Genomic DNA, 144,179 nt, shown 5'->3' with positions numbered 1-144,179 from the left:
TTCAATAACAAAAACCAATCTAGTTAAAAATGAACAAAGGACTTGAGTGGACATTTCTCTAAGAAATATGAATGACCAATAAGTATATAAAAAGATGCTCAACATTACTGATCATTAGTAAAGTGCCTATTAAAACCACAATGGGATACCATCTGATACTCATTTAGGATGGGTACTATAAAAAACAAACAAAAAACCCCCACCACCATCACCACCACTACCACCAACACCAACAACAATAAAAACCCAGAAATAGCAAGGTGTGGGGAGGACATGATGGAATTGGAATCCTTATGCACTGCTGATGGGAATGTAAAATGGCACAGCCCCTGAGGAAAATAATGTGGACATTCCTCAAAAAAATGAGATAAAATTACCATATAACCCAGCAAATCTACTTCTGGCTATTTACCCCCCAAAGAGCTGAAAGCAGGATCTGAAAGGGATACCTATACACCTATAGTCATAGCAGGATTATTCACAAAAGCCAAACAGTGGAAGCAACACAAATGCCCATTGACAGATGGATGGATAAGTAAATTGCGGTATATACATACAATTGAATATTATCCAGCCTTACAGAGGAAGGAAAATTTAACACCTGCTACAATATGAATGAATCTTGAGGACATTATGGTAAATGAAACAAGTTAGTCAAAAAAAGACCAATCCTGTATGATTCCACTTATATGAGGTACCTATCATCAAAATCATAAAGAAAGAAAGTAAAATTGTGATTGCCAGGAGATGAGGGAAGGGGATAGTGGGTATTATGGTACAATAGGTAGAGAGTTTTGATTCTGCAAGATGAAAAATGCTGTGAAGATTTATGGTGGTGATGCTTACACAATGATATGTATATACTTAATACCACAGAACTGTACATTTAAAAATGGTGAAGATGGTACATTTTGTGATACTTTTTTTACTGCAGTAAAAAAAAAAAAAATGAAAGAAAAAATAACTTAAAAGAGAGTTGGTGCCCGGCCACCCCTAGTAATGATACAACTAGCATCGGTGAATGTTGATTAGCTAGTTGTGCCCAGGAATAGAGAGTCTGGGGAACATGGGTCCAGTGTGCCTATCAGGCCAGAAAGGTGAGTATGAGTTACTACCTCTGTTGTCTGTGTTTAAAAATGTGGGCTTACTTTTGGGGATGATGAAACCATAATCCAGGATTTCTGAATCCATAGGCTCCTTAGGAACCATGGATAAATTCAGGAGGTCTATCAGCTTGGATAGGAAAAGAATTATCTTTAATTTCACGAGCTTCTAACTGAAATTCACCCTTCCTTTCAATGATGAATGTGGGAAACAAATCACAGTGCTGTTGGCAGGAATTAGAACCTTGTCACTAGTAAAATACACAGGTATTTCTGGATTGCAAATTCATCACTACTCCAAAATCTTGGTTTTTAGATCTGCTGTTAGATTTTGATATTTTATACAATAACAAAGAAGCATCTGGGGCACGTCGGTGGTGCAGTCAGTTAACCGTCTGACTCTTGGTTTCGGCTCAGCTTGCAGTGTTGGGGTCATGGGATCGAGCCCTAACTGGGCTCTGCTTAGCTTGGAGTCTGCTTGGGACTGTCTCTTCCTTTCCCTCTGCCCTGCCCCAATGAATAAATCTTTTTAAAAAAAGAAGTATATAGAACAAACATTTGTTTATTTTTAAATATTTGGGTATTTATTATTATTTGCATTTCAATATAATTGGTTTCCTTTGTATCCTTATGTATTTTGTTTTATGAGTTTTGAAACATTGTTCTAAGAAGGAGGTCCACACACTTCGCCAGCTCTGCAATAAGTCCATGCAAAAATGAAAAAAGCAGGGCAGGGGCACCTGGGTGGCTCAGTCAGGTAAACCTCTTGATTCTTGGGGGGGGGGAGGAGTTGGTTTTGATTTTTTTTTTTTTAAGATTTTATTTATTTATCGGCCAGAGAGAGAGAGGGAGAGCACAAGCAGGAGAGCGGCATGCAGAGGAAGAGGGAAAGAAGCTGGCTTCCCGAGGCACGGGAGCCTGATGAGGGACTCAATCCCAGGACTCTGGGATTATGACAAGAGCTGAAGGCAGATGCCCAACCAACTGATCCACCCAGGTGTCCCTCTGACTCTTGGTTTTAGCTCAGGTCATGATCTCCAGGTCCTGGGATCCAGCCCTGTGCCAGGCTCTGCACTCAGTACAGAGTCTGCTTATCCCTCTCCCTCCCCATCTGTTCCCACCCCCTTCATGCATGTACAAGCATGCTGCCTCCGTCCCCTCTCTGAAATAAATAAATAAGCAAATCAAGGGTAACAAATACAATCTGACACATTGTCGCATGATAGCTGGCTTAATTGAATGTGGCTGTGTTCTAGGGGTCATGATCTGACTTGTGACATGATACACAATTATCGGAGAGTAAATTCATACAAGTAAAAGTTCTGACCATATTTGCAGGCTCGGGTGATAAAGGTACATCTGTGGTCCTCAGTCCCTCTTCCACCCTACACATCGCTGTCAACAGCTGCAGCTCACGCTGGCACGGAGCCTCACGGAGCCAGAGCCAGGTTTCCTTGGGGACAGATATGCTATCTGTTGGGGGCGGGGGGGAGGTGGATGTGTGTGTGGGTAGAAAAAATCCCTTGGGTTTTCTGATAGCACTCTCTTACCCTCAGCAGCTGCCCTTTCTTTCCTCCTTGATAAACCCTGTGAAAACAAAAATACTGACACCCAATACTCTAGGTCTGAAGGGAAGGTGGTCACCATGGACTCTTTCTGGAAAAGTAGAATTTGAACAGACATATTGAAATATGTGATTATGTTCATGGTGAATCGCTGGGGATAAATATAAATTCCAGTTAGATTAGAAAGGGAAAGATTTCAGAGGCAAGCTTAGGAGGCAGAAATGCCTAGCTGTTCTTGAAATACTTTTCTGCTTCCTCCCAGAGCTTCCAGACCACATTTCCCAGCCTCCCTTGCCACGGGGCATGGGAGAGGCATGGCCACAGGATTATACTCTGGTAAATGGAAGGTTAGCAGATGAGAAGGGCATCGCTTCCATGCTAGGCTCTTGAAAACTTCCCACAAGCAGACATCCCCCATCCTTCTATTCCTTTTGCTGCAATTTTGGTAGGCCGCATATAATCAGAAGGGTCTTTACGGGTGGCAGGACAATGGAGGCCACAGCATATCCCAGTAAAGGATGGATCTTCCCCATTAGCCCTGGGAGAGACCTGGTCCTCCCTAGATCATGTGCTTGTCCTTGCATGAATCACTGTAGCCTGGGAGGTGGATGACTATGTCATGATCTCACCCCTGGGTGACAAATTGGTTCAGTCAGCCTCATTAAAGGGGATGGAGTGTATTAGTTTCTCATGGCTGCTATAATAATCTACCACAAATTTAGTGGCTTAAAATAACACAAATTCATTATCTTATAGTTCTGGAGGTCAGAAGTCTAAAATGGGAAACCCTGGGCATAAATCAGGCTGTTGACCAGACTGCCTTCCTTTTGGAGGCTCTAGAGGAGAATCCATTTCTTTGCTTTTTCCACTTTATAGAGACCTCTTGCATGTCATGGCTTGTGCCCAGTTTCTCCAATTTTGAAGCCAGGAACATCCATGTCACGCTGCCATCTTTCTGTTCAACCTTCTGTTCATCTTGTGTTCAAGTTCTCTCTCCCTCTCCCACTTATAAGAACCCTGGTGATAACATTGGGCCCACTGGATAATCCAGGAGATTATAATCCCACTGGATAATCTTCCATATTGAAGTCAGCTGACCAGTGATCTTTATTCCTTCTACAACTTTAATTCCCTTTGCCACGTAATTTAACATATTTACGGGTCCCAGGGATTGTGACATGGATATCTCTGGGGCACCATTATTCTGTACAGCACATAGAATAAACACAGTTTCAATGAGATGGAGAGAAGGGTGATTTCCCGAAGGAAGAAATTCTAGGTAGACAAAAAGCTTATGTCCTCTCCCATACTTTTAGATTTAGAGGGGTGTGGGTTCCCATCTTAGTGCACTTCATCTGTGCCTTTATTAAGCATTTGTAGTGGATGTTTATGATGTCCTGTATCACACCTTCTCAACTCACCTGATTTTAGAGCACCTTGGGTGGTCAGTTTGCATGCTTTGCCAACATCCTTTATAAAGCTTCCATGGAAACTACTCTCTGCTTTTACTAAGACAGTGTAAGTTTCCTTGGGCAAATTCAGGTAACTGAAAAGTGCAAGGGCATTAATACCCCAAGAGGGAGAAATGTTCATCTAATGGGGGATGGAATCAACGGTTAAATGCCACAGCCTCCATCCTCTGGTGGAACACTCCTCATGTGCTTTGTCTATGGGTCTCCAGAAGGTCCCAGTGGGATTGAGCTTTGGTTGCTTACAGGAGTAATCTGCTTGTTAACGCACTGCGTTGGCTTTTCCCCCTTCCTGTCTCCTTCTCCCCACTCCTCCTCCTGCTTCCTGGGATCACCTACCCAACAGAAAACCCGCACCCATGTCCTTCTCTCAGATTGTGCTTTTTGGAGGAAACCAACTAAAATAGCACTTACTCCTCCCATTTTACGGAGACCCAGTGATGCAGGGCTCTAGAGGGTGGATCTGGCACAGCTTGTTTATGGGCGTCTATTCTGACTGGATGACATCTAGTCAGTTGTTCTGTGCCCATGTCATACAGGTCATTTCCCACTTATGAGATCTGTCAGCACCATAACATAAATCACTGTCCCTGATGTGTCCTTCTTGGCTGATTATGAGGTTCTCGTTCAAGACGTGAAGGAAGTGAATATAAATATCTTAGGACACAGTACTATTGGGCCATGTGCTAAAAAGGTCTGCATTCCATAAATGGGGAGAAAAGGTTATCTGAGGTTATTTATTTTTTTTCCCCTTCAGTTCAGACTGAGGTCAGGGTTGTTTATTTGAATTCTGGCAATAACCCTGGGAATTTATTTAGGTGCCAAGGGAAACACGAGGACAGTGGACTCCAGTAACAGTGTGCTGCAAGGCACATAAGAGAACAGGCATGAACCCAGAGGAAGACACCAGGGCCTTGCCCTAGACACAACAAATGCCTGGTGACTTTTGAGGGGGTCACACATTCTGGCTTGGTTAATGCAGACGTCATTTAATCTGTGTGCCGGAGAGAGAGGAGACAGAAGACAGAGACACAGATTTCAAGAAGACGTTGATCATCTCTCTGTGGCCCAGCACCCCCTTTGCCCTGAGATGCAACATCTCTTATGAAACCTTGTTCCTCCTGCAGGTGCTGGCAGAGCCGAGAACAGGATCCTAGCACAGCTAGCGTGCCTGGCAGCCCCCCTCCCAGAGTCAACGGAGCTGAGTCTGAGATGAAGAGCTGCAGGTAGGAAGTTTAGTGGGGAGTGCTTTTGGGAACAAAATACACTTGAGTGAGTAAGCAAGGGGGGTTGGGGCAGACTGGGAAGTTAGGCAGCGATGTTGTTACTATACAGGTCTCAACCCAACCCACCCGGAGTTCTGCAGCTGGGTGGCCCTTGAGAGCCGGCTTGATTTGAGGCAATCAGTCTTTGGACTCAGGCTACCTGCAGGAGGGGCAGAGAGCCCTGGTCAATGTAACCACCAGGGGCCAACCATCCTGACAACGGAGGGGGTGAGTATCTTGGGCCTGAAGTGGGGATCTTAACAGGACACTGTTAAGCATCTGCTACCATTACCATGCGCTACTGCCCCTGGTCCTACGAAGACCCTTACACCCCACTCCCATCTCCAGTGACCTTCAGCCTTCCGTGGAAACAGGACGAACTGCTTCCACCTTGCAGAAGCTAGGTGTTGGCTACACACACAAAATAAAAACAGATTCGCATTTCAGTAAATTATCCTGGCCCTCAAGTGGAGTGTTTTAGAGCCCTCAAAGCATGCTCAGACTTGGTCTTATTTGATGTTCCCATTAAGGTTAACGTTAACAATGGACATAAATAAGGTGGGATAGTTCCCATCTGACAGATGAAAAAACCAAAGTTTGGAGAAAGTAAATGACTAAATGACTAAGCAAAGGACCCATCCTAGAGCCCAAGCCTCCCACCTTACTGTTTCCATCCTGCGTGAGCATAAAATATGTTGAGCTGCCCCATATAAGCTTGTTGGGGAGACATTACCTCCCTGACCTCCCCCTTCCCGCCATGGTCCTTGCCTCACTGCAGGGCTACTAGAAAGAATGGCAATTTAGAAAGCAGTTTCTTTACAAAGAGAACTTTCTAAAAGCTCTGTTTAAATCCAAACGCCTTAAGAAGGAAGAAAGATGCCAGTGGTAGCTGTGATATAAGATCCTTTTTTCCTGGGACAGCAGGGAGGTCTGCGGAGGGAGGACACCAGGGAAGGTGACGGTGTGAAGGTAAGAAAAAAAGCTGGCCAGAAACAGCCCAAGCTTCAACTTGCTCCCTACTGAGGCAGAGCCAGTAGCCTCCGGGCGGGACCCACCTTGCTGATGTCCTGTCTGCACCCTGAGTCCTCAGGGCATCGCCATCACCGAGGTTGTCTTTGGTCGGTGACTGTGGAGGAAGGGGATTCCATTTCCTGGCAGGAACCCTGGGGGGACTCATGTGTGGGACTTGCATCAAGACACCCTGCCTCTCAGGGCTTCCCCTTCCTCACCTGAGAGGCAGACCGGTGCCAGAGGAACGGATGTTGAGAGGATGGGTGAGGGGAGCGTCTCAGAAGGCTTAAGGGGACAGAAGAGCGGGAGTCACACAAGTCATCTTCCTGGGTGTTGTGTGCTGGATCCTTTGAGGCAAAGCCACTGACCTAAAAACCCTTAAGTAAGAGGTTCATGTACGGATATTCCCAATGATTCTGGTATGAGGTCTGGTATGAGGTCAGGTGTGTTCTTTTCTTAGACTGGCTGCTCTTGGTAACGTTCCCTGTCCCGTTCCTGCAGCCGCGTCTGTGTGCCACAGAGAGCTCCACATCTGCCACATCCGCCACTGCCGACTCCACAGCTTCATTGCCAAAGTCCCCCACCTGGCGCTTTTTACTCAGCTTCACCCCACCCCCACCGCTAGCAAGTCTCTGGGTACTGGAAGAAGGACAGAAGGACACCATGGAGGAGGCAAATCCTGGGAGAGGCACCTCTGCTAATGGGAACGCTAATGGTGAAACTGGGAGCAGGAGGCTGGCCAGGGTGGAGGAAGAAGTCTCTGGGTGAGGAGGAATTTGGAGGTGAAGGTGAGAGGGAGGGTGGAGATGAAGGTCAAGGGGTTAAGGGAGCTGCAGACAAATGGGGTAACCATGTTGCCACTGACCGGGATGATCGAACAGCACAAAAGGAAAGGTTAAAGAAGATAATAAACAGAGACAGAGAGAGAGGGCTACTGTGACCTTCTCAACCTATGCTCACCTTCCACTTCCCATCTCAGAATCACAGCGTCGTCACTTTGGGGTAGGGTCCACACCCCCACAGGCAATGCCGCCGCAAATGACCCTCACTGCCCGACACCCAAGCAAAACCACCACATGAATGTGGGACAGGGCGGGAAGAGAGCCAAAAGTTCCAAAGCCCTGCTTTTTTCCTTAAAAATACTTTGAAAAGGAATTCTTTTGAGTATTTTAATTTATACTTTATATTTTTTAACATTAAAAAACCATATGTGACACTTTGTACTTATTCACTTACTAACATTTTTGGACACTCTCTCTATATGTGTGTGTGTGTGTATATATATATATATATATATATATATACACATACATACATACACGCACACATCGTGTTAGGGGTTAGCCATGCTTAACAATCTCAGGTGAGCAAACAAGCCTTCAGAGCCTCCTCTGTCCTACTTCTGACTTGACTTGTGGCGTGACCATGTTTATTACAATCTCAAAGGGGGAAAAAAAAAACACCTTGTAAAAAGAAAAGCAAAAACAACTACGAAAAGTCTTACTCCAAGCATTGCATTAACTTTTTTGTGTGTTTGTTTTGGAGACCCATCTGAACCCCAGAATTAGTTTAAAGATTATTTTAAGCTGATGATATTTGAAATCAACAGATGAAGAAAAAAGCCTCCTTGAGCTTCCCTTATCTGACTAAAATTTGCAACTTCTATAAACCCCTAAAAGGGAGGAGTTTTAGGAAGACGGAAATACCATTCACACCTACACGGGCAAATGTTACCACAAACCTGCTTATCTTCCTTCTGTTGTAAAAACTTATTCCCTTTTCCTAAAGAAACTTATTAGCTCTTCCCATGGAAGCTTTTCTCCTTCCTCTATTTCTGCTACTAAGTTCAGTGCATAGGGCTTTAACTTTAACCATTTGGCAAGTCAGCCACTTCTGCTGGCTCCTATATGTGTAGGAGATAAACCTTTTTCTTCTTTGTCAGTTTAATTCACAGGCCTCAGGTACTGAACTAAGAGCGTGGAAGAAAAGTTTTTTCTTCCCTACAATGTACTTAGCTGTCCTGTAACTAGTTGGTTTTTATAAGGTGGTTTAAAAACCCCAAAATAAGGTCCAGCCTCCTCCCTTTTTCGTCACTGAAGTTGCTGTTTGTTTGTTTGGTCTGTTTGATGTTTCTGTAAAACACTATCCAACAATTAGCTGGAATCTTATTTTCCTGAATTGTTCTAACAACAACAGCAGTAGAAACAACAACAAAAAGTAATAATAATGGATAATAATTATAATATACTCACTATGTGCCAGACATCATTTTAGACCTATTGATTCATTTATCCTTATAACTCCATGATACATGGAGATGCAAAAATGGAGGCACAGAGAGGTCAAGTAAATTGCCCAAGGTCACTGAGCCAGGTGGCATCTCTATGGCCAGCTGAAAAATCCTGACCTTATCTAGAAGTATCTCAGCAGTAGCCCCAAGGATATCAGATTCTAAAAGCTGAGAGGTCTCCTCTTTTCCTTATGACCTTCCCACATCACAGATGCACAATCCTTTCTTTAGTTCTGTTTTTGAAAACATTTTCTTATTCTGGGTTTAAGGAGAATGTGCTTTCTCTTCCCCTTTGAATTCCAGGTTAATCCTCATCCTGCCGGATTTCCTGTCTCATTTGCCCTCTTTGCCTTCTTTTGCCCTCCTCCTTTTTACGGGACCTGTCTTTGTTTCTTTGATCTGGGTGTATCTCCTTAGTGTAGTGGGAGTGGTTCACCCATGAAGGCTGGAACGCCCTGCAGTGTGCCAGTACACAACTGCAATGCCATTTGGTTGTTGGGGCTGAACAAATTCATGCAGGCTGTAAACTGCATAACACTATGGGAATCACTATAATTTTCTCCACCAGAGCATAAAAAATACTGATTGAATTGCACTGCCATGACTATGCATGTGGGGAATGAAGTCACCAAAGTAGGACTGGCTGTTGGGGAGTCCTGGAGAAGGGGATGGGTAACGCTCAGGAGGGGTAAGACTCACGTATCACCAGGGTCACTGAGCTCACTCAGACTCTGGGCTGGGCGAATTCAGCTACAGTCTGGCATAATTCAGCAATGATAAAGTGTAAACTTTATTTACTCGTGTATGAAAGTATACAGTCAGTCAACTTGCCATTCCATTCAGTAGGCAGCAAATGCCTTCTATGTGTTTGAAATCCCCTGGGATTTGGAGAAGCAAGACAAATAAGACCTGGGGATTTACCTTGAGGAATTTATAGCTGAAAAAGGAAGATGGATAGATAAAGCAACAGGTAGGAAACTCATGCACCGATCCAGGTGAAAATTCAAGATTCAAGAGTCTGAATCCTCCATAAAACCCAAGGAAGATTCATAATAAAACAAATCTTTGTTTCTTTCTTTACAGTTTCATAATATGTACCTAAAGCCTTGGTGAAATGACTTTGCTGTTTATAGGCCACCATTCTTCCTTTCTTAACGGAGTGGAAGCCCAGTTGTCTTTCCCCCTTTATATGTAGAAAGAAATACATACAATACAATATGTATTGTATGTCTCATACAATAGCATACTGACCTGCTAGGTAACAGAGGTTCTTTCTCCAAGCTCCAGGACCTTTCCCATACTACAAAACCTTTCATGATTATATTCATGGTGATTTTATATTCACAGCAATACTGTCGCTGGCCCTAGTCTTGGATGGATTTTCCAGCTGAGTGAGGAACTTCGTACTACAACAACCAGAAGCCAAGTCTAGATTTCCCTGGGGAGCGAAGAGAATGAACTCCAGGAATGCCACACCACTGATGTTAACATTGCTCCAATCTGGAAACTTCATCACTGGAGATGATGGAAGGAAGATTCTAGCCCTAGCTGCGCCTTCTACTGGGAAAGTAGCATGGAACGTTCCTTTAATGATTAAATAACTGTACTAAACCAGAGCAAACTGCAAAGGATAAAAAGCATCCGTTTGTAATCAGGGGGAGCTAAGGCCAATTTTTATTCAACCTGCTTTGAGTGGGACTGTGTTGGCCTCCACTCTCTGGTCATCAGGGAGAGGAAGCTTTTGCCATCAGATGTTTTCCCGGAAGAGAACTGGTTGAACACATAAGGAAACCGTAATGATGAAACTAATGTAAAGCTTTTCGTCGTTAAGGTATAGAAAAGAAGTATAAGAGGACATTCAATATGGCAAAATGAGTTACCATCCAGGTAGCAAATATATTACAGTTGGTTTCTGGATTAAAGGAGTCAAGATTCTTAAAGCGCTTAGTGCTGGTTCATAGGAAATATTATTACGTGATAGTTCTTCTTCTCCCTGGAGGCCCCCTCCTGTATTCGTTTCCTATGGCCTCTGTGGCAAATTACCACAAGCTTGGTGACTAAAACTGACACAGAATTATCAACTTACAGTTCTGCAGGTTGGAAAAGATAACCTGAGGCATAATAAAATTTTAAGAGTGGGAGCAAAAATGGGTTCAAATTGAGCAGTGCCAAACCAGAAGTGGGTAGAAGCGCTCTATGGACAGGAGCTAAGAGAAAGTCTTTTGTAGGGAAAAGGTGGGAGCAAAGCAGAAACATTATATGATTGGTTGTGACTTAAGCATTTGCCTTATTTGGGAGAGCCTAGGCGACTGTAATTAGTTTCAATTTCTTGGCTTTGAGGCATGTACAGGTTTAGGGTTTGGTTTGTTTATGTAGGATGCTAAGGTATTAGAACCACCTCCATTGAATGGACTCCCGGTTTAATTAATTTAAAAGAAGTTGACCACGGGTCGGCAGGGCTGCGTTCCTTCCACAGGCTTTAGGGGAGATTCTGCTTCCTTGCCTTTTCCAGATCCTGGAGCCATCTGTATTCCTTGGCTCCTGGCCCCAATGCTTCCAAAATCATATTTCCTGTTTTGATTCTGACCCTCCTGCCTCCCTCTTATAAGGGCCCTTGTGATGACGTTGGAACATACTGGACAATCCAGGATCATCTTTCCATTTCATGATCCTTCATTTAATCACATCTGCAAAGTCCTTTTTTTTCCATGTGAGGTAATGTATTGACGGGTTCTGAGGAGTAGGATGTGGACATCTTTGGAGAGGTGATGGTTCCATTCACCACCCTTCTCTCAACTCCCCCATCTGGCCTTACGTTAGTAGCTTGTATGGGCTGAAGGGCTTCTATGTGCAGGCCTTGTGAGGTGGGTTTTGGAGACAGCAGAAATGCAGCTGGGTACACCAGACACCATCAGAGCTCTGACTATATCCTCTCACATTTTACCATTTCTGGGCCCAGGGATAGAATTTCAACGCCCACACTTACAGTTAATTGCCTGAGGGTTTCTCTGGCTTCCAGAGACTATCTTGCTCTTAAGGGGGCAGACGGGGGGGGGGGGGGGGGGGGGGGGGGGGAGGGGCAAAAAGACCAAGGGATTAATGCTCCCCCAGCCCCCTAGCAGCCTTCAATCAATAGTTGATAAAGAAACAACCCCCTTGCCCTGTGGTTGGGAAAATTCTTAGGGGCCTCAAGGTCTGTTTCCAAGGAAACCAAACCAGGACACCGGAGCAATTTAAGTAACTCGCCCAATGTCCCAAGGCTAGTAAGTGACAGAGGTTGGATTTGAACCCAGATCTGACTGCAAAACTCACACTCCCAGTCATTTCTCTTGACTGGCTTCTTGCTCATTGTACCTGGGGGAGATGGCTGACATAGGATGTAATCAAGCTAAAAAGTACTCCCTTTCAGGTTCCTGATTTGGAAGAAGAGAGGATTCCCAAGGGGTGGGTAGAGGCTGCAATTTAGCCATCTGAGACCCAGAAGGGTTGGAGGTTGTGAATCTCAGGCTGCAGCAACCTACTGAGCCCTGAGCACACTTGGGTACTACACACAGAGTCCTAGGCCAAGTGGGAGTCATTATTTTATTCTTATTTCCTTATTTTATTGTCATTATTTTATTGATTTCTAGTTCAACCGCAGGACACAGTGACATGGAAGTGGCGTACAAAAACATGTACACACATGTAGTTTATCTATACTCACATGTGCTTGGGAGAGTACACATCAGGACATGGACCATGACTTTAGCTGGAAGAGGCAATTTTCTTGAATGTGGTTCTACCAAAATGTGGCTTTCCTAGAATATGGGTTTCAGACTATAAGCTGCCTGCACTATCAAAGAACAAAATGAAATAGGTAGGTTGTCTCTCTCTCCTTTAACCTTTAGATCTGATTGTGGCATAATTTAAAATTGAATTTCACAAGGACAAACACTCACGTGGGAGGCCAAGACTGATTTTGCCGAAGTCTTTCTATTCCCAAGAGTGGTGTCTTCTGAGAATGCCCTTGCCTGTGGGGTTTATGTGTTTTTTCCGTATTCAAACCCTGTAGTGTCTGGAGAAGAACTCTCTGGAACACAAAGAGTTACATTAACATTCAGAATATGTGAAAAAGAAGGATTATAGTCAGGATGAGATCTTGCCGTTCGAGACAACATGGAGGGACTTAAAGGGTATTATGCTGAGTGAAATAAGTCAGATAAAGATAAATACTCTTATTATTTCACTTATATGCAGAATCTAAAACAAAACAAAACAAAACAAATGAATAAACAAACAAACAAAAAGCAGAAATAGACCCATAGATACAGAGAACAAACTGGTGGTTGCAAGAAGGGGGGGTAAGGAGGTGGGCAAAATGGTTGGAGGAGTGTGGGAGTTATCAGCTTCCAGTTGTGAAATGAATAAATCACAAGGATGAAAGGTACAGTGTGGGGAATACAGTCAATGGTATTAAAATAGACAGATGGTTAAAAAATAAAAGGGTCATATTCAGAATATTGCAAGGCTGCCCATGTACATGGCACTGTGTTGGATCCTGCTCTGTGTGGGATGCCATTTGGATCTAATCCCGGTTTTGTTACCAGCTCATGGTGTAAAACATCAGGGGATCTACTTAACCTCCCTATCAGTTACCTTATCGGTGAAACAAAGATGGTATTACAGTTGTTGGCTGCATCCTGGGTGGAAAGCCTGCAGAATGGCTCATGCCGATATATTCTTGGTGGGTTAATCTACCTCTACAGCTGAACTGTCTCAGGAAGTCTAAAAAATATATGCATTTAAGAAATTGACACGTTACTGACTTTTTCTGTCCTTGGCATCCTGGCAAGTCTTAATTCTGGTTTTCTCTTCTATAATTGGTTTATAAACCATGGGTTCTTGAATCTGTCATAAAAACTTTATATATCATGTGTTGTAATATATATACAAATAAATATTATATTACATACTATGTGTGGATGTATAGTATTTATTAAAAAATTGTAATGCAGATTTTATTCAGAGTATGATTGACTCGATTTAATTGTTAACAATTTGGCAATACCAGTACTCTTCGGTGACAACCAAGAGATATAAAATCAATGCCACGTTACCTAACCAAACTCTTCTTGACTTTTTTTTTTATGCTTTTATTTTTAATGCATCCCATGTGGGGCTCGAACTCCTGACCCCAAGATCAAGAACCACATGTTCCATCAACTGAGCCAGCCAGGTGCCCTGACTTCTTTTAATCCTAAAGTGAGTTGTATAGGGTTCAATGAATTCTTCTTAGGAAAGATGAACCAATCTAACTTTATCCTGAATTCAGTAAAAAATCTTGAACTCTATTCTAAAAATTTTGACTTCATCTTGACCAAAGAGTTTGGTCAATGTTTTCCCCACCAGGGAGATTTCAAAGGAATTATGTGGGGAAAGAGAACCATACAGGAAATATTACCGAATAAATCACCATCCCACCTGCTCTCAGGCTGCGATTTCCCAGAGATCCCTAAACCTGACCGAGTGTTAGAACTTGGCCTAGGGAAAAAGGGGCCATAGGGGATGTTAGAAGATGGTGGCATCATGAACGCAGTGCTTAGAACACAGTGGTGAAAGGAGGGAAAGATTGCAAGGCCAACTGCCCTAAAGCTGTCAAGGGAAGCTTCAGAAAACTTGGGAATTTGAGAATTCTACTCCCTTACGTGGTAAGCTGCAAGAGGGTTGACCCCTTCCTACTGCTGTGACCCCAGTCAGATAATATTTGCCTGGAACCAACTTGGTCCATTAAAAAAGGAAATGTGCGCACTAATACAACACATGCAAATTTGGGGGGGTACAGGCAGCTGTTGTACCCAGGCTGGGACATAGCTGTTTTTTTGTGAAAACAGAGGGGTCTTTCTGGCCTTCCCACCGTATGCAGTAGGTGTCCTTTTGTTGATCCACCCCACGGATGGGAGCTGATAAATCAGCATGGAAGCAATCCAAGTGCTCAACTCCATGTTCACGAAGGAACCCAAGTCATTCAAGGTTAGCCTAAAACAGAACACCCATGTAACGTGAGCAGCACGGAAAAAAGCATGCATTAGAGAAGGAGGACAGAATGAAAAAGATACCCCTGACTGGCAACCCTGCTCGGACTTCCAGGAACAAGCAGGCAGCAGCAGGCTCAGAAATGCCACCAGTATCTGGCAACTCACCTCCCCCTGAAGCCCCAGAGACTCCGTGCTTCTTGTTGGCTTTTTGTGTCACCAAAACCCGGTTTCTGAAGAGAAATTGAATATAATCCCTTCTGTTAACGTGGGTATGTGAATCTACAGAGTGTGAACTCGGAGAAGGACTGGCAACAAGGGAAAGAGGAGGGGACGAGGCCAGCCTGGGCACCCACAGTGGCTTTGTTGGTCAGGCTGCTTAGATGGCATTTTATTCTTTTGTTTATCCTTGGAGATTGGGCGTGGGCGGTCTAGCCTTTCTTAAAACCTGCTACATGTCTTTTGTCCCCTAGGGTCCTCATAATGGATGTTGAAGTTGGCAAGAGTGTATATAACAAGTTGTTGTCATTTTTGGAAAAAATGTTTAATCAAAGCAAACTGGATTGGCTCACTAATTTTTAGGTATTATATTCTAATAGCTATAAAAACACGTTTACTTAAAAAAAAAAACAAAACTTGGGGAGCCTGGCTGGCTCAATTGGTAAAGAACACAACTCTTGATCTTTGATCTTGGGGTCATGAAATCGAGTTCCACACTGGGAATAGAGATACTTTCTTTTTCAGAACACTTCTTAAGAGTGTTTTTCTTTTCTTTTCTTTTTAAAGATTTTATTTATTTATTAGAGAGAGAGAGAGAGCGTGCACACAAGCAGGTGGGAAGGGCAGAGGGAGAGGCAGAAGCAGGAGAAGCCCAGGCAGGACTCGAACCCAGAACTCTGGGATCATGACCTGAGCTGAAGGCAGAACCTTAACCAACTGAGCCACCCAGGTGCCTCCCAAAAAGAGAGTACTTTTTTAAAAATTAAGAAGATCTTTAAAAAAATAGAAAATAAATAAAATCAAACTTGATTTTTTTTTAAGGATTTTATTTATTTATTTGAGAGAAAGAGAGGGAGAGAGCATGAGCAGAGGGGAGAGGCAGAGGGAGAGGGAGAAGCAGGTTCTCAGCTGAGCAAGGAACCTGACGTGATGTGGGGCTTGATCCCAGGCCCATGGGATCATGACCTGAGCTGGAGGCAGATGCTTAACTGACTGAGCCCCCCAGGCATCCCCCTAATTCTATATTTTTAAGACCTTCTATGACATTATTATTTTTGTTTTGCACATGGAATGTTTATTTAGGCTTACATGGCTCCTCTTTCCCTAGGCTTTGACATTTGTTCTTACCCTTCAACACCGTCAAAATCACAGCTCAATCCTCTAGCTGTTACTTTTAGACCAACAAATGCTCTAGGGGCAAAAACAGTTCTGAGCACCATGTTCCTGTTTCTAGATTATTGTCTTACCGTAGATTTTGGCTCAGTAATTCTTTACTATCGACTCGCTAATGATTTCAATCTATATTTATATATCAACCTGCTTTTATTATTTTTTTAAATAACCTGCTTTTATTTATTTATTTGACAGAGAGATAGGCAGAGAGAGAGAGGAGGAAGCAGGCTCCCCGCCGAGCAGAGAGCCGGATGCGGGACTCTATCCCATGACCCCGAGATCATGACCCGAGCTGAAAGCAGAGGCTTAACTCACTGAGCCACCCAGGTGGCCTAAACCTGCTTTTAAATTGTATGCAATACAACAGTTAGCTTGAATTACCTGGCCACCCTTAGCAGAAACAAAGTCGAAAAATTTTTTAGCACTGATCTTTACCAACTTGTGAGATTTTTGGAAATTAAATGTTTGTAAGGGGATTCTCACTGTGCAGCTCTCTCTCTATAAAATCCTCTGTTTATAGGTCCTGTGTCTCCCAAATTTTCCTACCACCAAATCCCCCGCCACCTTCCTCATGATCTCTGCAGCATTCCACACCGCAACCACTTCTGATTTGTCTACAGGAGTAGCAGAGGTGACAACAAATAATGGTTTCCAACTGCTTGAAGGTTATGGTCCCTCTTTCTTCTAGAGAACATAGGGTCTTGGGTGAAGACTGGCAAAATAAGCATGGACTCAGCACAGAGATAAAAATATAGGCGCGGCGACAGCACATATGGCTTTTCTCGGTCTCTGATCTCATCTCTTCCGGCAGTGGGCAGGAGTAACGTAGGCGAGCGCACAAACATAGCTCCCCGGCAGTGTGTACTATTACTCCGTGGCCCCACCCTCAACGCACTGTGGTTTCCTGTGCTTTAATGTTGCACCAAGGCCTCTGATGTTTTTAAACTACTTCTGCTACCTTTGCTGCTGGTGCCACTGTTACCATGGTTACAGCCAAGCTCAAGTGATACCTGGACCGGATTATCCTCAAGGCGATTTCCTTCCCTGTTCCAGCCTGGCCAAAGACACTAACCACATCCTTTGTGGCCCGTCCATGCCCTTGGTAAAGAATGGATATAGGAGCCAAGGTTTCCCAAGAAGCAGGAAAACTTCCTTCCCCTGCCTTTGTCTCATACTCTGCAACACGGATTCCAAAGAAGTTTAGAAATGAAAATCACAGTGAGACACCCTATAAGGCTGGCAATATCAAAATGTCTGATAAAAATGTCAGAAAGGGGGACTGGGTGGTTCAGTCGGTTAAGCCACTGCCTTCGGCTCGGGTCATGACCCCAAGATCCTGGGATCAAGTCTCACATTGGGCTCCTTGCTTGGCAGGAAGCCTGCTTCTCTCTCTGTCTCTGCCTGCCACTCTGCCTGCTTGTGTGCGCTATCACTCTCTCTCTCTCTCACTGACAAATAAATAAATGAATAAAGTCTTTGAAAAAAATGTCAGAAAGGTGGTACAGAAACAGACATTGCATGTGGAATAGAAACTGATCATCTTTTGGGAGAGTAATTTGGTCATAGTAATCACAATTTACAATGCTCATGCCATTTGATTGTGCAAATTTATCCCCAGTTTATTCTTTAATACTTGCAAAAATGGCGTCTCCCCAAGGATAGTCAATGCAGCAGTGTTTCTCAGTCAACGACCGGAAACAATGGTAGAACCCGTACTACATGGCCTTCCCGTATTCCCTTGGCTAACCTTTGAGTTCACTGGCAGCCAGGGTGGAAAGCTCTGCTTACACTAACAAAACTTCCCACCTCGAGCCACCTGCAATGCCCTCGGGAGCAATCTTTAATCACAGAGAATGAAAGATAGTGCATGTCTCCTTTTGCTTGCACCCTCCTGACAAAATACCACAGACTGTGCGGCTTACAAAAACAGACATTTTATTTTATTTTTTAATTTTTATTTATTTATTTGACAGAGAGAGATCACAAGTAGGCAGAGAGGCAGGCAGAGAGAGAGAGAGAGAGAGAAGCAGGCTCCCTGCTGGGCAGAAAGCCTGATGTGGGACTTGATTCCAGGACCCTGAGATCATGACCTGAGCCAAAGGCAGCAGCATAACCCACCGAGCCACCCAGGCGCCCCCAAAACAGACATTTTAGAGACAGGCAAGTCTATCTAAAAACAAACAACAACAAAAATTCAACCTCTCCCACCCCCACCACCAACACAAAACCAAATTAATTTTCTCACAGTTCTGGGCACTGGAAATTCAAGATCAAGTTCAAGATCAGTTTAGTTTCTGGTGAGGGCTCTGTTTCTGACTTGTAGGTGGTCGCCTTGTCCCTATGTCCTCACATGGCCTTTCCTCAGCAAGTACACAGAAACAGAGAGGGAGAAGGAGTGAGAGAGAGAAAGAGACAGAGCAGGCTCTCCTCTTAGGACACTAATCCTGGACGCTTGGGTGGTTTAGTCGGTTAAGCTGCTGTCTTCAACTCAGGTCATGATCCCAGGGTCCTGGGATTGAGAACTCCATCACGCTCCCTGCTCAATGAGAAGCCGTGTTTCTGTCTCTCCCTCTATCTGCTGCTCCCCCTGCATGTGCTCTCTATCAAATAAATAATATCTTTAAAAAAAAAGAAAAAAGGACACTAATCCCATCAGAGCAGGGCTCTGCCCTTATGACTTTATTTAACCTTAATTACTTCCATAAGGACCCCATATCCAGATACAGCCACACTCAGGGTTAGGGCTTCAACCTGTGAATTTGGGGCAGGGATATGGGCGATATGGACATTTAGTCCATAACAGTACATAAAACCCCCCAGCTCCCTGAGCGCTGTTTTTGAGGTATGTTCTACATGGTTTCTTAGCACGTCCCTAGTGGAATTGAACCCAGTTTTGCCTGAAGTTATGACTTACTTATTCATTTACTCTTTCATGGCTTTTCTCTCTCCCCTTTTGCTGAGCTTCCTGGAGTCACCTCCTGAATAAACGACGCACATTCAAGACTTCGTCTGGTTACCAGACAGAGAACCGGTTCCTAAAGCAGGTTGAGCCGCTTGCCGCTCAAAATCAATACTTGAGAAACAAGGGATGGTGGGAAAGGAAAGGTTGCTTTATTCCCAAAGCCAGCAACCTAGGGAAGTGGTGGACTAATGTCTCAGAGATCATCTTCCTCATCCAGGGGGAGCAGGAGGGTTTTAAAGGGGAAGGCACGGGGAAAGGGAGGGGAGCTACACGCAGGAGAAGCAGGTGTCTGGGCTGTTAGTTCTATGTTGACATGACCCTGAGCAGACTTGCTGGCCTCCGGGGCAGCTGTTTTCGAATGCGGTGGGAACTTATCTTCTGGGAAAGTCTAGTCCTGCACTCCTCAAGGCCAATGGTCTGCAAATCTCAAAGAAAGTCTGTTCTGCTACAGATCAAGCAACTCAGGTCGTTGAGCAAGGAGAGCATACTCTTGAGGCAAGCTAACCTTAGCTTGGATTGGAGTGCTGTTAGTCTCAGGGTCCGCTTCTGGGAGAACTCAAACTGAGACAATGTTTCATACAACCAGTGGTTTGAACCCAAAGTTATACCGGAGGCACTCAGGGCTGCGGATCGTCCTTCATTCCCAGTACTGTGCCGAGAGCTGTTATTCTGGTTCCTGGCTGTGTTCATCCTGCAGATCGGAGTGGAGACTCTCTGGAATTAAGGCCGCCCTGGAAAGGAGGTGTGACAGGGATGCGGAGGACAGTCGGATCTGCAGCAACTGGGGCCCATTCTGGAAGGTGAAATACCGTATCCACAGAGCATCTCAGAGACAACAGGCGGGACTCCAATCTCCCAGGAACAGGGAGCTTTCCCAAAGACCAGTTGAACACAATTACTAAGAAGCCTCTGAAGCCGGGCAAGGTTTGGAATTTCAAATTATGTTCAACCTGGCAAACTATTGTTGGAAAGCTAGTGTTAGAGCATTGCAACCAAGGGTGTTCTAATTTTTATCATCATTTTTTGTTTTTTGTTTTTGTTTTGTTTTGTTTTTTAAGTGGGCTGCACACCGGGTGTGAGGCCATGAACTCATGACTTGAACTCACGACCCTGAGATCAAGACCTGAGCTGAGAGCAAGCGTCAGATGCTTAATTGATTGAATCACCCAGACTCCCCACGATTTTTTTTATCATCATTGATTAATGTGCCTATTCCTCAATTTTATGTGAATGAAATAACTTGGTGTGTCACCATTTTGTGTGTGGCTTCTTTTGCTCAGTACGTGCTTGTAAGATTCAACCACCTTGGGTGCCTGGGTAGCTCAGTGGGTTAAGCCTCTGCCTCTGGCTCAGGTCATGATCTCAGGGTCCTGGGATTGAGCCCTGCATCGGGCTCTCTGCTCAGCGGTTGGCTGCTTCCCTTCCTTTCTCTCTCTGCCTACCTCTCTGACTACTTGTGATCTCTTTCTGTCAAATAAATAAATAAAATCTTAAAAAAAAAAAAGATTCAACCACCTGTTGAGTGTATACTGACCATATATTAAGAAGCCTACTAAAAGCCATCCAAAATTGATTACAAAGGTAAACCATGAAAATTTTATTCCTTTCATCTCTCATATCAAGGAAAAGAAATATAAGTAATCCAAATAGCATATGCCATGTAAGGAAATATTATGACTTTCTACATCATTTTATTATTATTATTTTTTAAAGATTTTATTTATTCATTTTGGGGGGAGCACACAGCAGGGGGAGAGGCAGAGGGAGAAGGAGAAGCAGACTCCCCACTGAGCAGGGAACCAGACACAGGGCTCGATCCCAGGACCTGGAGATTATGACCCGAGCTGAAGGCAGATGCTCAACCATCTGAGCCACCCAGGCACCCTATTTTATTTTATTTTTTTAACATTATCAGAGATTCACATTTGTATAGGAAATGAGTACAGTCACAGCTCCCCACATCCCTCACTGGCTGATCTGATCTCTTGCTCAGGGGGAGAAAGAATTCCTGCGCTGGTAACTCCACAAAGACTTTTTAAAAAAATGTGTTACTTTATATGTTGCCTCCAACTTTCAATTTCTCAGGATCTTCTCACCTCCTATAATCATGGATAACTGTTTATAATTATACTATCATCTTTGAAAATTTCTCACAGTATGCACATGTGTAACCCTTGGGATGAGAGGCCATTCAGTATTACTTATTGGTTAAATCTGCTACAGGCTTCTACCCTGTCAATCAACCTTGCCATTTAGACATTTCTGTCCTTTGGTCATAAAGAAGCTTCACAGAAATTAAAAACCTTCTATACGGCTAAAGAAACCATCAGCAAAATGAAAAGGCAGCCTACCATATGGGAGAGAATATTTGCAAATCAAAATATATAAAGAATACAACTCAATAACAAAAAAACCAAACAATCTGATTAGTGAGTGGACAGAGGATCTGAATAGATATTTTTCCAAAGAAAACAGACAGATTGCTAATAGGTACATGAAAAGGAAGCCAGGGGAAACATGGAAATCTAGATCTTTAAGACTATAGTTAAGCTGGGGAAAGGCCTACACATGATTTCAGTATTATTTAAGGCTTCTGCTTTACAGGAGACCTCCTAATTTAAACATACATTTGTAAATTTTATATATATTTTATATATTTATATACATGTATGTATCGTTTATAAATGTATAATATATACATACAAAATAATGGTTTATTTTTCAATGTAGGCTTTAGAATTCAATGATCAGCCTTGATTCCTGTCTGCTACTTTCTCTTTGGGCAAGTTCCTCACCATCTTTGCCTTTGTTTTCTCAGCTGTAGAGTGGGAGAACCACCACTTGTCTTTCAGAGCTACTGGATTAAAAGAAGCAATTACTCTTAAGGTTCTTTGGGCAGATGGCACTTTTCAAAGATGGCTAAACAATACTCCTGTCTTACTTATTTCTCTACAGTGGGACCTCACCACTCCCTCATCAAGAGGTACAGTCCAGGGGCGCCTGGGTGGCTCAGTGGGTTAAAGCCTCTGCCTTCAGCTCAGATCATAGTCCCAGGGTCCTGGGATCAAGCCCTACATCGGACTCTCTGCTCTGAGGGGAGCCTGCTTCCTCCTCTCTCTCTGCTTGCCTCTCTGCCTACTTGTGATCTCTTCTCTGTCAAATAAATAAGTAAAATCTTAAAAAAAAAAAAAAAGAGGTACAGTCCAGTTACCTTCCCTGTGAATGGGGGGTGGGATGGGGGTTGCAGCAACTTCAACCAATGGCACACTAGAGTGGTGATGCTGTTTGGCTTCTGAGGCTGGTTCATAAAAGGCTATGCAGTTTCTGCCTTGTTCATTGGAAAAACCACTCTTGGAGCCTTGGGCTACCATGTAAGAATGCTGACAGTGCCACAGCTGCCTTGGGCAGCACATAGCAAGGCCACAAGTAAGCCCTCTCATTGACAATCCCAGTCTTTGAGTCAACCTAGCCCAGAAGTCAGACAGGTGAGTGAATGGAACTCCAGAGGATTCCAGACCCAACTGTCCAGTCACACCAGCATTCAGTCTTTCCAGCTGAGACTCCAGACATCAGAGAGCAGAGACAAATCTCTCCCATTCTACCTGAAATCCTGACCAGGTTACTTGCAAACAGAATAAAATGGTTGTTTTCAACTGCTAGAATTAGAGATACTTTTAACGTAGCCATAGTAATTGCTAAAGCAATAGATGACACATAGCTAAAGAAATTCATTCTTTTCTTCTTTCCTTTCTCAGATAACTTATTAAGATGCCAAGAAAGCACCCGATAGTGTGGCATCTATTAGGACAACAAATTGAAAAGTAACTAAAACAGCTATTACATCACATATATGCCGCAGACAGAGGCAGAGGCTCATGGTCTAGACAGAGAGTCATTCCTGGCAAAGCTGCAACACATTTCATGTCAGGAGGCACATGCCCAGAATTCAGAGCTGGGCAAAGCGGACCCAGGAAAGTGTGGGTCAACATGTCATAAGTCAGCAGGGAACTGGTCCCTGGTACTTGCTAGCCTCCTTAGAAGGACCACTTGGGTAAAGGGAAAGACTTCGTTTTGGCTAATCCTGGGACATGGAGTCAAGTTGAGATGCACAGGTGGGTCGTAAAGGAAGGAAGGAGGATGGACTGTAAGATTCAACTCAAGATGAAGTAACACCATGGACCATTCCTTATCCGAAGGAGCATGGCACACGCGGCTTTCTTGGGGTGGTTGCTGGTATCCAAGATCATCAAAACCAAGGGGTGAGACCAGCACGTGTCTTTATAGATGGTGAGTCTGCCCTGAAATAAAGCATAGGGCTGTCTTGCAACTCCAAGTGTATTTCCCAGAAGGAAACTGATGTCACATGCAAACGGAATAATCAAGGAGAGTTTCATAGGCTATTTACCAAAATGTGGATGGTTCAGGGAAACCACACTGGATGCTGCAGTACAGTGAGACTAGCCAGAGTGGGAGCGCCCCCCACCCCGGGGCCTAAAGGGTCAATAGGCAGCCACAGTTATAGTTAAAGAGAGTGGCAGCCTCTTGGCAGAAGCTCTGGCTTTCAGCAGAAGAAGGCAGTCAATCTAGAGCAATGACCATGGAGGACTCCCGGACAGTAAGCTGTCCAGCCTTAATCTCCCTCTGCCATTACTCAGCTTGACTGAATCCAAAGGGAAACCAGAGTAAGGGGCCCACTGAAGTAGTCCACGGGATCTACTAGCAGCCTTCTAGGGCACAGGACAGAAAGGACAAAGGTAGAGACTGGACTCAGAGGGGCAAAATGTAAGATACCCAAGTGTATGATGTGGTCTGCACATCCAATTCAGGGTAACACTCCTGGGCTGGAACAGAAGGACAATGAGGATCCCCGGAGGAGAGGTGGCTGGTAAGGACTGAGCATAGGCTTCCAGTCCTGGCTCTGAGGCCCCATCCCCACCTCCCTTCCCCCACCCAGGAACCACTTTATCAGATGGAAATCAGGGTTAATCAACTGGGACCATGCAAACAAGATTGGGAGATCCAAAGTCCAGTAGCCTAACCATTCGTGCAGGGTCTCTTAAGCTCAGCACTACTGATATTTGGGGTGGGATAATTATTTGTAGGGGGCTATCATGTGCATGGTGGGATATTTAACAGCTTCTCTGGGCTCCACCCTCAAGATTCCAGTAGCAACACTCTATCCAGCTGTGACAACCAGAAGTGTCTCCAGAATTTTCCAGTTGCCCTCTAGAGGAAGAAGTACTTTTGGGTAAGAATCACTGCATTTGTCCATTCAAGAAATGTTGAAATGATGTGGCAAACATCATGCTTCTCTTCCTGGGGCAGGGGAGAGACACCGTGTGCCTGTGGTATGTGGTCCTTGCTTTCTCAAACTTCGTAGTCTAGTGAGGGAGGCCAACATTAAATGCATAGTTACACAAATAACTCACTTTTGGGGGAAAGTTACATTTTTTTTAAAGATTTTATTTATTTATTTGACAGATAGAGATCACAAGTAGGGAGAGAGGCAGGCAGAGAGAGAGAGAGGAGGAAGCAGGCTCCCTGCCAAGCAGAGAGCCCGATGCGGGGCTCGATCCCAGGACCCTGGGATCATGACCCGAGCGAAAGGCAGAGGTTTTAACCCACTGAGCCACCCAGGTTCCCCGGAAAGTTACATTTAATGGAAAACCTGTATGACCTTTTCAGGCAGGTACCAGTTCTAGAATAAAACCCATACACATGAAAATACCAGGCTGTAAGGGGAATTATTTTTATTGACCTTTAACTTTTTTTAAAAAGATTTTTTTTATTTATTTATTTGACAGATCAGAAGTAGGCAGAGAGGCAGGCAGAGAGAGAGAGTGGGGGAAGCAGGCTCCCTGCTGAGCAGAGAGCCCGATGTGGGGCTAGATCCCAGGACCCTGGGATCATGACCTGAGCCAAAGGCAGAGGCTTTAACCCACTGAGCCACCCAGGTGCCCATTGACCTTTAACTTTTTTTTAAAGTTAGTTTTTCTTACACCTTGAATCTCCAAATACCACATACCTTGATGCTGAAATTTAAATAACATCTATTAAAATCCCAAAGTGATTGTGGCAGATGAAAATGGCTGCAATTTGTTTGCCACTCTTTTTTCTTTTTTAAGATTTTATTTTATTTTTTTTTAAGATTTTATTTATTTATTTGACAGACAGAGATCACAGGTAGGCAGAGGGACAGCCAGAGAAAGAGGAAGGGAAGCAGGCTCCCTGCTGAACAGAGAGCCTAATGCGGGGCTCGATCCCAGGACACTGGAATCATGACCTGAGCTGAAGGCAGAGGCTTTAACCCATTGAGCCACCCAGGCACCCCTTAAGATTTTATTTTTAAGCAATTGCTACACCCAACGTGGGACTCAAACTTACAACCCCGAGATCAAGAGTCACGTGCTCTACTGATCAAGAGTCGCTCCTCTTTGCCACTCTTATCACTAAAAAATAAGAAGCTGCTTTCCTCTCCTGGAAACTGGAATGCCTTTGTGCCTGGCTTGACCAATAGAATGCAGTGGAAATGATGCTGTGTGGCTTCCAAGCCTGTCACAAGGAAATTTACTCTCTGAGAACATGCTTGGAGAACTCTGGCCACCATGTAAGTAGTCCAGCTATCCCGTTGGAAAGGAAGAAACTATGTCCAAGCTGTGGATAGTGTGGAGACTAAAGCCAAGTAGAGATGCCTGGGAAGTCAGTTGTGTAAGTGAGAAGCCATTTTGGATGTTCCAACTAATGGAGCCTTTAGCCTTCAAGTGGCGCTGCCTGAACCACCACCTGACTATTGCCACATGAGAGTCCTCAAATGGAACCAGCAGAAGAACCACCCACCTGACCCCAGTTAACTAACAGATCCATGAGAGGTGATAAGATCATTGTTTTCAGCTGCTAATCTGGGGCTGGTTTGTTATATAAGCAGTGGATAGCCTAGACAGTCCTTAAAGTGTTACTGAACATATGGATGGAAATAATCATCGGGGGTATCTGGCTGGCTCAGCTGGTAGAACATGCAACTCTTGATGTAAGGGTTGCGGGTTCAAGACCCAGGTAGGGCATAGAGCCTATTAAAATAGTAGAAATAATCATTCATCTGTTTATCCCATAAATTACAGTTGTGTGTGCAAATGGAGAAGGTATATCAATTAGGATTCTTTTGGGACTTAGTAATAGAAACCCAACTCTAACTGCTTAGGGAGAAGTTGGAAAGTTTTGGCTCATGAAACTCAAGGAAGAGTTAACTCATCCAACTTCAGGAGTATCAGGAATTATTATTTTTTAAGATTTTACTTATTTGTCAGAGAGAGAGAGTGCACAAGTAGGGGAAACAGCAGACAGAGGGAGAAGCAGGCTCCCCGCTGAGCAAGGAGGCTGATGTGGGACTCAATCCCAAGACCCTGGGATCATGACCTGAACCAAAGGCAGATGCTTAACCTGACCCACCCAGGCGTCCCAGGAATAATGTTTAAGTACTTAGATGTTTTTCTAGCCATGTCTCATTCCCAGGAATGATGTTTAAGTACTTAAATGTTTTTCTAGCCATGTCTCATTTCTACTTCTTTATGCTGGCTTTATTTCTATCTGCTGCGGTCTAGCATTGCCTTCCTAGTGGGAAACACAGCTATGAACAAATTCCCAGTTTCACATCTTACAAATGCTACTACTTTTTTCATATGTGCTCTTTGAAAAATTGCAGGGATGAAATCCGATTGGACAGACTTGGGTCAGTCACCATTTAGGAGCCAATCAACTGGCTGAGAGAAGAAAGGGAAGGAGGAAGGGAGAACCATGTAAGAAAGAGCAGGTTCCCACATGGCCAGGTGGGTTGGTAAGGATGGGTGTCAGTTAACTTTTGTTATACTATAAACCACCTCCAAACAGCAACCATTTTAGTTGCTCACAATTTTGCTGGTCAAATCGGCATTTTGTTTGCCTGCATCTGCTGAGCTAGGGATGGATGGACTAGAATGGCCTCACTCAATTGTCCCGTGGTTGGTGAGGCTATTTGATTTAGGGATGGTGGTATGAGCAATGTCTGGCATTTGGTTTGAGATCAGCTAGGGTGATGGGATGAACTGGCCACATGTCGTTCATCATCTAACAGGCTAACCTGGGCTTGTTCACCTGATGGCATAAGAGCCCCCAGCGACAAGTTAAGCCCCAAAGCAATGTATTTTTCAAACCTCTGTTTGCATCCCATTTGCGAATGTCTTAATGGACAAATCATGTTACATAACCAAGCCCAGATTCAAGTCACCTAAAAACCTCCATCTCTCTCTCTTTTTAAAGATTTTATTTTTAAGTAGTCTCTACACCCAATGTGGGGCTTGAACTTATATCTCTGAGATCAAGAGTTGCATGACCTATTGATTGAGCCAGGCAGGCACCCCCCAAAACCCCCCCAAACCCCTCTATCCCTTGATGGGAGAAATTACAATATATTGAGACCTTTTCTTCCCAAATCTATGACAGTGTGTGTGTGTGTGTGTGTGTGTGTGTGTGTGTGTAGGGGGAGGAGGGTGGTGAGAGTGAGGTGAAGGTGGAGATTTTTGGTAGAGTGCTATAGACAAGGCAATTAATGTTGACAATATACATCAACTGAATTTACCTATAATTATCTTGAACCTCCCAAGCAATAAATGCACAACCTTAGCAATAAATGCATTATTTAGCATTTGGCCTTAGCAATAAATGCACAACCACGAAGTTGGTGACATGTAAACTTATGAATGGAGATACGGTAGAATGACATATGTGATCAATTAAGCCCTCTCGGTTTGCCTCAGATGTTCGTGAGAAGTTAGCCATTTCCTGCCCTCTGCATATTTCTGGTATGAACATTGTCCCAGGTTTTGTTTCAGAAGCCTTGGCAGCTTCTGAAAACAGACTGTGTCACTGGAAAATGTTGTGCAAACCAGATCCTGCTGTCTGCTAGTCATAAACATGTCCTTTCCAAGAACAGACTCTCCAAAACAATATGTCCTAATGCTCTTTGGGTCAAAATTAACTACAAAGATTAGAATTCTGGCTTCTGACTATTGAATACCAGATAGATGAATCTAGAACAAGAATGAATGCATCAGCAATTCAGCCTCTTAGAATTTTTATTGTGTAGGGGATTTTTGTTGTTGTTGTTTTCTATATAAAGATTTTATTTATTTATTTATTTGAGAGAGCAAGCACAAGCAGGTGGAAGGGCAGAGAGAGAGGGAGAAAAAGACTCACTGTGGAGCAGGGAGCCTGACGCGGGGCTCGATCCCAGGATCTCAGGGTCATGACCTGAACTGAAGGCAGACACTTGATCAACTGAGCCATTCAAGAACCCCTTGTTTTATTTTTTCTTTTATAAAGAGGGATACGAACTCCCAACAGCATCATTTTGTGATGTCTAAGAGCGTGGACTCTGGAGCCAGAATTCAGAGTTCAAACCCTGGCTTTCCCACTCACTATGACCTTGGGCAAGTTACTCAGCCTATATATGCCTCAGTTTCCTTGTCTTTAAAATGGGGTATAATACTAGGATCTACCCTTAATAATTGTTCCAAGGACTGAATGGGTGGATAATTCCAAAGTTCTGATCCCTGCTTGGGGTAGAACCAATGAGACACAATCTGAGACATTCTTAGAGATGTCACTGTGTTGTGAGGATGCTTATTCATGTCCCTGGTCATCATCAAAAAGGCCATCCATCACCTTTTTCTTGCTGCGTAACAGCAGCATCTCAGGGAGGCGAGGGCTGTCAAATAGTACTGGGACTATTTGCAAATTACATTTGCAGTATAAAGCTCAGAGAAGGAGTTGGTCAATGTCAATACTGAGGTTGAGAGAATGTCAGGGGATTTCAATCATCCATGCTTTCTTAGCCGCCTCTTTCCATAAGTTGTGTTCTTAAGTGAAGTCAAGCGTTAACAAACTGCTATGAAAATCACAGTGTTCATCCATCAATCCACACATGCAAGCCAGTCTTGGCATTCTTAAGCTATCCATCAAAAAAGCAGTGACATTCAGAAGAATAGCTAATGTTAAAAAAGAATAAGCACCTGAGGTAATTATTCTAGAGGCATTCCATAAGGCAAATTCTCTGCTTCCCATTCTTTAAAAGGATTTCAAAGAACACAGGTAAGTTTAAATGACCAATAGGGAAATGAGCAACTTGTTTGTTGTCAGCATTGAACTACTTAATTAAATGACACCAACTTTATTTTTATGCTGATTAAAACATGTGTATACCCTGCCCCAAATGCCCATCTCAACCGTCATTTCATCTTATCATCTCTCCTGTCCACAGAGCCAACACAAATATTTGCTGAATGAAGATAATGAATAGCTTCCTCCTTATAGTTGATCTCATAAAACACTATCAGGAAACTGATAGTTTCCTCTGATCTCTGAGTAGACAGATATTTTTGAAGAGTGAGCAGGTATTTGAGGGGGATTTAACCTAGCAAAATACACTGAGAAAAGCTCCCTATGAATAGTTCTAGAATCGCTAATATTCTAAGAATGAGGAACCCACAAAGAGCTGAAAAATTGGATTTTTTTTCTTTATTTATTTTTTTTAAATTTACTTCAGAGAGAGAGAAAATGTGAGTGGGAGGAGGGGGAAAGGGAGAAGCAGACTCCTCCCTGTGCAGAGAGCCTGGTGTGGGGCTCCATCCCAGAAAGCTGAACCAACCCAGTCACCCAGGCATCCCAGGATTTTTTTTTTCTTGATTGTGTATCATCATTTGCAACTTCACACTCAACCTTTGCCATCTGGTTCTGCCCTTTTCCCCTTAAGTCCATGTCACTCCCACCCCTCAAAAAAAGGGGTTTCCAAGAAGATGTGGTATATATACACAATGGAATACTATGCAGTCATCAAAAGAAATGAAATCTTGCCATTTGCGACGACGTGGATGGAACTAGAGGGTATCATGCTTAGTGAAATAAGTCAATCGGAGAAAGACAACTATCATATGATCTCCCTGATATGAGGATGTGGAGATGCAACATGGGGGGTTAGGGGGTAGGAGAAGAATAAATGAAACAAGATGGTATTGGAAGGGAGACAAACCATAAGTGACTGTTAATCTCACAAAACAAACTGGGGGTTGCTGGGGGGAGGGAAGTTGGGAGAGGGGGAGGGGGGTTATGGACATTGGGGAGGGTATGTGCTATGGAGAGTGCTGTGAAGTGTGTAAACTGGCGATTCACAGACCTGTACCCCTGGGGATAAAAATACATTATATGTTTATAAAAAATAAGAAATAAATAAAAAATTTTAAAAAAGGGGTTTCCTTTTTGCTTTGTTGCCCCATTAACCACATTTTATAAAAAATAATTTTAAGAAAAAGATGCAGTCTATCCTTTTAAATGGGATTTGTTTCCGGCTTCTATGAGGTTTCGTGAAATCTCTAGAGCACTGAGCTCTGACCGCATGAATAGTTTGGAAAAGATGAATTGCATTGGAGGAAGAAGGAAAGGCCAACTCTGGATTAGATTAATGGGGTTGACACATTTGTTTTTCTTAAGGAACAAGCTGGGGGGCGGGGGAATGCTAAGATTCAAGCATTTTGTTAAGTTTATAGTGTTTGCTGACAAAAATGCCTATGTCCTTCGACGTTTCTATCAACCCAAATATTCTAGTTACTCCCACTGTGACAGAGGCTGGGCCAAACTTAGCATAAAACAACCACTATGTTATTATGATTATGAATCCCATGTGTCAGAAAGGGCATAGTAAAGACATCTTGTCTCTGCTCCTCGACATCTGGGACCTCATTTGGGAAAACTCAAACTGCAGGGAGTGACTTGAGAGCTTGAGGCTGACATCATCTGAAGGTCTGTTCACTCACACGCCTGGCAGTCCTTGCTGGCTGTTAGCTGGGAACTCAGCTGGGCTGCTGGCTGGAATGCCGCCAACACTTGGCCTCCCTATGTCTCTGCTTCAGCTTCCTCATGGCAAAGTGGATGGGTTCTAAGAGTGAGCATCCCAAGACAATGTGAGTGAAGCTGTGCTATCTTTTATGATCAAGCCTTGGAAGTTAAACATAGTGTCAATTTCATCATAGTCATAAACCCACCCAGATTTAAGGGGAGGGAATATAAGCTACATCTTTCTATGTCAGTTACACTGAGTATCAGTTAAGAAGAGAGGGAAGGGAGATATGGTGGCCATCTTTGGAAAAATACAAGGTGCCACACTGGGCATAAAATATATTTAAATTTTTCTTACATGATAGTGTAGAGGATAAAAACATCTCTAGCTCTTGAACCTGTTTTCTTAGCTTGAACAAAATTAATTAGTATCCTTTTCTCTGTAGACAGATGAGGGGGAAGAATTACACAGACCAAGATAGAGAAAGTGGGAATAATTGGTAAGTATACATACTTTGATAATAACGAGCCCTCCTTGAAACCTGAGAATATACTAAAACTAAACAAGGAGGCTTAGAATGAGTGGGAGAAGATGCTTGATCAGATCAAAGCAGCCTCTGGGAGAAGCTGGGGAAGAAAACCAAACTTGGTAAAAGTCAAGTATCAATGAACCAAGAAATCTCTCTGAAGACTCAGTCCCAAACGCACAAACGAATCCTTTGATTTATTGTAGTCCTTTCTTCCCTCCCAGAGCAAAACTTTGTGTTCAGAAGACTCAAAACAAACACTCTTTGCGGCTAGCCCAAAAAGGTTTGTTTCTCTGCCCCATTTCTCCTCTCTATCTTTTTTCTTCTCTTGCTTTCTCTGGCACCCAATGCTATCCCAAGTTCAGTCTCAGCTCCAAAAGGCCCCTACTTCTGGTGAATTGCTGGGAGAGCATGCGCTTCTGGTTCATTGCAGTTCCATATTATAAATTTCTTTGGGTAGACTTAAGATTCTCTCTTGAGCACCAGGAAGTTCTTACCACCACCTGAAAATGTGTAGAGTGATAGAGGTCCTGCTTCTTGATTTGGTTGGAGCATTTATAAATTGTGGTACTAGGCAGAATTATGGCCCCTCAAAGATATCTACGTCCATATTCCTGAGACCTTTGAGTATGTTACCTTATGTGGCAAATGACACTTAGCAGAGCTGATTAAGTGAAAGGTCTAGAGATGGAGAGATTATCCTGGATTACCTGTGTGGGACTGATCTCATCAGAAGGATCCTTTATGAGAGTGAGGCAGGAAGGTCAGAATCTGAGGAGATCTGATGATGGATGAAGAGGCCAGAGAGAGAGAGAAAGAGACAGAGAGAGAGAGAAAGTTGAAGATGCTAAACTTCTAGCTTTGAAGATGCGGGAAGGGGCCACAAACCATGGAAAGCAGGCAGACTCTTGAACCTAAAAAAAGCAAGGAAACATACTCTTCCAGAGCCTCCAGAAGGAATCCAGTCCTGTTGACCTATGTTGGGCTTCTGACATCCAAAACTTTAAGATAATAAATGTGTTTGTTTGAAACCCCTAAGTTTTTGGTAATTTGTTACAGCAGCAGTAGGAAATGAATATAAACAACTTACTTTTCTTGGGGCCATTTGTTTCAGAAACAGCCTGAGGCTTTTGCTGAAAGCTGCTTGGGTAAAGAAATGTTTCTTCAAATCTGTATGGATTGTCTTTGAATCAGTATGAAAGGAACTTAAATGAAGCTTTGCCCAGTGACTTCTAGAAACTATACATGATGATGTAGAGAAGAACAAAATCTGGTAACACTGTTTTAAAAACCACTAGGTTTCCTCTTGCTTAGGATACAACTACTCACATGGAGCATAACATAAACATATTGTAGGATGCCTGGGTGGCTCAGTCGTTAAGCATCTGCCTTCAGCTCAGGTCACTGTCCCAGGGTCCTGGGATTGAGCCCTGCATCAGGCTCCCTGCACAGTGGGAAGCCTCTCCCACTCCCCCTACTTGGGTTCCCTCTCTTGCTGTGTTTCTCCCTGTCAAATAAATAAATAAAATCTTTTTTAAAAAATTGTATTTGATACTTGAACTGGTTCAGTTTGTTACAACTGGCCTGGATCATATTTATGTAAATGAAAATATGCTTAAAATTTGTCCAGAAAATTATTGACACTTCTGGCTCTGGGTTGTGCGAAACAGTGACAAATGTCAAGTGTCAACACACTATTCAAATCTCACAAGTAATACTATGAAATTAGACATGGCTAAATGCTACAATCACCTATGACTAAAGAATAGGATCAGTTATTTTTCCATATTTGTGGTAGGGTATATAAATAACACTATTCTCTTGAGAATTGTCTGAATCAATTTGTCTCCATTTGTCCCTCCAGATTTACTTGGTTCCCTTCTCCTCTCTGCTCTGTGCCCTAGAAGACTGGTTTAACACAGGCCAATTCAATAGGGCCCCTGGGCTTCCTTGCCTTCTGGCTTCACACTTTGGCAGAAATTTCCAGCAGGTGACCAAAGGGAGTAAGAAGGGGGAGGTGGGAATTATGTTCTTCCAACATCCTCCTAAATAAACTAGTACTCAAATCCTTCAGAATCTGCTTCCAGGGGATCCAATCTAAGACAGCATGATATCTAGGGATTATTCCCTTCTTTAGGCTGGATCCCTGCAATCTTGCTTGTACTTCTCATAGCTGGCTGGACCCAAGCTGCACCCATCAGATTCTCTTTCCCTGGAATCTTGTACTAGAAGAGAGATGATCTCAGTCAGCGTCTTCAGGAGGCTGGGGCTCTCACATGTAAACTCAGGAGCTTTGCAAGTGTATCAAAGGGTAAGAGAAGCAGAGAAAGCCAGTCTGCAGGACAGGGCAGGGGGGCTGTGCAAGGAGGCAGGGGAGACAGAAAGAGAGAGAGAGAAAAAAGAGGAGAATGGCTCATAGAATCAGAGACGAGACATAGCTCCTTATTCCAAGTTCCCTCCTTTCCTAATGTCCTCCTACACCAGCTCCTGCTTCGTGAAGTATGCCAATAGAGATACAATATAGGCATAAATTCTCCATCGTCTCTCAAAGGAGCTCAAGTAACTTCTATAACATACCATCAAAGAATCAGTTAACCCAGCAAGTCATCTGAAAATTACACTCACACTCCCAGTGAGTCAGAAAGTTCTGCTCTACTACCTTCCCTGTGAGATTTCCTTCTTGAAGGCTCGAGAGCACAATGATTGTTAATCTCCCCACAGGTGAATGAACAGGTCTTCAACTACCCTCCGGCATTCACAAAAGCTGGCCTAAAGACCTGGTTGGCACGTACAGCAGAGCCTTTGTGGTCCGCGACAACCCAGAATGGAACAATTTATTCCCTAATTACCTAACTGGATCAGTGCAAGGTCACCCAGCCGCCCAGATTTAGAGATAGGTGGCAGTAGGAGGAAATCAGAGAAAGACAAATATGCTGGGGCAAGAACAGACTGTGACACGAGTTTTGCAAGCTCCCCAGCTCCTACTTGCTGCCTGCTAGGGTTCTGAATCCTCGGCCTCCTGTGTTGACCACTGACCCACTCAAATGTGTGTGTAGCATGGGCCGCCGCCCATAGGATGTTATTACTGGGGAGAAGCAGTACCCCGACCAAAAGTATCCTTGTTCTACCAGCTGGCCAAAATTCACAAATTCTCATTATTGAGTTATTCTTTTGGTTAAGATACTATTTCTAGGGCGTCTGGGTGGCTCAGTTGGTTGAGCGACTGCCTTCAGCTCAGGTCATGATCCTGGAGTCCTGGGATCGTGTCCCACATTGGGTTCCCTGCTGGACAAGAGGGTCTGCTTCTCCCTCTGACCATCCCCCTCTCATGCTCACTCACTCTCATTATCTCTCTCTCAAATAAATAAATAAAATCTTGGAAAAAAAGGTACTATTTCCAGAATATCACTGCTAAGGCCCAGATGTATTACGAAAGTACAGAGAAAAGACTGGAAACCTCATCATTACCTTGCTGTTCAGGGTAGGGTGGCAGTGGAAAGATTTTTTTTAAATGCTTGTTGATGATCAGAGAGAGATGCCAGAAAAGGATTGGAGAAGGAAGCATTAAAGGATCTTCAACTCTGTTGGAATTAGATTCATTTGTTGAACAAATATCTTACTGAATGGCTATGGTAGGCTTTGGGAATACACAAAGGCAGGCTTCTGGGGCACCTGGGTGGCTTAGTGGGTTAAAGCCTCTGCCTTTGGCTCAGTTCATGATCCCAGGGTCCTGGGACCGAGCCCTGTTTTGGGCTCTCTGCTCAGCAGGGAACCTGCTTCTCCCTCTCCTTCTGCCTGCCTCTCTGCCTACTTGTGATCTCTCTCTCTCTCTCTCTCTCTGTCAAATAAATAAATAAAATCTTAAAAAAAGAAAAAGGCAGACTTCTGCTTTTATGACATATACAGATTAAGGAGAAATATGGATGGAGATCAAATAATCACTCCAAGGTAGTGGTTCTCAACTAGGGGCCATCTGAGACTCTCTGGAGACTTATTTATTTTATTTTTTTAAATTACAACTGGAGGAGTTGCTCTAGGTATCCATTGAGTGGAGGCCAGGGACATTGCTAAACATAAGGCACAGAACAACTTCTCCACAGGAAAGAATCATCTGGCCCAGGATGTCAGTGTAGCCTTGGTTGATAAAGCTTGTACTAAGACAGTGATTCTCAAAGTATGGTCCCTGATAGGCAGCATCAGTAGCATCTGAGAACTCATTAGAGATGCAAATTCTTGGGCCCTACCCTAATCCTGATGAATCAGAAATTCTGGTGGTAGAAGCCAGTGTTCTGTTTTAACAAGCCCTCCAGGGGACTCTGATACACACTAATATTTGAGAACCACCAAATGAAGGAATAAAGGAATCTATCATTACAAGTGAAAGCAATCCAAAAAACCCCAAATCTTGCCATTTGCGATGACGTGGATGAACTAGAGGGTATTATGCTGAGTGAAAGAGGTCAATCAAAGAAAGACAATTATCATATGATCTCCCTGATATGAGGAATTTGAGAGGCAGGGTGGGGAGTCGTGGGGGGTAGGGAGGGAAAAAATGAAACAAGATGGGACCTGGGAGGGAGACAAACCATAAGACTCTTAATCTCAGGAAACAAACTGAGGATTGCTGTGAGGTGGGGCGGGGGAGAGATAGGGTGACTGGGGCATGGACATTAGGGATGGTATGTGTTATGGTGAGTGCCGTGAAATGTGTAAGACTGATGATTCACAGACCTGTACCCCTGGGGCAAATAATATATTATATGTTAATAAAATAAAAAAAATAAAATTTTTAAAAAGTGAAGGCAAATACTTTGAAGGAAAAATTTCTGTACCAATGCTACTCAAAAAGTGGTTTATCCACTACTGGTATCATCATTATAGGAGAGCTGGTTAGGAATACAAATTTCCAGGTCCCACCCCAGACCTGCTGAATCATGGAGAGATGTGTAGAGGTTAGATTGAGAAAACCACGGGGGCCGTTCTAAGTAATGAAGACTTTACATGTCAGGAAGTTGGAAATCTCTTGACTCTGGATGAGTCAAGTTCTGGCAAAAAGCAGGCTTAGGTTGGAGAAACGATTAGAGGGAAACCAGAAGGAAGGCTGTTGAGGTAGCTCCACAGAATGTGAACTAAGACAGAGCCAACAGAGATAGAATAAAGGAAGTACAATGTGGGAAAGCTTCAGAAGGAAGAGTGTACAGGCTGTGATGACTGATTGGATTAGCAGATGAAGGTGTGCCAGGAATTCTTCTGATTGGAAGTAACAAAAAGTCCCAGGGGTGCCTGGTTGGTTCAGGCAGTTGAGCGTCTGCTTTCAGCTCAGGTCATGATCCCAGGATCTTGGAATCAAGTCCTGTATCAGGCTCCTTGCTCAGCAGGAGCTCTGCTTCTCCCTCTCCCTCCACCTGCTCTCCCACTGCTTCTGCTCTCTCATTCTCTCTCTCTCTATGATAAATAAATAAATAAATAAATAAATAAAATATTTTTTTTAAATCCCAATTTAGAGTGGCTTGAAGAAAGAGGAGTTTATTTTTCCCCATTTTGAGAAGTCTTAGATGGAAGAAACAGCTGCCTTTGTTTCATGATTCAATAATATCCAGGCTGGTGTCTCTGATTCTCTTGGTCTTTTCTTTTCTTTTTTTTTTTAAAGATGTTATTTATTTTCTCTTGGCCTTTTCTTAATTCTTGTCACCTCATGGTCACACAGTAGCTGCTGCAGCTCCAGATGTCTTGTTTGTGTTCAGGGATGGAAGGAGCAAATAAGGAAGACAGGGTCTGTTCCTTTCTTTTTATTTATTTGCTTGTTTGTTTATTATTTTATTTTTTAAGATTTTATTTATTTATTTGTCAGAGAGAGAAAGAGAGAGAGAGAAAACAAGCAGGGGGAGCTCCAGGAAAGGGGAGAATCAGGCTCCCCATTGAGCAGGGAGCCCAATGGGGGACTCGATCCTAGGACCCTGGGATCATGACCTGAGCCACCCAGGCATCCTTATTTATTATTTTTTAAAGTAGGCTCCATCATCAGCATAGAGCCCAACATGGGGCTTGAACTTACAACCCTGAGATCAAGACCTGAGCTGAGGTCAAGTGTTGGAAATTTAATCCACTGGACCACCTGTGTGCCATGAGGTCTGTTCCTTTCAACAAAAAAAAAGCAAACATTTTTGTAAAATCACTCCCAGATTTCTACTTATTGGCCAGAACTACATCACGTGACCACCTACTGCTACAAAGTACTGTGCGAAAGTGTTTAGCATTGGAATCTCTATGGTAGAGAAAGAGGTTGGGAATTGGTGTTAAGCCTTACAATCTACAGCATCTGCAAGGAAGGAAGGAATAAACTAGACTTATAACTCCAGCTTGAGTGAATAAGGGGACACTGACACTATTCCCTAGGATAGGAAAGACATGGGAAAAAAACAAGTTTGGAATGGCAAGAACATGGGGCCCCTGGGTGGCACCATAATTAAGTGTCTGCCTTTGGCTCAGGGCATGATCCTAGGGTTGGGATTGAGCCTTGCATTGGGCTCCCTGCTCAGAGGGAAGACTGCTTCTCCCTCTCCCACTCCCCCTGCTTGTGTTCCCTCTCTTGCTGTGTCTCTGTCAAGTAAATAAATAAAAATCTTAAAAAAAAAAAAAGAAAGAAATGGGAAGAACATTATGGTAGATTGTATACTACAATAATTTCATCCACTGTTGTATATATAACCTTTTACTCTGAGACTGCTGCTTCCATCTTCAAGAAGTAGAATTTATTTCTCTACCCTTTGGACTGGGGCTTGGCTGTGTGACTTGCTTTGGCGAATGGGGCATTAGCCAAGGTAACACAAGCAGAGCCCGAAAAAGTGCTTGCACATAGAGGTCTGCTCTCTTTCAGGTAGAACTGGAGTGCTGAGACAATGCTGTGGTTGTGTATGCCTGGTGAGCTCCATACAGGAGATCTGAAGTGCCCTAGTCACGAACCAGCATGACCCACCAGATACCTGAGTGAGCCCATTTTAGATCACTGAGGCCAAGATAAATTACCAGATAACTGCAGCTGCACAAGTGAACTCTGGTGAGATCAGTAGAACTGCCCAGCTGAGTCCAGCCCAAAAATGCTCTTCACAGAAATGTAAGCAAATCAATATTCTGGTGGAAACATCCCAGGAACTAACTGAACTTTTTTTTTTTTAAGATCTATTTATTTATTTATTTATTATAGGGAGAAGTAGACTCCCCCTGAGCGCAGAGCCCAACATGGGGCTTGATCCCAGGGCCCCAAGATCACGATCTGAACTGAAGTCAGAGGCTTAACTGACTGAGCCACCCAGGTGCCCCGCTAACTGAACTTTTTGATCTGAACCTGGAGATGGAGATGTGGGCATTACCAAGCCCACAGGGAGCACGCATTTGAAGTGGTGAAAAGGGATGAGGTCGCCTGGGGACAATCTCAGGAGCATCAGTGAGAGGTGGAAAGTAAAATGGGAAGGAAACAGACATAGAGCTCACAAGGGACCATGAGAGGAATTTCCAGGAGAAGAAAAGTATCAACAGTGCCATGTGCCGAGGAAGCATTGGGAAAGATGAAAACCGAATGGAGAATATTGGATTTGGCAATGAGTAGGTCATCAGAGATCTTGACCAGAGCAGTTTCAGGAGACTGTAGGGGACAGGGGTCAGGTTGTAAGAGGATTTCAATGGATTGAAGAGTAAATGGCAGGGGGGAAATAGACTGTTTTCCCTGGGAGTTTGGGCTGTGTAGGCAAATAGAGAAAGGGGAGATAGCTTGATGAAACGACACAGGCAAGGGAAGCCTGAAACTAACTTCCTTTTGTCTCTCAAGATAGGGGAGGCTTGGAAATGTTTAGAAAGGATTGGGACAGGGAAGATACTAAGAAAAGCTGTAATATCCACTGGGACTTGTTTCCTGAGAGGCAAGATTTATCTTAATCAGGAGAAAGGGTGCCACAAAACAAAGAATGAAAGAAAACAAATAGCAAACTAGAGGGCAGGCATTGTGGAGGTGAATGAGAAAGATAAGGTTGTAGATTTAGGGATGGGAAACTGAGTTACCCAGGCTTGATAGCATGCATTTCCTCTGGGTGGCCAGAGATCCAAGAGCCAAGAAGACAGTGGCCGTGGAAGAGTGGAGAAGCTTTGGAGAAACCTCTATGCGTGTGGAGGAGGGAGCTGACCAGGAAGCCAGTGCAGGATTCGCTGGGATGCTGTGACCCACCTGAGGCTTGATGATCACTCGTCTGGAGGCTCCCTGGGCAGTCTGTGTGTAGGAACTAGAAATGTGAATACTGGTTCAATCCATGGGTTCCTCCTAACTTTGTTCCCTGCAACACAAACTCTTTTCGTTCTTCTGATTATTAAGTTTTACTGGGCACATGGTTTTCTTTTTTTTTTTTTTTTCTCATTTTATTTATTTTTTCAGCGTAACAGTATTCATTCTTTTTTCACAACACCCAGTGCTCCATGCAAAACGGGCACATGGTTTTCTTGATCAGAGATTACATTTCTGGGGCACCTGACTGGCTCAGTCAGGAGTGCAACTCTTGATCTTGGGGCTGTGAGTTTGAGCCCCATATTGGGTGTGGAGATTATTTAAAAATAAAATCTTTTTTTTTTGAAGATTTTATTTATTTATTTGACAGAGAGAGACACACAGAAAGAGGGGACACAAGCAGGGGGAGTGAGAGAGGGAGAAGCAAGCTTCCTGAGCTGCACTCAATCCCAGGACCCTGGTATCATGACCCAAGATGAAGGCGGGTGCTTAAGAGCTGAGCCACACAGGTGCCCCTTAAAAATAAAATCTTAAAAAAAAGGAAAGATGGTATTTCCAAGCTGCCCTTGCAGCTGATATGGCCAGGTTACTAAATAGTGACCAATGGGATAAAAGTGTCAGTAAGTGTCTTTAAAGGACCAGGCATGGGTACCTTTCTCTCTTCCTGTTTCTTGCTGGCTGGAGTGCAGATACAGTCGCTTGAACCCAAGAAACCATATTGGATTATGAGGGAGAAGCCACATATTTAAATGGCAAAGCAACAAGACAGAAGGGGTCTTGGTCCCAAAAGATCATGGAGCCCATATATCAGTGCTGCACCAGCTACTGCTGAATGTCATTTCCTTGAAGAAAAATAGTTTACTATGTTTAATTTTCTGTTTTATATAAGTGAAGCTAATTCTTTTTTTAAGGCTTTTTATTTTAAAGGATTTATTTATTTATTTATTTGAGAGAGAGGGAGAGCATGAGAGAGGGGAGGGTCAGAGGGAGAAGCAGACTCCCATTGAGCAGGGAGCCCGATGCAGGACTCAATCCGGGGACTCCAGGATCATGACCTGAGCAGAAGATCATAAGTGAAATTCTAATTCTAAAGGTCATAAGTGAAGCTAATTCTAAATATCCATTCTCACTGCTCTCTTGGAGACCCTTACCTGATAGTCTCTGCTGATAATCTGTCAATTCCAGATGCCTATGTATTTCTCAACTCCTGGTTTAAGGTTCCATTAAGGTCTTTCTGAATGCCTACCTCTTGGTTTGAGCTGACAAGAGCCCTTCTTATTCAAATCTCTGGCCAAAGACTTAGCATATTTGGGGGCATTTCAGTTTATATTTTACTTCTGATTAAGTGGGAAACACCCTCAATTGTTCCTCAGCTATTTTTAGCATTGCATTATTTTCACCATGCTATTAAAAGCCATGCCATCAATTAAGGAGGACACGTGACGTAATGAGCACTGGGTGTCATCTGCAACTGATGAATAATGGAACTCTACATCTGAAACTAATGATAAACTATATGTGATTAATGAATGAAATAAGAATGAAATAAGAAAAAATAAAAAACATGCCATCATATGTTATACATTTGTTAATTCATTTCTTCAATTTTGATTGATCACTTTCTATGTGCTTTGAAATGATGGACACCATGGAGGACCCAAAATCAGTAAGACATGGGGTATTCCATCAAGAATGTGACAGTCCAGTGGAAGAGAAGAATATGAAAGCAACTAACATAATGAAAATAGAAGTGAAGCAGTCATATTAAGCATGTTTTGGGGAAGTATGCAATATTTAAACTCCTTCCCTGAATTCACCACTGCAGTTTATAAGACTGGCATTAGAATTAGAGTTTCCTGATCCTCCATATTCTGGTCATAATATCAGATTCCACCCTAAGCCATCATTCCATGTTTCCTAAAAACATCTTGAAAAACAAAATCTCGCTTATCTAAAAGTTTCTTTCTTAAAAAAAAGAAAACAAGGACTGTGAAAGAAGGAGGAGATGATTTAAGTTTACTCATTTGCTGACCATTGTCGGGCCAAGAGGTAGATGTTGGGATAATATCGAAACAAATGACTGATGGGGTCTTGTCCACATAGATATTAAAAATTAATCTCCCATGAAAACATCAAATGCTAACTGTGATGAAAATACTTCCAAGGGGGGCTACGGGGTACCCAGAGAAGAAACAATGAGAGCATTGGTCCATGTTGGGAAAAGCATGGCAGGGGCTGCCCTGGGGAGGGGAGAGGAGGTGAAGGTGGAGCCTAGCAAAGGCAAGGTGGTGTAAGAGGAGATGGGAGAGGTAAGCAGGCGCAGACGACAGAGGCTCTTGTAGACCACATTACAACTTTGGCTTATTTTAAGAGCAATAGGAGGCAAGCGAAGTGGTTTGATTTCAAATAGATCCATCTGGCTGCCAAGCGAAGAGTGAAATACAAGGGTGAGGAAAGAGTAGGAAGTGGGGAGACCAGTTTGGTGGCCACAGCAGGAATGCAGCTGTGAGTTGAGAATAGCTTGGATGAGGGTGTGTTGTCGGGAGAAGTAGACTGATAGGAGAAGTCTTCAGGAGGACTGAACAATGGTCTGGGGCTGGGATGGGAGGGAAGAGATGGCAAGGAGGACAGTTGGGTTTTTGGGCTTCGTCACCTCATGGTTGATGATATTATTCAGTGAGATGGGAAGAAGACAAACCAGACTTGGGGATGAGAGTAACATGAAATGGGTCTTTCTCTAGTCTGGTTTTGAACATGCTGATTTTATGAAGTGTTTGAAACACCCAAATGTAGATGTCATCTAGATTCACTTAGAAGCAGGAACTGGGTGGGAGAGAGAGGTGAGCTACCTGTGGGGTGGTTCAAACTGAAGCTGCACTCAGCGATGAGACCACCTGGCGGGTGGGGGGGGGGGTTGAGCAGGAGAACCACCAGGGCTGGGTGACCAGTAGGGCAACAGGAGCCCGCGTAGGCGGGGGCTAGATTGGCTAAAGAGGAAGGAGGAAAAGCAGGAGATGGTGGAGACTTGAAGGCCAATCGGGAGAGTGTTTCTTTTCTTTACTTTTTAATTAATATATAACATATTATTTGTTTCAGGGGTACAGGTCTGTGAATCATCAGTCTTACACAATTCACAGCATGCACCATAGCACATACACTCCTCAATGTCCATCATCCTGCCACCCCATACCTCCCACCCCCTCCACTCCAGCAACCCTCAGTTTGTTTCCTGAGACCTAAGGAGAGCATTTCAAGGAGTGTTTGACAATGTCAAAAGCTGATGAGACCTGAAATCTGCCAGTGGAATCCAGGGCCATGGTAATGAGTCAAGCTCAAAATGTTTTGATGGCATGACAAGGGTAAAAACCAGACTGGAGGGAATTGTGGCATGAACGGAGGTAAGGAAATGGAGGCAGAGTATAGACAACCCTTTTTGAAGTTTGTGAAGGGGAAGAGAGAACTAAGGCAAAAGCTAGAGAAAGATGTAGGATTGAGGGATTATTTTTTTCTCTTTATTATGGATTCATTAATAGAGCAAGTGGAAAATCCATAAGTTGACTTAAATACAAAAATTTAGAACATAATAAGATGGCATCTCAAATTAGTGGGGCTAAGACTTTACTAAATGGTGTTGGGATGTCTAAACAGCCATTTGGTAATTCTAAAATTGGATCCATACCTCACATTATATACAATGAATTTTATATAGTTTCATTTTTTACATTTATATCCAATCCATAAATTCCAAATGGATTGGATATAAATGTAAAAAATGAAACTATATAAAATTCTAGAAGAAAACATGCGTGAATTCCTTGATATCTTGTGGGTGGGGCAAGGTTTTCTCTACACCCAATGCAGGTCTCGAACCCACAACCCTGAGATCAAGAGTCCCATGCTCTTCCTACTGAGCCAGCCAGATGCCCCTTTTATGTATGTATGTATGTAGTTATTAAGGAAAAGTATTTTTAACTCACAGATGCAATAAAAGAGAAGACTGATTAAATGTTAATATTTAGAAATTTTGCATTCCAAAAAAACATAATAAGGAAGCAACCAAAACAAAGTTTTGGTTTAACAAAGTTAAACACAAATGACAACCTTGGAGGAAATATTTGCAGCATGCATTGTATATATTATGTGTGTCACAGGTAAAGGAATGGTTATATATAGATATAAAGAACCAGTAGAGAGGGAGCGATTGGCTAGAGAAGGGAGGGGGAGAGGGAGGGAAGGGAAGGAGCAGAGAAGATCCCTAGTGTGAGTGTGGTGGGAACAGGCCAGGACAGAGGATAAGGGCATGGAAACACAAAAAGGGACCATCAGCAACTTCTGTGTTAAATGGACAGAAAGAGGGTCTGGATGGGGCTGGATGTTTAATAACATTAGGAAGCAAGTTAGCAGCTGAGAGGGAAAGGAAAGTAATTTAAAATAATCATGGTGGAGGGAAGGAAACTACACTGACCAGAGAAATGTCCAGAAAGACCAGAGCCTGCTTAAGAAGTACAGCTGGGGGACGCCTGGGTGGCTCAGTTGGTTAAGCGGCTGCCTTCGGCTCAGGTCATGATTCTAGCATCCTGGGATCGAGTCCCATATCGGGCTCCTTGCTCGGCAGGGAGCCTGCTTCTCCCTCTGCCTCTGCCTACCTCTCTGCCTACTTGTGATCTTTCTCTCTCTGTCAAATAAATAAATAAAATTTAAAAAAAAAAAAGAAAAAGAAGAAGAAGAAGAAGTACAGCTGGTGCAGGTGAACTTACAAAGGAGTCCTTGTGCCCCAGAAGGGACTTTTCCCTGGCAGTGCCTGGGAGACAGACCATTCTCTTCATGGGGAAAAGTGTTCTTCCTAATTCGACTCTGTCATCCTGGGAACTTCTTTCCTACAGATCCAGGAGCGGGGAGGAAGTGAAGACATGGTCAGCAAGAAGCTGTTGACTTTATATGAAAAATATCATGAACCAACTCATTCAGTTTGTCAGGTAACACAGGTGAGCAATGTCAGACATGGAGAGAGGCAGAGAAATTTCCGAGTGTTCTGAGAGAACCCTTAGGGACAGCTGCTAGGAAAGCACTGGTGGTTAAGTTTATCTTAATCACCTTCATTCAGAGCTTGCTCTCCCTGCATTTTGGTTGAGTGAATTCACCCTTGCTCAGAACTCAAAGTCCTAACGCTTCCTAATGGGGTTAATCTTTGAGATGATTCTCTGGAAGGGTTGGTACAGGAGGCGTGTCTGTCTCTGGACTGTAGGGGCAGCAGACGTGTCAACATTTGCAATTTGCTAGTTCCTTCTTCCTTGCCTCCTACTTCCCCCTTCCCCCAATTCCATTCAGTCTTCAGATTAAATACACAATAATAGTTTTCTGTTCTGAAAACCTCTTCGCAGCCAGGGCTAGTGGGAATGACCACCAAGTTTAGGCTTGCTGGTGCTCAGGAGATGGTCGGTTCTAGGCTAAGAGAAAGAACATGAACGGATTGAGTTCCTTTTGCAGAAGGGCAAGGTATTTTTGTCTAGGACATGGAGAGCCTTAATCAGAGCAGAATATGGACTCATATTCTGCTGAGAATGGATTCATTCTCCATGGAAAGGATTAGAAAATCTGTGATGACAATATCATTTAAAAGCAAAAACAAGGGGCGCCTGGGTGGCTCAGTGGGTTAAAGCCTCTGCTTTCGGCTCAGGTCATGATCCCAGGGTCCGGGGATCGAGCCCCGCATCAGGCTCTCTGCTCTGCAGGGAGCCTGCTTCCTCCTCTCTCTCTGCCTGCCTCTCTGCCTACTTGTGATCTCTGTCTGTCAAATAAATAAATAAAATCTTTAAAAAAATGTTTAAAAGCAAAAACAAAAAAAGCCAATCTTCTGGGGTTCAGGGATCCAACTTGGAACGATACGTCTGCATCTAGGCCCTGCCAGAGTCCAGCTCTGTGTCTATGGGGCCTCAAAGCAGAAGAGAGAAATAATGCCCGTGAGTCACCAAGTCTGGCTGTTTGTTGGAAAGCTGCTGTTGCCAGGTAGGGAGGGAGGTGACTTTCCAGGAAACCCAGCCAAAGTTTGAGGTATTTGCGCAGCTGGAAAGTAGATGATCAGGCTGGCCTTATTTATGTGGGACATACTGACCTGGGAAAGACTAGAGCTCTTGGGGTCCTAGAGCTGGTTCAAATCTGGGAATAGTAATTCTGATTCCTTTTAGAATAATCAAATTCTTTGCAGTTTATTTATTTTAACATCTCTTTGTGTCCCTCTCCTGGGCAGGCCCCTCCCACCTCCTGACTTGAGGACTGATGGACCTTCTAGACATTACTTCCAATGACCCAACTTTGAACTAACTGCCCAAGTGGAAAACTAAAGTTATTTTCATTCCGAAGGAGGATGCTAACAATTCAAAGGAATGAATTTCTAATGGTGGAACTGCAAGTCCCTAATGCCACCAAAGATGTTTTGGGACAGGATGTTCTACCCTGTTCTATTCAAATGATTGACTAGGTAGCTTCCTACTTTGCCCTCTTGAGAGGCTGGCTCTGCTCTTTGGAACTTCAGAAACATCCAACTTGTTGTCTTTCTCAAAGGTGAGTGGATTTCAGTCCACTCCAAGGATACACTGATAGTGATTATTTATAACTTGATATTATCAGTAAAAACAGTAGGTAAGTGCTTTTCTCATCACTTTGATAGCCAAGGGAGAGTATGTTTCACACATTGCCTTCAGGTGCTGAGGGGTGGATTTTATTACCTCCTCTTTATAGAACATAAAGAACCCCAGGAGTTGAAACTGCTGACTCTAGGAGTGTCACCAGACATAAAGTGAGATCTGCCTCTCTCTCGAGTCTGTCTAGCTATCCACAACAAAGGAGGCAGCCAATTTAAGATAATAAGCCCAAAGAAGGGGGAATGTCTTCACATTTTTATTTTCTACATCAATCGGTTTGCAGCATCTGAGCTTTGTTAATTACACATTCTCCTTGTTTATGCTAGTGATTTTTCCCTCTCTTGGCCTTTAAACGAGGCAGTTTAGCAACAAGGCACCCTGACGTGGGATTTTCTATAGCACAGACCAGGGATATTTCTAAAGCACACAAAGGATTTAGGTCACAGATGTCCAGCATAGGGCTGTGTCTGCTCTATTTTAATAATGCTTTTAAAAAATAATTTATGAGTTCAATGGGCTCCAGTTCATTTTTTAAAATTAAAATTTAAGTCATTTTCTAAATTATAAATTATTTTTCAGTTATTTTCAGAAGCTAGGAATAGTACCACTGATTCCTTTAAGGATAATCATATTCTTTGCAGTTTATATATTTGAATAATATTTCATGTTAGCCAGCCATTTACGAGCTCTAGCACAGGTTACCTGCATTCTCTGTGTCTCCGTTTCCTCATCTGTGAAACAGACACAAAAACAGTACGTGAAGACATCCATGTCATTAATGCCCTTGGACAACTAGAATGCTCTATCAGACTTAGCTATCGTTAGCATATTATAGCTGGGTTGGTTTTTTTTTTTTTTAGATTTTATTTGTTTATTTGACAGACAGAGATCACAAGTAGGCAGAGAGAGAGAGGAGGAAGCCGGCTCCCCACTGAGCAGATAGCCCGATGCAGGGCTCCATCCCAGAACACTGGGATCCTGACCTGAGCCAAAGGCAGAGGCTCTGACCCACTGAGCCACCCAGGCTCCCCATAGCTGTTTTGAATTACCAAAGTAATATGCACATTCATACAAGCCCTTAGAACTTTGCTGGCCCCATCTAACAACTGATCACGGACATCCTCTCTGAGCAGGGCCCCATGGAGCCCCTTCTTTACAGAAGCTGGGCATTAGCTCCTTGTCTGATTTGTCTGTGGCTCCAGTATTGTTTAGGGCAGTTTTTCACTTTCTGTACAGTCAAATCCTTGCTCTTTTCCTTACGCCTCCTGGGTTATGTATAAGGCATAGGAGGACCGTCTCAGGGACCAGCACTTAGAAATACGCTTCCCAGGACTGGAAAACAGAGACTTGCACAATACAAGAGAACTTTCGGAACATACATTAAACTTTGTGATTCATTAGTGTGAGTGTATTTTATTTTTTACTGGAGAAGTTCAAAGACTGAAATGCTTTTAGGTGTCGAGGGGAACGCTACCTTCAGATAAAGACAAGAAATGCAGGACTGAAGACACCCCACAGTCTGCACAGGCCTCTTCAGGGCACCCACAGGCTTTTTATAGGTCATGGTGTGGAATGAGTGGGGAGTAGAAATCAACAATTCAGTGTTCGATGAAGTTGAACCTGCAGTTTAACCAGCATGAAGTGTAAGAAGGTAGCTCATTTCAGAAACTCATTGTCAGAGATCATGACAGCAAAATCATGGGGAGACTCAAAGTTACCAGCAAAGCCAGCTGAAGCCAGTAGTTCTTGGCATGTTCCATCAAGTCCTCTCTGTATACTCGCTGACATCTGGGCAGTAAGACACTATCTTTGAGAACATCACTCAAAAGTATTTGCCAAAAAGACAAGTGGATAATTAAAAAGAAAAAAATTGAGTGAGTGTTATATCTTTGACAGTGAGGTATTTCTTTTTTTTTAATTTATTTATTTTTATTAACATATAATGTATTATTTGTTTCAGGGGTACAGGTCTGTGATTCATTGTTCTTATACAATTCACAGTGCTCACCATAGCACGTACACTCCCCAGTGTCCATCACCCAGCCATTCCATCCCTCTGCCCTCACCCCCCAACAACCCTCAATTTGTTTCCTGACATTAAGAGTCTTTTATAGCTTGTCTCCCTCTCTGGTTTCATCTTGTTTCATTTTTTTCCTCTCTTCCTCTATGGTCTTCTGCCTTGTTTCTCAAATCCCACATGTCAGTGAAATCATATGATAATTGTCTTTCTCTGATTAACTTATTTTGCTTAGCATAATACCCTCTAGTTCCATCCATGTCATTGCAAAAGGCAAGATTTCCTTTCTTTGGATGGCTGCATAGTATTCCATTGTGTATATATACCACATCTTCTTTATCAATTCATCTGTTGATGGACATCTAGGTTCTTTCCATAGTTCTGCTATTGCGGATATTGCTGCTACACACATTGGGGTGCATGTGCCCCTTCTGTTCACTACATTTGTATCTTTGGGGTAATTACCCAGTAGTACAATTGTTCGGTCATAGTGTAGCTCTGTTTTCACCTTTTTGAGGAAACTCCATACTGTGTTCCAGAGGACAATGAGGTATTTCTAAAATATCTGACTACTCACGCTTTTTCCTACTCTTCTTTTTTCTCAATAAATGAATACTATGTCTATACAAAGTCAGCACAAGAGCTGAAAAATTGATAATTAAATAATCTTTTATTTTTGACTTAGAGAGTGCCAAATAAACAGATCAATTAAAAAAAGAAAACCTATTTTGAGGCCTTATAGATACTATATATATATATATATCTATGCCTATAGATAGAGATATATATAAATATAAAATTCAACAAACATCATTTATTTAATGCCCACTATGTCAAAATAATTTTAAGAGTTGTGAGATTTTTGAAGATAAAAAAGATAGTTTCTATTCACAATCTAGTTATGTTCTTTAATATTTTCTAGAGCTTTCAGGGAATAACTTAGAAGAACACCAAGCAATTGGAGTAGAATAACCTTATATTTTATGGTAAGGACAATTCTCTGTGTGGTCTATCATGTTAATCAATCACTATGCTCCTCAGACATATTATTTTTAAAGGCATTGGGTAGCTGTCAGCTACCAGGATGGCCTTGCCTCTGGCACAGTCTTTAAACCCTTGTGTAGTCCTCTCCTGAAATGAATCAAACCCTAACTGATCCAAACAATACAGTGGAGGGGATAGCATGTGACGTGGCAGGCTAGATCTTTAAAGGTATGGCGGCTTCCATCTTGGTCTCATGGATTGCTTACTCTAGGGGAAGGACTGGAATTCAGGCTAATGGGAAAAACCCAGCATGCAGGTTGTTTTGTATGCATATGAGCTAAGATTTTAATAATTAATAATTCTTGGAGGTGGGCAGAACAAAAACACATAAAAATCTTCACCACCATATTGTAGCTGATGATTTCTAAGCTTTGCAGTAACTACTAGGACCTCAGACATCGCATCCCAATAAATGTGTAAGAATCAAATTATTTGGGGGCACCTGGGTGGCTCAGCTGACTGAGTGTCTGACTCTTCATTTCAGTTCAGGTTGTGATCTCTAGGTTGTGGGATCAAGCCCCACATCGGCTCTGCCCTCAGTAGGGAGTCTGCTTGAGGATTCTCTCTCTTCCTCTTCCTCTGCCCTCCTCCCTCCCACCATGGCTCTCTCTCTCAAATAAATAAATAAATATTTTTAAAAATGAAACAAATTATTTCTTCAGTATTCATAACATCATCAATTTTTAAATGTACAGCCTCTACAAGCTGCATTTGTTTTCTGCTGACAATTCTTTCATCATTCCTGGCAGTCTTCAAATCATTAACTTGGGAGGAAAGTGAATTTAGAATTTCTGTCCATCAGTCTGCCAACGACTCCATCAAGCAGTTTTTGTTTTGTTTTGTTTTGTTTTTTAAGTAGTCCTGGAAGGTAGTTATGGTTCCCTTTGTATAGATAAGAAATTATGGCTCACAGAGTGTAAATGACTACAACCACTTAACTGGCTAATGAGAGAGCTTAGAGTGAAGCCCAGCCTCCTGACTCCAAGCAAAGGGCTCTTGTTTCTTCACCTCTGAATGTAGACAGTCCAGAGTGCCTCTGGATTATAGATCAGATGTGCCTGTCCCTATCATGAAATGGCACGTCATTTGTTAAGCTCTCACTGGTGTGGTGCGCCAGGAAATGGATGCTTTGCCCTAGCGTCATGGAATGTTCATCAAACAATATCTATAAAGTCTTACCATTGCGCTAGTACTGACCTTAGAAATTAAGGTCCAAGCTTATGTTCATTATAAATATACCCTGTCCAAGCACTGGGGTATCCATTGGCAAATAAGACCCGCACCTTCATTTCATGGATCTTCCAATCTAGTCTGGGAGCTTACAGTCTATGGGATTTTTTCCCCCTTGGTTATCTACTTATTGTTTAATTATGGTTTTATAATATTATATGAATGAAAAACAGTAAGATGCTTTGAGACTCATCAGGTACTCAACCCTTGAACTTTTGTAAGGTTTTTCTTTCTTTCTTTTTTTGTAAGGTTTTCTTTCTTTTTTCTTAAAGCTACAGCCCCAGATGGCTGAGTAATTGGATCAAGGTTCAGAATGACAAAGACAGATAATGTAACTGCAAACAGCATCAACCTCCTTTGAAAGAGCTATTTTGGTCTTTCACCTAAAGTGACTTCTTTCTACTGAAAGAGATTTGGCAGCAGCTAGCTCAGCTGATGGCAGAAAAATCAACCATGAAATATAAAGGTTTTATAAGATTGTGACATGACCCCATTTTCACAGCCATTATATAATCAATGGCAAAACAGCAGGGGAACAAAAGCAATTTATACCTTACTTTTGGAATGCAATAAAATCTCCACTTTGCTGTCTCTAGATTTACAATCCCTATTTTGTTTTGGTGATGACTTCAATTAGTTTTCATCTCTTATGCACCAACCAACTGAAAGTGTTAAGAAAAGATGGTCAGAGGCATGCTATGTGGCAAAGAAACGTCACTCGAGACTTCAGAAATTTGCTCCAGGAAGTCCACCAGGAAGATAAAACCTCTCATGGAAAGGCCACAGGAGAGTACATAAGAATTAGTTTATAAGTAAACAAACTTGTTTTTCAAGGAAAGAGTGACAGTGGCAAAAGTTTTCAGTGTTTATTTCACTGATTAACAGGTCAGGAAGAAGTTACTTTTTAAAAAAATTTTTTTATTTATATATTTATTTGAGAGAGAGAATGCATGTGAGCTTAAGCAGGAAGGAGGCAGAGGGAGAGGGAGAGAGAATCTCAAGCAGACCTCCCTCCATCCCCTTCCCCCCACTCCCAGAGCACAGACGCCTATACCTGGCTTTAAGCCAGGTGCTTAACAGACTGAACCACACAGGGGCCTCAAGAAGTTATGTTTTTGAGACATCTTGGATGGATTGAGTTGGATGATAGTGGGGAATGGGGGACACCTGGGAAGAGACTTATCCATTCATGCATATAAAATTGCTAGTCAGTCAGAAAAGCACACAACTCCTGATCTCGGGGTTGTGAATACAAGCCCCCACATTGAGGTTAGAGAGTGCTTAATTAAATACAACTTTTTATAACAATTTTAAAAAATTTAAAAATGCTTTCTGAGCACATACTTATGTGTGAGTCACTAGGCTGGGATCTGAACTACAAGTAAGTATGAGATAGACAAGGTCCTTGTCTAACATCAAAGTGGTTGCAGTTAGTGGGAAAAACCGAAAGGGCAGAGGAATTTATTAAATGGAGGAACATGGGGATTCCTAGAAGGGACTATGAACTCACATTTGGAAAATCAGAGGTTTTCTGGAAGAACTCCTTAAAGCTGAGATCTGAAGGATGAGAAAGACCAAAGAAGAATGTCCCTAAGGAAGGGAATTGTGTAAGTAAAACACTCAGAGGCAAAAGAGAGCAAGTATGGCATCTTTAAGGAAATGAAAATAATGTAGAGGTGGAAGGTTGGGGGACAGTGATGAGAGATAAGGCATAGGGGTCCTCTAAGTCTACTTAAGAAGTTTGAGATTTAGCCTGAGGGTCAAGGAGGGGTGTATTCAATCCTTATTTAAAAAAAAACAAAAAACAAAAAACAAGGGGTGCCTGGGTGGCACCCTGGTTGGTTGGTTTACCGACTGCCTTCAGCTCAGGTCATGATGCTTGAGTCCCAGGATGGAGCCCCACACCACACCTGGTTCCTAGCTCAGTGGAGGGTCTGCTTCTCCCTCTGACCTTCCCTCTCTCATGCTTGCTCTCTCTCATTCTCTCTCTCTCTCTAATATAAATAAATAGAACCTTAAAAACAAAACAAAACAAAAGAACAACTGGCTGCCAGAGAGCTGAAAAGCTGTTGTCATCCGGGTGGCAGATAATGGTGAGCTGTATTCAGAAAGTTGCTGTAAGGATGGAGAGAATGAAGAGATAGTCAATAGATCTTTAAGAGAAAGAATCAGCAGGGTAGGATTTGATTATGGATGGATACAGGACAAGCTGACAAAGGAGGAGAAAAATTTTCTGACTAAAGAGTCCAACTCAACTGAGACAGGAGACACTGGGATAGAAGTAGGTTGATTGAAAGGTGGGGGAACGTTGAGTTAAAGGTTACTGGAGGATATGTTGATTTGACCCCCAGGAGACTAGGCTTAGCAGTTTGGGAATAAACAGCATTAATGGGAGAAGAGAAGATTCAAGACAGTATCTTGAGAAAGGCCCAAAATGAAGAGAAAGAAGAGCTTGTAAAAGAGATTTAGATGGATTTTTTTGAGAGGGAAGAGAAAAACCAGAAGGAGGTAGTATCAAGGAAACCCAGAGACAAGAGTTTTCCAGGGGGAGGGATTGATCAAGTGTTCAATGCCATTGAAAACGAGGCAGAAATATCAGACTCCAATTGAGGGACATTCTACAAAATAATTGACATTTTAAAATGTCAACACCAAGATATAAAAAGAAAGATTGAGAAATGGGTTTAAAGGAGACCAAAAGAACCATGAAAACTGAGAATGCAATGCATGATCTGAGATTTCCTTTTGCTGTATCTTCTATCATTTTTAATGGTTATATAATAATCCAGATAATTAAGTTTATTCCATTATATTTGAGTTATTCATTTTATGAAACAAACAGGAAAGTAAAACCAGACTTTCTCTGGTCACAATCTATGTTACCTTATTTTTTTTATTAATATTTTCAGAATTTATTTGACAGAGGGAGAGAGAGAGAGAGAGCACACAGGCAGGAGGAGCAATAGAGGGAGAGAGAGAGAGAGAGAGAGAGAGAGAGAGAACAGACTCCCTGCTGAGCAGGGAGCCCAACTTGGGGCTGGATCCCAGAACCTGGGATCACAGCACCAGCTGAAGGCAGGCAGTTAAACATCTGAGCCACCCATGCGCCCCTCTATGTTACTTTAGAAGGATGTTTTTGTGCGATTCATTACACCAAAAAAGTGAAAAGTGAATTTATACACTTTGATTACCAATGCTGGAAGAGAAAATGAAATTTACAGCTGTTGTGTTAGGTTTGTCTGAATATGTTTTTACTTCTGATTTTATCTTTACATTTGCCTTAAAATTTGGCCTATGGTTGACCAAACCTCAGGTAAGCATTATTTAAAATGTTCATCTCAAGTGAAGGACTCCCTAATTTATGGGGTTCTATCCTAACATAGGCATCTGTAGGAGGATGTGAATGTAAAGGACTCATTCAAGCAGATGGTGAAACGGAACAATAACCTGTCTCCTTTCTGTGGTTCTGCAATTCTGGCAGTTGTGTAGGGCTAAGCTGCATGCAACATACTAAAATATTTTCATTGTCTTTGATTAGTTTTTCTCTACTCTATGTTTTTTTAAAAACGTAAACTTAAATTTAAATGTTTTTTTCCTGTTCCCTTTCGTGTCCACCAAAAGCATTTATCTGTAAGCTTTTAGAAATTCCCCAGACTGTCAAATGCGCAAAACTTCCCTGGCTGGGCTAGTGCCCTCAGTCAAGATGGCTGCGGTACGGTCCATTGCCCTTGTTTGCCCTCAGCAAACGTGGCTACAGCGACTTCCTTTCAAACCGGCTTTTCCCACAACAAATATGGCGCCTCCGCTTCCGGATTTCGGTGTGCTGCTGTGGCGGGTTGGTGAGTGTAATGGGGACTTTGCAAATTTTCTCAATCAGTTGTCTCCGTGGACTGTGGCGTGACCTGGAATTGGGAGTAGGCAGGGGGTCTGGGCAACGCATCAGATCGTTCTCTCATAATTAGGAAGTTACGGACTCTTCTCCTGGCACGCTTCCAATTTCCCCGACCCCCCCCCCCCGCCTTCTCCCCAACAACACATGGCCTCCGTAGCCACATCTTTGGGGAAATCCCCCAAATTTTGCAGGCAGTGTGACCGGATGCCCTTCCGTTCCTCTTCTCCTTTTTTAAAAACCAGCTTTTTATTTTTCTATAATTATTTATTTAAGAAAACATCTTTTTAAAGATATAATTCACATTCCATAAAATTCAGCGGTTTAAAATGTCAAATTCCGTGGGTTTTCATATATTCCGGGATTGTACAGCCATCGCCACAATCTAATTCTAGAACATTTTTATCAACCTAAAGAAATACCCCTACCCATTAGCAGTCTCCATTCACCATGACCTTTCAGTCTTAGTACTAGTCTACTGTCTGTAGATTGGTCAGTTTGGAATTTGATATAAATAGAATCATACACCATGTGATTAAAAGATAAACTGAGGCATATTTAAAATTCTAAGTTAATTTGTGCAAGAAGTGATTGGAATTGGGCAGTATCCAATCCAGCAGGTAGGAAGGAGTTCTGAGGAGCTGAACAAAATAAAAGACTTAGAGGCAGAAGGGAGCAGGAAGAAGGAAGTAATACTAGGCCAAAAAAGCAGGTTATTGCAAGGTTACATCTCTGTAGGGAATGACAAGGGCTTTTCTGGCAGATTACCTAACTAGGCGGCTCCTGATTGGTTGTGGAGTTTAGCACAAGTGACACCATTTTGGATCTGTTGTCTTGTTTTCTTTGTTTGTTTTGTTTGTTTTTTAAAAGATTTATTTATTTGACAGACAGAGATTACAAGTAGGCAGAGAGGCAGGCAGAGAGGGAGAGAGGAGGAAGCAGGCTCGCCGCATAGCAGAGAGCCTGATGCGGGGCTCCATCCCAGGACCCTGAGATCATGACCTGAGCTGAAGGCAGAGGCTTTAAGCCGCTGAGCCACCCAGGCGCCCCTGTTGTCTTGTTTTTTAACACTAGCTTCTCATCACTAAGTATAGTATTGTCAAAGTGTGTATTAGAACTTAATTTTTTTTATGAAGCTGAAAAATACTCCATGTGTGCCTAGAACACATTTTATTCATTCATTCATCAGCTGATGGACATTTGGATTGTTTCCACTTATGGTTTATTATGGATAAAGCTTCTGTGAACATTGGTGTAAAGTTTATGTGAACATGTATTTTTATTTCTCTTGAGCATATGCCTAGGAGTGGAAATGTCAGGTTAGAGTGTAACCCTGTTTAAAATCTTTTGAAGCACTACGGAACTGTTTTCCAAAGAGCCAGTGACTTTGTATGTGGATATCCAGTTGTCCCAGTGTTGAAAAGACTGTTCTTTCCTTTTCCTATGAAATTGTTTTGGCACCCTGTGGAAAATCAATGGACCATAACTGTAAGGTTTTACTTCTGGACTCAGAGTTCGCTTTCATTGATCTATATGTCCATTCTTATGCCAGTACGACACAGTCTTGATTATTGTGGCCTTTAGTAAGTTTTGAAATAAAAAAGTATGAATCCAACAACTTTGTTCTTTTTCAAGATTGTTTTAGCTATTCTGGGTCCCTTGCATTTCTGCATGAATTTTTTAAATACTTTTGTCAGTGTCTGCAAAAAAAAAAAAAAAAAAGTCAACTGAGATGCAGCTAAGAATTACATTGATCTGTAGTTCGATTTGAGCCATATTGCGATTTTAAAAGATTGTCTTCTAATCCATGGAAAGACATCCATTCGTTTAGATTTTTAATTTCTTTTAACTTTTTAAAAAAAGGTGGGACTTGAATTTATAACCCCCAGATCAAGTGTCATATGCTCCACCAGCTGAACCAGGCAGGCATCCCTCATTCAACATTTTGTTTGTTTGTTTGTTTTCACTGTACATGCCTTGCACATTTTTATTAATTATATTAATTATATTCCTAAGTATTTTATTCTTGTTGATGCTATTGTAAATGGAATTATGTTCTTAATTTTAAGATTGTTTATTGCTAGTGTACGTAAATATTTACACAATATTTTGACACATTTGTATTGCTAGTATAAAATCATTTGCATATACTTTTACTATATTGATCTTGTATCCAACTTGTTTAACTTTAATGGTTCTACTAGTTTTTAAAGAGGATTCCTTGGGACTTTCTGTCTGCAAGATCACATCTTCTGCTAATAGAAGTAATTTTACTTCTCTCTTTTATGAACATCTTTATTTCCTTCTCTTGCCTCATTGTGCTAGCTATAACCTCCGATGTAATGTTGAATAGAAGTGATCAGAGCAGGTGTAATTACCTTGTTCCTATATCAGTTCCCTAGGGGGAAAACATTTAGTCTTTTACCATGAAGTTTGATGCTAGCTATGCATTGTTTGAAAAAAATTTATCAGACTGAAGAAGTTCCTTACTATTTCTAGTTTTTTTGAGTATTTTGATCATGAAAGAGTGTTTGATTTTATCAAATGCTCTCTGTGTCTGTGTGTGCTGTGGTTTGTGTCCTTTATTCTAACTAGTATATTACGTTGATTTTTAGGTGTTAAAACAACTTTGAATTCCTAGAATAAGTTCCACTTGTCATGGAGTATAATCCTTTTTATATTTTGCTGGGTTTGGTTTGCTTCTTTTCTGCCAAGGATTTTTGTGTCTCTATTCATAATATCGGTCTGTAGTTGTTTGTGATATCTTTGTCTTGTTTTTGTGTCAGGCGAATACTGGACTTAGAGTAATTTGGAATGTGTTCTCTCCTCTTCCATTTTTTAGAAGAGTTATCTAGGTGAGAGAAGTGTTAAGTGTAGTGGGAGGAAGTGGGGCCTATTGGAGAACCTGAAGGAAAGCCATTATGCTTGAAGCATGGAAAGCAGTGGAGGTTGGAGGATTTGGCTAGAGAGAAATTTCTAGGTGGTGATTAATGTCTCAAAGGAGGAAAGAAGAGAGAGCCTTGGGCTAAACATGGAGGAAGTCCAGTTGGGGATGGAAGATGAGCCACAGAGCAGGCAGGAAGGAACAAAGGCAAAGAGATGGGAGGGCAGTCAGGAGAATGGCTCCCTGAAAAGTGAACAAAGGATAACAGAGTTTCTAGAAGTTATATGCTGGAGGGGAGGGCAGGTCTCAAAGATTTCCTTTTCATTTTTCTTTCTTTCTTAACAACTTTTAATGTTGATATGATTTTTTAAAAAATAGTGTATGTATTTATTTTTTATTTAAATTGAATTAATTAATATATAGTATGTTATTAGTTTCAGAGGTAGAGTTCAGTGATTCATCAGTCTTATATAATACCCAGTGTTCATTACATCACATGCCCTCCTTAAGGGTTCATCACCCAGTTACCCTATTCCCCACTCCCCTCCCCCTCTAGCAACCCTCAGTTTGTTTCCTATGATTAAGAGTCCTATGATTAATATTATGGTTTGCCTCCCTCACTGATTTCTTCTTGTTTTATTTTTCCTTCCCCTCCCCTATGATCCTGTTCATTTCTTAAGTCCCACATTTGAGTGAGATCATATGATAATTGTCTCTCTCTGATTGACTTATTTCACAAAGCATCCTACCCTCTAGTTCCATCCGTGTCATTGCAAATGGTAAGATTTCATTCCTTTTGATGGCTTAGTAGTATTCCAGTGTGTGTGTGTGTGTGTGTGTGTGTGTGTGTGTGTAAGCACGCGTGCGTGCGTGCCTACACACACACACATACACACACCACATTTTCTTTATCCATTTATCTGTTGATGGACATCTGGGCTGTTCCCATAGTTTGGCTATTGTGGACATTGCTTCTATGAACATTGGGGTACAGGTGTCCCTTTGGATCACGACACTTGTATCTTTGGGATAAATACCCAGCAGTGCAATTCTAGGTTGCAGGGTAGCTCTATTTTCAACCTTTTGAGGAACTTCCATACTGTTTTCCAGAGTGGCTGTACCAGCTTGCCTTCCCATCATAGTATTGATATGATTTTTTACCTTCAAAAAATTGCAAGACTAGTACAAAGAACTCCCAAATAACATTTTCCCAATTCGCCTATTGTCTACGCTTGCCCCATCCATTTACTTTATCATTCTCTATCATACACACACACACACACACACACACACACACACACAGAGAACTATTTGAGAGTATTTTGCTCACTTTAGGTCCCCCTACCAATGAACATTTGGGTGGCATTTACAAAGAACAAGGACATTGTCTTACATACTGGATTTTGTTGAAAACGGGAGCGATTTGGGCATGTTGAAATATCCAAGAGAGGGTCCAGTGGAAGAGAAGTGAGAGAAGGGGTTGTGATCACTGAAGGCTTGTTGAAGGGCCCAGAGAATGGGATTTAAGGTACAGGTGGAGGTGTCGGACAGCCAGGGGAGGGACGGCTCTCTGTTGTGAAGAGAGGTGAAGCAGTAGGCAGGTGTGGGATCTTTGTTCTGTTTGATAGGGGAGTGGAAGAAGTTCCTCTCGGCTGGATTCTGTTTCCTTTGTCAATGAGGAAGTGAGCAGATCTACTGAAAAGAGCAGGGAGGTGTGTGAGAGATGGGAAAGGTCCGAGTTGAAGAAGGTTGGAGAAAACATGAGACTCAAGGAGAGGGGAAGAGGGAGTTATGGGATGAGGATCTCAAGATTCATGTGGCCAGACAGCCCATTTCAGGCTGATGCTCATTCATTTTGGGTAAGCCAGCTTGTCCTAGCACTGGAGAGTGGGTAGATAAGTTGAGTGGGTAGACAGGCTGGAGTTTTGCCAAAGGAATGTGATAAAAGGACAGAATGGTTAGGGGAAGGGAAGATAACGGATCATAGAAGATACTGGACAAGGGTGAAAGAAGTAAGATAGCTACTGAATGGGAAATAGAAGGGTAAATGGATGGGAGGTAGGCTGGGAAGATAGGAGCCTGTAAATCATTTTTTAATTTTTACAGTTTCACTTATTGGAGCTAGACATTATTGAACATCATTCTTTACGAGGTATTTTATATGCATCCATTTCATGTAACTATGACAACCACATGAGGTAATGAGCTTAGTCATCAGGTCATTTTTTAAACTTAATTTAAATTTCTTACAGATTTTATTCATTTATTTGACAGAAAGAGACACGTGAGAGAGGGAACACAAGCAGAGGGAGTGGGAGAGGGAGAAGCAGGCTTCCTGTCAAGCAGGGAGCCTGATGTGGGGCTCAGTCCCAGGACCTCAGGATCATGACCTGAGCCGAAGACAGAGGTTTAACAAATGAGCCTCCCGGCACCCCAAGTCATTTTTTTTTTAAGTTTTTTTTTTCTTTCTTTCTTTCTTTCGAGAGAGAGTGCACATGGGTATGTGTGAGTGAAGGGAATGGAGGAGTATTAGAGAGAGAATCTTAAGCAGGCTCCACAGCCAGCACAGAGCCCAACACGGAGCTTGATCTCACGACCCTGCGATCATGACCTGAGCTGAAGTCAAGAGTCAGACATTTAACCGAATGAGCCACCCAGGCACCCCAGGCCATTGTTAGAGATGAAACTGAGATGACCTGCTCAAGGTGACACAGCTAAAAAGTGACAGCGGGGGTTCAAACACGCGTCTCTCACTCCAGACACCCTGTGCATCTCGCACCTTTCTGCAGAGCTTCTCAGCTGTGTTCCCTGCTTCGCTTTGACCCTCCTCCGACTCATGCCTCACTTCGTCAACAACGTGAGCATGTGGAAATGCAAATTGATCGTATCATACCCTAACTCAGAAGCTTTCCTCACATTTAAATGGAAATATTTATACAAAGATGAACCGACAGATGAATAGAGAGTTGGGTAGATGGACAGTTCTGTGATAAGGAAAATCACAGCACAATATTGGTTGTGAACTCTAGACAGCTTTAGGGATATTTGTTGGATAATTCTACTTCATGTTTGAAAATTCTCATGTAAAATGTTGGGAGGGAAGAGCCCTGATTGAAAAAAGAAATGAAATTAAACAGCTTATATGGAAACCCTGGCTGACTTGGATTTGTAGGTCTGAAGAATCCATAGTCATGGAAGATGGCTGTCTTTGCTCCGCAAGCCGGTTTTGATGTACACAGACTTCTTGTGTCTGTGCCTCTCCGGTATTGGGAAAGAATGCTCACATTGTGTAACTAAAGTGCTCTTAAGAGAGGAAAATAACCTCTTCTGGAGAAGAAGGGGAGCCACCTATTAAAATTTTAGGGCAAAGATAATCATTGTGGGGCGCCTGGGTGGCTCAGTCTGTTGAGCGTCTGCCTTCCTCTCAGGCCATGATCTCACGGTCCTGGGATCAAGCCCCGCATCAGGTTCCCTGCTCAGTGGGGAGTCTGCTTCTCCCTCTGCCCCTCCCCCTGCTTGTGCTTTTTCCCTCTTGAATAGATAAATAAGATATTTTTTAAAAAGATAATCATTGCATTCTACTTGTGGTTGCGGGCAACAGAGGGGGTCTCATCTGTCCCTCATACTTGCTTCCTCCTGTGCAAACTCAGAGTTCCAGATGTTTCACAGTCACAGGTTCTGACTTTGTAAGAAACAGGATTCTGTCTTTCAGTAGGCTTGCTTTTTTCTTTTTTCTCTTTTCATTCGAATGCCCAGTTTGGAACGTATTTGACATTTAATACAGGTGATTCTAAAAGAAAAGATAGGTGTCCCATCAATGTGCTGTTTGTTTTCAGGAAGGATTCCTTTTGTTTGTATCAGTAATGACGTTCTTGCTTGATGGGCAATTTCAAGGCTCCTCTTCAGGCAGGCAGGTTATACTGCTGTCCTTCACTGACCTGTTTTTTTCCCTTCCAGGAGCTTCCAGAGCAGTGTTTGGTAACATGAGGGGAGAAGGAGGAGACACAGATGCCTGTGGCAGAGGTGTTTGCTGAAACTTCAGGCGTGGTTGACTAATATAATGTGTGAAAGACACAGTGTTCTTGCTTCTTTGGGAACCTTGATCCCTCTGCTTCTTTCAGAAGCAATCAGCTGCTATCTTGGCTGGCTCACTGCCTGGCAAATGTCCACAACAGCATGTGACCGGTGTCCTCAAACAAGAAGAATCTTGCCAGGCCTCTCTGATGATTTGTTTTTATACACCTCTGTCTTTGCCTGATCAGGTGGTACTTTGGGCTGTGCAGAGACATAGGAGTCTGGGGGTTCTTGGAGCTGGGTTCATCCTGGCTTGATATTTTCTAGATGAATTTCTTTGGGCAAGTTACTCTACTTCTCTCTGTGTCTGACTCTAACTCTAAATAAGGGTAGCTCTTAGCACAAGGCTGGGTATCCAATACACATTGGATAAATGTTACCTACTCTTACTAGTGTACTTATTCTGAAATTGCTTGTTTCATTCAAACATATGTCTTTGAGCCATTTGTCTCTGTTTTTAAAGATTATTTATTTATTTATTTATTTGACAGAGAGAGAAGCAGGGAGAGTGGGAAAGGGAGGAGCAGGCTTTCTGCTGAGCAAGGAGCCCGAAACGGGGCTCGATCCCAGGTCCCTGGGATCATGACCTGAGCCGAGGACAGACGCTTAATTGACTGAGCCACCCAGGCACCCCCTCTTTCCAGTTCCAACTGTCATTTTAAGAGCTGCACCATATTCCATAATTTGGAATACTGTCTCCTCCCAAAGCCATTCCTCCTGTAGTCTTCTCAACTCTGCCCATATAATCACCCTGTCGTTGAAGTCGCCACTCCTTGTTGACTCTCAGTTTCACTTTAACCTCATTAATCCATTCAGTTATTACATTCTGCTCTCATTTTAGTTCCTAAATATGTTATTTAATCTGTCCCCTGCTCCTGATTGCTCTGCCCTGGGTCAAGTTCCTCGTTCACTGGGACCATGGCAAGTGAAGAAATTCCTCTTGCTTCTGAGATGGCCAGCCACTGGGCTAAAACTCTGCAAATGCATCTCCTATCCAGCTGCCAGATCTGCACATCTGACCATGCAGGCCCTCTGCATGGCCCATGGCCACCCATGGCAATCATGATGTGTGGTGTTGGCTATAATATGACTTATCGATGACAACAATTTATGAGGCAGAGACTGGCAGAGGAGGACACCTTATTTTATTTCATTTTTTAAGGTTTTTGTTTATTTGTTTGTTTTTTAGAGATTTTATTTATATTTGCAAGAGAGAGCAAGTGAGCGAGTGCACGAGCATTAGGGAGGGGCTAAGGGCAGGGAGCCTGATGGAGGACTTGATCCCAGGACCCTTGGATCATGACCCGAGCTGAAGGCAGACACTTAACTGACTGAGCCACCCAGATGCCTTTAGTTTATTTTATTTTATTTTTGGAACACCTGATTTTTAACAAGGAATGTCCAAATGATGAGCCAAATAAGCCACCTTTGTGGTCTCTAGAGCATTTCTGGAGAGTCTGTGTTTCCATGTGGCTGTCCTTCCCAGAGCTGGCATAGGAACAGGAGAGGGTCCCACGGTTATTCAGCTGAAACCACAGGGCTTGTCCCTCCCCAGTTACCCATGCACAACTCTTCTTTGACTCTGACTTTAAATTCCCAACACCCCATGCCACTGTGGTTGCCCAAGCTGGTTCTACTGGTGTTTATGCTGTCTGCAGCCATGGTCAGGCCTACTCCTTGCTTGGGGATAACCTTGTCCAGAAAGCTTAATGTCCTCTTCTGGGTTCTTCTCTGTCTTGTCCTTGTATTGACCCGGTAGGTCTCTGTATTTGGATCATCCGAAGCTGTGGGCAACTTGAAGGAAGGGTCTATTACAGTCACCTTTGTATACCCAGGGCCTGGCATGTGAAGTAAGTGACCGACTGTGTGTTTGAGTAGGCCACAGATAAAAATACAAATTATCTGTAATCTTATTGTTCAGAAATTAAACTACTGAATTAATTACCATTAAAGTTAATTTGGAATATACCCTTCCAGATGCTTTTATTAGCTATAGATCTATAAATCTCTTGCTCATACACACACACGCACACAGGCCAACACCCCACACATGATACTGTATTTTATAAAATCTGGATTGAATCCTACCTATTGTTTAGAAATCTTTTTTCAAAGTAGTATATCATGAACAGTTTCTTCCTTTTTTTTTTCCCCAGAGGTTATTTATGTGAGAGAGAGAATGAGAGAGAGAGAGCATGAAGCGGGAGGGTCAGAGGGAGAAGTGGACTCCATACTCAGCAGGGAACCTGAAGTGGGAGTCTATCCTAGAACTCCAGGATCATGACCTGAGCTGAAGGCAGTCGCTTAACCAACTGAGCCACCCAGTCGCCCTCATGAACAGTTTTTTGTCTCAGTAAATATTCTTGTAGTCCTTGGATTATATTGCTACATGGTGTTTCATCCTTATCTGACACGCAGCTTATTCTCCAGCTCAAATTATTACTATTTTTTAAAAGATGTACTTATTTATTTTAGAGAGAGAGAGAGAGCATGAGCGAGAAGGGCAGATGGTGAAGGAGAAACCATCTCCAGCAGACTCCACACTGAACGCAGAGCCTGACGTGGGCCTCGAGCTCACGACCCTGAGATCACCCCCTGAGCTGAAACCCTGAGAGTTGAGCACTTACCCGACTGAGCCACCCAGGTGCCCCTCCAGCTGAAGTTATTAATGGGCTCTTTCTAGGCTGAGAGTATGTTTCTCCTGAGGAAGAAACATAGTGAACAAATAGTGGGTCTAAAGTAGGGGCAAGGAAGACTATTACTAACGGGAACGTAAAGTATTCTGGGACTTTTGCCCTTCCAGCTGTGGCCGAAATGGAGGCTCCTCTTTCACAGTGCCTTTTGTATTGAGTTGTTTTTTCCATGGCAGGACTATGGCGACACAGGAAACTGCTCCAGGAAGCCAGTCAGAGGAGAGCAGCGCTTTGGACTTGGCGTCCATCAATGACATAAAAGATTATGCTCTGCAGAGACCCCACCAGGAGGCAGACAGCGAGGCATTGAGCTCTGTGGAAACCCTTTCTCTTCCTTGCTCTTCTGATGTGGATTCAGGTAAGACGCAGAGCATAAAACCAGCTAACATTGACACACACACACGCATAAACACAATACATATGGGCATGTGTTCGTTTGTTTCTCTCCCTTCCAGCAGCACCTCTCTGAGGAATGATCCATTGTCTGGGGTAGGAAACATTTTATCTAAGCAGGGCTGTGGGAAGAAACTTCAAAAGACAAAGCTCCCTGGTGTAACCACAACATGGAGCTGTTTCCTGGAGGCCTTTTTGGTCTGAGTCTTTTTCTAATCTCGGTCCAGCTGCATTCTGAGGCTCAACAGGGAGAGGGGTGGAATTGCCTTTTGTTTTGTTCTTTTAAAACTTCAGAACGTGGTAATACGGGCCTGTTATGGGTGGGCCTGTGAGAGTAACAGGGGCTTTCGTATTCCTTGTATGAAGTATACTCCGCATTTGGGGAACAACTTTTCTATGAGTTTCCCTGGCCAAATTGGCAAAAAGTCTATTATTTGAGCTTAATGATGATTCCTTGACATCGTTAGTGACCATCTCTGGTTGCAGAGCTCTTGTCTTCCCCATTCATTGCCTGGACCAGACCTGGAGGTCCACGGACCTGGTCTCATCTGTCACTTACTGATGATGGGACTTGTCTGTGTACTTGACATCATCATTTAGACTCCTGTTAGACTTCTTAAATTGGCTGCATCCTAAACCGGATTGCTGATTCCTCTCCCCCTCTCCTGTTCCTTCCTCCTAATATACACACACCTGTTCTTTGAGGCTTTCTTATCTTGGAAAAGCACTTTTCTCTTTCTGTTCACTTGGGCCCAAACCTAGGAATCCTTCTCAACCTCTCTCACATCCGGTCCCTCACTATTGGCTCCACCAAATGAATCTGGAATCTAAAGAGTTTTGCCATCTCCACGGCCACCACCCTGGTCTGAGTGACTCTCGTCTGTCTTCTGGTTTATTGTTACATCTCCCAACCACCTCTTTCCATACCCACCCTTGTCCTCCTACAGTTTCTTCTCAACACAGCCACCAGAGGATCCTTTTCAAACATGCATCAGATCGTGTTAGTCCTTGGTGCAAAGCTCCCATGGCTTGTCATCTGTCTCAGAGCAAAAACCCAGGTTCAAAAACCCATGCCCTCTGGGTCCTGGGCCTGCCGATTCTCTAACCTCACCTCCTACCTTTCTCCTTGCCCTCCCCAGGCTGGGCCTCCACCAGACCAAGGGTGTGCTCGCCCTTCACGGAGGCCCTTACCTCCCGCATCTAAGAGCCAGCCCCCTCCATCCTGATGAGGTTCCTCTGTCCTCCCCTTCCCTGGCTTTATTCTTCTCCACAGCACAAGGGCCACTGGACACCCCAGGGAGGACCGTTAATTTCCTTGTCTCTCCGCACTGGGATATAAACTCCAGGATAGCACGTACTCAGTAAGTGCTTGTACGAGGAAGGAATGAGTAAGTGTAAGAGATATACCTGTTTGGATTTGGGGCTGAACTTGATCCTAACATAAAATTCTATTCCCCTCTCTGCTCCCCACATGTGTAGCTTAAAGTGGGTTATGAGTGACTTCGGAATGTTCCATGGAACAGGAGTGGGAGTCATAGGCGGCACTGAATCAGGTGAAGCCTGTCTTTAGCCCCCTAGCACAATCAGTGTTGGAGGAGATTGTCAGATTGCCTCTGGCTCCCAGAGGAAAAGTCAGATTGTGTTACTGATGGAGACATAGCCAAGCTGTCAGTCATCAGTGTATGCAAAGTACGTTTCAACTCGTGTGAGTGGCGTCAATCCTGTGACACTTCTCTCAAGCTAGAACCCAACAGGCTTATAATGTGCACCTTGCACCCAGGTGAGTCACTCTGGGCCTGTCCCCTTCGGGGTCCCAGCTCTCATTTCTTTCCTCCCTGCTTGGACTTCTGCCCCAACCCTGGGTGCCTGGGGCCTTCACGTCACCCATCAAAACCACCCAAAAAACAATCTGAAACTTAGATTGAAAGACAAATGACTAGCTGTAGCTTCAAGTGTTAGTTGTTTCAGGAAGGTCTTTGTTGAAGAAGACCTATAGCCCAAAAGGAATGGTTTAATTTCAGGAATCAGGGACAGGTAGAAGAGAGATTTGGAGGCTCTGTCTTTCTGATGTTTCTAAAATGCAGTCCTGAACTCTGGGGGAAGTTGCTGTTGTCACTGCTCAGCCTGATTTGCTCTGCACTCACCATCTGCTGCCTCCAGTTTCTCAAAACTGTCCAGGGTCTTGGGTTTTGGTTTTCTGTTTTTTTTTTAAGATTTTTATTTTATTTATTTGACAGAGAGAGAGAGATCACAAGTAGGTAGAGAGGCAAGCAGAGAGAGGAGGGGAAGCAGGCTCCCCACTGAGCAGAGAACCCAATGCAGGGCTCGATCCCAGGACCCTAAGATCATGACCTGAGCTGAAGGCAGAGGCTTAACCCACTGAGCCACCCAGGTGCCCTGAGTTTTGATTTTCTATCTATAGGTAGGATCTACTTCCCTTCCCTTCACTGTGTTCATGGGTAGTTGTAATTACAGGTTCCCTCCCCCATAGCCCTCCAGAAGATTGTGCCCACATTTTCATCTAGTTCTGACAACTCTGGATCTGTCGTTTGCTCAGAGACACAGCCCACCTTGACATCGGTCTGTCTCTGTTGGTACTCTGATGGCTACTGTCCTATTTCAGATTCTTAACATACCTCACTCCCGAGCCAACTTACATTCCTGGTTTTCTTGTTTGCTGTTGTGTGTTGTAAGGAAATTGATCTTCCGGAGATTGGTGAATACAGTCAAAGGTTTCCGGCTGACAGTCACCACTGGGCTGACCCACCCTAGGACTCACTCACTGTTGGCTACCCTCATGTGGCTTGTGTTTGCCTTACCATATGGTTGACCATCTCCAGAACTGGTAGAGTATGGTAGGTTGCTTAGTGGAATGGAGGTCTGAGGGTGATGCCAGGACCTGGCTTCCCTGGCTGCCGGGTGAGATAGGAGCCAGGAGCTGACCATTAAGATTCAGTCAAAGTAGGGGCGCCTGGGTGGCTTAGTGGGTTAAGCCGCTGCCTTTGGCTCGGGTCATGATTCAGGGTCCTGGGATCGAGTCCCGCATCGGGCTCTCTGCTCAGCAGCGAGCCTGCTTCCCTCTCTCTCTCTCTGCCTGCCTCTCTGCCTACTTGTGATCTCTCTCTGTCAAATAAATAAATAAAATCTTTAAAAAAAAAGATTCAGTCAAAATAGCTCAGTTGTTAAAACCTGTGGTCCAAATTCAGACACAGAGTTGGCAAGGGGCCTAGGGTCCACAGTGGTGGCATTGAATAGTCCACTGGTGGCCGAGCACAGCCCTGCAGGGGGTAATACAGAGAGAGTACCCACAACTCCTGGCAGGTGGCAGGCAGTGTGCAGATGGCTTATCCATGAATTGGACTCAGCATCACAGTTGTAACCCCTGGAAGAAGAGCAGGCAAGGGACAAGTGGCCTCAGTTTAAAGAGATGGCAGGAGCAACTAGAAAAGCCAGCTTGTAAGGATATGGACCCAGGCTGAAGCCTCACTTTTGTCAAGGGTCCCCCATTTCACCACACAGCCACCTCTGCCTTCGGCCCGTCACTCACCTGCTCTTCCCAGCAAAGCTTTCCGAAGAAGTTGCCTGTATGCCATTCTGCTTCCTCTTACAATCATTCCTCATTCCTGGGCGCATGTCCTCTATCCCTACCACTCACTAGACTAGGCCTGCCCTGACTCAGATGCCAATGATCTTCCCCAGGAGCTAAACCTTACGGATAAACGTTTTTAAAGATTTATTTATTTGAGAGAGAGGGGCAGGGGCAGAGAGAGAGAATCTTTTTTTTTTTTTTTAAGATTTTATTTATTTATTTGGCAAAGCGAGAGAGACCACAACTAGGTAGAGAGGCAGGCAGAGAGAGAGGAGGAAGCAGGCTCCCCGCGGAGCAGAGAGCCCGATGTGGGGCTTGATCCCAGGACCCTGAGATCATGACCTGAGCCGAAGGCAGAGGCTTAACCCACTGAGCCACCCAGGTGCCCCCAGAGAGAGAGAATCTTAAGCAGACTCCCCGCTGAGCATGGAGCCCAACACAGGGCTCAATCCCGCAACCCTGAGATCATGACCTGAGCCAAAATCACGAGTCGGATGCTTATCCTAGAGAGCGACCCAGGCGCCCCCCCTAATGGATACTTCTCTGCCCTTATCTTGTGTGCCCAACTGCCATATCACTGTTCATGCCCTGGGGAAGGATATGAGTAGCAAGGGACTGGAGACTTAAGAGCACTTTCTAGGAAACTAATGGGTTGATAAGCATCTGAGAGTATTAGAAAAACGTGAAAGCTTTGGTCATTTCAGTCTGGGTACCCACACGCAGGAGAGGCTGGGCTGTGTCTGTCCACATAGACACAGCTCGTTTGTCTTGAATTGGTGTCTTAAGCAAGGGTTGTCTGGCCACTCCTTATAAAGCGATGGTAGAACAAACAACTTGTCACTTAAGCCAGGCGCAGCAGTATGAAACTCCCTCCCTCTGCCCTTCCTGGTGAGATCTGGCGGAAGGCCCCACTTGCCAAATAGGTCTCCCTGAAACCGAATTTCTGTCACAGTCGTCTGTTTAAATTCCTTGGGGATGTCACTGTACACCTCCACTTTCCTTCCAATGCCAGTCAAAGCTCTCCCGTCCCTCATTCTCACAGCTCTGTGTGATCTCATGTCTGGAGCGTTTGTTCACAATATCCGACGACCAATTCAGCAGGGTTGCAATATTTTAAAAACTGGCAAGGCACCAGGCAACGTACAGGCACATATGCCAGCTGAATAATACAGGCCCCTGCCGGTGGGTGTCTAACTACTCATTAACATGGACCTGCCGCTCCTGTCGGGCTGGTTTTATGCAGAGTCAGGCCCGAATGCCTCTGCTACGTTGTTCTGGTCCTTGACATGCACTCCTTCCACTCCGGTCAACTCCAGGCCACTCCAGAGACTGCAGAATGGAGCCCATCAGTTATCTGCCGTACACACTTACTGATGGGCTTAGATGCCCTGTCTCTTAGATGCTTGTTCCCTTTCCCTTTTGTTACTGGGCTTGAGTAGAGCCTAGAGTAGAATGGAAGTGCCAAGGGAGTGGTCAGTGGTCTTGGATAAATCCCTCAAAAGCGAAGTCACCAAGGTTTCCTGGAGTTGGTGAAGGCCCGTGTGTACTACTCTGTCATTTGAGAAAGTCTGAGGAGTTTGTGTTGCTGATCTCATCAGGCCCCTCTGTGACCTTTGTCCCCCAGAGCACCCCAGATGCGTTCTCATCGGGACAAAGAGCTCCTCTGAAGGTTTCGCTTCCACATTGCAGTGTGGAGGTCGGAAATCTTTCTTTTTGAGCCATTTCCTCAAACTTTAACTTCTAAGAGTGTCTGTTGAGAAATTGGCTAAATGTATACAGCAAATTGAACGTGAAACACAATAAGTCTTTGATGATTAAAAGCCCTAGCTGACAGCCCTAGCTCAATGTCTAAAGTTAAATAGCGGTTTACCGTCCCTTTGTTGTTCTTTTGGAATCTGTCAACATCCCAATCTTCAAAGGCCATTTTGTAACCTGTATATTTAGGCATTTTGTCCAAGGAATTTGCATTTTAAGAGTAGATAAATATAAGGGACGCCTGGGTGGCTCAATCAGTTTAAGCATCTGCCTTCAGCTCAGATCATGATCCCAGAGTCCTGGGATCAAGCCCTGATTGGGCTTCTTGCTCAGCAGGGAGCCTGCCTCTCCCTCTGTCTGCTGTCCCTCTGCTTGTGCTCTCCGCTCCTTCTCTCTGACAAATAAATAAATAAAATCTTAAAAAAAAAAAGAGTAGATAACTATATCTTTTTTCCTTCCAATGAGTCATATGATACCTATTTGTAATTCTGGAAAATTTTGTTTCCATAAGAAATTTTAAGCTCTTAAATCTAAAATCTCAAAATAGAATTTATATAATAATTACAGAATTCTGAATGCGGTGTCATCATTTCATATAGGAGTCAGGATGTATTTAAACACGTAAATAGTGTTCAGACATTCTCCTCATAGTGCTTTCAGTGATACTAAACCTAGCGGCTATGACCCCGTGCCCTCTATGCTGGACCCAAGGTATGGGGAGGAAGGGAAAGAAGGAGATTGATGAACTAATTCTCTAAGAAATCGTAGAACAAAATCTGGTGCTCACTATCCCATGCCCAGCTGATGAATTTTACTTGGAAAGTTTGAGTGTCTAGCACAGCAGAATTCCCTAGGTTGAGGTCTATAGGTTCAGCCACTCAGACTTCATTTTCAGATCCAGCACAGGGTTTTGAACTCTTTGCTTGCTGCTGTTGGAAGGCAGCAGTTGTCCTGATTGTGTGGCCCAAGTGGCGAAGGATAAACCATAAGTGCAGATGACTAACGTCCACAAAGTCTGAGAACGTTCTTACAGCTTCGGCGCCAGCAGTTTTCAGACTGTGCTCCCGGCAGCCCGTCAGGAACTGTCAGGTCAGGATTGAACTTGTGGGGCCCCTGGCTTCTCCATTCTTGCTCCCCATGTCAACTTACATGCGTTATTGGCTTCCAGGTGAGCAGTTGTTGGAAGAAAGGATGTCAGGACCAAAAAGGGTTTGAAAAGCCCCAAGCTCACCCGGCTGTGTCATTTTCTCCAAGAAGCAGTCGAGCTTCCTGGGATCATGGGACAGATCACCCGAGGTCACAGAGCAAGGTAGCTCCTCTATTTCCTCGGTGACCCTCTGTACAGACCATGTCTGACTATGACTTTTCCATCCCTTTTCTAAAGTAAAGAATAGAGTTCTCTATCTTAGACTACTAAATTGTAGATAACTTTAAATAGTCATTAGAAGTACTAGTTGAAGAGGAGATTCATTTTCAAAGCCTCAAGAATGCTATTTGCCAACTACGACATCTCTCATTGCTCCTCTCTTTTGAGTTTCAAAGACACCTGCTATGGGAGAAGAGACTTGTTTACTTCTGTGTACTTTGCCTGCACTTAGAGTTTTAAAAAGAAATCCCAACTGATTTGAAAGACAGGCTGTGTTCTGGTGGAGAGCCACACCTACAGGCATTTATCTGTGAAGTTCAGGTGCAAAGGGTCTGACCAGACAGTTCTCTCTCCTCAAGGCTTCTGTGAGTGAGCATTCACTCATGACTTATCACTCAGCTGTGCCTTCTTATCTTTTTTTTTTTTTTTAAGGATTTTACTTTTTTATTTGAGAGAGAGAGAGAGCATGAGCAGGGGGATGGGGCAGAGGGAGAAGCAAACTCCCCGATGAGCAGGGATCCTGATTTGGGACTTGATCCCAGGACTCTGGGATCCTGACCTGAGCCGAAGGCAGACATTTAACAGCTGAGCCACCCAGGTGCCCTGTGTCTTCTTAAAAGATGAGAAAATAACTTGATTGAAATAATCAAATGTGTATACCTTCATAAGTACCACTCGCTCGTATATATTTGTAGGACAGAGGAGACTATATGCAGTTGAGAAGAGATTAATATTTTATCACTTATTGTACACGTACATTCCAGGTGCCATGCTATGCATGTTCTCTGCACCATTTCTTCTGATTCTTATATCCACCCCAGAGACATAAGTATTATGATCTCCATGTTACCCGGGAGGAAATAGGCTTGTAGAGGTTACATATTGGTATGTTACCCAAAGAATAGTGGAAAGCCGAGACTGAAATCTGGTTCAGGCTGACTTCAAAGGCAGAACTTTAAGGAAATACAAACATTCAGATATGAGTAAGTGCTAAGTAGTAAGTCTTTTTTTCTTTTTAAAGATTTTATTTATTTATTTGAGAGAGAAATCACAAGCAGGCAGAGAGGCAGGCAGAGAGAGAGGAGGAAGCAGGCTCACCTGCAGAGCAGAGAGCCCGATGCGGGGCTCGATCCCAGGACCCTGAGACCATGACCTGAGCCGAAGGCAGCGGCTCAATCCACTGAGCCACCCAGGTGCCCCCTAAGTAGTAAGTCTTAAATATTTCTCCTCTTAAGTGTTTCTCCTTCAGTCTCTGCTAGCTTTTTTCTGCTAACCCTGCTAACCCTGAATATATCTTTAGTATCAGCCCTGTCCCAGGGGTGACCAGGACTCTAGCTCATTTTGACCAGCGTCCTGTCCACTGCTCCCCGAGCTCGCCTTTCAACCTCTCTTCTTCCTATTGTTGAAGAAGCTCTAACCACCCACAGACTAATTGGAGAGAAGGTGTTGCCTTTCAATTAAATTTCTCAACACCAGATAGGATCCAGCTTCTCACGTTAAAACCAAAGGAAGAGGGGTGCCTGGGTGGCTCAGTGGATTAAGTGTCTGCCTTTGGGCTCAGGTCATGATCCCAAGGTCCTGGGATGGAGCCCCACATTGGGCTCCCTGCTCAGCGGGGAGCCTGCTTCTCCCTCTCCCTCTGCTGCTCCGCCTGCTCAAGTTCACACACACTCCCTTCTCTCTCTCTCAAATAAATAAATAAAATCTTTACAAACCATGGGAAGAAACCAAGTCTTCTCACTCCATTTGCTGGAATGAATACAACCCTTGATAACTTTTCTGTCCATAAGAAATCTTCTCATCTGGCCTGGGAACTATTCTTAAACTTGGCTTTCTGCCCTTTGAAGTTATAAATCATGCTGTTTGCTGAGTGGCTGCCCTTTATTTACCTCCAGGCTCCCTGGAGGTTTTCGTAGAGCTGGGTTTTGCTAACGTGCTTGAAGTGACAAAAACCCAGCCTACTGGAACATACTTTTTCCGGGTAAATGCTTTATCCAGTCCTGGGTCGCCCCTGCTTGCCTTTTGGTAGTCACGTTTTGTTCTCTGCCTGTCTCATCATACAGTGCCTGCAGTTGTTGCCTTTTTTTTAAAAATATTTTATTTATTTGACAGAGAGAAATCACAACTAGGCAGAGAGGCAGGCAGAGAGGCAGGCAGAGAGAGAGGAGGAAGCAGGCTCCCCGCGGAGCAGAGAGCCCGATGTGGGGCTCAATCCCAGGACCCTGAGATCATGACCTGAGTCGAAGGCAGAGGCTTTAACCCACTGAGCCACCCAGGCGCCCCCAGTTGTTGCCTTTTAAACCTAGACCCTGATGTGTGAGCAGAGAATAAGTGGATATAGTGCCTGGCACATAGCAGATGCTCCGGAAATTTGAATGAGTCAATGGAAAGCATTTATACGTGGAATTTGATAAGGTATGAAAATAGATATAAAGTATTACAGTCCCTTGATCACAGATTAGAACCTTGTCATCAAATTTAAGTTGTGAGTAATCTTATGTGTACTCTGGGATGAGAAAGCTTCTAAGTTACATAGTACATGCTCAATCTAATCCCTGCAGATTTGCTTAACTCTCATTTGGAAAGTCTTCAGACAAGCCCATCTTGACCCCTCAAAAGCCCTCAGCTTTTTCTCTTGATGAGAATAATGCAGAGAAATGAGCTTCTGTGAGGAGATAGACTGCTCCTAAGAGCAGAAAATTATCACTCCATTTCTCCACGGCGAAGAAAGTATGTTTCAAGCAGAATTGTTTCCTTAACTTATTTTTCCAGCAAATATTTCTCTAACTATAGTGCCTGAGGCTATGGCTTTAAGGCTATCCCTAACAACTGCTTTTTATTTATTTTATTTTAATTTTTTGAAGGTTTTACATGTACTTTATTTCTTCAGTCCTGCCATGTTTTAATGGGTGCACAGTGCTTTTACTTGGCATCAATTATGAGTTGGTTTTGAAACAATTCAGTATTACACCAGCTGGAATAATTACTAATTTGCCCTTCCTTTGGGTGCCTCTGCCTACAGGGGACAGGTTCCATTCTATTCCGTTCTGTTCCAGTTGATTTTACTGAGTATGCCCACCCAGCAACACACAGAGTGGCTCCCCGGCTGCTGCAGCATTACCATATTTGTCATGGAAATCAGGTGTCTGTTTCTGGTGGCTCTGCTTTGCCGTTGTTTGCTGAATCCTTTGAACTTGGAGATGACTTAGAGCTGGAGTTTTTGGGGTTTTTTGGCCATGGGAACACCAGGAAGCTGCAGGCAGAACAGTGGTAACTCCAGCATGCCAAGGTCCCTTGCAAGGCACCCTCTAAAGACTGCTTTTTAAAACTTTTTTTTTTAAGTTTATTTAAGTAATCTCGACACCCAACATGGGACTTAAACTCATGACCCCAAGAAGATCCACATGCTCTTTCAGGCACCCCAAGAAACCTATCATCACATTTTATAGAATTGTGAATTTTTTCCTGCTCACAAAATAAGGCAGTTGAGGGGGAAATTTTTCTAAAAGCAAACAAACAAGCCAAGAGATTTAGCCCCATTTCTTCACAACATACTCAGTCAATAATGCAGGGGTTTTCTTCTATAAAGAACTCCTAGAAAATATTAGGGCATGTTGGGCACAGTATAATTAAAAAGATGGGACAGTTACCCATGGGCCAATGCCATTTTAGAAGTCAAGTTTGAGAGAGAATGGGTTCAAATACTATTCCATGTTTTTAGCCAATAAAACCTAAGCAGCTGCTCGGGTTCTGGAACCTGGTGATGGTGCCCGGCAATTGAGTGCTATGGGGCAGTGTTTGAGTCTGCTGCCCTCTAGTGACTACTTTTTGCATATTCCTGAGCCTTACCAAGAACAAGAATTTAAAGGTACCCGATGTGTTGTTAGGCCTTTATAATTCATTCTTTGCGGAGTTTTTGTGCCTACTAGAAATAAATCTCCAAGTTATTAGAGAGTATTTTACTCAGTTGAAATATGGGAAGCTGACTTGTCTGCAGGCTACCAAGGTTAAGTCTAGTTACTGTACATGGATTATGCAATTTGAGGATGCCTTTTCATTTATCTTCCTTGATTGACAGCAGGCTAGAATACAAACATAAAAAATGATATCTGATTTTTCTCTGTGCTTTTGCCAAGGAAAACTTGTGCTTTTCTACAAAGATAAGACCGAAGGGTTTAAGTTTGCCTTATTTGATAAAATTATAGTAGCATTAAAGGGAAATGAGATTTTAAAAATCTTTTGGGATTTCTAATCTCACAAGATAGCATACCCATTACTTCCTGCGAAACACAACTATAAACCACAGGAGAGTGGATGGCAGCTGAAGAATACTGAGCAATGCTAAGAAGATGAATTGGTTCTGGGCCCCAGACTGAAAGGACAACACAGAGGTGGGGTGTCTTCTGTCCCCCCCGCCCAACAGAAGGTGACCAGAACTTGGTGCCTTTCAGCCTGCCACCTAGCAACAAGAAAGGGCCCAGGCACGCTCATTTCTCCCCAGGACTGACCAGTTGATCATCCCACATCACCAGGAGAGCCCAGCACCCACTGAGAAGGAATCTGTAGAAAACCCATAAAAACCAGCGGCCAGAGAAAGCGCTCTCCTCCACTGGGCCAGAAACTCCACTCCTCTGCTAAGCCAGACCCAGGTGGCCAGGGGGCGCAGACAAGGGGATTCTGCTAACACAATCAGTGACCCGGCCCAAGAAACCCCTTTGTTTCCATGGGCTTGAGACTCCCCCTTGCTCCCTACCCTGTTACGTTCACTGGGGCAGCTGGGGGCACTGGAAGAGGGAAATTCCACTACAACAAAAAGCCCACCCGGAAAGCCTGCTTTTAGAGGGGCCTGAGATCCACCCTCCACCGAGAGACGGCTAGCCCACCAAGTCTGGGCTAGTCCCTCAGGCAGTACTGGCCGGGGCCTGTGGAAGCCTCAGCCATACCCAATAAACAAAGGAGACCAAAATAAACAGCAGAGGCTCCGAAAATTAAACTGTCATTAGAACCACAGCCCATAAAAGGAGGCCATGAGCTGTATGCTAAACCTGAGCAGGATGGCTGTATGCTAAGTTAAAGGATTTAAATAGGACCAAGATCACTTGTCCTACCAAGAAACAAAAGTCACAGCTTGAGTGAGTCAAGTCACAGACACCAACACTGAGATGAAGCAGACATTGGAATGAAGTGCTAAGGCTTTTTTTTTTAAGATTTTATTTATTTATTTGACAGACAGAGATCACAAGTAGGCAGAGAGGCAGGCAGAGAGAGAGGCAGGCAGAGAGAGAGGAGGAAGCAGGCTCTCCGCAGAGCAGAGAGCCCGATGCAGGACTTGATCCCAGGACCCTGGGATCATGACCTGAGCCAAAGGCAGAGGCTTTAACCCACTGAGCCACCCAGGCGCCCCTAAGTGCTAAGGCTTCTAAAGCAATCACCGTAAAAGCACTTCCACAGTCAGCTACAAATTCTGTTGAAACAGATGAAAGAATAGAAAAGCTCAACAAAGAAATCCAAGTTCTAAAAAAAAAAACAAGGGGCAATGACTGCAGTGAAATGTACGATAACCAAAAAATTGATAAATTGGACCTCATCCAAATTAAAGACTTCTGTTCTCTTTCATTCACATAAGGTGGATGAAAAAACAAGGTACATACCAGGGGAAAATATTTGCTGATCTGTTATCTGACAAAGGATTAGTGTCTCCACTATGTAAGGAACTATCAAAACTCAACTGCAGAAAAGTAAACCGTTCAGATAGAAAATGGTCGCAAAAGACACAGGGAGACAAGTCTCTGGAGAGGATATCCAGATAAGCATGTGAAAACATGTTCCACGTCATTAGCCATCAGGAAAATACAAATTAATAATGACACCTATAGAAATGGCGAGGATAAAAATCGACACCACCAAATGCTGGCAAAGGACAGGGACGCTGGACCACTCTCACATTGCTGGTGGGAACGTAAAACAGCACAGCTGCTCTGGGAAAGAGTTTGTCAGTTTCTTATACAACTAAACTGGCATTTACCATATGACCCAGCAGTTGTGCTCTGGGACATTTATCAGAGACAAACGAAAACTTCCGGATGAGCAAAAACCTGTATGGGAATGTTCATAGCAGGCTTATTTATAACAGCAAAGAACTTGGACAGCTCAGATACGCATTATCGGGAGATGGTTAAGCAAACTGTGGTGTGTCCGTACCAGGCAGTACTGCTCAGCCGTTCAGGGTAGTGAACTATCCAGACACAGGACAACATTGGTGAATCTCCCAAGGAATTCAGCTGCACACGGGCTGGGGGGAGCGAATTTCAAGTTTACATATTGTGTTTCATTTACATAATGTTTTTGAAGGGACAAAATTTGTAGTAATTGGGAAAACAGACTAGTGGATGTCAGGGTTTGGGGTTGGGATGAGGAGAAGGTCAGCATGTGGGATCCTTGTGATGGAAACAGTCTGTTGACTGTGGTTGTGGATGGTGAACCCACACATGTGATAAGATTGTAGAGACACACATAAATGAGTACAAGGAAGACTGGAGAAATCCGAATTTATCCTTGCCCGTATTTGAAGTTTGAAGTACACTTGGGGAAAGTGGGTGAAAGTTCATAGGATTTGTCTGCTTTGGTCCTTAGCACTGCGTGCGAGTTTTAATGCACTCAGTAAAACTTAAAATGAAAAAATCTGCTGGTCATCAAAAAGATCCTGGCCCCCTTTCTTCTCTTTATTTTTCGTAAGTTCATTTATTTTTTTAGTAATCTCTACACCCAGCGTGGGGCTCAACCTCGTGACCCTGAGATCAAGAGTCATATGCTCCTCCCACTGAACCAGCCAGGCATCCCAGGCCCTTTTTCTTTAAAGTACTTGTGAGATCACCTTTTCCTTGTTTTCCTTTGCTTGCTGTGTTTCTCTAAAATAATTTTATTTTTTTCTCTGAAACGACTTTAAAAATCATTATATAAATAGTTCCCTATCTTTGACGATTTTCATTGTTTCTAAGGTTTTGCTGTCATAAAAGGGTGTGTGTTCAGCATCCTTCTGATTAAGCCCTTGTATTTATCTAAATTATTTTTCAAGTTAAATTTCTGTAAGAAAAATTGCTCTATCACATTAAAACTTTTTTGACACATATTACTAGTTTGTCCTCCAGAAAAGGGATGAAAATCACTTCTTGACACTAATAGTATAATTTCTTGAAACTCTGATAATTATATTATAGGGAAAAAAGATTTCTTGTTTTAAGTTGCATTTTTCTGAGAAATACTGTGTTTTCTTGGACATTTTCTTTTCTGTGGATTGCTTTTTTTCTGTTGGAATTTTAACCTTATTAATTCATAAGAGTACTTAATATACCAAGAATACTAAATCTTTAGTGTTTTTGGCAGTAATTTTTCCCAATTTTGCCTTTTAATTTTTATACACTCTGATTGAAATTTATTCTCTCTAAAATGACCAAAGTAGGGCACCTGGGTGGCTCCGTTGGTTAAGCAACAGCCTTCAGCTCAGGCTATGATCCCAGAGTACAGGGATGGAGTCCTGTATGAGGCTCCCTGCCTAGTGGGGAGTCTGCTTCTCCCTCTGACCCTCTCCCCTCTCGTACTCTCAATCTCTCTCTAAAATAAATAAATAAAATAGAAAAATAAAATGACCAAAGTAATGTGTACTTTTAAAAAAAGTAAAATATATAGATCAAAAGGAAGCAAAAAGAGAACATTCTCTATTCTCACCCTCCCCTTCTCCTTCCTAATGTTAACCAATAGCATTGTGTGTTATTTTTAGGGGGAGTGTACTATAAATATCTCTATGTCCATGGTGGTAATCTGTGTATGTAAATATATGTATTTTAGTACATTTGATTACACGTAGCTTTGAACCTGTCAGAAGTTCAACGGGAAAAATGGAAATAAAACCAATGAATCCCTGAAGTAGTAATTAGTAAAAGTTCATTGTGCACACACTAAAAAGCCAGTTTGCAAGCTGGGAGTGCTCAAACCAAAACATGGAAGGAGGCTCAAAGGTATATTGTTACAAAGCAGCTGATATAGCGGGGGACTAGTTGTTGCAGTAATTGGTTACAATGTTAGAATTTTCTTAAAAGTAAAGGAATTGGTGAGTGGTTACTGCCTATCAATTTGGAGAAACAATGTAAGTTTTGCTTAGAATTTTCAGAGGCAAGAAGTGACCCAGGTCAAGTTAGCCTCTCCTATCTCTCAAGATAAACTCAATTAAGCTTTGCTTGTATGATTAACTGGTTGTGTTTGCTTAGGAAATTTTCAAGTCTGGTCTCTGTTTGTGTTTCATTTTAGCAAGCCAGAAATCTCTAGCAAAAACATATTGTTTTGCAACTCACTTTTTAAAATTCCCCATTCTATCACAACTGTCCTTTAGATGTTAATATCTCAGGGGCACCTGGGTGGCTCAGTTGGTTAAGCGTCTGTGGCTCCGGTCATGATCCCAGGGTTCTGGGATTGAGCCCCGCATCGGGCTCTCTGCTCAGCGGGGAGCAAGCTTCCCTTCCTCTCTCTCTGCCTGCCTCTCTGCCTACTTGTGATCTCTATCTGTCAAATAAATAAATAAATAAAATCTTTAAAAAAAAAAAAAAGAAAAGTTGATTGAAATATGTTGTCTCTCAAATCTGGACCTCATGAATGTGGATTATGTGGTAACTTTCTACAGCCCTAAGACAATAGCAGCCTGAGCAAAAAGAGGAATTAGCAAGATTCAGAAATTGGGAAAAACAAATTTGGAATTATCTACATAATGCTGTTAAGGAGAATTTTTTTTTAAAGATTTTATTTATTTATTTATTTAAGGAAATGGCGGGGGGAGGAGCAGAGGGAGAGAGACAAGCAGACTGTGCTGAGCACGGAGCCCGACTCAGCTCAATCCCACCACCCTGAGAGCATGACCTGAGCCGAAATCAAGAGTTGACTCTTAACCACCTGAGCCACCCAGGTGTCCCAGAAATGAGATTTTTTTTTTAGGCATTCAGGTGAATTTTATGGGGTCAGTATGAACCAATAATATCAGATAATCCTATTTTACTTATTTTATACAGTGAACACAGTTGTCTAACATTATTTCCACATTCATATTGCTGTCTATTTAATGCTTTTTATTCATCCAGTGAGTATGAAATACGTGCATGCTCTATATTGAACGCTGTGCTTGGTGTTGGCTATCCAGGTACCTTACAGAATGGTTGAAAGGAAATGCCTTTCTTGCTGCTGGAGTGTTGCCGCAACCCTTTCCACTACCTGCAGCCTTTATGTCCCTCTGGATAGAATCTTCCTACTTGTGATCTGTTTCCTCTCATCCGAGGAGGTGCCATGGCCTTCACCCATGTGGCTGATGCTCCGTAAACATGTGCAGGGTGTCAGGACACGAGAGGTGAGCTGAAGGATACTTGGTCCCGGCCGTTAGCGGGCTGTAAACCCCCATATCACTTTCCAAATATTATCTCAACCTTCAACAGGCATGAGAAGTTGAAGTTGTTCACAACTAGCCTGGAAACTAAGAAGGATATTGAATGTCTTTCAAGATATTATAAATGGAATATTAAGAAACAGACATAAAAAAGAATGAAATCCTGCCATTTGCAATGATAGGGGATGGAGCTAGAGAGAATTCTAAGCAAAATAGTCGGTTAGAGAAAGACAAATTCCACATGATTTCACTCATGTGTGGAATTTAAGAAACAAAACAAATGAACAAAGAAAAGAGAAATGAACAGAAGCTTAATTATAGAGAACAAACTGATAGTTATCAGAAGGGAAGGGACCGGGGAGGGGGGATGGTGAAATAGATGAAGGGGATTTAGAGTACGGGTATCACGATGAGCACTGAGCAATGGATAGAATTGCTGAACGTATATCGTACACCTGATACTAATACAGTGCTGTACATTAATGATGCTCTAATTTTTTAAAGAACTGGGAAGGAGAAAACAGCTCCGGATTCTGTTTTTGGCTCAAAGTAATAACAGGAAGCTTTCCGGCATCGAACAATGTGTGATGTGATTTACAAAAATTTTAAGCTACCTTTTCTGATGCAAGTTAGCAGTAGGAAAGGAGAGAGGGAAGGAGAAAGGGTAGCAGGAAAGAGGGAAAAATAAGTGTGCTTATTTTTCAAGGCCCTTTCAAGGACTAGGGACAATGTGTGTAAAGTACCCAGCATCATGTTCACACACACTAGGTGTGCTATTAGTAGGATCTGCCAGGATGGTGATCATGTAAAATTGTAGATTCCAGGAAATAGTATTTGATGGAAGGCACAGCTACACTTATTTAAGAAGTCAGATCATAATGGCTTTGCTACTCATGAACATATAATGACTTGATTTCCCTGACCTCTCTGGAATTACACCCTCTGGGCCATGCAATGCTAGACTTGGCCATGATTCCAGACCTCTCTGCTCACTCTCCTGCCCTACCTCTTGGACTCCATGCATGTCCCATATGTACATTTGACCCTTCTGGTCCTTGTCCCCAACAGTGGTTCTATCTGAGGTTGTGTTTGGATTATCTTTTGCAGCCTAACTCCTCCAGAACATAGTGGTTTGAAACAACAATCATTTTATTATCTCTCACAGTTTTGTGGGTTCTCTTGATTCAGCTGGGTGGTGCTTATGCTCCAGGTGATGTTGGCTGGGGCTGCAGTCCCCTGGGAGCTTGAATTGTCCGCCATGAAGTTCAAGATCTTATTTACGTTCCTGACAGTTGATGCTAGACATCAGCTGGGAAGCTCAGCGAGGCAGTCCACTGGAACACCTATGTGGGCCTCTTCATGCCCACCTGACTTGGGCTTCTAACGGCATAGAAGCTGAGTCACTAGAGGGAGAATTCCAAGAGTGAGCCTTCCAAGAGAAGAAAAGCAGAAACTGTTATTCTTAAAGGCTTGCCTCACTTCTGTTGTGTTCTGTAGGTCAGAATAGTCACAGACCAGCTCAGATTCAAGGGGGCAAAGGAATCGACTCCACTCTTGGTGCAGGAATGGTGCACACATACAGGCAGAGAAGTTAATGAGTAGCCATCTTACTATAGGATAAATCCTACATTCCCTTCAATTTGGGTTAACTGAGTCCAAGTCTTTTAAAAGGACAGTCACAGGCTCAAGTTTCATGCACTGGAAATAATTCCGGAAAAGGTGGGGAGATATCATGGGCCTAACCACCCCTGGAACCCAGTCTTGGATCCATTCGTGTGGCACTGACACAACACTTGTGTCCATATAGAAACGTGACATGAACTAATTTTCTTTTTTCTTTTTTTCCTATTTTCATTTATTTATTTATTTTTTCAGCATAACAGTATTCATTGTTTTTGCACAACACCCAGTGCTCCATGCAATACGTGCCCTCCCTATTACCCACCACCTGGTTCCCACCTCCCACCCCCAGGAACTAATTTTCTATGAAAGAACATTGAATTCAGTTCTGTGGGAGAGGGTTTAGGTCTATTCGTGAATATAGCTAGTGCGGTGATTCTCAGCTGAAAGCAATTTGTTCCACAAGGGGTGTTTGGCAATGCCTAGAGGCATCTTTAGTCGTCACAATGGGGTTGGGGACCGGTGCTACTGGCATCTGGTGACTAGAAGCCAGAAGATAGCAGACATCATGCATAGGACAGCCATCTCTCACAAGAAAGAATTTTCTGGCCCCAAATGTCAATAGTCCTGAGCCTGAGAAACCCTAAATTGGACCAAAGAGGCTTCCTAGACTGCCTTGTATGTTCATACAGAGTGCATTGCTTTTTATACTCTTAAGCCATCATTTGTGCCTTTCATCTTACAAAGAAAGTTTTTATCTATGCATCTCCGGATTCAAATTGTGAGATTTCTCTAAGGGTTCTCAAAGGCTACAGCTTTTTTTTTTTCTTAATTAATTAATTAATTTTTTAAATAATCTCTACACCCAACATAGGCCTTGAACTCATGATCCCAAGAACAAGAGTCCTGTACTCCTTCGACCAAGCCAGCCAGGTGCCCCACTGAAACTTCTGTTGACTTCTGTGTTTAAATAATTTATAAACAGAGACTGGATCAAGGTAGCTGGTAATCCATACATCCCACCTTCTTTCTTTCATCTCAGACTTCAAGAAATGATAAGAAAAACTGTGTCTGTATCTGTCAGTGTCTATATCTCTGTCTCTCTTTCCATCTTCATCACCATTTCTACCTCTTTGTCTCTGTCTTCTGGAAAAGAAGGGGTGATTACTATGGACCAGAAATATTGAGCCTTGTTAAAAGGCTGAATCAGTCAGAAGAGGCGAGGTTATGCTGCGGTAACAGACAGCCCCCAGATCTAAGTGATTGGAAACAATACAATTTGTTTCTCATTCATACTGCATGTTCATTTGGGCAGTCGGAATGACCAGTCACCCAGAGACCTGGCAGCCTTTCTCTCAAATGTTGCCATCATCAGCCTGGAGGGAGAAAGAGAACTCTGAAGGACCTTGCAGGGCAGTTAAAGTGATGAGCCCCAAGAACCCATCTACTCACAGCTCATTGCCAGAACTATTGACATGGCCCCTTACACAAACAAACCAGGAAGAGCATTCCCATCAGTGTCTAGAGGGGGAAAATTAGAAATATTTGGCATATAGTTTTACTGTCCCCCTCAAAGCCCAACGTGGTGGTGGGGGTGGGAGGGGATCTGATGGAGGGAGGAGCCTTAACCAAAGTGAGTACAAAGGAAGACCGAAGGAAGTAGTTGCTTCTGAAGATAAAGGAAGGAGGAGAGGACCCAGCACAATCAACAGAGTAATTTATTAGAGCTGTAATAGAATAGCCTGGGGGTTGGAGCCCACTCATATCCCAGAGACAGGAGACTCAGGAGTGCTCTATTTAATTGAGAGAGAGAGCAGGGTGGGGAGGGGCAGAGGGTAACAGACAGCCCCCAGACCTAAGTGATCTTAGAATTAGAAACAGACTCCCTGCTGAGTGTGGAACCCAACACAGGGCTTAATCCTGTGACCCTGAGATCAGGACCTGAGCCAAAAGCAAGAGTCGGACATTCAACTGACTTAGCCACCCAGGCACTGCTAAAATTTAGAAATATTTTAATGTTTAAAAAATATCTAATGTGGGGCGCCTGGGTAGCTCAGTGGGTTAAATCCTCTGCCTTCGGCTCAGGTCATGATCCCAGGATCCTGGGATCAAGCCCCACATCGGGCTTTCTGCTCAGTGGGGAGCCTGCTTCCCCCCCCACCCCCGCCTGCCTCTCTGCCTACTTGTGATCTCTGCCTGTCAAATAAATAAATAAAATCTTTTAAAAAAATCTAATGTGCTATGGAAATTATATAAAGTCTATAAAGTCCTGTGTTCAAAATCGTTATGTGTAGTGCAGTGCTTGGTACATAGTATGAGCTCAGCAAATCACTAACTGAATTGAATGGCAGCACTAATCTTACCATGAGAAAAGCAAACACTGTTGTTGTTATTGTTGTTGTTGTTAATGATAGTGATGGTAATAATCCTAAATAATCCTAAATCATTATCAGCACCCACATCAGCAACACCTTGATGTCCTATCTCTAGGTTAAGGTGGGTTTTGGAAACTAGTCAGTGTCCTGACTCCTTGGGAGGTCACTTTCAGGAATTCCCCCAGCAAGCTGCCAGCTTCAAAATCAAAGGCCTGTCCATCACAGGGGTTTAGATCCTGGCTTCCCTTATTTTCTAGACGAGTCCCCATTTTCCCTTGCAACTTCCTGGACCCAACCACCATACATGCTTTCCTCACTCTCTCAGCTTTGTGAGAGGCCATCCCTGTTTATCCAGCTTTCCCGTTGACAGCCTCTGTCTGCATCAGGTTTCTGGAGGCAGAATGTAGAAATGTATTCTGGAGTCAGATCACCTGGGTCCAACTCTGCCACCCACTCACTCTATGACTTTGAGCAAGTCACTTAAACTTTCTGGGCCTCCTTTGCAAAATTTGAATACTAGTGGTACGTCCTAAGGCACTGTGGTGAGTAGTGAATGAGGTGATGCTGGGATGGCTCTTGAATGGTGCTAGGCCCTTTCTCATACCCGATCCATGGTGTGGATTATCATCATTGCTGTCAACACCACTTTCCTCCAAGCTCCCAGGACTACTCCCAGGAGGACTGCCCATCTCTCTGCCCCACTTTTGCTGAGCCAGACGGTGGTCTTTTTGGGATTGGTGTGTTTTGTTTTGCATCGATTCCCCAATGCCTCAGAGCCCCAGGATATTTGTAGGGTTGGCTTAGTGTCTGCTTATTTCTAGCTTTTAACCCACATTGCTTCAAAAAGCATTACGTGGCTCTGTGCTCTGGTTTCCTTCTCTGTGAAACAGAAATAATGCTTTTTTCTTCCCTTTTCCCAGGGGTTTCAGTTTGTTTTCTTTCTTGGTTTTCTTCTTTGGCTCTACCTTCATTTCATACCAACCTGTCAACTTTTGTGTGTCCTTAAAGCCACCTTCAGTCCTTGATGGGAAAAGGCATAGGTATAAATAAATAAAGAAGCACATAAATAAAAGAAGGAGTAGTTATGAAAGTGCTGGAAGAAGGTCAAAGCATCAGACACATACAAGACATGTTTAGCCAGAAAGCGTTCTCCGTGGCGGAGATCGGAAAGTCCACTCTGTCATTTTGTCGGTCGAGCTTAGAAACATTCAAGTCATTGTCAACTTGACTTGATGGGATATTTACAGAAAATAGAATATAAGAAAAATGTGGAGAAGATCCATTTGCTTTGGCCCTACAAAGTTCTGAAATAGGCAGCAGGGCTAAGGGCTTAGCAGAATCTTGCTAAGAACTTAGCAGGGCTAAGTTCTGAAATAGGCAGCAGGGCTAAGTTGACACTAAGCCAACCCTACAAATATCCTGGGGCTCTGAGGCATTGGGGAATCGATGCAAAACAAAACACACCAATCCCAAAACATGTGGCCGCCAGTTCTTAAAGGGAAAAATTAGCATAGAGATGATAATAAATCTCGCACCATCAGGAAGTGTTCACTGCAAAGGTCACACAAGAAAATGATTACAAAAGGAGAGTGATGTCTCCTCCAAATAATAATCATGATCCCTGACATTTATGGAGTGTTTACTTGGCCTTATCCCAGTAAGCAAGGGGAGAGAGACTATTTTTATCTGCGTTGACAGTTGAGGAAAAACTGACAAGCGGCTAGATTATTTGACCAAGGCTGTGGTAGAACAAGTCAGCTGGTCTCCAGAGCTTGGTCAGTGATCACCACATGCCACATAGTTCCCCAGCTAACCAGGTGGTTCCTTCAAGCCATGGCCTTGTAACGCAGCACTGCTTCCTGAGGTGACTTCCAACGGTCATACAATAAAATTCTCTGTCACATGTGCTACAGGCCAGGGCCAGGGCCAAGACAGAGTGAATAGGGTTACATTTTACCTGGTGACCAGCCCTGGCTGTCCCTTCTCACTGTCCCCCGCTTATTCCTGCCCTCAGCACATACTCAGTAGGCCCCCAACACTGGCAACTCAAGAGGGGCTGTATTTTAATACAATATTCTTGAAGGCTTGAAGACATTTGTGCTTTGTCTTGGTTTGATTGCAGACCCTTTTGAGGCTCTGCAAGAATTATAAGAGTAGGGGCGCCTGGGTGGCTCAGTGGGTTAAGCCTCTGCCTTCGGCTCAGTTCATGATCTCAGGGGCCTGGGATCGAGCCCTGCATCGGGCTCTCTGCTCAGCAGGGAGCCTGCTTCCCCCTCCCCCTCTGCCTGCCCCTGTCTACTTGTGATCTCTCTCTCTGTCACATAAATAAAATCTTTAAAAAAAAAAAAAAAAGAATTGTAAGAGTAGGCAGTGGTAGGCTTGCTGTTGGGGTGCTGGAAGGCCTGTCTCCTGCCTCTTCAGTCGAAAGATCCTATGCTGGATCAGTAAAATTAATGAGGGAGCCCCTGGGTGGCTCGGTTGGTTAAGTGACCCTTGATTTCAGTTCCGGTCATGATCTGAAGGTCCTAGGCTCAGCCCCACGTGGAGCCCTGCATCGGGCTCTGCACTCATTGGGGAATCTGCCTGAGATTCTCTCTTGTCTCCCTTTGCCCATCACCTCTCAAATAAATAAATGAATCTTTAAAAAAATAAATTTAAAAAATAAAATTAATGTGAAACATTAGCATAGAACAAGAAAAAATTAACTAGTTTATACTGTTTCCTTTGTGTTTTTTTTTTAAACATTTTATTTATTTATTTGACAGAGAGAGAGATCACAAGTAGGCAGAGAGGCAGACAGAGAGAGAGGAAGAAGCAGGCTCCCCACGGAGCAGAGAACCCGATGCGGGGCTCAATCCCAGGACTCTGAGATCATGACCTGAGCCAAAGGCAGAGGCTTTAACCCACTGAGCCACCCAGGCGCCACTCCTTTGTGTTTTCTATGTGACTTTAACAGTTCCTGCAGGCTAATTTTGTTTGGTCAAGGTCTATAATCTTTCTCTATCTTAGAGCTGATCTGTGGCTGCACAAGGATATTCGCAAGCACGGCTTGAGGCGCCTGGGTGATTCTGTCCATTGGGTGCCTGACTTTTGAGTTCAGCTCAGATCATGGTCTCGGGGTTGTGGGATTGAGCTCCACATAGGAAAATAAATAAATAAAATATTTTAAAAAGAAAAGAACATGTCAGTCATGGCCTCACATAATGTGTACCCTAAGAATTTCAGGAGAGAAGTTATTGTGGTGAAGGTGTCCATCCATCAGCCATCCCTGTCACCCAGTCATGTGTCCCTGCACTTGACAGTCTGTGCCTGGCTTCGAGACACATGCTGGGGCACCCAGCAGTAATTTGTGTGAAGAAGCAGGATTTTATTCAGTTTTGCATGAGATGTTTACTGTTGACTTTTGGAAAATGAGGTGTTTGGAAGCAGGGGGAGAACAACAAACAACCCAAGAGATTGTACATACTCAAAGACTCCTTGACAGTTTGTTTGCAAGGAAAGAGGGCTGTGTGCTGGGGGTGGGATAAAGCCTAGGCAGGGTATCTGAGTGAAGTCCAGGTGGCAGGAACCAGGTGAGGCTCCATCAGGTGAAAGACAACATCTTAACAGCATGAACCCCGAATGCCCTTTTTCCCTCTAAGGTGATAGCATCATCCCATCATAGCAAGCTGCACCTTAATGCCTGCCTTTTGGTCTAAGGGTCATGAAGCTGCAGTGATAGTATGCTGTTTGCCCCTCCTTACTCTTCTTTATCAATCAGAATCCCAAACCCCCTTTTGGGATTCTTTAAGAAATTAGGCTTTTCTCTTTTTTTTTTAATAATTTTTAAATTTTTTTATAAACATATAATGTATTATTAGCCCCAGGGGTACAGGTCTGTGAATCACCAGGTTTACACACTTCACAGCACTCACCATAGCACACACCCTCCCCAATGTCCATAACCCCACCACCCTCTTCCTGCCTCCCTCCCCCTGGCAACCCTCAGTTTGTTTTGTGAGATTAAGAGTCTCTTATGGTTTGTCTCCCTCCCGATCCCATCTTGTTTCATTTATTCTTTCCCTATGCCCCAAGTCCCCCACGTTACATCTCTACTTCCTCATATCAGGGAGATCATATGATAGTTGTGTTTCTCTGATTGACTTATTTCGCTAACCATAATACCCTCTAGTTCCATCCACGTCATCGCAAATGGCAAGATTTCCTTTCTTTTGATGGCTGCATAGTATTCCATTGTATATATACACCACATCTTCTTTATCCATTCATCTGTTGATGAACATCTAGGTTCTTTCCATAGTTCTGCTGTTGTGGACATTGCTGCTGTAAACATTGGGGTGCACGTGCCCCTTTGGATCACTAAGTTTGTATCTTTAGGGTAAATAGAAATTAGGCTTTTCTACAGCAGTACATTGTATCACTTTCTTTTTTATGTAGTATCTTTTTTTTTTTTTAAGATTCGATTTATTTACTTGACAGAGAGAAAGAGAGCACAACCAGGGGGAGGGTCAGAGGAAGAGAGAGAAGCAGACTCCCTGTGGAGCAGGAAACCTGACCTGGGGCTGGATCCCAGGACTCCAGGATCATGACCTGAGCTGAAGCCAGATGCTTAAACGACTGAGCCACCCAGGCGCCCCTATGTAATGTCTTTTTAAAAATTCAGATATGTGGGGCGCCTGGGTGGCTCAGTGGGTTAAAGCCTCTGCCTTCAGCTCAGGTCATGATCCCAGGGTCCTGGGATCAAGCCCTACATTGGGCTCTCTGCTCGGCAGGGAGCCTGCTTCCCTTCCTCTCTCTCTGCCTGCCTCTCTGCCTACTTGTGATCTCTCTGTCAAATAAATAAATAAATAATCTTTTAAAAAATAAATAAAAATTGAGATATGATTGACATATAATGTTTTATCAGTCCCAGATGTACAATGTCATAATTCAGTATATGTGTATATTACAAAATGATCACCACAAGAAGTCTAACAGCCATTCAGTTCCTTAAAAAAGAGTAAAAGGGGGGCGCCTGGGTGGCTCAGTGGGTTAAAGCCTCTGCCTTCGGCTCAGGTCATAATCCCAGGCTCCTGGGATCGAGCCCCACATCGGGCTCTCGGCTCCGCGGGGAGCCTGCTTCCTCCTCTCTCTCTGCCTGCCTCTCTGCCTAGTTGTGATTTCTCTCTGTCAAATAAATAAAATATTAAAAAAAAAAAAAGAGGGCGCCTGGGTGGCTCAGTGGGTTGGAGCCTCTGCCTTCGGCTCAGGTCATGATCCCAGGATCCTGGGATCGAGCCCCGCATCAGGCTCTCTGCTTGGCAGGGAGCCTGCTTCCTCCTCTCTCTCTGCCTGCCTCTCTGCCTAGTTGTGATTTCTCTCTGTCAAATAAATAAATAAAATCTTTAAAAAAAAAAAAAAGAGTAAAAGGTAGATTATTTGGGATGGACAACAAAACAGGAATGGAAGTACTGGAACTCTCTGCTAAATCTGTGAGCAGACAGAGGTGGGCTTAACCTGGTAGGACTCATGGCCGGGCCTGGTGACCTCTGTTTCTCTATCTGTTCCAATGTGGAGAAAGTGCAGCCTTTAGGGTTTAAAGGGCTTTAATACTTTTTGTCCTTAGGTATGTTAAAGAACTTCTCTGACCCTCAGTTTTTTCATCTGTTTTATGGGGATTAGAATACCTACCGAGTGGAACTGGGCACACAAAGGTGTCACAGATGAGTCCCACCCCACACTTTAAACTCTTCAGGCATCAGGTCCATAATGAATGCACTTACAGATTGTATCTTCTTCTTCCCCATTGAATATGAAAACACTTGCCTGTCTCTTTATCTTCCATCCCTATGTCCCATCCCTTGTGATGGTTAAGAAGCGCTGATCATTCCTGTATTAGTGTCAGGAGGCAGAGTCTCTGGGATAAACGCCAGTGTCCGTTTCCACTCTTCCCAGGCGGGCATGCAGTTTTGAAAAGCAGCTCCCCAAATGCTAAAGGAATTAGGTTTAGGCTGAAAAGAAACCAAAAATCTTGACAGAAGGGGCACAGAGGCCCGTGACGTTGTCCCAGGGACTGCTGAGGTTCCTGGCATCTGCTTCCGGCCACGGGCAGGGAGAGTCAGCATCTCCGTGTCACAGCGGAATGATGGGAGAGTCGGTTTTCCTAGCCCTCTGGCCTGCCCGTGACCCGCTGCTCAGGCAAGGCCCCAGCATTCCTTATTACACCCTGTGTTTGTGACTTGGTGCGTCCAGGGGGTGTGAACTGAGGGACCTGGGGTGGGGGAGGGTGTGGAGTGGTGACTGTGATGGTTGCCACACATTATTTCTTTCTATCGCAAGACTTGCTTTTGGTGTCTGAGAGTAAGTGAGCCGTCTTGGAACCATGACCTGTCATCTTCTGCCTTGAGTTCTCATTTTGTTCATAGGCACACTGGCTAAGGAATCAGTGGGATGGCAGCTGTGTGCCAGGATCGTGCACCCTGCTTCCAGCTAGAGCCCACAGAGCCGTGCCTCTCATCAACCAGCCTTTGCCTTCTGTCCCTCTCCTCTGTTGGGCCGAGGGCAGCTCCTGGCCACATTTGATTGTGCTTGTGATTCAAAACTGGCACAGTGATATCATTGGTTTAAAAAAAGATTAAAATCCCAAAATATAATAGAAACTCCTAACTTCCGAAAATATTTCTGAAAATAATATCATCCATATATATATATATATATATATGTGTGTGTATATATATATAAACACTGCATTATTCAAAGCTGTTTCATAAGTTAGAGTCCTATTTCTGTGGAATGTTCCCAATTTGGCAAGTCAAATGCCCTAGAAGTATTTTAACATTGCTGGAAAAGAAGCACCCCTTAGACTTCCTTTTTGAGGATACAGCCTTTCTTTGTCAGGCTTCAGGACTCATGCTCCCTAGGGGCCATTAGGGAACAAAGAGAATAAATCCAAGGCATATCTTTCTTCTTGTTGAATACTTGCTGCCACTGGTCTTTGGAGGGAGGTCCCCACTTTCGTATACGTATGATGGTTATGATACTTGTGATGAAGGCAATAGTCATCCTTTTATTTATTTTTTTTAAAGATTTTATTTATTTATTTGACAGAGAGAAAGAGAGAACACAAGCAGGGGAAGCAGGAGAAGGAGAAGCAGGCTTCTTGCTGAACAAGAAGCCTGACATGGGGCTAGATCCCAGGACCCTGGGATCATGACCTGAGCTGAAGGCAGACACTTAACCAACTGAGCCACCCAGGCACCCAGTAGTCATCCTTTTAAAAGAAAAAGTCAGGAAAATAAATAGTACTGACGGCACAAAATGAAATGGACAAGTCCAGTGTCTCCTCCGTGCTTTTCCCTAAAGGTAATTATAAATACCTTTTGTGTATCTTTCCAGGTATGTTCTATACAATTATAACATAAATATCTGTATAGCCATACATACATGTATATTATATATACATATATATTACAGACATAGCATACATATCTAATTTTTAGAAATACAAATGGGATTTTATCGTACATACCATTTTGTATGTTACTCTTTTCAGGGCATCTTGCCATGTTAGCACATGCAGAGCTCATTTTTTAGTGGCTGCGTAATATTCTGTTGTGTGGTTGGACCATAATTTATTTCACGTGATGTCTTTGATGGATGTTGAGGCTGTTCCCACTATTATACTCTCACAAATAATCTTGTAGTGGATTTTCTCATATCTGTCTTACCCAATGCCTTTGGTGAATGCCTGTTCTCATTAGTCAAATCATATCTTAAGAACTATGTTGCTGCATTTTAAGTACAGGCTTCCTGTGCTGTCTGTAAGTAGAGCATTCCTATGAAAGCTTTCATAAAATAGCATAAAATGAAGAAGCAATACCGTTAATTTATATGGAAAATTTTTTGAGCATTCCCAGACTCCAAAAATAACCTCTTTTAGGCTTTTCTGACACCTTAGGACACACCTTGGTAACAGATGCACAGAATACATTGAGGTTAAAAAAAAAATGCGAAAACATAGAGGCTCACACACACAGTTCAAAGATATGGTGGCTTGATGCGGAGCTGCTGAGTGGGGGTCCCAGGAAGAAGCGTGGCATGGCCGCTCTCACTTCTCAGGTTCGAACTGCCTCTGTAAGGGTTTGCTGCCTAACAGCCAATGCTATTTTAATATTTTAATGGACTGAGCCCCCCAGGTGCCCCTAGCAGAACGTATATATAATGAAGACTTCAATAGTCACGAAAGTTCTTAAAAACGTACAAGAAACACATTTACTAATAGTGGAAGTGTTATAGAAGCCAGTTTAGTGAGGTTAATCTTATTATTTGCTAGGAATTATTCATTATAAAATACTTGATTTAGAACACCAAATTAATGCACCACGGGAATTGAGGGGGTGTCATTTTTTAACGAGTTACCATAGCGGCCGATAGATAACTGTGGCACATGTATCATGAGAACGTACTTCCAGAGGTGGAACTAAAACAGAATAATTCCCCTACGAGGAGGTGAGAAATGTTGGGGGTGGATTTTTCTTTCTAAAACCGTGTTCCTAAGGGATCACCATGACAGCTTTTAAAAAAATCATTAAAGAACCAGATGCATGCCTAATAGAAGGGATCTGAGTGTTCGCGGCTGCCCAAGAATAGACGACCCGTTTCAGTGGGCTTAATGAATACGAATCCAGTGGAACAAATGCAAACTATTTAGAGTTCATCTTCGTGGCATGAACAAACACGGCTCTCCTTAAGCAGATCCTTAGATTTAAATTAATTTGCTTGGAATTTGCAGTTAAATCCCTCTTTCTCTTTATAGACACCTTACGTGCTGAGCAGCGGTCAGGTAGGAAAAGCTGTTTGTCTTGCATGAGGCGGGTCCCTGGTTTCACACCTCAGCCTGCTCCCGGGTGGAGTGCCATTCTTCTACCAAGAGTGACTCAGTGTGGGAGCGCCTGGGTGGCTCAGTGGGTTAAAGCCTCTGCCTTCCGCTCAGGTCGTGATCCCAGGGTCCTGGGGTGGAGCCCTGCATGGAGTCCCGCATCCGGCTCTCTGCTCAGCAGGGAGCCTGTTTCCTCCTCTCTCTCTGCCTGTCTCTCTCTCTCGCCTACTCATGATCTCTGTCTGTCAAATAAATAAAATCTTGAAGAAAAAAAAAAAAGAATGACTCAGTGCGACTGGCCCTCGGCATCTCCAGCTGCAGCCCCGGACCGGTTTTCTTCTAACTACCACAGTCTCCTGACAACTGCATCCATCCTACCTTGTCTGTGTAGACAACTCAAGTATTTACTCTGCGCTGGTGTTTCTCAAACATGGGTAACTTTATCCTCCTCACCCTGGGGACATTTGTCCATGTTTGGATACAGCTTTGATTCCCTTTCTCTTCCTCCTTCTCCCTCTACTATACTCTCCCCTTCGCCCTCCTCTCCTGCTTTCTTGAGGACAAACATAGATGGGCCCCACTTCCTATTTTGCCAAGGAAAGACTTTAAAAACAGCCTATACCGAACTCCACAAATCTACCCTTATTCCGTAAAAGAAAGGCTATTTTAATATGCAAAATGGAAGGAGGACCTAATTCCAAAGTAAAGAGCAACCTTCTGCGGTTCCTGGTTTTCTTGGTTGGCCATGGACTGGTGAGAACTTCATCATGGCCTACCATGAGTCTAGAGTGCCTGGGACACTTTGATGGACATAGGGCATAAAGCACTCCTTCCACGGCCCTGGGGCTAAGGAGGCAACAAGAAACTGGTAGTAGGGTGATTAGTAACTACTGCTTAGAGATTATGCTGCCTGAAACTACAGAGCCCTTCCTTCCATTTCTAACAATTCTGGTATCATTGAACAAGGGAATGGGTGGCCTCTCGTAAGACAGCAAGGCTATTCTTCTCTGTGGATTACATTTCCTTTGGTGGAGAGATTTTTGTAAAGTTTGTGGATGATATTTTTAGTAGATTATAAGCTTCCATCTCAGTGACATTGCCTGTCTCTCTGCCTTTCAGAGTAAATCGTTAACGTTGTTGGGAGGAAAGGTTGCCCTGTGCATCACTCTCATGGGGCATCACACCTCAGCAATATACTGGGTTCTTTCCAGTTTTCTCCATACTCTGTCGGGTGGTTTACCTGAACTCCTGATGACTGGATTCTTTAAAATGTAGTGGATGTTGTTTTTGCATCCATTCAAGAAATGATTATTGAGCATCTACTACGTACCAAACCCTGTGCTTGATACTGAGGAGACACAGTGGATGAAATAGGTGACGATCTTGCCTTCAAGCTTTTATTCCAGTGACTGCGGTCATGGCTGAGGGGATACAGAGACAACAAAACAAAAAATTAAATAATATATCGGCTTGTGCTATGGGAAAAGGGAATGCAATATAATATATGGGAGTGTAATTTAAACACCATGGCCAGGAAAGGTCTCTCAGAAGTGACATGTGCATAGAGTCTGGAAAAATTTTAGTATTAATGGAGTAAATGAATAGATTTTTCTTTTACTTGTAAACTTAATCATGTGATAAAGAACTTCCGTACTTTTCTAGGGGTGGGAAAAAATGCAAATATTATAAAAGAGCAGTGGAAGAAAGAATCATATATTTAAAGCACTATTTCCTCAAATGATAAGGGCAAAGAGAAACAAAAAGAAATGAGTTAAGTGGTTATTTTGGACTTTATATCAAGAAATGAGCCAGCTTTTCTCAAAACACCTATTACTGCCTCTTTCATGGTATCCTGACTATTGATCCAGAAAGCATCTTTAAAGGTGTTAAATATTTATAAACACTGGAAAAAGTAAATCTCATCTGTGAAATTGTATGGGACCCAAAAATCTCGATGAAAAGTACTGGGCACTCCAAAATTAGCAAGACAGGAAACAACGTGTGCTGGAGAGGATGTGGAGAAAGGGGAACCCTCTTACACTGTTGGTGGGAATGCAAGTTAGTGCAGCCACTTTGGAGAACAGTGTGGAGATTCCTGAAGAAATTAAAAATAGAGCTTCCCTATGACCCTGCAATTGCACTGCTGGGTATTTACCCCAAAGATACAGATGTAGTGAAAAGAAGGGCCATTTGTACCCCAATGTTTATTGCAGCAATGGCTACGGTCGCCAAACTGTGGAAAGAACCAAGATGCCCTTCAACGGATGAATGGATAAGGAAGATGTGGTCCATATACACAATGGAGTATTATGCCTCCATCAGAAAGGACGAATACCCAACTTTTGTAGCAACATGGACAGGACTGGAAGAAATTATGCGGAGCGAAATAAGTCAAGCAGAGAGAGTCAAGTATCATATGGTCTCACTTATTTGTGGAGCATAACAAATAACATGGAGGACATGGGGAGATGGAGAGGAGAGGGAGTTGAGGGAAACTGGAAGGGGAGATGAACCATGAGAGACTGTGGACTCTGAAAAACAACCAGAGGGTTATGAAGGGGCGGCGGGAGGGGGTGGGGTGTGGTGGGAGGTTGAGGAACCAGGTGGTGGGTAATAGGGAGGGCACGTACTGCATGGAGCACTGGGTGTGATGCCAGAACAATGAACACTGTTATGCTGTAAATAAGCAAATAAAAATAAATAAATTAATTTAAAAAAAAAAAGTACTGGGCACTCAATGGTTTATTTAGGAATATCTGTATATTTTGTGTTAAATGTTCCTAAATTTAAAATGCTTCTGAGCTCAGCCCTATGGACTGAATTCCTTAACATAATTCCAAAGCCAAAAAAAGATTAATGAGTCGTCTACTTTTAACTAAATGTTTAACTTTTGAGGCTGAAATTGATAACATTTTTTTAAATACAGTCTGCATTTCCCAAATTCCTTTTCTTTTTTTTTTTTAAGATTTTATTTATTTATTTGACAAACAGAGATCATAAGCAGGCAAAGAGAGGAGGAAGCAGGCTCCCTGCCAAACAGAGAGCCCGATGTGGGGCTTGATCCCAGGACCCTGGGATCATGACCTGAGCTGAAGGCAGAGGCTTTAACCCACTGAGCCACCCAGGCGCCCCATCCAAATTCCTTTTCTTAATGGTACACACTACCAGAGGGCTGGAAACAGACATCAAGAATAGGGGGAAGCCTAAGTGGCTCAGTTGGTGAAGCCTTCTTGCCTGGGTCATGATCTCAAGGTCCTGGGATCAAGCCCCACGATGGACTCCCTGCCCGGCAGGAAGTCTGCTTCTCCCTCTGCCTCTCCGCCAAAAGAGCTTGTGCTCTTTTTCTCTCTCTCTGTCTGACAAATTAATAAATAAAATCTTTAAAAAAAAAGAAAGAAGAAGAACTAGCTCTAATGAGTTATATGGTGACAGATGGAAGCTACACCTGTGAGCATAGCATAGGGTGGAGAGTTCTGGAATCACTACACTGTACACCTGAAACTCATGTAACATTGTATATCAACTATACTTTAAAAAAAAAAAAAAAAAGAATTAGCTCTAACATTCTTTTTCACCACTCCCGCTCCTTGGGGTTTTCTGTGATTCTGGAATCCATTCGTCTCTGAGAGCAAGTGGGCCTGGTGGGGCGTCGGGCTGCCTTCTCTGCTGGCACGTGAACTTGACAGTGGTGTGACTGTACCAAGTGAGCCTCTTCTTGGTGCTCAGCCTTAACTGCACAATGGTTTCCCCTGGAGAGGGCATTAATGCTATTGATGCCTGGGTTCCACCTCTAGAAGCTCTGATTAAATGGATAAGGAGGGGATCAGAATTTTTTCAAAGCTCCTTAGGTGGTCCTGATATGCAGCCAAGCTTTAAGAACCACTGCCTTAGGGCAGTGCTTTTCAAAAGGAAATGTGTGTATCAGTCACGGAGGGATCTGGTGAAAGTGCAGATTCTCACTCCGTAGAGTATGATGTGGAGCGACCAGTTATATCTCTGTAAGATGGAGGTTGGTAGAGGTTGGTAGAGGTTGGCAGACTAAGGCCTATGGACCAAATCTGACCCAAAGCCTGATTCTGTACAGTTTCTGGCCCTTCACAGAAAAAGTTTTCCAGTGCCCGCTCTGGAGGGACTCTTTATAAAGCTCCTTGTAACCACTGAAAATCCCTTCTTAGTATTATCCCGCTTGATGGGATAATACCATGAGCTGCCTGTCTTCTTGTCTTAGAAATTTGTTTTTATGTAAAAATAATGGTGTCACTGGTAGATAGATTACTTGCTGGTGGACTTGATCCTTTCAAGACTTGCTTCTCAGCTTCTTAGGGAGATTTTAGGGCAGCTAACTGAGCTTCCTACCAAGTGTGACCTTTCTGGGTCTCTCCTGAATACCCCAGCTGTTCAACAAGGAATCTCCATTCCCACTGTCAGAACGTGCGTGTCTCTCAACCCTGTGTGACTTCTGAGAGGTGCCCAGCTCCCAGCTCTCCTGGCTTTGCCTGGCTTTATGGATTTTTGCCTTAAATGCGCACAGGTTAGTACTCTGTGAAAGATTCAAAAGAATAAACTCTATGCTGATTTCTGGAGTTTTCTCTCTATGCAGCTCCTCCCTCTGCAGGATTTGGCTTCGTAAATTTCAGGCACCTCAAATTCCAATCTCTGTGCCCTGCTTGACTTCTTCCTCCTTGCCTTGTGGTCCAGAGAGTGCCTCCAGGCAGAAAGTGGGGACAGTCCCAGGCCCATCTTACTTGTTTCCCCCCTCTCTCCTAAACTTCCTCTGTTCAGTATCTGGGAGCTGTTGTTTTGTTCAGCTTTCTAGTTGTTCACAGCAGAAGGGCAGGTCTGGCACCAGCTACTCTGTTCTTGCTGGAGGCTATTTACTTAGATTGTTTTTTTCTCCCAATATTTTTCTGTTGTAAGTGAAGGCAGGGGTCCTGTCACCATTTTATAAGTTAGATGACACAGAGTTGTCAAGAGGGAGTAAGAAGCTTGAAATCACCTACTGAGATACTAGGATGGCAGGATTCCGGGTCACGTGACCTGACCCTGCCTTACTAAACTGGATCCCAGCTGCAGACCCAAGTACACCAGTCAGTCTTATGTGTGGAGACAAAAGCAATGGAAAAAAGAGAAGAGACGAAAGGATAAAATAGGATGGTGGAAGAAGAAGAGGGGAGGGGAGAGCTCTTTAGCTGTGTATTTTTTTTAAATTTTTTAAAAATTATTTATTTGACAGACAGAGATCACAAGTAGGCAGAGACGCAGGCAGAGAGAGAGGAAGGGAAGCAGGCTCCCTGCAGAGCAGAGAGCCCGATGCAGGGCTCGAACCCACGACCCTGAGATCATGACCTGAGCTGAAGGCAGAGGCTTTAACCCACTGAGCCACCCAGGCGCCCCTAGCTGTGTATTTTAAAAGAGACACAAGGGACGCCCCAAATTGCATCAGATATCACTCCCTGTCAGTCATGATGGTGAGAGATAATACCCACCATGACTCTGTCCACCGTTACCACCGTGCTCAGAGCTTTCAGTGTATACTGTCTCATTTAATCTTCGCTTTCTACCTCGAGAAGCACTATTATCCCTGTTTTGCAGAGTAGGAAGTGTGGGCTCAGAAAGGCAAACTTATCTGCCCGGAGACACAGCTGATACTGTAGCGATGCCGAGATCTGAACCCAGATCTGCAGACTCCAAAGCTTGTGCTCTTCCTCAGAGTTCCCATTTCCCTGACTCATCGTCGACTTGCCCGATCTTTTTCCCCCTTCCACCTGATTCCACTCCTTTAAGAGTACATTTATTTCATCTGACTTTATTTAAACTAATACATACTGATTGGAGGAGATACTGAACGTACAGACTATTAGAAGGAAACAAAATCCCCTCTGCTCTTACCCTTCTACATTATTTCCAATCCCAGACTTGGCTTATGAACTGTAGTGCTCACCTGTGTGACTGCTTTGCCCTCAGCAGATTAAGTACTCAATGAAGGCTTATTGCTTTCTGGTGCCATAGGAACAACTATGTAGAATATTTAAAACATCAAGTAACTTGCTAAGAAAGTCATACCTTTGTGTTTCTATATAAAGAACACTGGATTCCAGTGGATTCACCAGGAGGGATTAATAATCTTTTTTAAGTGCTTCAGGTGTGTATCTGCTGTGTTAAGTTTCATGGTCCTCACAGCTCTTGGCTCTGTGCTATACCCATAGCCACTCAACAGATACCCCCCTTTTTTTAAAAAATATTTTATTTATTTGACAGAGAGAAATCACAACTAGGCAGAGAGGCAGGCACAGAGAGAGGAGGAAGAGGGCTCGATGTGGGGCTCGATCCCAGGACCCAAGCCGAAGGCAGAGGCTTTAACCCACTGAGCCACCCAGGCGCCCCAACAGATACCCTTTGATTGATTGATTGGTTGGTTGGTTGGTTGATAGGCCTTCAGAGATGGAAAGAAAATTCAAATATTCATTGAGTACCTACTGTGTGCCAGGCACAGAGCTATCTCCTAGGAATAAAGTGTGAGCTAGATACCGGCTTTTAATCTTGAAACTTACCTTCTAGTGATTGAAAATCCAAGAAATCAGCCTCTGAAATGTTCAGATTAGAAGACATTCTCCCACAGTGAGTGGTATTTTTACTAGGCAAGCTTGGACTTGTTTGTCACGGGTAGGCTTAAAAAAGAGGAGCTGTGAAAGACCAGACTAAGTTCATAAAATCAAGAAGGGAAAATGTCACTTGAGGCTGACATTCAGTGATTGCTTAGCCAGCTGCCATACTGTCTCACAGGGAAAGGGTTTTATTTATGTCTCGTTTGGTCTCATCTTCTTTTCATCTCCAGGTTTGATGTATAAGCTTTAGCTGGAGCCTTTGATTTACAGTGTTCTAGAGAAAGAGACTGGGGATGACAAAGGCAGCCAGGCGTACCTAAGAGCCCGTGTGTTGTCCTAGATCCGGAGTGGGCTGAGAGCCACATGGAAGATTTCAGCAGGTGCTCAGGGAGGGCCTGCTGGGAAGGCAGCTCCCCCAAAGCCTCATGAAATAAAGAGCTTTCCAGTCCTTCTCTGAAATACACAGTTTGCTTGGATATTGGATGTTATGGCAGCAATTTGTAGTCCTTTGAAAAATCTTTTACTATCTGAGTTCAGTCGACTGAGAAAATTTTTAAAAATTTGGGTCCATCAATTGTATGTACTAAATAAGGGGCTTTAAAAATTATGCAAAACTCTGTGACCAGGACACCTGGGTGGCTCAGTCAGTTAAGCGTCTGCCTTCGGCTCAGGTCATGATCCCAGGGGCCTGGGATCGAGCCCTGCATCGGGCTCCTTGTTCGGTGGGGAGCCAATTTCTCCCTCTGCCTGCTGCTCCCCTGCTTGTGTCCCTGCCCCGACAAATAAAGAAAGAAAGAAGATCTTTAAAAAAAAAAAAAAGAAAGAAAGTCTGTAACTGACATTTTTTAACCTCTAAAACATAGTTTAGCGAAACTAGAGCTATTTTATAACAGACTGGATATTGAGGGGTAGGGAGTTTAGTTATCTATTGGGAGTAGTAACAAATTACCCCAAAACTCAGTGTTAAAACAGCAAACATTTATTATCTCATGGTTTCTGGGGACAGAGGTCTGGGGGTGGCTCAGCTGGAGGGTTCTGGTTCACGGTCTCTCATGAGGTTGCAGTCAAGCTAAAGCCTCGCCTGGAGCCAGAGAGTCTCCTTCCCAGAAGTTTCACTCGTGTGACTCTCGGCTGGAGTTTTTAGTTCTCCACATGGGCCTCTCCACAGGGCTGCTGAGTGTCCCCAGCACATGGCGGTTGACTTCTGCCCGAGTCCACATGGCGGTTGACTTCGGCCCGAGTCAGGAGAGAGAGAGTTGGAGGGGGAGGGGGTTCAAAGCAGAAGCCACAGTGCCTTTCATAACCTAATCTTCGAAGTGACAGACATCACTTCTGCCTGTTCTCTGGGTCACACGGACCAACCCTGCTACAGCCTGGAAGGAGACTACACAGGAGCGTGAACATCAGAGAAGGGGATCCCTGGAGGCCATCATGGAGGCTGGCTACCACATGGGCTATTGGCCAGGCAAAATTTCCTTTAAAAGCCTATGATGTTGGCTCAGAGGCATTGATATTTACAGCTTCCATTGTTTAGCTTCTTGAGAGATATAAAAGTGAAAATCCAGAGCTGTGGTGCTCTGTGTGTGTGTCCCTAAGTGTGTGTGTGTGTGTGTGTGTGTGTGTGTGTCCCTAAGTGTGTGTGTGTGTCCCTAAGTCTCAGCAATGAGGTCAGTTGTGTAATTCCTTGTCATATTATAGGGTCAGAGAGGTGACACCTGAGAGGCAGGGTTTGGCTGCCGAGACTTTAGAGTTTGGATGAATAAATCTCAACCCAAATAAGACCAGTGATCCAGTACAAAGGAAAAGCCTGTCTATTTTGTTCCAAAGGGCGCACTGACCAGGCTTAAGTTATGGGAAATCTAAAAAGAGAAACTTTATTCAGTGGCACATCCTGGGAACACTGCTTTAAGCCGCGGTCTGCGCTCCTTCTAGTTCTCATTTTCCAACAAGAGACACAAAGGGATCCAGGGCCCTTTGCTTACGGAGCCCCTCCCTTTTTGTTCCCCATAGCAGACCTGGGGTCTGGTCTTGACTGAGTCACATGCTTGGTCTGGACGTTAAATTCCTTAACTGTAACAAAGCAGTTGGACTAGAAGGAAAGGTAGTGAGTACAGCGCCTCCTGGCTAAGTCGTGCTCAAGCTGGCATTGTTCCAGCTTTTGTGCTGTTGAAGAATGACCCGCTCATTCAGACGTGAAAGCTACTGGCTCCCAAATGGCATTTTATTCCAGCCCTCCAATGAGCCAGTCCCGTGGCATGCAAGTGGAGGGACCTGACAGTAAAAGTTTCTCCAGTAACAAGTAGTGGAGGGAATTATCAGAGGCTCCCAGACATACTGAGCAATGTGCAAGCAATCTGCCTGTTTTGCATCAATGCAAAGGATAGTAGGTTTTCATTGTAAATGTAGAAAAGCTTAAAGAAGCAAGCTTAGGAAGAAGAACCTCTGGAAGAAAAAGGGTGGAAAGAAGATGGGATGGTGCTCAAATATATCTCATGACTTACTTATAACATACTAAGTTATAAGACTTACATGTCTTATAACTTCCCATTAGGTGACTCTGGTTGGCGAGCATATAGAGGCTTGCTCTAGGCACTTTTGTATGTTTCCTGCCTATGTGAATGTTTTGTATATTTTTTGATACAATTTTTAAAATTTAAATTCAGTTAATTAACATATAATGTATTGTTGGTTTCAGAGGTACAGGTTTGTGATTTATCAGTCTTGTATAAACCCAGTGCTCACTGCATCACGTGCCCTCCCCAATGTCCATCACCCAGTTACCCCATCCCCCCACCCATATCCCCTCCAGCAACCTTCAGTTTGTTTCCTAAGATTAAGAGTCTCTTATGGCTTGTCTCCCTCTCTGGTTTCATCTTGTTTCATTTTTTTCCCTCTCTTCCTCTATGATCCTCTGCCTTGTTTCTTAAATTCCACATATCAGGGAGATCATATGATAATTCTTTCTCTGATTGACGTATTTCACTTAGCATAATACCCTTTAGCTCCATCCACATCGTTGCACGTGGCAGGATTTCATTTTTTGATGGCTGCACAATATTCTATTGTATATATATACCACATCTTCTCTATCCATTCATCTGTCAGTGGACATCAGGGCTCTTTCCAGAGTATGGCTATTGTGGACTATTTCATATATTTTTAAGAAGCAGCACTGAGAAGAACACAGTCTCCTTTTTTAAAAATATATTTTTTTAAGATTTTATTTATTTATTTATTTGAGAGAGAGAATGGGAAAGAGAGAGCATGAGAAGAGGGAGGGTCAGAAGGAGAAGCAGACTCCCCGCCAAGGAGGGAGCCTGATGCGGGACTCGATCCTGGGGCTCCAGAATCATGACCTGAGCCGAAGGCAGTCACTTAACCATCATAGCCACCCAGGCGCCCCACATTCTCCTTTTTAAAACCTGGAAGTAATCATTAATCTTTGTTCCCATTTTTTTATTTAAGTGTAGCTTTTTATTGTTAACCAAGATCACACTCTGTATAATTGTGCATGCTGCCTTTACCACCCCTTCTGTAGAATAGAGCTCTGGAAGCAGAATTGCTGCATCCAAGGGCATGCACATCTCCAAATTTGTTAGATAACTACTGAAAACATTTCCACAGGCTGTGCCAAAAGTGCCCAAAAGTGCCTGTTTTCCTACATCCTGGGCAACATAGGTGAAAAACAACTCATTTGCATTGAAGGTTGAGCATCACCCTATAGAATTTTATTAGACATCTTTATTTATTATTTTGTATGTAAATGGCCTGTCTGTATCATTGGACCTTTTTTTACTGAGTTACTTGCTTTTCTAAAGAATGACACTGTCTATCGCATCTCGGCCTTTTGGCTAAGACCAAGTAAGAATGACACCCTTTATCCAGATTCTCCCATGGTATTTTCTCTTAATTGTTTGAGAGTAAGTATAGACATGATGCTCCATTACCCATAAATACTTGAGTGCAATGTGTATTTCCTAAAAAACAGGGATGCTTTCTTATATAAGTACAGTGCAATTATCAAAACCAGGAAAATGAACATTTATACAGAACTATTATCTAAGCCGCAGACCCAATTCCATTTTTGCCAACTGTCTCAGTTTTCGTAAACATTATACTGTGAGCCTTTTAAAAATATCATTTAAGGGGCCCCTGGGTGGCTCAGTCGTTAAGTGTCTGCCTTCAGCTCAGGTCATGATTGTGGAGTCCTGGGATGGAGTCCAGCATCTCATTGGCCTCTTTGCTCAGTGGGGAGCCTGCTTCCTCCTCTGCCCCCCTCCCTGTTCATGTTTTCTCTCCCCCTCTCTCTCTCTGACCAATAAATAAAGTCTAAAAAAAAAAAAAAAGAAGAAGAAGAAGAAGAAGAACTGGACTCGGTATTTTTTTTTACAGCTTTATTGAAGAATAATTGACAAAATTGTATATATTTAAAGTGTACAACATGATTTGACTATATATGGTGAAATAATTAGCATGATCAAAAGAATTAACATCCATCACCTCGCATAGTTAACTGCTGATGTGTGTATGCATGGTGAGAAGGCTTAATGTCGAAAAGTACCTTAGGCTTATGGTGCTTACACAGCTGTAAAGCCAAGACAATAATCAACAAAACTAATAAATTAAGAACATTAATTTAATGTTATGCATTATTTTATTTTGCTGAAACTAAGTCACAACTCACAACATAATTAGGACCCTGCAGTGAATAAATAATTTTTGAAAAAAGAGAGAGACAGGGATAAGAATATGGCTCAGCAGTTCTTGGGCTGGGAGCTGGGCTGCCCAGTGAGCTTTGGCGCCCTCACTGGTCCAGCCTGAGGCTGCTCGTTGCAAGGTCTAGAGGAAATGGGTTGTTTCTACCTCTTCTAAGGATCACCCTCTGAGCCCCAAACCTTGCTTTTGCTTCTTATTTTACTGGGAAACTCAAACAACAGAAAAAGGACTTTCTCACTGCCCTGCCACCTGCCCCTGTCCCCAGAGACCTTCATCTGTTAGAGTGGCCATGTTATCTCTGCTCCTATTTAAAGCTGGTCCCTCCTAAGGTATGTTGTCCCTGCCTCCTCTCTCCGGACGCGGACTTCACACCTCCACTTATCTCCTCTCTCCAGCATTACTGATTTTCCCCTCTTAACTGGCTTATTCTTAGCCACCTAAAACATGCTATAATATCCCTCATCTTAAAGAAAGAGCAGTCCTCTCCTGATCCCTGCCCCACGTCTCTGGCTGTGAAAGACGTGTCTAGTTTGTTTCTACTCAACTCTCCATTCTTCCCTTCCCAGTCACATTGGGGGGACAGGTAGAGCAAGGTGAAGGGGATAGGGGGAGCTATTTCCAAGGATTCCTTGCAGTAGAATGGAGCAGGATGTGAACAGACCCTCTCCTCCCTATGAAGCTTAACTGAAGAATTTTTAAAACCCCAGGGGACTCTGTACAGCGCGGACCCCGCCCTCAGGAGCAGGGCTGAGCTCTGGTTAGCGAGAAACATGCCAGAAGAGGTGCTCTCAGCAGCAGACCTCCCAGTCTTGACCTTAGAAGATGAGGCTTGCTTTTTGTTTTTCATGTAAAGAATTGGATTCTTTAATTGTGATATTCATAAATGTTGCTAATTCTATATTTCCGTCTAGAAGGCAATTTTCTCTTTTTTTGTTGTTGTTGTTTTTTATAAACAGCTTGAATTCTGTCACTTGAAAGGGCTACAAATATCCATTTGTTTGCTGAGCAGAACACACAGCTATTTTGCTTTGCAACTTGTGCCAAAGATAGCGGTGCACCTGGTTCTTTGATTGTCACGAAGCTTACATGTTTAAGGGGAAAATGTGTCCAGGAGCAATTTTCTGATGAAGTCTCCAGTACTCTGCAATGTGGATTGAAGCTTGTGTCCTTCCAATTTTATCTGAAGATCCTAAAATTTAGATTGTCTTTTCCAAGCCCTAATGTTCAGATCGCATTTTTCAAACCAGAGTATGCGGATCCATTCCTGTGGCCTGTATCTTGATCTTCACTGTCATCAGAAGAGTTAGCTTCCTTTCCAGAACCACTGGGTGGCTTAGCGTAGTGTGAAAGGGGAAAACGTCTCCCTTGTGGGATTTTTAAGGATGGTGCCAACACAGACACAGAGATTACAGAGAGGCATAGGAAATGAAAGGATCTGTTACACTCACGGGGCCTGGAGGAGGGAGGGCACCTGGAAGGAGCATCCAGGGAGCGGACTGATCCAAGCAGGTGGGGAGCCGAGAGTGCACACCCATGGGCAAGTGCCTTTTTGGAGATCAGGGTGGGGTAATCAACCAAAGTTGGGAGGAGATTTTACTGGTGAGTTTGAGTGTCACTCAGTCACAATGTCACAGTCAGGGGAGAGCAAGAGGAACCACAGCGGGGACCAGACTTATCGCATGGGTGATGCATCTGGCTGCCTGGACAGATGCTCACAGACTGTGTGTGGGGATTTTGAGGCATCAGAGAAATGGGAAGTTTCAAAAACTGGCAATATACTTAGCTAAGCTGCGTCTCTTCCAAAGTACTTCATCAGATCTCTCCTCTGCTCTATCCAAAAGAGAGGGTGCACTTCTTTAAAACAAAAGAGCACAGGCACCTGGATGGCTCAGCGGTTAAGCATCTGCCTTCAGCTCAGGTCATGATCCCAGGGTCCTGGGATTGAGCTTCTTTAAAACAAAAGAGCAGGGGCACCTGGATGGCTCAGTGGTTAAGCATCTGCCTTCAGCTCAGGTCATGATCCCAGGGTCCTGGGATTGAGCCCTGAGTCAGGCTCCCTGTAGCAGGGAGCCTGCCTCTCCAGACTCTCTCTCTGCCTGCTGCTCCCCCTGCTTGTGCTCTCTCTCTGTGTCAAATAAGTAAATAAAATCTTTAAAAAGTAAAAATGAAAATAAACAAGTGAGCAGTCTGAACTTGAAAGGATAAATATTTTCAATAGTGTCAGCTTTTCTTGGCTTCCATTATATGAATGTATGGAACTGATGAATGAGCATCATCTGCCTGCATCTCCGCCCTTCCCCCCAAACACTTGCACGGAAAAGCTGAGGGTCTGTGTAATCATGGCAACCTGCCCTAGATATTGAGTGAACGACTAGAGAAATGAACCGTTTTGTGCAACCCTGTCTTTACTGTGCGCAGGACCCAGCAAGAGGATGTTCAGCAAGAACAGAATAAGGCAGAGTCCGGTCAGTACAGTCGTAGCTATTACTGAACCCCATCGCGTGGCCGCAGGTCCCCAGCTGACGTTTGTACCAGCTTGTTATTGGATTCCTCATTACAGCCTTGGCTGGGCTGGCAGGCTTGGACAGCCCACGGTGCAAGTGAAAAATAGATGAGTCTGACTCAGGGAGCATTTCCTTTCCTCCCTTTCTCCTGAAGGAAAGGAGAAGCGATTGCCGTGGAAACGATTTCTGATATTAATAGAAACAGCACGGCTGGGGTCTGCTGGCCAAAGGAAGGCAGCCTGAGTTAAGACCGTGAGCCATTTAAAGCAAGTAACGGGAGGGACGTGCTGTTGTTCCCCATCCCTAGTGTTCCTTGTTTTCCCGAGCACTGTTGTTCTCACAGTCTTATCTACTGCAAGAGTCCTTACACAAACATCACTGATTGATATTTCCCTTACGGTGTCAGCTTTCATCTCAAGAACGGGTTATTACGCACCTGCCGACATGGGAAGCATTGGTTTGCATTTTCTGGACGACAAGGGGTTGTGATTTAAGCACCGTCAGAGGGAGCCCTGGGCTTTTCTTTATCGCCGGTGGGTGTGAACTTGGCAGCAGGTTATTTTCTTGTGCTGTCCAAGGTTCTCTTTTTTTGGTCTGTGATCAAGCCGTTCATGATTTTCAGATGGCAACAAGATGTATTTAAACTCTCTGTGATCGAAGATCCTACAGGAAGAATTATTTAACCTTATCTATTCTCTGTAACCATAACCCTCCTTTTCCCATATTGAAATAACTATTCATATATATTTTTTGGTAACGTGAGGTTTCTTAGGATCATAGTTATGGCACATAGTTGTAGCACAAGTGACTTTAATTTATTTGGATATGGTCTTTTTGTTTCTTCAGGATTTCTGCCATTCAGATACCTGTACGGGATTCTGCGTTGTCACCGAGGCAGGGTTTGTGGAAGGTTGCAAGACTTTCCTCAAGTAACTTTACTTCAGCGATCTACACAGATGGCTATCCCAAGCATGTCGTCCCCAGTGCCTTGCCTCCTGTAAGAGCTTGGATTCTGAAGTCCTTCTCTTTGCCCAAGCCAGAGTGGTCATTCTAGCACAGAGGTTGAGAGTTCGACTCTGGTACTGGACCTCCCTGGGTCTGAATCCAAGCTTTACCACTTGCTAGCATGGGACCTTGAGCAACTTCCTGAGCCTGTCTGTACCTCTGCTTCCTGATCCGCCAATGGGATAGGTACTTCATGAGAAAGCTAGTGGGTCATGCTCAAGCTTGTGGGATAGTGTCTGGCGTATAGTAGGTTCCATATAAGTGCTGTAGTCTCTGGCTGGTCTGTCATCCCGCCTCTCCCACACCCCCTCTTCACCGTCACCTTGACCTTCCCTCCATCACCCAGCACCCTCCCTTCTCCCACAGGCATCTTCCTGTCTGCATCTGCCTCTCGGACCTTCACCAGCGCCCCCTCCCTGAAATCCTTGCATGACTACCTCAGTTCACATCCTGGTGGGGTACAGATGACACTGTCCAACCAAATAGTTTGAGGAAAGCTTAATAAAGCGATTATGTACAAAGGTGTGAGCAGGTGAGGAAAGCACAAGGGGAAGCAAAGTACCCAGGCCTAGGAATCCTGAGAGACCACCTCACAGGAGCTGTGTTGAGAAGCCTGTGTCCGACAGGAGCCGGGAGCTGGGTGGAGCCAAGCAGCCGGCTCATGGCAACCACCCAAGAAGAGAGCCAGGGAAGTAAGGGTTCTGACCTTACCTTTCTCCCTCTTTTCATCTCCTGCTGAGCGCTGCCCCCCCAATAACACACACACACACACACACTTTGCCCCAGCACCTGGTTCCCAACTCCAAGGTAGAGAGCAAAGGCATCCTTCCATGAGTCCGTAGGGTCAGCCTCCCAGGGTAGAGCAGGGTGGAGCCAGGTGGAGGGTAGGGGCAAAATATCTGCATTGTGCCCCAAGACCCCTGGTTTGCAGCGCCCACATAGCTTGGGTTATAACCAAGCTCCGTGCTCAGTGGGGCGTCTGCTTGACGATTCCCTTCCTCTGCCCCTCCCCCCCATCTGTGCTCTCTCTGCCTCTCAAATAAATAAATCATTAAAAAAAATTAATGGCAGGGGCGCCTGGGTGGCTCAATGGATTAAAGCCTCTGCCTTCGGCTCAGGTCGTGATCTCAGGGTCCTGGGATCGAGCCCCACATCGGGCTCTCTGCTCAGCGAGGAGTCTGCTTCCTCCCTCTCTGCCTGCTTGTGATCGCTGTCAAATAAATAAATAAAATATTTTAAAAAATTAATGGCATGGAAATGACTAGTGGAAAGGTAATAAATAATAAATAATAAACCACTCCTCTGGCTGAAGATGACATTTGTTATGAATCATGGATTTAGCATATTTAACAATGGTGAACTCTAGCATATGCCATACATAAGCAAGCCACTTTCTGCCCCTCTGTCCCCACATCCAGATTTAGTTGCTGTCATATTCTCTAGGGGCACCCTAGATGTTGCTTTTTAGAATTTATCTATGTAGTCATTTATTCCTTGTTTTACCTGCTCTTCTAGATCTTTAGCTCCGTAAGGACAGGGACTGGATCAGTGTTATTCATCACAGAATCTCCAAACCTTAGAACAGAATACAGGACACAATAGATCTTCACATCTATTTGTTGGATGAATAAGTATGCTGGTCACAGTAGCCTGTGATCTGTCACAATCTCAGGAGTCCAGCAGAATAGGGATTCTAGGTGCCATGGAGGGGCCCGGGACGTTCCTTTCCACGCACTTCAGGTCATTCCCTACTGCTGCAAGGGGTCATTTCCTTCTGACCCTCCCTTCCCCCATTACAGCAGCCACCCTCTCTGCTTGGAGCAGAGATGGGAGCAGGTCTTATATGGGAGCAGGTCTTATACCAAGAACAAATTCCCTCTTCTTTCAGTCTTCATAGAGAATATAATATTGGGGGCATTATCTTCTGAAATGATTCTGTTTCTCATTTCTCTCTCCCAGTTGTGTTTGTTTGTAGTTTATTAACCTGATGTTGCCCAGCAAAACACATTGGATTGTTATTTGGACCAGTTCAAACCTATTCAGCAATCTTGAAATTGTGTCATGGGGCATTATCAGGTCTTATAATTGAAAATTGGCATCATTTTATGTTATTCCCTACTGTGATAGTCTAACCAGGTTTTATTATGAATGAATGACTTCAGGGAGTTCTTTTTAAAGGTCACAAATGATGTTTAATATCCTCAAAAAAGATTACTTTTTAGAAAGGGGAAGTAGCAACACCAGCTGGAAGCCTTAATTTATTTAAGCCCTATCACTGCTCAGTAATCTTTTTATCTGCCGTTTTCCTGACGTTTAATATTCTGGAAAAAAAAAAAGTAAAGTTCTGGGGAGGAAATTAAACTTGAGGGTTGAGATAACAGGGCTCTTATAAAGCTTACATACTGGAGGTGTTAGAAAAAGATCCTGTGATTGCCTGGGTGGCTCAGTGGGTTGAAGCCTCTGCCTTCGGCTCAGGTCATGATCCCATTCTGGGATCATGATCGAGCCCCGAGTCAGGCTCCCTGCTAGGCGGGGAGCCTGCTTCCCCCTCTCTTTCTCTGCCTGCCTCTCTGCCTACTTGTGATCTCTGTCTGTCAAATAAATAAATAAAATTTAAAAAAAAAAAAGAAAGAACAAGAAAAAGATCCTGATCCAAGAAAAAAAAAAAAGCAAAAAAGCAAAAAGCGATTAGTTTAGAGGGACTCCGTAGGATTGTCTAAAGTAAAAAGCCTGAAAAATTGGGTGGATGTACTTCACAGACTTGGAGAATATTAGCTCTGAGGCCATATTGTAAGAGGTTTTTACTGAGGCATCTGTTGTAAACTAATTGCCTCTTTTCTGCCTGATAACCAAGGTTTAAGTTTGGGGGTTTTACGATAGAAGCAATTAAAAGCTCAACACTGTTATATTTTTCATTAATTTACCAGTGAATGGTTGGGTTTATATGAATAATTGATTCATTTTGAAGATAATTATAATGCTAAGTTGTGTTTTACTAGGCAGCTTGTCCCTTGTAATATAATTTGCCTTTAACTACAATATAATTTCTTCTGCCCTTCTGGTTATCAGATTTTTCTTTAGGAAAACAAAACAAGCATAAGCAGTATCTACGAAGATGTATTTTTAAGGTAGATGAAAACAGAATGGTTTGGGAGCTCTCAGTCTTGGATGATGGAGGGTCAGATTCAGATCAAGTCTGGTAATAGGATATCCTAGTTAGAGCCAGGAACAGGCAAAAGCACAGATGGGCCCTTAATTCTCAGATAAACCACTACATCTATTTGTAGTATCTCCAAAAGCCAAACATTTGTATCCCCTGCAACCCCAAATTTCTGCTCCCAGAAACATACCCGGCAGAAATGCATTCTTACGTTTATGGAAAGACACGCATGGGAATAGTCATAGCAGCACCAATTATAATAGCCATAACTAGAAACTACGTACATGCCCATCATCTGTAGAATGGATAAGTAAGTTCCTACAGTGGAAAATGAACAGACTGCTACTCTGTATAACAACAGCCCGGAGCCTACTTAAAAAAAAGTTACAAATATATCAGTTTGCACATTGGGCATAGCTGTAATTTTTTAAAAGATTTTATTTATTTGAGAGAGAGAGCATGAGTCAGCGGGGAGGCTCAGAGGGCAGGGGAGAAGCGACTCCCTGCTGAGCTGGCTGTGAATGCAGGGCTTGATCCCAGGACCCCAGGATCACCTCCTGAGCCAAAGGAAGACGCTTAACCAACTGAGCCACCCAGGCGCCCCTGGACATTGCTATAATTTTTGAGCTGATTCATTACAAAGCCAGTGACACTTTGACAAAGGTTCAAGGATACACAAGTACTGTACTGCTTTGTCTTGAGGCAGAACCACATTATCTACCAGAGGAAACCACCAGGACACTTCAGCCTAGCTGTGATTTTTTTTTTTTTTTTGGGTGGAGAACCATGGGAGCTTATCCAACCCCCTTACCTTTTACGCCCAGCCCTGAACCCGTTTCCCAGTTCAGTGAACTCTTTATGGCACCTCTGACCTCTGTTCTCTTATGAGCTCCAATTACAGCCATCAGCAGAAGAACGGGGTTACAGTTAAGAGCTCTCTAGGTGGTTTATGTCTTCTGATTCCTTCTTGACTGAGTTTGTCTGGGGCGACAGCTCCAGCTTCCATTTCTCCATCCAGGGTCGGGCATCTGTGGACGTTTGATAAATATTTGACAAATGACTGTTGCTCTTGAAGATGCAGGGACATGAGCAGAGGCTCTGCCCAAGGCAGGGCAAGCATTTGCTTTTAAGTGGCCATGGTTGTATTGCTTTGAATTGTCTCAATTTGATTTCTTCCATCCCTTTGATCTCCCTCTCTCTCTCTTTAAAATTTTCTTGTTTACGTGTTTGTTGTCAAAGACTGGGAATTATGAAAAGGCATGCAGAAGTAAAGGAGAAACACCCATAAGCCTTCCATTCGGAGGAAAAAACTCTTTTACTATTTTGCTGTATTCTTTGTTTGTTTTCGCTATAATGCCGTTGCTTTCATACTCCCTGCCCTCACCTCCCTTTCTTTCATTTCTTTTTTTTTTTAAGATTTTATTTATTTATTTGACAGACAGAGATCACAAGTAGGCAGAGAGGCAGGCAGAGAGAGAGGGGGAAACAGACTCTCCACTAAGCAGAAAGCCCGATGTGGAGCTCGATCCCAGGACCCTGAGACCATGACCTGAGCTGAAGGCAGAGGCTTTAACCCACTGAGCCATCCAGGCGCCCTTCTTTCATTTCTGAAGAGTAATGGGAATGAATCAAGCAAAGAAACTGCTCGCATTTTTAGAATTTATTTTATTTTATTTTTAACCACTCCACATTTTTAAAGGGTTCTCGGGCTAGAAACCGTGCACTCTAGTTCCTGCCTCCGTTTTCCTGACTCTCCATATGCTAAGGTGTGGCTTAGCTTAAGAACGGAGCTTTCGTGCCTTGCTATAGAATAGCACAGCATAAGGTGTAACTCAGGCTTCTCGAGCCCCGGCTTCGAGTTTTTAGATTAGCTTTTTGGGTGCATATATCATATTCCGAATCACGGAGAAGAACTTAAGAGTTCTTCCAGGATAGAACTAGACTGTTTCCTCATGTTACAGTCCTCAACCTCATCCTGAAAGCAGGATGAGAGCTTTTTTTTTTTTTTAAGATTTTATTTATTTATTTGACAGACAGAGACAGACAGAGATCACAAGTAGGCAGAGAGGCAGGCAGAGAGAGAGAGGAAGGGAAGCAGGCTCTCCACTGAGCAGAGAGCCAGATGCGGGGCTCGATCCCAGGACGCTGGGATCATGACCTGAGCCGAAGGCAGAAGCTTTAACCCACTGAGCCACCCAGGTGCCCCGCAGGATGAGAGCTTTTAAACTTCTTAGACTTCATCATCTTTCAGACTCTGGAAATGCACGAATCCTAATTCTCTGCCTGAGAATCGGAACAGAAGAGTTGCCTCTCCAGATAGAGATTTCTGGGCTTTTGTCCTAGGCTGCCCTGTTCTTTCTGTTTCTGGAACCACGGGGTGATCCCCTTCCCTCCACCAGCACTCTGTGGCTGACGCACCTGTCTTCCTCTTCATGACCCCGAGCTTCCCATCCATCACCTGGGGCGCCCGTGGGCACATGCCATGTCCTGTCTGCACGGTTGTTTTTCCTCCCAGAAGACACTTCTGTGCTTGTCTCCTTGACTTTCTTCCATTTTTCTCCTCTAGACTCCTGAAGCTTTGTCCCTCTTTTCTCTTTAGACTCCAGAAGTATTTAAATGATACTTGTTTAAATAAGGTTAGTCATTGGTAAGAAGAAAAATCCCTCCCGTAACACCAACAGACTGTTTCTCTTGACCTTTAAAATACCTTAATGGGCACATTGTTAGGTTTGTTCAGCTCTGCTCGGCTTGGGCCCCATGTGACAGCTGCATTATCTCTAAGCCTGTAAATGATTGTCCTGGACAGAAGCCATCTACAGGGAAACCCCTGCTGTATGGTGTGTGTGCACAACAAACAGAGATGGAGAGAATAGTTTTAGAAAATCTAGTTACCAAAATAATTATAGAAGAGAGAAAAGAAATATATAGTGTTTGGATTCGCACCTTTATCATTTTGTTCTTGACTAACTCTTGGCCTATGTTCAATTACCTGAAGTGGCCCTGTAATCTTCATGTAAGATGCACCTGCTGTCCTTGGCAGTGAGGAGACAAGACTTCACGTGTCTTTATATTAGATACCCTTCCACTTGGTGACCCTTGGAATGCAGATACATGTTGAGGGCAAATTTGTAGACATGGTTTTATGTTATTATGCTCAGTGTTTGGGAAAGCAAATGGGCTCTCAGGAGAAGTCTCAGATAGCTGCCCACCAGGAGAGAGGTGTAGGTATGGTGGAGACTTTCTCTCTCTGGGTGAGTGACTCTCCTTTCCTGGGAGTACTTCTCTTCCAACATGACTTTCCAAAGTTAAAAAGGAAAATTTTGTTTGACAGAGACAGTAACAGTGTATAACTTTAATGCAGAGGAAGACCTGGGGATGTGATCATCTCTGTTGTGATACAGAAAAAAACATATTACAAACTTATCCAGCTGGGTTGCATTCTAATTGGACTAATTCTTTGAGAAAAATAGCTTTCTTGGGTTTTCTGTTGGTTTGTTTGCTTGTCCTTTGGCTTTCTTGTTTTTAAATTAAAAGTGATCTAGGGGGGCGCCTGGGTGGCTCAGTGGTTTGGGCCGCTGCCTTCGGCTCAGGTCATGATCTCAGGGTCCTGGGATCGAGTCCCGCATCGGGCTCTCTGCTCGGCAGGGAGCCTGCTTCCCTCTCACTCTCTCTGCTTGCCTCTCTGCCTACTTGTGATCTCTCTCTGTCAAATAAATAAATAAAATCTTTAAAAAAAAAAAGTGATCTAGGGGCGCATGAGTGGCTCAGTGGGTTAAGCCTCTGCCTTCAGCTCAGGTCATGATCTCAGGGTCCTGGGATCGAGCCCCACGTGGGGCTCAGCCTGCTTCCCTTCCTCTCTCTCTGCCTGCCTCTCTGCCTACTTGTGATCTCTGTCTGTCGAATGAATAAACAAAATCTTAAAAAAAAAAAGTAATCTACATTCATTATGAAAAAAATCTAAGTAGGGATGGCTGAGAAGAGTAACAATAATGAGAACAACAGTTAGCATTTACGGAGGACTCAGTCGTGCTTCCCCGTTCTGCTTCCTTTCATCCTCCTCCAGTTCTGTGGGTGAGGTTCTGTTATAAGCTGGTTAATGGGGGCACCTGGGTGGCTCAGTCAGTTAAGCGCCTGCCTTCAGCTCAGGTCATGATCCAGGGATCCTGGGATCCAGTCCCCCATCAGGCTCCATGCTCAGCGGGGAGCCTGCTTCTCCCTTTGCCTGCTGTTCTCCCCGCTTGCTCTCTCTCTCTTTCTGGCAAATAAATAAATAAAATCCTTAAAAAGAAAAAAAAAAGCTGGTTAATGTTTTTAACCCTGCCATCTTGAACTTGTTGGAAAACCAAGTCCCCTTTCTTGTGGAACACCTGCTTTGCTTGTTAGGACGCAGGTGGTGTACTGCGGACACCGTTGGGGAAAAGAGAGGTTCAGCAGTCTCACTAGCGAGGGCCAGGGCTGGGACCAGACGCAGCTGCCTCCCTTTACAGCTGCCTCCCTCTATCAGTACTGGCTTTCACATTCTTCTGGCTAGTTGTGTGGATGGTGATTTGGGATCTTCCTTCCATGTTAAAACCGAGAGCAATATATTAATTCATTTTTTCTGACTTGCTAAAACCAGTTTCCTCAGCCCTGGTGTCCCACTAGAGATAGGACAAAGACCCTAGCTCTAGGAGGTCACAGTCAGATAAGAAACCAGACACACACAAGCTTTCAGTAGTAGGAGGGAAGAGACACTGAAGAGACCATATACAGAGCACTGCGAGTCCTGGGGGATGGGCCAGCCAGCTGCACCTGGGAAACTGGGGAGGCTCCACAGATGAGGGGCGCAGGCACCGGGCCCCCAGGAGCAGGGGAGTCCCAGGTGCCCCAGGCCAGTGAGGGGAGAGTCAAGACCATATTTGGCCGCATGCAAGTGGCAGGGCTTTGAGCAGGGTGCCCAGTGAGGAGCAGATGGTGTTTAAAGTCGGCTCTGAGTCACTCTTTGAGATTACAGAAATTCAAGGAGAAGGATTTGGAAGGCCTCCAGACAGCTCTGTGACCTTCTAGTCCTTCAATAATCATTTGGTGTCTAGCTCAGAAATGGGAGTTCTCTGCAAAAGTGGGTCGTCCAGTAAAAGTGGCCGAATGATTTCAAGAGAAGGAAAGAATTCTTGTGCCTTAGCCTGTGAACCACTGGGGTAACTCTCACTCTCCTGAAGGACATATTACCAGCAAGTTGCCCTGCTGGGTGGCTTTGACCCAGGCCCCTGTGCTGTGGGTTCTCAACTCTTGCCCCATCTCCACAAATGACTGGATAAAGGTTACATAAAACTCCCAACTCAGGGCTGGAAGATACTTGTCTTCATGTGAACGTGTTTGAGATGGAAACTATATTTTGTGTCGAATGATTTCCTTGTTGCCTTGGCAACCGGTTGGGTTTTTTTTTTCCTAAGCTTTTGATTTTTCTCAACAACACGAGCTGCTTCCTTTGATTTAGCTCTGATGTGTGTACAGATTTCTATCTTATTCAGAGAGTCCCTAGTGTAAGTGAGGTATGGATTTTTTATTTTGCACCATCCTCACAAGGTTGAACGGTGTTAAATACTTTCACATAACTGTTAGACTGCCTGATTAAACCAAAGGCCAGTCAGAGTGATTTTTGTTTGTTTGTTTTTATAAGGTATCACTAAATATTTTAATGTTATGCTTTTTAACATCTCTGACAAGGTCTAGGTGGAAATTTTTTTTTTAAATATTTTTATTTATTTATTTACTCAAAGTAAACTCTGTACCCAGTGCGGGACTTGAACTCACGACCCCGAGGTCAAGAATCACATGCCCTTACCTATATGAGAAATTGTTTTCGTACATTATAAATGCACACCATTCCTTTCTGTCTCCTCCTTCTCACTGGGCTCGTGGCTGGTTCTTAGCTTTGTTAACCTGTTCCCATCTCAGGGACTCAGCACGCACCATGTCCTCTGTCTGGACTGTGCCACTCAGATATTTGCACTGCTTCCTCCCTGCCTCATGGCATTTAAGGCTCTGGTTAAGTGCCACCTCCTCCAAGAGGGCTTTCTGGACCTTCCTGTCTAAAAGAGTATCTTCATGCATCACTCTGGCCAGTTTGGAGATGAGAGGATCCATCCTTGGAAAACCTGAATGAATTATCAATCAGTCCCCTTGTATGAAGCCCACCAATCTATAAGCTGTACCCATGGCAAGGGCTTCAAAATCGCTTTTTAATGCCACACGCTTAAATGATGAACACTCAGCCCAGAATCTCCAGATAGTTGCAGAAAACCTCCATCTCAACACAGAGAGACCAAGACTAGTAAGAAATAAAGGAATAAAGCCCTCCTTCTGTGCACGTGTCTGGTAGTGTTTGATGTGTATTTGATTAATAGGAGATTTAGTCCAACATGTGGCCCATGTTCTTGGCTGGCAGGCCCATTTGTTTAACCAAATCCATTTTCACTTGCACACAGAGTAATTAACCCAGACTCACTTTGTAGGAAGTCATGCTGAAGACATTTATCATTTCCTTCTACACCATGGAGACTATTGGGCTGTGGCTTGGAGTTGTTGAGGTTGTATGCTCATCAGAAATGGAGTAGATGCCTGTGATACTAAATTGACTTTTTAATTACTATAGATTTAATGACATCCCTCTGCCATGCACATAATCTTCAGCAAATATTTACCCTTCCCGAACTGGCAGATTTGCAGTTTATAACTTGTCATGTCAAATGAAGCATTTCTCTTTCCCCTGCCCATAGAAGGATCTCTTTTCAAAATTACAGTCTTTTAAGAATAGCTGACATATTCCCCTTTCTGAAGAACTTTCAACATTTCCATCCCATGATTGGGAACTGACTCTTCTCACTCCTATCAACCTTAGTCTGTATTTATTGATCTATCTATTTTAGATAAAATTTAATGTTTTTATTCTGTTATCTAGGTCATTTGCATAGAGAGAGATGGGTGGGTGGGGCAATGGATGGATGGATGGGTGGATGGGTGGGTGGGTGGGTGGGTGGATGGATGGAGGTAGATGGACAGACCGAACTGTATTAAACATGTGTGGAGATATAGTTTCAGATAACAGAGGATACATCACAAGTTTTAGTCACATGGTTTCCAGTCCATAAGAGCTGTGTAATAGCTTTCTGAGCAGAAGCTAAATAACCATCATTCTATTACATCCAACATAGTTTCCCAAACTTTTTGAGGAAAATGGAATTAGTTAGAAAGTCCTAAAATAACTTCATTTGAAAGTCCTAAATTAGAAAGTCCTGAAATAACTTCAGGATACGTGTAAATTAGAAAGTCCTAAAATAACTTCAGTGTACGTGTAAGTCTTCTTTTAATTTGTACCATGGAACTAGTGTGAGGAGCTGGAGTTGGAGGTAGCTGTTGGAGCCTGGTTGTGGATGTCTTCGGTCACTGGTGATAGGACATTTTCAACAACCCTCCCCGGCAACACTTGGAAGGCAACACCTTCCAAGCCAAAATTTAAATGGTCAAGTAAAATATATTTCTGAATTATGAAGATGAGAAACTGAGATTTAAAATTCTAGAGGTGATGTCAGGATTAATGAGTATAGTTGACATGAACATGGAAGTTTGTACATCAAGACCTGGAGACCTCACACCCATGAGCTTGCCTGTGCCCTGTACTATTATTCTCTTATATGCCTTCATAGTGTTTAAGACCATGCTTCCTGAGTTTCAGTCCTGACCTTGCCACTTACTAGCTGTGTGTCTTCGACCAAGTTTCATAATCTGTGCTTCAAGTTCATTATCTGTGAGTCTATCAGTGAGCTCACTCCGTGCCTAGTCTAACCTCCTCTTCTTAGAGAGAATGGAAGTTCCCATTTTTGGAATCTCTCATAGCTAGAGTTCTGGATGTGAATTAGATCTGCTAACCAAATGCATTCCCGTAATCATTTAGATTCAGACCTACGTTATGTGGGAAGAGAGTTGGGCATGGGACATTCATTTTTAGCAGGAGTGGTTAATATCCAAGGCAGCATGGTCTGGAACCAGCAACTGATGGCTTTCAGATTCAACAGGAGCTTCCTGATTGGGAAGTTTCCGGATTGTAGCAGAAGCTGTGTTAACTTGGAGCAGCATCTGTGGCAGCAGCTTCCTAATTGTTTAGGTTTCAAATAATGAAGAGCCTGAGCCCCTTTGGCTGATTTGGGGACTAATCCCTCAAAGCTCAGCCTAGAGTCTCTTGAGAGCCTAGGGCTCTCCCAACAGCAATGTGTACTGTGGTATACTTCTAACCATCTCTCTTTCTTCTTCAAGTAGCCAAAGTGACTTATGTTGGCCTCACCTAAATATCAAGAGCAGTCCGCTTAGCTTGTAGATTTGTTCATAGAGTTAATGAGGTAAAGCATTTACAGTGCTTAGAACATCTGGCATGCCTTTTCTTTTTTAAAATATGCTTCGGGCTCTTTCTGACCCTAGTCAATTGTACACCTACAACCATGAATAACACATATTTATTAGTTTGTTGGTTCATTTACTTATTCATTTGTTCATTCAGACATTCATTCATACATTCATTGACACAGGTATTTGCTGAATGTTTATTCTAATCAAGAGATGTTCCTGCTGCCCTAGGGTAATGGCTGCAACCTAAGTGAACATTAGAACCATCTGGGAAGGTTTTTTTAAAACCTTAATTTCTGGGTGCCTGGGTGGCTCAGATGGTTAAGCGCTTGCTTTCAATTCAGATCATGATCCTAGGATCCTGGGTTAGTGTCCCACATCGGGCTCCTGCTCAGTGGGGGGAGCCTGCTTCTCCCTCTTCCTTTTTCTCTTTCTCTCTCATGAATAAATAAGTAAAATTAAAAAAAAAACACCTTAATTTTTATGCAACATCTAGGACTTACTGAAGACAGGGAACGTGTGGGTAGATATTTTCTTTCTTTCTCTCTCTTTCTTTCTTTCTTTCTTTCTTTTTTTGAGAGAGAGTGTGTGCCTGCACACCTGGGGAATGGGGGAGGGGCAGAGAGAGGGAAAGAGAATTCCCAGGAGGCTCTACGCTGGGCGCAGAGCACAACATGGGAGCAATTCCATGATCCCGAAATCAAGAGTTGAACACCCAACCAACTGAGCCACCCAGGCACCCCTGTAGATATTTTCTTAATTGAGATACTATTTTCATACAATAAAGTACACAAATTTTATGTGTTACGGCTTGGTGGATTTTTACATATGTATACACCCAGTTAACCACTATCCAGATCGAGATACAGAGAAATAAAAAATGTGCATGAAAGATTTATTGTGTACATGGATTTTTGGGGTGCTTTCCTTGGAAGCTAAAGTTTCAAATGCATTTGAGATTTTGCTACTCAGAACTCAAAAAAAATATAGTCCTCTGGAATAACCAGTATAATCAGGTTACTTTTTCTTTTTTTTTTTTTTCATACTCCCCTACAAATTTGTGTCCCCTTCTAGATTTATGGAAGAAAATGATTTCATTTACATGTGAAATGAAATTAAGGAGGACCTTAGGTAACAGAAAATTGCAAAATAGCTATAAAGCACTAAATGTTTACCAGTAGTAACTTTGTGAGTCAAAACCTCTGTCTCTGTTTATCCTATGATTGGCATAGTTTATTAACTATAAGAAAGTTCAACTGCTTTCTTAAAACTAAGCTATACAGCTTCTTTCGTGTGATCTCTTCAAAGAGAGTGAATATCATGGGTGAAAAATTAATTATTTTCCTTTTTTTCAAAATAGTGTTTGGAACCAATGACTGCATAATTAGTATTGCAAGGCTGAGGCCACCAGAGCAACAGGCGTTAGCTGAGTTAGGAAGATAAACTTGGTAATTATTTGAAAAGCAAATGGAAATAGTTGATTGCAGAGAGAGAAAATGTCATCTGCAAAACAAAACATTGAGAGCATCTACATTTTTTATAAAACCAATGAGAACAACTTTGATATTGAATTATTTTGCATAATTGGCTCATTACAGAATGAAACTTTTGACACAAAATGTACGATGGACATGAATTATACTTTAAGTTGGTGATTTGGAATCACAGTGTGATTTGGGATCAAAATGTAACACTGGGACCCTGTTTCAAGGAGAACTGCTCCATATTAGGGAAGTAAACAGATTCACATCACCATAGGAATAGAAAACATGAAAATTTTCTGTGGCTCATTTCTCTGCCTTCAGGCAAACTCCATAAATTGACCTAGGTATTGTTCATTTTGGGTGTTCTTAAAGAATGAACTTTGGACCGGCGGGGTGTGGGGAGCAATCTGGCTATGACAATTATTTTTGTGTTGATCTGACCAGGAAAGAGAATGATGTCTTTATCTCCTCACCATTTCCTGTGTGGTCCTAGGTTGGCAGTTATGTCGATTAGAACTTGAAGGTATTATTCCACAGCCTTCCTTTCTTTTCTTTCTTTCTTTTTTTTTTTTTTTAAGATTTTATTTATTGATTTGACAGAAAGCGAGAGCACAAGCAGGGGGAACAGGGAGAGGGAGAAGCAGGCTCCCCACTGAGCAAGGAGCCTGATGCAGGGCTCGATCCCAGGACCCTAAGATCATGATATGAACTGAAGGCAGACACTTAACCAGCGGAGCCACCCAGGCTCCCCTACTCCCTCACCTTCTTGCTTCTATTGTTACTGTCCGGACATCAACCGTCAACTGAATTGTCATTCATTTTTGGGGAATCTGTCTTTTTTTACTGGATGGTTGAGGAATTTTTATTTTTCCTTTTGATAATCTACAGTTTTATCTCATGTTTAGCAATTGGGGTTCTTTTTATTTATCCCGCTTGCAGAACATGGTGATTGCTAAATGTGAGAATTCATGCTTTCATCAATTCTAGGAAATTTCTACCTATTAATTCACTGTGCATTGCCTTTTCCCCATTCCGTCTCTTATGTCTTTCTGAAATTCCAATTAGATGCATGTGGGACCATTTCACTTTGACTTATATATCTCTTCATTTTTTTTTGTTTTATTTTCTCCATCTCTTTGTCTGTCTGTGCTAAATTCTGAATAATATCTTCAAATCTGATTTCTATTTTCTAATTCTCTTTCCAGTGGTGTTTAACCTTCTGTTTGACCCATCTACAGTGGTATAAATACCTAGTATCATAATTTTCCATTTTTCTAATTTATTTTTGTTTCTTTTTCTGATTCACTGATTTAGTTTTTGAAGTCTCTTGTTCCTAACTCAAACTTTTCTATTTCTTATTTCTTTAACATATTAAACATACTTGTTTTATGTTCTATGACCATTGACTAATATCTAAAGTTTATGTGAGATTCATTCTGGGACTGGCTCCATTGCCTCGTTTCAGTGTGCATTTTGTGAGTATTGTTTTTTGTGTGTGTGTGTGTGTGTGTGAGCTCCTGTTCACTGGAATTTTATGTACAGGGTTTCTTTGATATTTGAGTGAAGGTATATTCCTCTAAAGAGAATTTGCCTTTGCTTTCTCTAAACAAATAAGGGCATATTATTCTGGAACCAGCCTGAAATAAATTCCTGGCTGGGGGTTTTCTGACCATAAAAATAGTCTTAATTCAGGCCACAAATACAGGTAAGGTCAGGCTCATAGTTGAATCTCCCCAGGGATGCTTCTTTTTTCTTCTCTCTACCCAGGGCCAAAGCCAAGACAAACAAGTTTTCTTACTGGGACCCTTGGCAAGGCATTTTTTTTCTCTAGTTGATCTTGAGGAGGGCCAAAGCCAAGACAAACAAGTTTTCTTACTGGGACCCTTGGCAAGGCATTTTTTTTCTCTAGTTGATCGAGGGTGTAACTTCAGGGCTCTCAGCTTTATACAATGACCTCCTTTCAAGCCCCCCATCTTGCCCGATGCTAGACTGTGTGTCCTGAAGCCTGAGTGCCAGTAAAGTTGATCTGCCAGATTCTGACACCAGCTCAGGGTTCATTTACCGCTTGGAATATCCATTGTGATTTTGCTTTTGGTCTCTGAGGATTCCTCTTCCTTTATTCCTACTCAGTCGTGCATTTTAGATTTAAAAAAAAAATTTACCCAGAATTTTTAGATGTTTGGCAACAAGGATTTTCATAATATCTTGCCCATCACATTTTTGTTGTTGTTGTCAAAAATATATAACTATCTCCGCCATCACTAGAGGTGTCCTTATAAACCTGGAAATTCAATTCCATATTTGCCCCCACTACCAGCCCTTAATAATCCATGTTGGAAACATTTTCAACACAAATACATCCTAAACCCCTCATGTCTCATATTTTCTGCCTCTCCATCAGCCCCAGCTTTTATTTCTTTGCCATCTCTAGGGTCTTTCTCTGCATAGGTTGTATTATATTTGTTGTTTTTATTGTTTAATTAATTAATTATTTTTAAAAAGATTTTATTTATTTATTTGACAGACAGAGATCACAAGTAAGCAGAGAGGCAGAGAGAGAGGGAGAAGCAGACTCCCCGCTGAGCAGAGAGCCTGATGCCGGCCTCGATCCGGGGACCCTGAGATCATGACCCAAGCCGAAGGCAGAGGCTTAACCCACTGAGCCACCCAAATGCCCTTATTATTTATTTGACAGAGAGAAGCACAAACAGGGGGAGGCAGAGGGAGAGGGGAGAAGCAGGCTCCTCTCTGAGCAGAGAGCCAGACGCGGGACTCCATCCCAGGACACTGGGATCATGACCTGAGCGGAAGGCAGATGCCCATATTTGTTGTTTTTAAATGTTTATGGCTTTCCCCCAGTTTCTGAGCTCTCTATATTTTCTGATGTTTGCTCCAGAAAAGAAGGCTCATAGCTTTGCCCTTCTTCAGAGTCAGCTATAGGTGGGGGAAGGGAGGGAGAAAGGGAAGGATTCACTCCCATGGCACTCTTCTCAGTGTATTTCTCGGTCTTTATTTTGCCTTTTAAAATCTAACTCGGCACTACAGCTCTGATTCTGTCAGCAGTCATTCTGTGAACATAGATCTTTTCTGCCTAATTTCCCAGTCTCTTTGTTTGTTTGTTTGTTTGTTTGATGCAGTCTGTTTCTCCTTCTGCGGGGTATTTACTAACATCAGCTTTTCCCTGAAGCTCTTCCCTTGATTCATAGGTTCCATCAGCTAGGAAACCACCACCGCCACTAGGTCCTACAGGTTGAGTCATTTCAATCCCACCCACAGGCTGGTGGATGTGTCAGGGGACAGCTGGAGGGCCCCAGCAGCCTGGGCTTCTGTGTTTGCCACTCCCACACGCTGAGGGACCTGCTGTTTCCACCCACGCTGGGATCATGTTTGCTTTGCAGAGCTTGCACTTGGGACCTCTCCGGAGTCAGTCCTAACCGTGAGATGGGTGATGTTTACCATGGTTCAACCCATCAGCTCTGATGCCAGGATGGGGCAGCAGCTGTCGGTCAAGGCGATGTTGGGTATGACGCGGGTTCACCTGGACTTTCCCTGTGATACGTGTCTATCACTGCGTGTAGATACACAAGAGCATTTACACTTCACTCTTAAAATCCTCAGGTATTAAATGACAGATGCCTTCATATTTGTATGTAACATCACTGCTGCTGGGGCTGCTCTTGTTACTATGATAATAATGACAGAGTAGCTATTATTTATTAAGTGTGAACTGTGTGCTAGGCTTTATGCTAATAAAGCATTTAATTCTTACAACTATCCACGAGGTCTGTTATTACCATCCTCATTTTACGGAGGAGGATGTGAAGATTCAGAGATGTCAAGTAACTTGCTCCAGGTCACATAGCCCAGCGGCGGACACACTGGCGCTCACACCTGAGCCTTCTAAACCCAGTCCTGCTTGCAATGCTCGCAAGCAAGTCATCTATCAGGACGGAAATATTCGGATTTCTGATCTGTGATTATGAGCTGTTTTACAGAAGCTAGAACTTAAATCCACATTAGTTCTGCCCTATAAAGTAACACTTCTGAAAGCATATAGTACCACGCTGCCTGCCATTGCACAGAACTGGTTTTAGAATTCCTTTGTAAGAACCACTTTCAGAACTAGTGTGTGGAACATAAGAAAAGCAATCTCTTTCTGGAGATGAACCTTGCTTTTTACCTCATTCCATGTTACCCTGCTTGATCACCGACATTATTGATCAGCTTTTACTCCTAATGCCTTTTGACAGTTTCCAAAAAGGTAATTCTGTCCTCCGAGGGTGGAGATTTGCCACCAATGAGGACATCCAGGAGAAGCTTCCAGGGGGAGTGGAAACACTTCCTGAGAGGTTCCAGCATGTTCTCAGTGATGTCGGCATTTTGAATACAAGAGCTGGGCCTCCTGGCGTGGTTACTTTGAAGGGGGAGAGCTCAGCTATATCTTTGCCTTCTGGTGCGTTCTTTACAATTCAACCTGTTACTTCACAGATATACCTAAGGTCGATCTGATGTGGAGTCAAGGCTGTTTACACAAATATGCATCTAACGAAAACATAGCTGTGTGTAGGAAAGCATCAGACTTTCCTTGCCTGTCAGTCTCAGCAAGTCTGCTGATGTCAACACGGGAACTGGCTCTGTTTTGATAAGGGTTCTGTTCTGTTCCTCTTTATCTCTGAAAATTAGGAAATATTGACTTGTGGATTTGGACAGATGGTGAGTAGGCCCCTGTTCCTCTTAAAGAAAAAAGAATCCGTTTTCTGCTTCCCCAGCAAAGGGAGATGAGCGTTCTGCTAAATATGTCTCCAGCAACACCTCAAGCATCATTTTTAAAGTGCTTATTTTTTTTCTTACAGTGAAGGTTAAGGTTAAAGTTTCAAGCCTCATGTTAATTAGCTGCTCACATTGAACTTAATTATGCTGAAGTAAACAGTCGTATTCAAAATAGCAACGTTGCCATAGCAACCTAGACCAGAATCGTTTGATTTTCTTTTCTGCCCCTGATTGTGCCTTACTATCTAGGCCATGATATGAAATAAATCTGCTGAGATATCCCATATAAAATGAGATTTTTAAAAAGCGTTTAGCAGGGGGAAAACATTTTTAAATGATTGCTTTAAGTGTCGCAGGGAAGCTCCTGATTCCCAATCGCTCCTGAAGGAGTTTCTGTCTCAGGTTCCCTGGTCTGAGAGCCTCCCCTCTTGTCCCCTGTTGAGGTTCTGGGTGCAGAACCACCCAAGAGCTATGCCCCAAAACCTGGACTGGTGCAGGGGATCGAAGTTCTTGTTCCAGCTCCAGCTCCAGCCCTCAGACTCTGGTCCTAAAAGTGCAAGAGCTGAACCAGCAAATCCCCCATGGCTTTTCTAGCTGCAGGGGAGTCAGGTTCTGATCCTTTAATTTGGTTATCACTTAACAACCTGCAAAACGAAGCTGTTTTAAATCAAGCCTCAGCTAAACCTTAATCTCCTACTAAAGAAGAGAATGGTATTAAGTATTTTTAAGATCCAGACCTGTGACTCCTCAGCTTTTACCAGAATCTTCTAGGGAGAACACCCCTGCCTGGCTCTTCGCAGCCAACGTGGTCCTAATTATGGCAAATGTTAGCCACATGAAGAGTATTTTAAGGAAGAAAATTAATAAGCAGGTTAGCCTTGTCCGTGGTCTCATCACCAACCCCTTCATGAAGTGATTCTGGAGACTTGGTCTTTGTCTCAATTTTCTTGGCTGCAAAAATGAGACTCGGTGAGCGGGCTGTTGGCCCGGCCCCTGGGTCCGCCTTGGCGCGTGACTTTTTCACTGAATGGAGTAGAGACACAGTATCACTTTTTGGAGGTGATAAACTGATACTGCGAAGGTTGTCTTACTTGAGAAGATTTGCCATTAAAACGAAAACAAACCTCCATCGAGGTCTTTTATCCAGCCTCAGACTGGGATAATCTAGTCATGACCTCAGGTGCAGAAAAGTCAAAGACCCTGTTTCCTCTGTACTTCATCTTGTATGCCATTAAAAAGAAGATAGAAGAAAAGACAAAGCCCAGTAGAAAGGTAGAAAAAGGGTAAAGAAGATGAATTTTTCACAGTATAGGAAGCCCAAGTCGCCGCCAAGTGTCTGGAGAGCAGCTCGGCCACTTTGAGTGAGGAGGGAAATGTGACCCCAAGTAAGGAGACATATTGAATACGCCCGACAGTGTCAGAGTTTGGCAAAGCTATGGAGAAACAGGGTAACCCAGATCCTGCTGGCGGGAGTGCCCCAGCCACTTTGGAAAGTGATTTGGCAGGTTCTAGTGAAACTGAAAACGCACATTCCTTTCGACTCAGCAGTTCCACGACTGGATATAATTCCAGAGCAAGTACACCAGGAAGTAGGTATGGGGGGAGGGGTCACTGAAGCTTCATTTGTGACAGGGAAAAATTAGACACAACCCACATGGCCATCCCAAGAGCATGAAATGGATGAAAAATAGTGAGGTATGTTCTTATAATACTCTAAAGCAGGCAGGAAGGAAGAAATCATAAAGTGGAGTGAGAAAAAGCAAAACTTTGTATATGGAAAATAAAATGAAAATGACCATCATCCAAAGCAACATCGTGTTGCTTAGGGATACATAACATATGTCAGGTATAAAAATGGGCTGGAAAGGGTGCCTGGCGAGCTCCGTAGGGAGAGTTCGTGACTCTTGATATTGGGGCTGTGACTTCGAGGCCCACAATGGGTGTAGAGATTATTCAAAAATAAAATCTTTAAAAACAAAGACATAAATAAATGGCCTGGAGGGAATGAATTTCTGTGTGGAAGTGGTCAACTTTAATTAAAATATTTACTTCTTTTTTTGTTGTTTTGTTTTTATTTTAATGCCAGTGTAGTAAACATACAGTGTTATATTAGTTTTAGGTGTACAATAGAGTGATTCAACACTTAACACATCCGATTCTCATCACAACAAGCACGCTGCTTAATCCCCATCACCTGTTTCACCCATCCCTAAAATGTTTACTTTTTTTTTTTTAAGATTTATTCATTTATTTGTCAGAGAGAGAGAGAGAGAGACAGCAGGCAGAAGGAAAAGCAGGCTCCCCACTGAGCAGGGAGCTGGATGCAGGACTCTATCCCACGACCCTGAGATCATGACCTGAGCCAAAGGCAGACTCTTAACTGACTGAACCACCCAGAATCCCCAGTGTTTACTTCTTTAATAAGAAAAAAGACTTGAGGGGCACCTGGGTGGCTCAGTGGGTTAAGCCTCTGCCTTCGGCTCAGGTCATGATCCCAGAGACCTGGGATCGAGCCCCGCATCGGGCTCTCTATTCTGCAGGGAGCTTGCTTCCCCCTCTCTCTCTGCTTGCCTCTGCCTACTTGTGATCTCTCTCTCTGTCAAATAAATAAAATCTTAAAAAAATAAAAAGACTTGAAGCAAATATGACAATATGGTAACTATCCATTTAGAGTGGTGTGAACTTGGATATTCTATTTCTTTGTATTCAGAACATTTTAGTTTCCTAAGAAAATATAAAATGCCCAGGTATGAGTAAGATAGCTTACCAATCGGACAGCAGAGATCAATCAGCCTTATTAATTACCATGGGCACTTAATTTTAGGGCTGTTCACCAATCGCACATATTTTTGGTTTTTTCCAGCGTTCATTTTCGTTCTCAGCAGTTGCCTTGTAGAGGACCCTAGCTTCTGGCCGGTGCATCTGTTCACCATTAGGAGGAAGGGTGACAGCATCTGCCACCTCCCCTCTGGGTGATTCATCAGGATTAGCTCTAGGATATAAACAAGTACAGACTCAGACTGCAGTTTCAAAAGCACCAGACCAGACCACCCGTCCTTTGAAGTGTTGATTTGGATTAAATATCTTGATATCTGCACCCTGCCCCCACCCCTTTATGAGTCTGTGGGGTTTGTCCTTTAAAGGAACAGTTGCAAATTCCAAATTGTACAAGCCGCAGATGGCAGGGCTGCTATGGGGCAAAAGGAAGCGTAAGCTTACTAATTTTTTTGGTCATTAATTTTATGCTATTAAAGAGACAGAAAGTAAGGTATCTTAGAACTCCAATCCTGGTGTTAACTGCACGGTGGTGGAAAGTCATACGAGACCAGAAAGCAGAATCACAGTGAGTTACTGATGGGATATAGTGAATTGAGTCCCTTTACTTGCAGGGCAGAAACCAAACAGTTCTTGGACAGTCAGGGGGTAGGAGAAAGGACTGCTGTGAAAACAAAGGGAAGGGAAGGAGGATTGTCCTGGAGGACAGCAGAACAGAAAGTTTAGGAAAAAAACCAAAAGTGTGTGGACATCTTATTATTTAACCCACAGACTGGGATTATTTCTGGCATCAAAACTCAGCCCTTGGGACATAGGCATGTATGGCAGGAACTTCTATGTGATGGCTGTATCATGATGCATGTATATATATAACAAATCGTGGGATCCAGGGCCATTTGGGGAGGGAAAGAGGGTGCTGTTAATCATTAATTGAGACAACAGCCCTAAACCTGGGTTGTCCTGGGCAAACTTCCCAGTCACCTTAGTGAGCCCTGGTCACCCTCATAATCATGCGCCTTTACATCTTTATTTGAAAGTGAAACTCATCAAGTAAAATAAAACATCAAAAAGTTTTCAATGTATCTATCTCAGGCCAGCACTGCTTTAGGCCCTGGGCGGGGCGGGGGGTGGGGTGTGCTGGCATCCAGACAAACAAATGCCATAAGCAGGAGAAGAGAGACAATAAACAAACACGTCATGCATTAGTAGATGCTGCTATGTTTACTTAGAAATGTAAGGCAGAGAAGGGCTACAAGGACAGTCAGGGCCTTTAAAATGCAATTTTAAATCGTGTGCTCGGGGAAGCCATGGAAGACTGAAGGATCGGAAGACTGAGTGATACTTTCTTCCTCCCACAGCAGGAGAATTTTTCATCCTCATTCTTTGTTTAAATATTTTATTTGTTTGTCAGAGAGAGAGTGCGCACAAGCAGGGTGAGTGGCGGGCAGAGGGAGAAGTAGGCTCCCCGCTGAGCAGGGAGCCGGACAAGGGACTCCATCACAGAACCCTGGGATCATGACCTGAACCCAAGGCAGACACTTCACCGACTGAGCCACCCAGGTGCCCCCATCTTTATTCTTTCGAAATTTAGGCTTGGCCATATGAATTAACATTGGCCAGTGATACGTGAACAGAGGTGACGGGGCTTTTCAGTCACTGCCTGCTCCCCTGGGTTCTTTTCCCTCTGCCGCAGGCACTAAGCAATGTTGAGGTGGTGGCTGCCCCACTGGCCTGGGTTCCGGGGTAAAGGGCAAGCATGACACAGATCTACTGGTTAGACACAGAGCTGTAAGTAGTGAGAAATAATCCTTTACTGTTTTAAGCCCCTGAGATTTGGCCCGTGCTTGTTACGTAGCATAACCTAGCCGATCCTGACGGATACAGGAGCCCTCACGGAGAAGATAACATCTGAACCGAGACCTGAGGAGGTGAGGGAACCAACCAGTCGTGCAGATATGTGGAGAAAGCGTGTTCCATGCACAGGAACAGCAGATGCCAAGGTTCTGAAGGATCAGAAGAGAAGCCAGTTCTCCAGGCCATGAGGCAGAGGTGTTGCTGCAGTCCGACTTCTGTGCAGCCTGTGGGCCAGGAGGTAGAGGACTGGATCTTGTTCATCCCATGAGCCTGTTCACTCCTTTTTTCTTCCGCAGGGTATGGAGTGGAGTGGCAGAAGTAAGAGGAACAGAAGAGGGTAGGTAGGAAGGAAAAAAAGATCTGGGCAGGGAGATACAGCCTGAAGAGCAGGGCTCCAGATCCATAGCAAGAGCCTTTACTGTATGAAGAATGATGCTGTCACCCACGGAGCGAACCTGGGGGGCCTCAGAAGTCTGACTGCTGTCATAAAGGAGAGGAGACTGTGCTAATCTGTGACCATCAATGACCAGGACATGCCGCCTCCCCCACTCACCTTGTTCTTCCTACACGCATGACTTTCTCAGAGCCACGCAGAACCCCAGGAGCCTCCAACAGACAAACCAAGGTAGCGGGGCCACACGTCGGTGTGTACCGCGCACCACCCTGAGGAAAGGGGCAGCGTTCCCTTTGAGGCGACGTAAAAGGAGACTGTATGAGCCACGATTCCTTCTTTCCTTAAATCCTGATCGTTCTCTTCTTTTATTAAGTCTTTGATTTCTTTCGGCTCAGTGCAGCCTTGAAAACCCAGATCCTCCCAATTAGCAATCGCGAGTAAAAGAAAATCTGAACAAATAAGGCGGAGTGGGCGGGCATTGAGGCCGATGCATGAGGGAGACAGAATGCTAAATATTAAATCCATTTGGGAGAAACTTGTTAAAGTTGAAAGCTAAAATGTTTCACAGAGATAAAATCCTGCCGCATGTTTATCAACCACAGACGTAGCCATGGAAGATTCTCTACAAGAAACCCCCATGAAACATCTGGGTTTCTAAAGGCTAGCGGCGTCTCACAGAATGCAAACGTTAATCTCAAATCCTCCATGCTCACTGATGGCCTGGGATTACTGAACAAACTACCATCTGTAACTCCTAAAGATATAAAAATACTTCTAGGTTTATAAGAATCCCAAACATCTGTATGTCAGCTGTTTTCTCTCCGGTCGAAAGGTAATTTAACCAACGGGTGCTGCGGTAAAATGGTGACCTTGAAACAATGCATGCAAAAGCAGGGCCATACCCAGCGCCGTCCTCCTGCCTTTCTTCTTGTCAATTCCTAAAGAAATTCTATTCGTGATGGAAGCAAATTGCAATCAAAAGGGAAATTCTACTCAATTTAGATAATGCCACAATCATTGGGACCAGGGCCCTTGCTGAGAACAATAAAATGGTCTCAAGGTCTGAGAGGGGAGGAATGCATGGCACAAATGGGTGCCAGAAAAAGGTGCCTTGGGAGCACATGGCAAAGCAATATATTACAATGCAGCGAGATTCAACATTCCACTTTCTACTCTTCCCAGAAATCATCCTTTGAGCCACTGTTCCTCTCAAGAGGTAAGAGGCATTATGGGCATTTTGGGGAGGATGATTCTTTGTTGTATGGGATCGTCCTGTGCCTTCTAGGCCATTTACATCCTTGACCCCACTCACCAAATACAAGTAGCACTTTCCAATCACTGACACAAAAACATCCCCAGACTCTCCCTAGAGTAGACATTACTGTCCCAAGTTGAGAGCCCTACAAGTCTGGGCTATGTTAATGTAAAAAAAAAGGTACAGTTTGAACTTGGCTGTGAGGATGCAGGAACTGACTGAGTTATCCAGGATCACTGTGCTGCTGTCCACATGTAGGTGCATCAGGAAAAGAAAAGCTGTTAACTCTATTTGCTGGCAAAGAAGTCCCAGGTGTCAGAAAGGCTGCACCAGCCACATGATTAGAGAGATAGCTTTGTTGTTGGTAGTAAAGCAAGTTTTAAAAGGAAATCAAAGACTGTAATGAGCTGGGGATAGCGTTCAAAAGAACTGATGTAGTAAATAACTCAACCCATGTTGTCATTTTCTTCTGGAAAAGGGAAGGAGGGTTTCTTTGAAGATGAGTTGCTATCTGCTTGATATTTACATGAAAAACGGAGGAGACAAACCTGGTTTTTAGGCTCATTGGGTTCAAATCAAAGTTACGGACCAGTTCCTTAACAAGTACTGTTGTGCTATTGGGAGGGCTCTGTGTCAATGGCTGCCTCCGGTGACAGTTTCAGGAACTCCCCAGACACTTCTCAGCCCCTGTCTTCCTAGCCCTTCCCTTCTCTTCCCTTCCCTTATGTCCCCAGGACCAGATCATCTTTGGGGAAGAAGGTGGGAAGGGACAGCTCATCCTGCCATCATGGGACCCCTGGCCTGGCCCCTTCTCCCTTTGGCTCTGTAATAGCCACTACCATTTGTTAGACAAGGACAGTTTGCCAAGCCCTGGACTAAGGCTCTTTTTTCGTTTGTGTTAATATTAAAGTAGGCTGCCAAAGGAAGTCTTAACGATTATGCCTCCAGAGGTTTGTTTTCATTATTTTTCTTGCGAGAATCCCAAACTCACAGAAAACTTGCAAGTACAACACAAAGAACTTTTCTCCCCCCATGAATTATTTAAGAGTAAGTTGCCAGCATGATGCCCACCACCCTGATTTTCCTATGAACGAGGAGATAACCATAACCGAGTGAAACTTGCAAAATCGGCAAGTTTAACCGGGAACGTTATCACCATCTAATCCTCAGCCCCCATTCAGGCAATCCCATAAATGTTCTCTATAGCAAAAAGATCCAGGTGAAAGTCATGTGTTAAGTTGTCATGTCTCTTCAGTGCCCTTCAGTGTGGAACAGCCTTGCTCACTCTTCTCTTGGTTCTCGTGACCTTGGCACGTCTGAAGAGTACAGGCCAGTCATTTTACAGAATGTCCCTCAATTTGGTTTTGCTGCCACTTCCTCATAATTGGGTTCAGGTGATGCAGCTTTGGTGTGACTATCAGAGAAGTGGCTGGGGTCTTCTTGTTGCGTCTGGTCACGTGGCAACAGGATTTCGGTTGGTCCCATCACTTAGGTCACTTGATTGAGGTGATATGTGCCAGGTTTCTCCACGATGAAGTTATTCTTTTTCCATTTGTAACTGATAAGTATTTTAGGGGGAAGTACTCTGAGACTGCGAATACCCTGTTCCTCAGCAAACTTTCAGTTATTTTATGGGTTCATGGTTTTCTGTTTTAATGAATGGTCTATCATTCATTATTCTCATTATTGATTTTGATGGTCAAGTTGTTCCAGGTGAGGCCAGCTGACCCCTTTCGAGCTGACCTCTGCTCTCCCCTTGACAAGCCCCCATTGGTATTTGAGCATTCTAGAACAATGAAATGTACCCATCATGTACTTTCCTATAACCACCCTGGAATCAGCCATTCTTAAGGTGGCTAAGTGCATTGTTGCTGGGCTACCTGTATGGTGGGCCCGTGAATGTCTGTCCATGTGGGGGCCTACATGTGTCTCATACCACGTGTGTCCATATCCTTGGATGCTTTGAATTATCTACTTCTCTGTTCCTTGTCTTACCACAGAAGTTCTCAAAGAGAGACCATTTACTGACACTATTGTAGATGAGAAAGCAAAAGCTCAGCAAGGTAGTATGCTGTTTAGCTGGTAACAAGACTAGAGGCAAAACCCCAAATCCCTTCTCCTTTAGTAAAGCGACCAGCTGTAGCGCACAACTTTTCATCATTAGCAAGTACAAATATTTTTATGATAGCTACTGATTGAGTTAGTGGGGATGAGGGGGAGTATGTGTGGAATTAAAGGTAGTAATTTATTAAAGCTTATATCAGAGCAGAAAAGGAAAATAAAATATTTTGATTTAAAGTATAAAATGCTGGGGTGCCTGGGTGGCTCAGTGGGTTAAAGCCTCTGCCTTCGGCTCAGGTCATGATCCCAGGGTCCTGGGATTGAGCCCCACATCGGGTTCTCTGCTCAGCAGGGAACCTGCTTCCCCTCCTTTCTCTTTCTGCCCGCCTCTCTGCCTACTTGTGATCTCTGTCTGTCAAATAAATAAATAAATAAAATCTTCTAAAAAAATGAAGTATAAAATGTTAAAGAATAAAACTGGTTGGTGTATAAGGAATTCTGCAAATTATTTGTGTGGAATCTTTTCTAGAACACATTGAGAGGAAAGTCCTTTGTTTCAGAAGAGCTTAGAGATTCCTGTGTTAAGAATTAGGGTTCCCGGGGCACCTGGATGGCTCAGTGGGTTAAGCCTCTGCCTTTGGCTTAGGTCGTGGTCTCAGCATCCTGGGATCGAGCCCCGTATCGGGCTCTCTGCTTGGCGGAAAACCTGCTTCCTCCTGTCTCTCTGCCTGCTTCTCTGCCTAGTTGTGATCTCTCTCTCTCTGTCAAATAAATAAATAAAATCTTAAAAAAAAAATTATGGTTCCCAGAGAAGTACAGAAAGTGAGATCAGGGATTAGGGTTGACTCCAATTCTGGCTTCATATTGTCTCTTATTAAGTCACTTAGTTTGTGATTCTTTTACAAATCACAAAGGTGGTGATTTTAATTGAGAGATAAAGAGTCTATAGGATTACTGTAGGGAATAGAGAAAGACAATGTCTGAACTGTGTAAATACCCAGCACTGTCTACATTAGGGGTCTTTACTGCATTTGTGCCCCGAATCCCATTGGCATCTGGTTTAAGATTTTATTTAAATTCCAGTTAGTTAACATATATTGTAGTACTAGTTTCAGGGGTAGAATCTAGTGATTCATCACTTGCCTTGAACACCCAGCGCTCATTCCATCACGTGTCCGTCACCCACTTAATGCCCATCACCCAATTACTGCATCTCCCCCCACCTTCCCTCCAGCAACCCTCCACTTGGTCCCTATAGTTAAGAGCCTTTAATATATGCTTTGTAAATGAATGCTTAAATAATAAGATCTAGTATCAGGACTAATAACTGCAGTAATTTCAAAGCACCGTGTCTTAGTCTCCTTGGATCGCCATAACAAAATACCATAAACTGGGTGGCCTAAACAACAGAAGTTTATTTTCTCAGAGTTCTAGAGACCAGAAGTCTGAGATCACAGTGCTGGTATGGCTGGTTCTGGGAAGGGCTTCCTGGCCTCAAGAAGGCCACCTTCTCCTTGTGGGCTCTCATGGCCCTCCCCCAGTTCCTGCACATGGACAGAGAGAGAGAGAGAAAAACAGAGAGATCTCTTCCTCTTTTTTTATTTATAAAGATTTTATTTATTTATTTGACAGAGATAGAGAGATCACAGGTAGGCAGAGAGGCAGGCAGAGAGAGAGGAGGAAGCGGGCTCCCCGCCGAGCAGAGAGCCTGATGTGGGGCTCGATCCCAGGACCCTGGGATTACGACCTGAGATGAAGGCAGAGGCTTAACCCACTGAGCTACCCAGATGCCCTCTTCCTCTTTTTATAAAGCCATCACTGCTATCATATTTGGCTTCCACCCTTACAACTTCATTTAACCCTAATAACCTCACAAAAGCCCCATCTCCTAATATAGTCATATTAGGCAGCAGGGCTTAACATACAAATTTTGGAGAACCACAGTTCAGGCCATAGCATAGTGACAGGCATAAATGATATTTAAAAACATCTTCTGCAGACTATAGGTGATATGAAAATAGCAGTGAGCTGTTGATAATAAAGTCATAGGTACTGCTGCTAATAGGTTTGTTGCCTACATTATGGGAGGGCATGCTTAATTTCTGGGAGAGGTTGGTGAAAATAAAGATATGACTTTGATCCCCACCCAAATTCACACGTAACCCTGAACCTCTATGCAAAGACCATAGATGAAGAGCTCCTGGAACATGCAAATAAGATATGCTTGTGTTGAGCAAACAAGTGGCATAACCCCAGGATAGTGGGGATCAGTTCTGGAATCAGCTAATTGTGCCCATTACCGTCACCCAGAAGAGTAGTAGGTGTGGTGAGTTGAAGAGACATCGTCTGTTTTTGGCTTTTTTAAATATGTGTTCAAGGCTTGGAATGTGTTTTGTCTTGCAGACACCAGTAACCTAAATACTGAACAAAATGATTCCTGGACCTCTGAGAACTTCTGGCTTGACCCTTGTGTGAAGGGTCAGACGGAGACCACGGCAGAGGACGATGGGCTTCGGAAATCCCTGGATAGGTTCTATGAAATGTTTGGCCATCCCCAGCCAGCTGCTAGAAATCCGCTCTTCGCATCGGTCTGCCAGTGCCTGACTCAGAAAATCAACGAACTGAAGGGCCAGGAGAACCAAAAGTATGCCCTTCGCAGTTTCCAGATGGCCCGGGTCATCTTCCACCGGGATGGCTGTGCGGTCTTACGGAGGCATTCCAAGGACGCCCACTTCTACCCACAGGGAGAGGGAAGTGTGTCTCTGGATGATGAAAAGCCAACCCCGGGACTTTCAAAAGATGTCATTCGTTTCCTCTTGCGACAGAACGTGATGAAAGCTCTCTAAGACGCCCCCAGTGGTAAGGGCAGGCAGCGTGCAGGATGGCCCTGTGGCCTGAGCTGTCAGTGCCACCCCCACAGCCCCTAGGGCCTCTCTGGCCAGTCCTGTGGCTCCAGCGCCGCCCCCCCCCCGGCCCCCCATGAGCTGATACCAGAGCCACCTCAGCCCACATGGAGAGCCAGCAGTGTTTGTGGGTTGGAGAGCCCCTCTGTTCACACCACCTCTCACCCTACCCTACCACTCCCTTTGACTTAAGGCCCAGACTGTCTGGCTGGGGAGCCCAAAAGCACAGCTTCCTTGCCCCAAGGAAGGAAGGACATGATCTGTGGCATAACATACTCTTCAGAGCTCCCTTCTGGATCAAACCAAGACTTGGGCTTCCCGGGAAATCACGCCTTGCTCAGCCTCTTCTGTCTCCCTGTCCTCCTTCTCCCGTTCACCTCCGGGAGTCTCCTGGGAGCCTTTCCTTAATAAAGCTCTTGCACCTGAATCCTTGACTCAGAGTCTACTTCTGGGAGAACCCAGCCCGAGGGAACAGGGTTTTTTATTAGATGTGGGGTTTTTTGAAGGCTTTAAAGCTCTGCACGGAATTAAGTACAAGAATCAGACCAAGCTGTAAAACAGAGGCCATGTGATTGAGAATGTATTTCCCAAAATAATATAAAGATTTAAATACAGTTTAAGATGGATCACATGTTAATCATACTGTTGTCTCTCCAAAGCCAGAGTTCCTGGTTTTATAATACAAACAGGGTATGGAAGAAGCATTTGAACCCTCTAAAATAAGAGCTAATGCCTGCAAATTTAAAAAAAAAAAAAGGGGGGGGCGCCTGTGTGGCTCAGTGGGTTAAGCCTCTACCTTCAGCTCAAGTCATGATCCCAGGGTCCTGGGATCGAGGTCCGCATCTAGCTCTCTGCTCAGCAGGGAGCCTGCTTCCCCGCCTCTCTCTGCCTGCCTCTCTGCCTACTTGTGATCTCTGTCTGTCAAAAAAATAAATAAAATCTTTAAAGAAAAAAAAAAGGCTCTTTGTCTTCACCAGATTGCCAATGTGGAAGGTGTAAAGAAAACAAATGGGCACCACGTACCGAAGTCTGTGGAAGCTCCATCAGGCCGCGCTGTGCTGATGAGATGTGGCCTTGGCCATTCGTGGAAGAAGAGGAAAAGGGATCCTTTGCCCAAGTAGATTCCTCCCTGTCATTGTGGCCTTGTGCCCGCCCACTCCCGGCACCCTCTGTCACCCTCAGAACAGTTGGCCCTTCACCCCTGCCCTGTCCTTGCTGCGCCAGGGAGAGGCTTTAAATAGCCAGTGCCGGCTTGTGCTGGCAGATGCTCTGCTCCGTGGCCGTGTCCTGAACCCCCCGTTCGAGACTTGGGGGGTAAATGACATCACCTGGCACCAAGCTCTCTGAAGCTGCCATTGGAGTCCTCATGCCAATCCTTGCCTTGACAGCCCTTCCCAAACATGACATTGACGGAAGGAGGTCTGTCGTTCGTTTGGGGGAGAACAGGAGAAGCTGGCAACCTTGTGCAGTTAAGATTTTGAGAAACCTGAGGTGGAATTTGGTTGGCCGAAGATTCCAGAAGCTTGCCAGAAAGCAGATTTTGCAAATAGATCGGCTTCCAAGTTTCCATGAAGAGTGAGGGAGCCCTCTCAGGCAGGTCTCTTGGGGACGTTCGGATGGGGAGAGGAGAATTTTAAAGGTCAGGAGTTACATACTGAGGCTTCCAGTTCTGAGATGATCAGAGGTTAAGAAATAGCGTTTCACAGAGACCCAAGTGGGAGGAAATAGGAAAGGAGTAGGTCTTTGAGGGAACAAGACAAGGGAGGAAATAAGAAAGGAGTAGGTCTTTGAGGGAACAAAACAAGCAATCATGTGAATCTTTCCCACCAGGCTTCTATTCAACTAACTTCCAGATAATCGGGAAACGAGTGGGACTTAACCATTGAACATGTGCAGGTTGAATTTTAAGGTCGGTAATTTTATTGCTTTTTAGTTGTGGGACCAGTTAATGGAGGCCTCCGAAGAATGCTGTGGGCTTTAGTATTATTCAGTCGCTGAAAAAAATATTGGAGATTAGTTTCCATGCCCACTAACAGGAGACTGGATTATTTTCTACTGTTCTTAAAGGACAGAAAATGGAAGCTACTTCTGTTTGGCAGAGAGATTTTAGTATCAGTGATTTTATAACCTTTTTTATTCGGGGTGCTAAGGGGAGCTCAGCAAGAGGCAGACTCTGAAACCAGAGAATTTAGAATCACCTTAGGGTTAAAAAAAAAAAAAAGGATGAAGAAGAAAAAAAAGAGTATGCTGCGTGTTTGCTTGTATCTGAGTAAGTGCTTGTGACAGGTCAGTACAAGATATTTGATTCCCTGCAATCTCGCTCTCTAATTTGATCTTCGTGAGGTTCAAATGGCATTTTCCATTTATCTGTTTACCTTTAATAAAGACCAAGAGATAAGGATATTAAGGCTCTAGCCTTTGGCATTATCATCTGTTTCTGCCCTACAGATCACTTCACCAAGATCCTACCATCCCGTGAACGTTCTGACTGGCCTGTGATATCCTCTATGGCCCTTTCCAGCAGTCTCCAAGAGGGTAGATTTGCTTGCAGAAACATCAGAACTCTGAAGAGAAATTGTTACGTTTTATGTTTGCATGGCGACTACTCACTTCATTAGTCATTGCTTTGCAAGACCTGTGTGAGTACATGCCAGATCTTAGTACCAGTCATTAGCACAAAACAACACAGAGATACTTTGAAAACTTTTTACTGAATTGTGCTAATCACACAGAAAAGAGTTTCTAAGTGAACCTCCTGATGATTTTCATAACCCAAACCCACCTGTGCACCCAGAATCCAGCTCAAGCGACAGAGATCGCCAGCCAACCCAGGTGGTTCCCTTCTGAGTGAAGCTTTTCATCTGGAGAACAGATGAGAATGGTTTGCTCAGACCCTTTGTTTCTCAAACTGCTGGTAGTATACTGTAGGCACTACGTGAACAAACAATGTTTATTTTCATTGTTATCTATTCAGTTTAACATGTTAGAAAATATAAAACTATTGCATCTAATCGTGCTTTTGCAGATAGCACAAAGGATAAGCCTAATATAAATGTGGAGACAAACCATAAGAGACTCTTAATCTCGCAGAACAAACTGAGGGTTGCTGGGGGGAGGGAGGTCGGGAGAGGGTGGTGGGGTTATGGACATTGGGGGGGGGTGCTGTGGTGAGTGCTGTGGAGTGTGTGAACCTGGCAATTCACAGACCTTACCCCTGGGGCTAATAATATATTATATGTTTATTAAAAATTTTAAAAATGAAAAAAATAAAATAAATATTTACAATTTGAAAGTGAATTGAATTAGGGACATCTGGGTGGCTCGGTCAGTTAAGCATCTGACTCTTGATTTTGGCTCAGGTGTTGATCTCGGGGTTGTGAGATTGAGCCCTGCGTCTGGCTCCGCTCTCAGCAGAGACTGCTTGAGATTCTCCCTCCCTCTCCCTCTTTCCCTCCCTGCCCCCTCACACCTTCTCTCTCTAAATAAATAAATAAATCTTTTTTTTAAGTGAATTGAATTAGTGATAAAGTTAATAACCGTGTAGACAATATATAGGTATGTCAAAAATGAGACATGGTAGCCATATGTCCTTGTAGTATCCCACCATCTCTCTCCTGGAACACTGCAAGAAACTTCTATCAGGTCAAGCCACATCTTCCTTTGCTGCTCTTTACTCTGCAACCCTGTCACAAATCCCTTTGAAAGCAAAACATACGTAAATACCTAGCAAATTAAAGAGAGGGGACTAGCCTTGTCTCATATGAAAACATTTTTAATTCTACAGTAACCCAAGGAGCAACAAAAGCAGACAAATCAAAGGAAAAAAAGAGTTTGGCCCACAGATATAAATGTATATGTAAATTGAGAATTAGATGAAGGTAGCCTTTCAAATTTGTAAGGAGAAGGTAGAATTTTTAGCAGATGGTTTAAATGGTTCCCCAGCTGGGGGAGGAGAGTAAAAAAAGGTTAAATTCTTCACCCCACTCTTGATATCAAAATGAATTTTAGATGGATTAAAAATTAAAAGTAAAAAGATAAAATTATAAAACTGCTAGAATAAAAAATGGATGATGTAGGGGTGCCTGGGTGGCTCAGTGGGTTAAAGCCTCTGCCTTCGGCTCAGGTCATGATCCCAGGGTCCTGGGATGGAGCCCTGCATCGGGCTCTTGGCTCAGCGGGGACCCTGCTCCCCTCTCCCTCTCTGCCTGCCTCTGCCTGCTTGTGATCTCTGTCTGTCAAATAAATAAATAAAAATCTTTTTAAAATGGACAATGTAGATACATTTATGTGCGCTAGTAGTTCCAGCAGGCCCGGGGTCTCCCAGGCCTCCATGCAATGGCAGTTGGTGATCTAGGGCATCCCCCTATATCTGCCCAGTGATATCATGTAAGCATCACATGCAGGGATCCAGTGGGAGCTTAAGCAAAGCCAGAACAAAGTAGACCAAAGCAGCATTGCAAAGGCTCAGAAAACTGTCACTGAAACTATAGCCTACAAAAGTAAATCTTAAAAAAAAAAAACAAAAACCAAAGCCCAAACAGGGTGGCTACCTACTAAAATAGAAGATGTATATAAGATTTAGAGTCTCCTAACATAATTTGCAAAATGTCCAGTATACAGTAAGAAAAAAAATCCCTTGTCATACCAAAAACCAAAAAAATCACAATGCGAGTGAGAAAAGATAGTCAGCTGACACCAGTAGTGAGATGAATCAGATGTTGGAACTATTTGGCAGAGATTTTTAAAGCAGTTACCATAAAATGGTTTCAGCAAGTAATTATGAAATCCCTTGAAACATATGAAGAAATATAAAACCTCATCTAAGAAATAGAAGTTGCAAAAAAGAGCCAAGTGGAAATTATAGAACTGAAAAGCACAGTCACCAAAATTAAAAAAGGAAAAAAAAAAAAAAACCCTCATTGGATGGGTTCAATGTAGACCGGAGAGGACAAAAGATGGAATCACTGAATTGAGAACAGTTCTATCAAATTTACTCAATCTGACAAGAGGAAAGGGACTGGGGGAAGAAATCTGTAGCACAGTAACAAAAGATACTGATACTGATATCATCAGATTCCCAGAAGTAGACGAGAAAGATTATGGGGCTAAACAAATATTCAAAGAAATAGTGGCTGAGGGCACCTGGGTGGCTCAGTTGGTTAAGCGACTGCCTTCGGCTCAGGTCATGATCCTGGAGTCCCAGGACTGAGTCCCACATCGGGCTCCCAGCTCCATGCGGGGTCGTTTCTCCCTCTTACCTTCTGCCCTCTCATGCTCTCTATCTCAAATAAATAAATAACAATCTTAAAAAAAAAAAAAAAGAAATAGTGGCTGAAAACTTCCATTCGGTGAAAGACAAAACCTACAAATTCAAGAGATAGTGTGAACCTGAACTAGGATAAAAATAAAGAAATCCTCATCAAAACCCAGCATAATTAAACTTCTGGAAACTAAAGAAAAAAATCTGAAGAGCAACCAGAGAGAAATGATGCATGTCTTAGTTATAGGTAAAACCAAGTGGAATGACGGGAGATTTCTCATTAAAAATCATGGAGAAAGTGGCACAACATTTTCCAAACGTTGGGAAACAACAACAACAACAACAACCTTGCAACCATGTCTTTCCCAAGCTCGTCCTGTAGTTCCAATTTCCCATGGCACATTCTACTCAGATGTGTCCTTGTCACCTTAAACCAAATGTATAAAAAGTCAAGGATATCCTCCCCTTTCCTGCAGGCTAATGCTTCTCCCATTTGATATATGTAATCCATCAATGGCATTAACATTTGCTAAATCACTCAGGCTTGAAAAATTTGGGTTCATATTCTGGGGGATGAGATGCTTTTAAACATTCCATTATAACACGCAGTGATTGTTAAGAGCTGAGACCTGGGAGCCCCCTGCCTGGGTATGAATCTTGACTCTATCATTTATTAGCATGTGTCCTTGGGCCTGTTACCTGAGAATACCGTGCCTCAGTTTTCTCATCTATAAAACAGAAATACCCAATCACACCTAGTTCAGAGTGCCCGAATGAGTTCAGATTTATGGTGTTTAGAATAGCACCCGACAATAGTGTTCGTTGTTTTTTTTGTTTTTGTTTTTTTTTTAGTTTTTTAGCGGGGAGAGGGGAGAGGTTGCTTAAAAATTGAAATTCTTGGGGCACCTGGGTGGCTCAGTGGGTTAAAGCCTCTGCCTTCAGCTCAGGTCATGATCCCAGTGTCCTGGGATGGAGCCCCGCATCGGGCTCTCTGCATGGCAGGGAACCTGTCCCCCCCCCCCCCCCGCCTGCCTCTCTGCCTACTTGTGATCTCTGTCTGTCAAATAAATAAATAAAATTTTTAAAAAAATGAAATTCTTACATCTGCTTCTTCTTTCTCTTCCTACTCCCATTACCTGCTTCAAGCTTTTATCTCCTTGAGGCCCTCCTTAAGATTCCTGCTTCCAGATGTTCTCATACACTGTTGCTACCATAATGGTCTTTCTCAATCTAGTCATTACTGAATCCCATTCTACCTCCTCCTTCATCCCCAGAAACTTCCCAAGCTCCTTAACACCAGCAGGGTGAGTGCTAACCTAGCGCCATGCTATTCTAACCTAAGTGTTCTTCCCTCTTCTCAGTCCTCAGACCTTATGCCCAAGCTCCACGGCCTCCAAACATGCCATCCCTTCTCTAGCCCTCATGAGTCTACCCAACCTCTCATTTATGCTCTAATCTTACACAGTAGGACCTT

The 144,179-nt window shown here is 43.5% G+C and overlaps 1 protein-coding gene and 1 long non-coding RNA gene across 10 annotated transcripts; both read left to right on the top strand.

Annotated features, from left to right (window-relative positions):
- Positions 1-5,042: 5,042 nt before the first annotated feature.
- Positions 5,043-10,706, top strand: LOC123926928. 2 transcript variants are annotated; one of them, XR_006815331.1, is made up of 5 exons: positions 5,043-5,363; positions 5,473-5,630; positions 6,324-6,371; positions 6,915-7,177; positions 10,051-10,706. It is a non-coding gene; the product is annotated as an uncharacterized LOC123926928 (long non-coding RNA). The 2 variants fall into 2 exon arrangements; XR_006815330.1 differs by having other exon boundaries at positions 6,874-7,177.
- A 43,756-nt stretch (positions 10,707-54,462) lies between these two features.
- On the top strand, positions 54,463-137,872 carry SHLD1 (shieldin complex subunit 1). 8 transcript variants are annotated; one of them, XM_045980745.1, is made up of 6 exons: positions 60,942-61,457; positions 63,268-63,358; positions 64,378-64,559; positions 65,868-65,955; positions 108,252-108,402; positions 136,946-137,094. In XM_045980745.1, exons 1-6 carry the CDS (start codon positions 61,298-61,300, stop codon positions 136,958-136,960), a joined length of 687 nt encoding a protein of 228 aa, XP_045836701.1. In that variant the 5' UTR covers positions 60,942-61,297; the 3' UTR covers positions 136,961-137,094. The 8 variants fall into 8 exon arrangements, with proteins under 8 accessions (XP_045836706.1, XP_045836701.1, XP_045836707.1 ...); XM_045980746.1 differs by lacking the exons at positions 65,868-65,955; positions 108,252-108,402 and adding an exon at positions 63,984-64,152 and having other exon boundaries at positions 60,994-61,696; positions 136,946-137,872; XM_045980749.1 differs by lacking the exons at positions 63,268-63,358; positions 65,868-65,955; positions 108,252-108,402 and adding an exon at positions 63,988-64,152 and having other exon boundaries at positions 60,994-61,457; positions 136,946-137,872.
- The last annotated feature ends 6,307 nt before the right edge of the window (positions 137,873-144,179 follow it).

Source organism: Meles meles, chromosome 16 (genome assembly GCF_922984935.1).
Source record: "Meles meles chromosome 16, mMelMel3.1 paternal haplotype, whole genome shotgun sequence".
NCBI lineage: Eukaryota > Metazoa > Chordata > Mammalia > Carnivora > Mustelidae > Meles > Meles meles.
The sequence above is the reverse complement of the archived record's forward strand: the minus strand, read 5'-3'. Positions and strand labels throughout refer to the sequence as shown.

Excerpts from the sequence above, each read along its gene's own strand:
- SHLD1 (XM_045980745.1), top strand. The coding sequence starts at position 61,298 with ATGACGTTCTTGCTTGATGGGCAATTTCAAGGCTCCTCTTCAGGCAGG. Across the intron at positions 63,359-64,377 it reads CCCAGGGCCTGGCATGTGAA|GACTATGGCGACACAGGAAA; the intron begins GTAAGTGACCGA and ends TTTCCATGGCAG. Across the intron at positions 65,956-108,251 it reads TCCAGGATAGCACGTACTCA|GATTTCTGCCATTCAGATAC; the intron begins GTAAGTGCTTGT and ends TTGTTTCTTCAG.